We start from the raw sequence: 144,179 nt of genomic DNA on the forward strand, positions 1-144,179 counted from the left end.
CCGGCTTGAGCACAGCCGGTAACTATGTTTCTATACACAGAGAGACTTATGATGCAATAACTATCCTTGATATATCCAACATGCACTGTTCCTTTGATGAGACATATTTCGTTATAGATGTATCTTACTTGTTGATACCATGTTTTCTGTTTTTTCCCATTGTATGTTACAAAATGTTTGTTTTTTCTGTTAACTGAAAACAAATAAAACATTTAAGATGAAAAAAAAAAAACTTTAAAAAAATATTCTGAATTATACAAAAAACTGATATGACCAAGTCAGACTTGCTTCTGGAAAAATTTGGACAAGAGCAGGAACTCGTTTTAAAGACAGATGTTTTTACACCTGTACTTGTTAAGCAATGAAGCATACATAGTTTGCCAGCTGCTCAGGCCACAGTTACCAAGCCAAGTACAGAGAGGGGGGAAAGTTATCAAAACCTGGACAGAGCAAAAAATGTGCCCAGTTTCACATAGCAACCAATCAGCTTGCTTCTTTAATTTTTTAACAAGGCCTCTGCAATATGATTGGTTGCTACGGGCAACAGGTTTTGATAAATCTCCCCCAGAGTGTCTAGCCCAGAAAATGATTGTCACCTGTAAGTGCAGCATTTTGCTCTTAATTGTCTTCTTCAATTACCTATGTTTTCGGCTAAGGAAACCCAAGCAGTCATTGTTATACATCAAAAAAGCTTAACAGGCAAGGACATTTCTGCTTGTATGATTGAGCAACTGTAAAATTGGCATGAGGGGAGGGGAGGTAACATGTTAGGATAGGGACTTGTCAGTTATTGGGACAGGTCACACAGGGAAAAGGGGTGGGGGAAGGAGGGAGGAAAGGGGAAGTCCCATGTTCAGACAATGATAAATAAAGGAGGTTTTTTTTTCTCCCTCTCTTGTCTCCTTTTTCCCCCCTCCTCAGAAGAATTTATGATTGAAAGGATAAGATAGGATGTGTACAAGCATATTGGTATGGAATGTAAGGGGGTTAGGGGATTAATACAAAAGAATAGCTATAGATGATATTATAAAAAAAAAAAAAACATTTACTGGGTATAATTTGTTTACTTGAAACACATTTATTGAAAGAAACATCACAACAAATTAACCTCTTAAGGACCCAGGGTTTTTCCATATTCGTTTTCTCCTCCTTACCTTTGAAAAAATCATAACTCTTTCAATTTTGCACCTAAAAATCCATATGATGACTTATTTTTTGCGCCACCAATTCTAATTTGTAATGACTTCAGTCATTTTACCCAAAAATCTATGGCGAAACGGAAAAAAAATCATTGTGAGGCAAAATTGAAAAAAACAAACAATTTTGTAAATTTGGGGGCTTCTGTTTCTACACAGTACATTTTTCGGTAAAAATTACACCTTATTCTTTATTCTGTAGGTCCATACAATTAAAATGATACCCTAGTTATGTAGATTTGATTTTGTCGTACTTCTGGAAAAAATCATAACTACATGCAGGAAAATGTATACGTTTAAAATTGTCATATTCTGACCCCTATAACGTTTTTATTTTTCCGCGTATGGGGCGATATGAGGGCTCATTTTTGCGCCGTGATCTGAAGTTTTTAGCGGTACCATTTTTGCATTTATAAGACTTATTGATCGCTTTTTATTCATTTTTTCCTGATATAAAAAGTGACCAAAAATGCACTATTTTGGACTTTGGAAATTTTTAGCGCGTACGCCATTGACCGTGTGGTTTAATTATTGATATATTTTTATAATTCAGACATTTCTGCACTATGCCACACCACATATGCTTGTTTTTATTTTATTTACACAGTTTTTTTTATGGGAAAAGGGGGATGATTCAAACTTTTATTAGGGGAGGTGTGAAATGATCTTTATTCACTTTTTTTTCACTTTTTTTTTGCAGTGCTATAGCTCCCATAGGGAGCTATAGCACTGCACACACTGATCTTTTACATTGATCAGTGGTTTCTCATAAGAAACCACTGATCAATGATTCTGCCGCATGACTGCTCATGCCAGGATCTCAGGCACTGAGCAGTCATTCGGCGATCGGACAGCGAGGAGGCAGGTAGGGATCCTCCGGCTGTCATGTAAGCTGTTTGGGATGCCGCGATTTCGCCGCGCAATCCTGAAGAGCTCCCTGAGCTAACCGGCATGGTTTCACTTTCACTTTAGACGCAGCATTCAACTTTGAACGCCGCGTCTAGCGCACGGCACCGCGATCAATGCCATGCGCTATTAGCCACAGCCGGGCCCGACCCACGCCGTGGCCCCGCGTTATAGATCGGGAGCGGAATCATGACGTACGCGTAATGAGCGAGGGAGTGTGAAGATTAGACCAGTGTTTCCCAACCTTTTTCGGGTCGGGCACATCTCGGAAATTTTTTTTTCCGCGGGGCACCTCTACCGAGGTTGACGAGCAAAAAAATAAAATAAAAATAGGAAAAACGGTAAAAAATGCAATACACTATATCTATCAGTGGGTATGTAGTTTAAAGTGCTGCTTTATACAGCAACTTTATACGTCTTCTCTAATTTGCATTGTTGCCTTCTCTTCTCCATCTGGTCCGGGCCATGATCACAATTTCTTCCACACACAATTCTTCACTGTTAAACCTGCAAAACAAACCTATTAGGCTCCGCACTTTTTTTCAGTTTTTTTACATGGTTGACAGAGGGGTGTAGAAGAGTGGACATGGGTGACAGAGGGGTTTAGAGTGGTGTACAGAGGGGTGTAGAGGGGTGGACAGAGGGGTGTAGAGGAGTTGACAGAGGGGTGTAGAGGAGTGTACAGAGGGGTGCAGAGGAGCGTACATGGTTGACAGGGGTGTAGAGGAGCGTACATGGGTGACAGGGGTGTAGAGGAGTGTACAGAGGGGTGTAGAGGAGTGGACATAGGTGACAGGGGTGTAGAGGAGCGTACATGGGTGACAGGGGTGTAGAGGAGCGTACATGGGTGACAGGGGTGTAGAGGAGTGGACAGAGGGGTGTAGAGGAGTGGACAGAGGGATGTAGAGAAGTGGACAGAGGGGGGTAGAGGAGTGTACATGGGTGACAGACGGGTGTAGATGGGTGACAGATGGGTGTAGTTGAGTGTACATAGTTGACAGATGGGTGTAGAGGAGTGTACATGGGTGACAGAGGGGTATAGAGGAGTGTACATGGATGAAAGAGGGATATAGAGGAGTGTACATGGGTGACACAGGAGTGTAGAGAAATGTACATGGGTGACAGATGGGTGTAGAGGAGTGTACATGGGTGACAAAGGGGTGTAGAGGAGTGTATATGGGTGATAGATGGGTGTATATGGGTGACAGAGGGGTGTAGAGGAGTGTACAGAGGGGTGTAGGGAGGTGTGCAAGGGTGACAGATGGGTGTAGAAGTGTGAACATGGGTGACAGAGGGGTGTGGAGGAGTGTACATGGGTGACAGAGGGGTGTAGAGGAGTGTACATGGGTGACAGAGGGGTGTAGAGGGGTGTACATGGGTGACAGGGGTGTTGAGGTGTGTACATGGGTGACAGAGGGTATAGAGGAGTGTATATGGGTGACAGATGGGTGTACATGAGTGACAGAGGGTGTAGAGGAGTGTACATGGGTGACAGAGGGGTGTAGAGGAGTGTACATGGGTGACAGAGGGATGTACATGGGTGACAGAGGAGTATAGAGAAGTGTACATGGGTGACAGAGGGGTGTAGAGGAGTGTACATGGGTGACAGAGGGATGTACATGGGTGACAGAGGAGTATAGAGGAGTGTACATGGGTGACAGAGGGGTGTAGAGGAGTGTACATGGGTGACAGAGGGGTGTACATGGGTGACAGAGGAGTATAGAGGAGTGTACATGGGTGACAGAGGGGTATAGAGGAGTGTACATGGGTGACAGAGGTGTGTAGAGAAGTGTACACGGGTGACAGAGGGGTGTAGAGAAGTGTACATGGTTGACAGAGGGTTGTAGAGAAGTGTACATGGGTGATAGATGGGTGTACATGGGTGACAGAGGGGTATAGAGGAGTGTACATGGGTGACAGAGGTGTGTAGAGAAGTGTACACGGGTGACAGAGGGGTGTAGAGAAGTGTACATGGGTGACAGAGGGTTGTAGAGAAGTGTACATGGGTGATAGATGGGTGTAGAAGAGTAAACATGGGTGATGGGGGCATAGGGGTGACAGAAGGGTGGACAAGGGTGACAGAGGGGTGAATAGGGGGTGGACATGGGTGACAAAGATGTGGTCAGAGGGGTGGACAATGGAGGATGTACATGGGTGACAGGAATAGGCAGGGGTGACAGAGGCTTGCATTGGGGGTGGACATGGATGACAGGAGGGTGGACATGGGAGACAGGGGGTCAGAGGGGTGGACAAGTGGGTAAAAGAGGGACAGGAGTGACAGAGGGGTGGACTGGGGTGACAAAGGGACAGATGGGTGAACAGGAGGGTGGACAAGGGTGACAGGGTAGACTACGGGGGTAGACCGGGGGGTAAACATGAGTGACAGGGATGGAGAGGGGAGTGGACAAGGCAGACATGGATGACAGGAGGGTGGACATGGGTGAGAGGGGGGTTGGACATGGGTGATGGGGATGATAGGAGGGTGGACATGTGTGAGAGGGGGTGGAAATGAGTGACGGGGGGTGGACATGGGTGGCAGGAAGGTGAACATGTGTGACATGGGTGATAGGGGGGGTGTGGACATGGGTGACAGGGAAGGGTGGACATGGGTGAAAGGGAGGGTGGACATGGGTGACAGCGGGGGTGGACATGGGTGACAGGGGGTTGGACATGGGTGACAGAGGGTTGTAGAGAAGTGTACATGGGTGATAGATGGGTGTACATGGGTGACAGAGGGGTGTAGAGGAGTGTACAGAGGGGTGTAGGGAGGTGTACAAGGGTGACAGATGGGTGTAGAAGAGTGAACATGGGTGATGGGGGGCATAGGGGTCACAGAAGGGTGGACAAGGGTGACAGACGGGTGAATAGGGGGTGGACATGGGTGACAAGGATGTGGTCAGAGGGGTGGACAATGGAGGATGTACATGGGTGACAGGGATAGGCAGGGGTGACAGAGGCTTGGATGGGGGGTGGACATGGATGACACGAGGGTGGACATGGGAGACAGGGGGTCAGAGGGGTTTGCAAGGGGGTAAAAGAGGGACAGGAGTGACAGAGGGGTGGACTGGGGTGACAAAGGGATAGATGGGTGAACAGGAGGGTGGACAAGGGTGAAAGGGTAGACTAGGGGGGTATATCGGGGGGGGGGTAAACATGAGTGACAGCGATGAACAGGGGAGTGGACAAGGCCGACATGGATGATAGGAGGGTGGTCATGGGTGAGAGGGGGTGGACATGGGTGACGGGGATGATAGGAGGGTGGACATGTGTGAGAGGGGGTGGAAATGAGTGACGAGGGGATGGACATGGGTGACAGGAAGGTGAACATGTGTGACATGGGTGACAGGGGGGGTGTGGACATGGGTGACAGGGAAGGGTGGACATGGGTGACAGGGAGGGTGGACATGGGTGACAGGAAGGTGAACATGTGTGACATGGGTGACAGGGGGGTGTGGACATGGGTGACAGGGGCGTGGACATGGGTGACAGGGGGGGGACATGGGTGACATTGGGGGTGGACATGGATGACAGGGGTGTGTGGACATGGGTGACGGGGGGTGTGGACATGGGTGACGGGGGGTGGACATGGGTGACGGGGGGTGGACATGGGTGACAGGGGGGGTGGACATGGGTGACAGGGTGGGTGGACATGGGTGACAGGGGGGGTTGACATGGGTGACAGGGAGGGTGGACATGGGTGACAGGGGGGGTGGACATTGGTGACAGGGGGTGGGGTGGACATGGGTGACAGGGGGGTGGACATGGGTGACAGGGGGGGTGGACATGGGTGACAGGGGGAGGGTGGACATGGGTGCCAGGGGGTGGACATGGGTGACAGGGGGGTGGACATGCGTGAAAGAGAGAGTGGACATGGGTGACAGGGGGGGTGGACATGGGTAACAGGGGAGAGGGTGGACATGGGTGACAGGGGGATGGACATGGGTGACAGGGGGGTGGACCTGGGTGACAGGGGGGTGGACATGGGTTACAGGGGGTGGGGTGGACATGGGTGACAGGGGGGGGGACATGGGTGACAGGGGGGGTGGACATGGGTGATACGGGAGTGGACATGGGTGACAGGGGGGTGGACATGGGTGTCGGGGGGGTGGACATGGGTAACAGGGAGGGTGGACATGGGTGACAGGGGGGGTGGACTTTGGTTGACAGGGGTGTGGACATGGGTGACAGGCGGGGTGAACATGGGTGACGGGGGGGTGGACATGGGTGACAGGGGGGTGGACATGGATGACAGGGGGGGGGGTGGAAATGGGTGACAGGGTGGTGGACATGGGTGACAGGGGGAGGTGGACATGGGTGACAGGGGGGGGGGTGGACATGGGTGACAGGGGGGTAGGACATGAGTGACGGTGGGGGGGTTGGACAGGGTTGAGAAGGGGTAACAGAGGGGTGAAAAGGGTACGGTACCTTAAGCAAGCCAGCCCGCGCAGCTTGCAGTTCCACGGCAGGCATGGGAGTCCGGCGCAGGTGCAGCTCGTTCCGCCCCAGGGCACCATTTTTGGCTCACTGTGCCGCAAGGGAGAGGAGGACGGAGGGGGACGCAGGAGACGGAGGTGGAAGGAGGGGGACGCAGGAGACGCAGAGGGAAGAGGGGGACGCAGGGGTACGCAGGGGGAAGGAGGGGGATGCAGGGGGACGTGGGAGACGCAGGGGGAAGGAGGGGGACACAGGGGGAAGGAGGGGAATGCAGGGGGACGCGGGAAACAGGGGAAGGAGGGGGACGCAGGACACGCAGGGGACGCAGGGGGTCGCTGTGTGCACAGTGTGCATGCAGATTTCCTTTCCCCCCTGCGCCATCAGGCTGGAGCGGGACATTTAAAAAAAAAATTAAAATAAAAAAAATCACGACAAAATCCTGGGAATCACTGGATTAGACGGATTAACTACTGTACTCTGTGTATTTCTGAACACTGAGTATAAAGATGGATACAGGGATGGAAAATCCAGTGGGGACATGTAGAATCAATATATATCGGTTCAAATTACTAGACAATGAGGTAATAAAACAGCATTAATAGATTTGTTTTTTAAATAGGAATTGGGATACATCCTCAGATGAAATTGTGTGGGAAACAGGAAAAGCTTTCTTAAGGGGGGAATTAATACATGCAATTGAAATAAAGAAGAGATAATTTAATAAAACAGAAAGAAATTTAATGTAAGCAGTAAAAAAAACAGAGGAAAATTTTGTTATAAATAATTCAGATGAAAAAGATTGGGGAGAAAATCAAGAAAAGTCAGAAATCTATTTAAAGGAGAAAAGTAGGAAAATAGCTGTTACGCCGAGCGCTCCGGGTCCCCGCTCCTCCCCGGAGCGCTCGCTACACTCTCCCCGCTGCAGCGCTCCGGTCAGATCCACTGACCCGGGGCGCTGCGATTCCGCTTCCAGCCGGGATGCGATTCGCGATGCGGGTAGCGCCCGCTCGCGATGCGCACCCCGGCTCCCGTACCTGACTCACTCTCCCTCGGTCCTGTCCCGGCGCGCGCGGCCCCGCTCCCTAGGGCGCGCGCGCGCCGGGTCTTTGCGATTTAAAGGGCCACTGCGCCGCTGATTGGCGCAGTGATTCCAATTAGTGTCTTCACCTGTGCACTTCCCTATATCACCTCACTTCCCCTGCACTTCCTTGCCGGATCTTGTTGCCATTGTGCCAGTGAAAGCGTTTCCTGTGTGTTCCTAGCCTGTGTTCCAGACCTCCTGCCGTTGCCCCTGACTACGATCCTTGCTGCCTGCCCCGACCTTCTGCTACGTCCGACCTTGCTTCTGTCTACTCCCTTGTACCGCGCCTATCTTCAGCAGCCTGAGAGGTGAGCCGTTGCTAGTGGATACGACCTGGTCACTACCGCCGCAGCAAGACCATCCCGCTTTGCGGCGGGCTCTGGTGAAAACCAGTAGTGACTTAGAACCGGTCCACTAGCACGGTCCACGCCAATCCCTCTCTGGCACAGAGGATCCACTACCTGCCAGCCGGCATCGTGACAGTAAGGTCCGGCCATGGATCCCGCTGAAGTTCCTCTGCCAGTTGTCGCTGACCTCACCACGGTGGTCGCCCAGCAGTCACAACAGATAGCGCAACAAGGCCAACAGCTGTCTCAACTGACCGTTATGCTACAGCAGTTACTACCACAGCTTCAGCAGTCATCTCCTCCGCCAGCTCCTGCACCTCCTCCGCAGCGAGTGGCCGCTCCTGGTCTACGCCTATCCTTGCCGGATAAATTTGATGGGGACTCTAAGTTTTGCCGTGGCTTTCTTTCCCAATGTTCCCTGCATCTGGAGATGATGTCGGACCTGTTTCCCACTGAAAGGTCTAAGGTGGCTTTCGTAGTCAGCCTTCTGTCTGGAAAAGCCCTGTCTTGGGCCACACCGCTCTGGGACCGCAATGACCCCGTCACTGCCTCCGTACACTCCTTCTTCTCGGAAATCCGAAGTGTCTTTGAGGAACCTGCCCGAGCCTCTTCTGCTGAGACTGCCCTGTTGAACCTGGTCCAGGGTAATTCTTCCGTTGGCGAGTATGCCGTACAATTCCGTACTCTTGCTTCAGAATTATCCTGGAACAATGAGGCCCTCTGCGCGACCTTTAAAAAAGGCCTATCCAGCAACATTAAAGATGTTCTGGCCGCACGAGAAATGCCTGCTAATCTTCATGAACTTATTCACCTAGCCACTCGCATTGACATGCGTTTTTCCGAAAGGCGTCAGGAGCTCCGCCAAGATATGGACTCTGTTCGCACGAGGCGTTTCTTCTCCTCGGCTCCTCTCTCCTCTGGTCCCCTGCAATCTGTTCCTGTGCCTCCCGCCGTGGAGGCTATGCAGGTCGACCGGTCTCGCCTGACACCTCAAGAGAGGACACGACGCCGCATGGAGAACCTCTGCCTGTACTGTGCTAGTACCGAACACTTCCTGAGGGATTGTCCTATCCGTCCTCCCCGCCTGGAAAGACGTACGCTGACTCCGCACAAAGGTGAGACAATCCTTGATGTCTACTCTGCTTCTCCACGTCTTACTGTGCCTGTGCGGATGTCTGCCTCTGCCTTCTCCTTCTCTACTGTGGCCTTCTTGGACTCTGGATCTGCAGGAAATTTTATTTTGGCCTCTCTCGTCAACAGGTTCAACATCCCAGTGACCAGTCTCGCCAGACCCCTTTACATCAATTGTGTAAACAATGAAAGATTGGACTGTACCATACGTTTCCGCACGGAGCCCCTTCTAATGAGCATCGGATCTCATCACGAGAGGATTGAACTTTTGGTCCTCCCCAATTGCACCTCGGAAATTCTCCTTGGACTTCCCTGGCTTCAACTTCATTCCCCAACCCTGGATTGGTCCACTGGGGAGATCAAGAGTTGGGGGCCCTCTTGTTCCAAGGACTGTCTAAAACCGGTTCCCAGTAACCCTTGCCGTGACTCTGTGGTTCCTCCAGTAACCGGTCTCCCTAAGGCCTATATGGACTTCGCGGATGTTTTCTGCAAAAAACAAGCGGAGACTCTACCTCCTCACAGGCCTTATGATTGTCCTATGGACCTTCTCTCCGGCGGAGAGGAACTACTCCATCGGGGATCAAGAGCTTCTAGCCATTAAATTAGCACTTGAGGAATGGAGGCATCTGCTGGAGGGATCAAGATTTCCAGTTATTATTTACACCGACCACAAGAACCTCTCCTACCTCCAGTCTGCCCAACGGCTGAATCCTCGCCAGGCCCGGTGGTCTCTGTTCTTTGCCCGGTTTAATTTTGAGATTCACTTTCGTCCTGCCGATAAGAACATTAGGGCCGATGCTCTCTCTCGTTCCTCGGATGCCTCAGAAGTTGAACTCTCTCCGCAACACATCATTCCACCTGACTGCCTGATCTCCACTTCTCCTGCCTTCATCAGGCAAACTCCTCCAGGAAAGACCTTTGTTTCTCCACGCCAACGCCTCGGAATCCTCAAATGGGGTCACTCCTCCCATCTCGCAGGTCATGTGGGCATCAAGAAATCTCTGCAACTCATCTCCCGCTTCTATTGGTGGCCGACTCTGGAGACGGATGTTGTGGACTTTGTGCGAGCCTGCACTATCTGTGCCCGGGATAAGACTCCTCGCCAGAAGCCCGCTGGTTTTCTTCATCCCCTGCCTGTCCCCGAACAGCCTTGGTCTCTGATTGGTATGGATTTTATTACTGATTTACCCCCTTCCCGTGGCAACACTGTTATTTGGGTGGTCGTTGATCGATTCTCCAAAATGGCACATTTCATCCCTCTTCCTGGTCTTCCTTCAGCGCCTCAGTTGGCTAAACAATTTTTTGTACACATTTTTCGTCTTCACGGGTTGCCTACGCAGATCGTCTCGGATAGAGGTGTCCAATTCGTGTCTAAATTCTGGAGGGCTCTCTGTAAACAACTCAAGATTAAATTAAATTTTTCTTCTGCATATCATCCCCAGTCCAATGGACAAGTAGAAAGAATTAACCAGGTCTTGGGTGATTATTTGCGACATTTTGTTTCCTCCCGCCAGGATGACTGGGCAGATCTCCTTCCATGGGCCGAATTCTCGTATAACTTCAGAGTCTCTGAATCTTCCTCCAAATCCCCATTTTTCGTGGTGTACGGCCGTCACCCTCTTCCCCCCCTCCCTACCCCCTTGCCCTCTGGTCTACCCGCTGTGGATGAAATTTCTCGTGACCTTTCCATCATATGGAGAGAGACCCAAAATTCTCTCTTACAGGCTTCATCACGCATGAAGAAGTTCGCAGATAAGAAAAGAAGAGCTCCTCCCGTTTTTTCCCCTGGAGACAAGGTATGGCTCTCCGCTAAATATGTCCGCTTCCGTGTCCCTAGCTACAAGTTGGGACCACGCTATCTTGGTCCTTTCAAAGTTTTGTGTCAAATTAATCCTGTCTCTTACAAACTTCTTCTTCCTCCTTCTCTTCGTATCCCTAATGCCTTTCACGTCTCTCTTCTTAAACCACTCATCCTCAACCGTTTTTCTCCCAAATCTGTTCCTCCCACTCCTGTTTCCGGCTCCTCGGACATCTTCTCTGTCAAAGAGATCTTAGCCTCTAAAAAGGTCAGAGGGAAAACTTTTTTTTTAGTGGACTGGGAGGGTTGTGGTCCTGAAGAGAGATCCTGGGAACCTGAGGACAACATCCTAGACAAAAGTCTGCTCCTCAGGTTCTCAGGCTCTAAGAAGAGGGGGAGACCCAAGGGGGGGGGTACTGTTACGCCGAGCGCTCCGGGTCCCCGCTCCTCCCCGGAGCGCTCGCTACACTCTCCCCGCTGCAGCGCTCCGGTCAGATCCACTGACCCGGGGCGCTGCGATTCCGCTTCCAGCCGGGATGCGATTCGCGATGCGGGTAGCGCCCGCTCGCGATGCGCACCCCGGCTCCCGTACCTGACTCACTCTCCCTCGGTCCTGTCCCGGCGCGCGCGGCCCCGCTCCCTAGGGCGCGCGCGCGCCGGGTCTTTGCGATTTAAAGGGCCACTGCGCCGCTGATTGGCGCAGTGATTCCAATTAGTGTCTTCACCTGTGCACTTCCCTATATCACCTCACTTCCCCTGCACTTCCTTGCCGGATCTTGTTGCCATTGTGCCAGTGAAAGCGTTTCCTGTGTGTTCCTAGCCTGTGTTCCAGACCTCCTGCCGTTGCCCCTGACTACGATCCTTGCTGCCTGCCCCGACCTTCTGCTACGTCCGACCTTGCTTCTGTCTACTCCCTTGTACCGCGCCTATCTTCAGCAGCCTGAGAGGTGAGCCGTTGCTAGTGGATACGACCTGGTCACTACCGCCGCAGCAAGACCATCCCGCTTTGCGGCGGGCTCTGGTGAAAACCAGTAGATACTTAGAACCGGTCCACTAGCACGGTCCACGCCAATCCCTCTCTGGCACAGAGGATCCACTACCTGCCAGCCGGCATCGTGACAATAGCTAATTTTAAAGGTCAACAAAGATTTATGGATATAGGGAAACCTAATAAAACATTAATGGCCTTAATCAATAATCAACAAGGGAACAGAACGATCCATGATATTAAAAATAAGAAAGGGGAAATAGAGAGTAACATTGAGGACATAATTCAGAAATTTGAAAGATATTTTGAATTATTATATAAATCAGAATCTGATTTCAGTCAGGAGGAACTGGAAAACTATTTGGATGGATTTGAGTTGCCCAAAGTTCCAGAGGATGAGTTAGAGGAACTCAATGGTCCATTAGCGGCTAATGAACTATATCATGCCCTAAAAACAGTTAGAGGGAATACGTCTCCAGGAGGTGACGGATTCCCCTTTGAAATTAATCAAAGATTTGGGGGAAATTCTCATACCAGCATTGGCAAGAGTTATAAATTGCTCTTTGAAAAGTGGAGTACTGCCAAGGTCAATGAGTGAGGTCAACATAATCTTACTGTTTAAAATCGGATGGATAAGAAAGAGAAGGAAATAGAGTCTTATAGACCAATATCACTATTGAACACTGATATTAAAATTGTAGCAAAAGCCTTGGCCAATAGAATACAGAAAATTGTACCAGGATCGGTAAATGAGGACCAGTGTGGGTTTATACCGGGAAGAAAAACAAATCATAACCTCCATAGAGTACTTATGAATATTCAGTTGAGTGAGGGGGGGGGGGGGTCCTGCTCCATCCTGTCTCTGGAGGCAGTAAAAGCATTTGAAAGGGTGGAGTGGGATTTCCTTTGGGGGTATTGGGAAAGTATGGACTGGGAGGAGACCTGATCAAAATAATTAAGTTGATGTACTCAGGAGCCAGGGGAAAGATAACCATAGATAGTAGGAGCTCAAAGGATTTATGCTATCCAGGGGTACTAGGCAGGGTTGCCTCCTCTTGCCCATGCTATTTGCAATGGTCATAGAACCATTGGCGAGTAAGATAAGGAAAGATGCATCAATAGTGGGATTAAGAGTGGGGGAGAGAGGGGATAAGATTACAATGTATGCAGATGATATTCTATTATTCCTGGAGGACACAAAAAAATCTTTATCAAGAGTAATAGAAATTATAAACAACTAGGGTAGATTTTCTGGACTGGCAATTAACTGGTCAAAATCGATCATTATGACACTGGGACAGTATAGGGCAGACATATGGGTTAAGGGTAATAAATAAGGGAGAACATTTTTTATATATAAGAGTATACTTATCAAGTGAGAAAGGGAAATACCATCAGATAAATACATTAAAATTAATCAAGGACGCGCAAAGGAAGGCGAATAAATGATTAATAATATTAATTAAGTCAGTTTTGATGCCAAAAAATATTGTAGGTGTTTGGATCGGCACCGAGACAAAACTGTTTAAAAAAATGATTTCAATTTTCAACTCGTTAATATGAGGTAGAAAAATAAAAATAATTAAATTGGAATATCTATGTCAAACGAAGGAGAATGAGGACTGGATTTCCCGGACATATACAAGTATTTTTTGGCAGGAGAAATGTATTTTTTGACTGAATGGAAAAAAATTGCTCTCTTTGGATTCTTGCTATCCAGCAACGGTGGGATATTTTTGGATGTCTTTCAATTGATGGAATCAGGAAAGTTGGAGGAGGGTAAATGGAGGAGAGGTTTGATGGTAAAAAGTTTGATTAAAACATGGAAGATATTTAAGAAAGAGTTGGATATAAAAAGAATAATGGATGGGGCATCATTGCTGGATATTTTAAATATATGGTGTATGACTTAGGGAAAATAAGTTTATTTAGGGACAAGGGATGCATAAGCATAAAAGATGTATGGGAGAAAGGTAAATTCAAGAATTAGATAGAATTAAAAGAAGAATTTAATTTAAAGGAGGGTGGATGGTTGGAATGGGGGAAGGTATGGGAGGTAAAATAACAGCAGCAGAAGAAAGAGTTCCTCGGAGCACTCACCTCGGACACCAGGTATGTTGTGCAGAAAATATCTTTTATTTCATCTTTCCAAAGTTGGGTACAAAGGCAGGGAGGAAGAGATGTAGAGGTGCGGGTGGACTACAACCGGTGGGTGGCGGTCCGTTATCGCGCCTTAGCGCTTCGTCAGGCCCCTTCCGGTAGGTGTGTTGCAACCAGGTAAGTACAAAAGACAGAGGGAGGGGTCACATTACCACACCAATAGAAACAAACATGTTCAAGTTAACTATATGAGTGCCAGTGACAAAATAGTGAAAATCAAAACAGTGTCTTTAATACCATGTCTGAACATGGACCAGCATAATCGAGGTGGAAAAAACAGATGGAGGGATAGTTTATAGAAGCGCACTTAATTTGTTGCAATCATTTAGGCCAAGGAGTCCCGTTGCATTACAACGAATTACCCACCTGGCCTCTTTTTTTTCATTAGAATTAGATTTTTGTTCTTACCTCCATATGCTTGTTCCACCCGTTTAAGTCCAGCAAATCTGAGGGCTTTCGGGTCTCCATTATGGACATTGAGCATATGATCTATTAGACGGGTTGATCCCTTCTTGGTTTTCATGGAGTAAATATGCTCCCTCACCCTATGAAACAGAGGGCAGATTGTTTTCCCTACATAGTAAAAGCCGCAATTGCATATCAGAGTGTACACTACATGATCCGTCCTGCAGGAAATAAACTGTTCTAAACATACATTGGTATCTCCCAATTTTACAATTTTGGTTGCCATATTATATTTACAATAGGGGCATGTGTCGCATTTGAAGTTCCCTATGAGTCTGGTATCAGTGAGCCAGTCTTTTTTTGTAATTTTTTGACGGGCACATTTTTTTTTATATAATCATGAATAGTAATATTTTTTCTGTATGTAATGATGGGAGGATTTTTTGTCATATCATGAAGATCTTCATCTGCTTGTAAAATGTGCCAGTGATTAAGTATAGCTTTTCGTAAGGTGTTATTCATATTTGTATTGTGAAATGAAAAAATGGCCCGATCTGTATTGCTCTTTCTATTCTGGCTTTGTTTGAGATCTTTTCTTGGGACTATGTCAATTTTCTTTTTAGCTTCTTCGCACAATTTCCTAGGATAGCCTCTCTTCTTTAATCTTACAATTAGATCTTCGGCTTGTTCATTGAATTTAACCTCTGTATTATTAATGCGTTTTAACCTTACCATCTGTCCGTATGGGATGCTGTCTCTAACCTGAGGGGTGTGTGAAGACTCGTAGTGTAATAGGGCATTTTTAGAAATTGCTTTGCGAAAACCCGATGTGATTATTTGGTTATCCACAATATCGATTTTAATGTCCAGGAATTCCACAGAATCGCCTCCGAAAAAATGCGTAAATTTCATATTTACGTCATTCACGTCGTTCAAATACCACACAAATTCTTGGAATTCCTGATGGGTCCCATCCCATATAAGTAGTAGGTTGTCAACATAACGCAGCAGAAGTTTAATATGGCGTGTGAAGGGGTTGAGTGAGGTAAAGAAGTAATTTTTTCAAAGATTGCTAAAAAAAATATTAGCGAATGAGCACGCCATGGGCGTGCCCATCACCTTAACCGTTCTTTGGTTAAACCATTGTGACTCGAACTGGAAGTTGTTATTAGAAAGAACAAAATGAGTAGATTCGATAATAAACTCTATAAAATCGGTAGACTTGTCAGTAAACAGCAGAAACTCCTTGAGAGCCTGTACACCCGCGTCCTGTGGGATTCGGGTATACATGCTCTCGACGTCTATAGATGCAAGTGCGAACCCCGGTTGCCATGCAAAATTCTCTAATACGGAGATTACATCACCTGTGTCTCTTACATATGTGGGTATATACTTCAACAAGGGGGAAATAAGCCATTCAATGTAACTCGAAAGGTATTCTGTAGGGGACCCTATCCCCGCTACTATTGGCTATCCAGGGGGAGGAATAACCCCTTTGTGAACTTTTGGTAAAATATACCATTTGGGTTTGGAAGGTGTTTCTGGCAACAATTTCTCCGCCGTTTTAGTGGAAATAATACCCTTCTCTGTAAATCTCCTGAGGTGACTGCGTAAGTAATCTATGTTTTTTTTTTGTGGGATCTTGAGTGAGCTTGTGATAGACATCTATGTTATTCAGCTGTTTTAAAGATTCATTGATATAGTCCTCCTTTTTCCAAACAACCACACCACCTCCTTTATCTGCTTTTGAGACTACTATATCATTCTGAGTACTCAGCCACTCCAAGGCGTTTCTTTCCCCTTTGGTGATGTTATGTCGACTAGGTGGATAAATTAGTGCCTTAACTTCTTGACATACAGATTTGTAAAATAAATCGATGGGACTTCCAATCGGGGGGCTTAATCTCGAAGGATTACCTCCTGAAAAATATTGAGGTGGTGTGTTCTGGGGGTCAACTGTATCATCAATCAAACAGTGGGGGTCACTTCTCAACTCTACTAGGTCACTCACTACCAACCTATCCTGGGTATTAATATGAGTTATTGGGCTAAAGCCTAATGCCGCTATTGTACATGGGATCTCTCTTTCCTTAGCATCAATGGTAGTACCCGCTGTGTTACTATTGGTTTTGACTCTATGTGATGTGGCGAATAATTTTTTTAGGTTAATTTTTCTAACAGACTTGAACAGGCCTTCCTCAAAGGAGACATATTCGAAGGGTTCATTCAGTCCAAAATTAAGTCCTTTATTTAAGACCGAAATGCAGTCTTTATTCAATTCCCTTTCCGTCAAATTCACTACAATATCATTTTTTTCCAAGTCACTTTCTTCCTCTTGGGTGTACTTATTGTGGGGTGCATTTTTCCTCTTCCTTCTTCCTCCGCGCCTGGTTTTACCCCTAAAGGGTGACGACTTCCACTGGTTGCTGACATACTAGCATCAGGTGTCTCGTGATCATCCGACGGACTTGACTCCGATTCCGTCGTCAGATAGTCTGTGGCTTTGAGTTTACTTTTATTGAACTGCCCTTTCTTTCTTTGTGGATAAGTATATTTCTTTGTCCGGGGGCGGTCTTTATGCCATGTAAAGACCTGGTCATTCTCAAAGTCTTTCTTGTCCCTTAGAAACTTGTCTTGTTTGTTCTCTTTAATAGTACTCTGAAGAGTGTTAAGTTTCTTTTCTAGGTTGGCAGAAAAAGTGATAAATTGCTGTTCAGTCAAGCGTGACCTCAGTTCCAAATGGGCTTTGAACAGGCTAGTTGTAATAGCCTCATATTCTGCCCTATTTGTTTCTAGCACCAACTTTTGCAGGTTAAGAGCATGTTGGATATGTAGTTTATTCCATGCTTGTACAAATTCAGTGTTATCTGTGAACTGCGACGGATTTTTATATATCCTTAGTCCCCTTGGGACACGGCCATTGTCAACATATGCTTCTAGGGAGGAGATAGTCCAATAGGTTCTCATCTCTCTTTCCGCAAGATTTTGCAGCTTAAATTCAAGATTTTTTGTGCTGAGTACTTGGATCTATTCTTGCTGCTCACATGCAGAGAAAAATCCACCCGCATCCATCCTCCCTGCATTGATGGCACTAGTGGTAGGCTGATCTGGGATATCCATATCCATGTTAACGATGGAATCTAAATAGCGTGCTCTAGGACCGGGAAAACACAGATGTAAAATATCATGTAGAGAAAGGTGTCCTGGCACCGTTAATGATTCACTGTATCGCACAATGTACTAATGCCCCTATTGTACATGGGATCTCTCCTTCCCTAGCATCAATGGTAGTACCCGCTGTGTTACTCTTGGTTTTGACTCTATGTGTGGTAGCGAAGAATTTTTTTAGGTTAATTTTTCTAACAGACTTGAACAGGCCTTCCTCAAATGAGACATATTCGAAGGGTTCATTCAGTCCAAAATTAAGTCCTTTATTTAAGACCGAATTGCAGTCTTTCTTCAATTCCCTTTCCGTCAAATTCACTACAATATCATTTTTTTCCAAGTCACTTTCTTCCTCTTGGGTGTACTTCTCAAGGGGTGCATTTTTCCTCTTCCTTCTTCTTCCGTGCCTGGTTTTAACCCTAAAGGGTGACGACTTCCACTGCTTGCTGACATACTAGTATCAGGTGTCTCGGGATCATCCAACGGACTTGACTCCGATTCCGTCGTCAGATAGTCTGTGGCTTTGAGTTTATTTTTATTGAACTGCCCTTTCTTTCTTTGTGGATAAGTATATTTCTTTGTCCGGGGGTGGTCTTTATGCCATGTAAATACCTGGTAATTCTCAAAGTCTTTCTTGTCCCTTAGAAACTTGTCTTGTTTGTTCTCTTTAATAGTACTCTGAAGAGTGGTAAGTTTCTTTTCTAGGTTGGCAGAAAAAGTGATAAATTGCTGTTAAGTCAAGCGTGACCTCAGTTCCAAACGGGCTTTGTACAGGCTAGTTGTAATAGCCTCATATTCTGCCCTATTTGTTTCCAGCACCAACTTTTGCAGGTTAAGAGCATGTTGGATATGTAGTTTATTCCATGCTTGTACAAATTCAGTGTTATCTGTGAACTGCGATGGATTTTTATATATCCTTAGTCCTCTTGGGACATGGCCATTGTCAACATATGCTTCTAGGGAGGAGATAGTCCAATAGGTTCTCATCTCTCTTTCCGCAAGATTTTGCAGCTTAAATTCAAGATTTTTTGTGCTGAGTACTTGGATCTCATCTTGCTGCTCACATGCAGAGAAAAATCCACCCGCATCTATCCTCCCTGCATTGATGGCACTAGTGGTAGGCTGATCTGGGATATCCATATCCATGTTAACGATGGAATCTAAATAGCGTGCTCTAGGACCGGGAAAACACAGATGTAAAATATCATGTAGAGAAAGGTGTCCTTGCACCGTTAATGATTCACTGTATCGCACAATGTATCACCTGCAACTTGTGTCTGTGGTGCTACACAATGGCAGATGAGGTTCAAACACAACAGCAGCAGAAGAAAGAGTTTGTCGGAGCACTCACCTCGGACACCAGGTATGTTGTGCCGAAAAAATCTTTTATTTCATCCTTCCAAAGTTGGGTACAAAGGCAGGGAGGAGGAAATGTAGAAGTGCGGGTGGATTACAACCGGTGGGCGGCAGTCCGTTATCGTGCCTTAGCGCTTCATCAGGCCCCTTCCGGTAGGTGTGTTGCAACCAGGTAAGTACAAAAGACAGAGGGAGGGGTCACATTACCACACCAATAGAAACAAACATGTTCAAGTTAACTATATGAGTGCCAGTGGCAAAATAGTGAAAATCAAAACAGTGTCTTTAACACCATGTCTGAACATGGACCAGCACAATCGAGGTGGAAAAAACAGATGGAGGGATAGTTTATAGAAGCGCGCTTAATTTGTTGCAATCATTTAGGCCAAGGGGTCCCGTTGCATTACAACGGATTATCCACCTGGCCTCTTTTTTCATTAGAATTAGATTTTTGTTCTTACCTCCACATGCTTGTTCCACCTGTTCAAGTCCAGCAAATCTGAGGGCTTTCGGGTCTCCATTATGGACATTGAGCATATGATCTATTAGACGGGTTGATCCCTTCTTTGTTTTCATGGAGTAAATATGCTCCCTCACCCTATGAAACAGAGGGCAGATTGTTTTCCCTACATAGTAAAAGCCGCAATCGCATATCAGAGTGTACACTACATGATCCGTCCAGCAGGAAATAAACTGTTTTAAACATACATTGGTATCTCCCAATTTTAAAATTTTGGTTGCCATATTATATTTACAATAGGGGCATGTGCCGCACTTGAAGTTCCCTATGGGTCTGGTATCAGTGAGCCAGTCTTTTTTTGTAATTTTTTGACGGGCATATTTCTTTCTATAATCATGAATAGTAATATTTTTTCTGTATGTAATGATGGGAGGATTTTTGTCATATCATGAAGATCTTCATCTGCTTGTAAAATGTGCCAGTGATTAAGTATAGCTTTTCGTAAGGTGTTATTCATATTTGCATTATGAAATGAAAAAATGGCCCGATCTGTATTGCTCTTTCTATTCTGGTTTTGTTTGAGATGTTTTCTTGGGACTTGGTCAATTTTCTTTTTAGCTTCTTTGCACAATTTCCTTGGATAGCCTCTCTTCTTTAATCTTACAATTAGATCTTCGGCTTGTTCATTGAATTTAACTTCTGTATTGTTAATGCGTTTTAAACGTACCATCTGTCCGTATGGGATGCTGTCTCTAACCTGAGGGGTGTGTGAAGACTCGTAGTGTAATAGGGCATTTTTAGAAATTACATCTTTACCTCACTCAACCCCTTCACACGCCATATTAAACTTTTGCTGTGTTATGTTGACAACCTACTACTTATATGGGATGGGACCACCAGGAATTCCAGGAATTCGTGTCATATATGAATAAATATGAAATTTACACATTCTTTGGAATTTACGCATTCTTTGGAATTCCTGGACATTAAAATCGATATTGTGGATAACCAAATAATCACATCGGGTTTTCGCAAAGCAGTTTTCAAAAATGCCCTATTACACTACGAGTCCAAACGGCAGAAGATGTTAACATGAAACTTGGCACACATGTTACTTATATGTCAACAGCAAACATAGAATAGGTGATTTAACCCTTACTCTCCCATATTTCCCAGGGTCTGGGTTTTTGTTTAAAGTCCCATACAAGTCTATGGGAAATACATGTTTCTGCATAATTTCCAAACGGCTGGTGATATTTAAATTATACTTGGTCACATGTTACTTATATGTCCACTTAAAATATAGGATAGTTAATTTAACCCTTAACTACCCCATTTGTGAGAGTCTGGGTTTTTGTTTAAAGTCCCATTAAAATCAATAGGAAATGTATGTTCCCACATAACTTCCGTACGGATGGAGATATTTCAATAATACCTGGTACACATATTACTTATATGTCAAATAAAAAGATATGATAGTTAAATTAACCCTTGCCTACACTATTACATAAAAGATGGGTTTTTGTTTCAAGTCCCATGCGAGTATATGGGACTTCCAGTACCTTACTTCACAAGCTCTGCTCTGCATCTCCTGGTGAATTTGTCAATCCGGCTTGCATGCCACACCCCATCTCCCAAAGAGAGGAGGTCAGGATAGGAAGTCAGGATAGGAGGTCAAGATATGAGGATGGGATATGAGGTCGGGATAGGAGGTCAGGAAATGAGGACGGGATATGAGGTCGAGATAGGAGGGTGGAATGGGAGGACGGGATATGAGGTCAGGATAGGAGGTTGGGATATGAGGTCAGGATATGAGGACAGGATATGAGGTTGAGATAGGAGGACGGGATAGGAGGTCGGGATATGATGACGGAATATGAGGACAGGATATGAGGACGCGGTATGAGGTCAAGATATGAGGAAGGGATATGAGGTTGAGATATGAGGATGGAATAGGTGGACGTGATAGGAGAACGGGATAGGAGGACGGGATAGGAGGTCGGGAAATGAGGACGGGATATGAGGACGGGATTTGAGGACGGGATAGGTTTAGATATGAGGTCAGATTATGAGGATGGGATATGAGGACGGGATATGAGGACGGGATATGAGGACAGGATATGAGGTCGGGATATGAGGTTGAGATATGGGGAAGGGATATGGGCTTGGGATATGAGATAGAGCCTATTGGAGCAACAAAATCGGATAAGTACAAAAAAATATTAACTTGGCATCTCCATACTTAAACTATAGGATAACGCAGTTTATTTAATATTGTGAATAGACTTTAGTACACGCCCTATTTTTAGAAAGGATAGGTATAAGAAGAGAAAGTAACTGTGATAGATGGAATTTAGAGAAGGCAGGTCATTTTACATCGATATAGATGGGATTTTGGATCTGATTATTTGTTTTTGTATTGTGTATAAAAAAGCAATAAAAAAAATAAAAAAATTAAAAGATTGAGCAACTATTTCTTGGATGACCAAGAACTATAACCCCTTAAGGACTGAGCCCTTTTTTGCAATTCTTACCACTGTCATTTTATGCATTAATAACTCTGGGATGCTTTTACCGTTTATTCTGATTCCGAGAAAGTTTTTTCGTGACATATTCTACTTTAACATAGTGACAAATTTTCATCATTATTTGCATCCTTTCTCAGTGAAAAATCCAAAAAATTCATGAAAAGTTTGAACATTTAGCCTTTTTCTAACTTTGAAGCTCCCTGCTTGTAAGGAAAAAGGAAATTCCAAATAAATTATATATTGATTCACATATACAATATGTCTACTTCATATTGGCATCATAAAGTTGCCATTTTTTAACTTTTAGAAGACATTAGAGGGCTTCAAATTTCAGCAGCAATTTTCCAAATTTTCACGAAAATGTCAAAATCTGAATTTTTCAGGGACCAGTTCAGTTTGAAGTGGATTTGAGGGGCTTTCATGTTAGAAATCTTTGAAATCTTAATTTTTTACACTTGCATGTTCTTGCAGAGCCATTTTTTGAATTTCTACAAGGGGTAAAGGGGAGAAAAAACCCCAAAATTTGTAACCCTATTTCTCTCGAGTAAGGAAATACCTCATATGTGGATGTAAAGGGCTCCGTGGGTGCACTAGAGCAGTGTTCCGGGCCATCCGGGAAACTTTAAATAATTTAACGGCCGAGGCGCAGAGCATTGCGCCCTCCTGAGCCCGCCCATTGTGTGACAATAGTGAATGAAAATTCACTATTGTTACACTGATCCTCCTCCTGGCCAATCAGGGAGCGGGTCCTCCCGCTTCCTGATTGGCCGAAAGGCAAACCCCACGCCATTGGCCGAAGAGGAGGCACCGCGGGAGGACGGAGACTTGTGGACTGAAGAGAAGCTGCCGTGAGGTAAGTGCAGGGCTGGACTGGCCTACCTGGATACCGCTGCCCTGTGGGCCGGCAGTGGCTGGAGTCCCGACAAGTCACTGAGTCAGTCTGTCAGCAGTGTCAGGACCTGTGGGCTCCGCAGCTGCAGCATCACACACAAGTCCTGAGGCTCCTGTCAGGCTAACACAGTGAGCGGAGGTCCGGAGGTCGCGGGTACAGAGTCTGTAATGGGAGCTGTACAGACAGTACACTCACCTCTACTCTCTGTTTCCTCACTGCTCCTGTCCCCTTCCTCCTGTCGGCACACAGTGACTGCAGCTGCTCAGGGGAAGATTTACTATACTGGGTGAGAGGAAAAGGGAATCTAATGTTATCACAATGTAAGGGAAAGGGGGGGTGTCCTGTTATGTGGTGTGTGTGTGTGGGGGGGGTCTGGTAAGGGGGAGACCTGTTATGTGGGGTCTGCAGAGGGGGAGACCTGTGATGTTAGGGGTCTGCAGAGGGGGAGACCTGTGATGTTAAGGTCTGCAGAGGGGGGACCTGTGATGTTAGGGTCTGCAGAGGGGGGACCTGTAATGTTAGGGTCTGCAGAGGGGGGGACCTGTGATGTTAGGGGCTGCAGAGGGGGAGACCTGTGATGTTAGGATCTGCAGAGGGGGGACCTGTAATTAAATTAAAATTATTAAATCAAAACAAGTAGGCCACGGAAAAAATATAAAACGTTTACCGGTCCGCGGCGATAAAAAGGTTGGGGAGCACTGCACTAGAGGGCTCAGAAGGGAAGGAGCAACAATGGGATTTTGGAGAGTGAATTTTGCTGAAATGGTTATTGGGGGGCAAGTAGCAGTTAGGAAGCCCTTATGGTGCCAGAACAGCATAAAAAAACCACATGGAATACTATTTTGGAAAAAATGCCCCTCATGGAAAGTAAAAAGGGGTACAGTGAGCCTTAACACCCCACCGGTGTTTTCACTAAAATGCTATTTCCCCCCCCCCCCCCCAAATTTCACATTTTTACAAGGTGTAATAGGAGAAAAAGCCCCCCAAAATGTATAACCCCATTTCTTTTGAGTATAGAAATACCCCATGTGTGGACATCAAGTGCACTGTGGGCGAACTACAATGCTCAGAAGAGAAGGAGTCACATTTGGCTTTTGGAAAGCAAATTTCGCTGAAATTATTTTTGGGGGGCATGTCACATTTAGGAAGACCCTATGATGCCAAAACAGAAAAAAAACACATGACATACTATTTTGGAAACTACACCCCTTGAGGAACATAACAAGGGGTACAGTGAGCCTTAACACCCCAGAGGTGTTTGACGACTTTTCGTTAAATTCGGATGTGTAAATAAAAAAATAAAAAATTTCACTAAAATGCTGTTTTTTCCCAAAATGTTACATTTTTACAAGCAGTAATAGGATAAAATGCCCCCCAAAATGTGTAACCCCATTTCTTCTGAGTATGGAAATATCCCCTGTGTGGACGTCAAGTGCTCTGCTGCCACACTACAATGCTCAGAAGAGTGGACCCCCACCCCACATATGACCCCATTTTGGAAACTGCACCCCTCACAGAATTGAATATGGGGTGCAGTGAGCATTTACACCCCACTGGCGTTTGACAGATTTTTGGAACAGTGGGCTGTGCAAATGAAAAATTACATTTTTCATTTTCACAGACCACTATTCCAAAAATTTGTCAGACACCTATGGGGCGCACATGCTCACTGCACCCCTTATAACATTCCGTGAAGGGGGTAGTTTCCCAAATGGGGTCACATGTGGGGTGGGGGTTCATTGTTCTGGCACTATGGCGGCTTTGTAATTCCAGACACATTTTCAATTCCAGACACATTTTCTATCCAAAAGCTCAATGTCGCTCCTTCTCTTCTGAGCATTGTAGTTCTCTGGCAGAGCACTTTACATCCATATATGGAGTATGTTGTTACTCAGAAGAAATGGGGTTACATATGATGGGGTTACATATGATGGGTCATTTATTACTTGGTCTGTTGTTTTTATTTGTACCCTTTTAGTTTTAACCCCTTAAGGACCAAGGACGTACCGGTACGTCCTTGGTCCTGCTCTTCTGATATAACGCGGGGTTACACAGTAACCCCGCGTCATATCATGACGGGCCCGGCGTCATAGTGAAGCCGGGACCCGCCACTAATAGCGCGCAGCACCGATCACGGCGCCGCGCGCTATTAACCCTTTAGCCGCGCTCTCAGAGCTGAGCCGCGCGGCTAAAAGTGAAAGTGAAAGTTCCCGACTAGCTCAGTCGAGCTGTTCGGGATAGCCGCGGCTAATCGCGGCATCCCGAACAGCTGACAGGACAGCGGGAGGGCCCCTTCCTGCCTCCTCGCTGTCCGATCGCCAATTGACTGCTCAATGCCTGAGATCCAGGCATGAGCAGTCATGCGGCAGAATCGTCGATCACTGGTTTCTTATGAGAAACCAGTGATCAACATAGAAGATCAGTGTGTGCAGTGTTATAGGTCCCTATGGGACCTATAACACTGCAAAAAAAAAGTGAAAAAAAAAAGTGAATAAAGATCATTTAACTCCTCCCCTATTAAAAGTTTGAATCACCCCCCTTTTCCAATAAAAAAAAAAACACAGTGTAAATAAAAATAAAAATAAACATATGTGGTATCACCGCGTGCGGAAATGTCCGAATTATAAAAATATATCATTAATTAAACCGCTCGGTCAATGGCGTGCGCACAAAAAAATTCCAAAGTCCAAAATAGTGCATTTTTGGTCACTTTTTATATAATTTAAAAATGAATAAAAAGTGATCAATAAGTCCTATCAATGCAAAAATGGTACCGTTAAAAACTTCAGATCACGGCGCAAAAAATGAGCCCTCATACCACCCCATACACGGAAAAATAAAAAAGTTATAGGGGTCAGAAGATGACAATTTTAAACGTATTAATTTTCCTGCATGTAGTTATGATTTTTTCCAGAAGTCCGACAAAATCAAACCTATATAAGTAGGGTATCATTTTAATCGTATGGACCTACAAAATACATATCAGGTGTCATTTTTACCGAAAAATGTACTACGTAGAAACGGAAGCCCCCAAAAGTTACAAAACAGCGTTTTTTTTTTCAATTTTGTCGCACAATGATTTTTTTTCCCACTTCACCATAGATTTTTGGGCAAAATGACTGACGTCATTACAAAGTAGAATTGGTGGCGCAAAAAATAAGCCATCATATGGATTTTTAGGTGTAAATTTGAAAGAGTTATGATTTTTTAAAGGCAAGGAGCAAAAAACGAAAATGCAAAAACGGAAAAACCTCCGGTCCTTAAGGGGTTAATGGGACTTTTTGATCACTTTTTATTATTTTGTTATGGTATATGAAGTGACCAAAAATGCACAATTTTGAACTTTTGATCGACCATGCGGTTTAGCTAACTTTAGATTTTAATAGTTTAGACATTTACGCATGTGGTGGTACCACACATGATTATTTTTCTTTTTTATTACATTATTTTATTTAAAAAATTGAAAAATTCACTTTTATTAACTTTTTTTTATATTTTATTTTTTGGTTAGCCCTTGTAGGGGGTTATAACATGCAATCTTCTGATTGCAGACAGTTATCAATGCTATGCCATAGCATAGCATTGATCTGTGTCATCGGTGCTCTGCTGTTCTAGCCTGGCTAGGAGCAGCAGACAATCGATCGGATGGCGTAGAAGCAGGTGAGGATCCTCTTGGCATTCACTCATCTGATCAGGACCTGTGATGTCGCCGCAGATGCCCCGATCAGCTCCACTGAGCTACTGGCACCTTTAACCCACACTTTAGACACTGCAATCAACCTTGATCGTGGCATGTAAAGGGTTAATGCAGGGCATTAGCCGTGGGTCCTGGCGGCCCATAGCAACCGGGACCCTCCGAAGTTAAGCCTTTTACCAAGTAATAATGACATCTGATTTTATTTATTTACCTAATAATTTATTTAATCTCAGATTTATTCCAGTAATTAATTATTCATATTTTTAAATATTTATTCAGAATAATAAATTATAAGCAAGTGTTTATTACTATTATGGCCCCAGTGGGGGTTTTAGCTCAGTACCTCGGCCAAATCAATTGAGCGAAAAACATGACACCTTACCTGTTGCACCACAAGGCTTTTCTTTAATAACAGTTGGAACATATTCTTATATCTCCTAAGATTCATCAAAAAAGGTGAATTATCCAGTGTTATAATGTGGACATTGGACAAGAGAGAATGCTGCACAAATTATATATATATATATATATATATATATATATATATATATATATATATATATATAATTTTCTTATTAAAAAGGAGTGTGATCAGCACTTTTGCTATTTGTTTTTATTTCAGTAGTAGACACACCGCTAGGTATTTTAGTCCAAACATATTATATTAAATTCCAGATATACAAGATGTTGGCCTCTGAGATAAACATCATTAGGTGAGCGGATTCTCTTTCTTCTACCTACTCCTACCTGTACTTGGGTAATGGCCCAGGCAGTGCGTTCCCCCCTATTCGTTTTTTTATTTCCACATGTTCTAGTGATTTTTTTCTAGAAAAATAAAAAAGGATAAAAAGTCATCAAAAACATACTACTTTTGTTAAAAATTATTTGCAAACTTTCAAAATTTGTGGTTTTCTCTTTAAACTCTTAAGGACCACAGGTTTTTTCATTTTTGCACTTTCGTATTTTCCCCCTCACCTTCTAAAAATCATAACGCTTTCAATTTTGCACCTATAGACCCATATGAGGGCTTGTTTTTTATGCCACCAATGATACTTTGTAATGACATCAATAATCTCACCACAAAATCTATGGTGAAGAAAAAAAAAATAATCTTTGTGGTGCAAAATGGAAAAAAAATTCCATTTTGTAATATTGGGGGCTTCTGTTTCTACATAGTGCACTTTTTGGTAAAAATTACACTTTATCTTTTTCTGTCCATACGATTAAAATTATACCCAACTTATTTAGGTTTTATTTTGCTTTACTTGTTTAAAAAAAATGTAACTTTTGTATACGAAACTTAGCAAGTTTAAAATTGTCATCTTCTGACCCCTATAACTTTTTTATTATTCAGTATATGAGGTTGTATGAGGGCTAATTTGTTGCACCATGACCTGAAGTTTTTATCGGTACCATTTTCGATTTGATGATACTTTTTGATCGCTTTCTATAAAAAAATTCTAAGGTATACAAAGTGACCAAAAATATGCACTTTTGGATTTTGGAATTTTTTTTATGTACGCCATTGACAGTGTGGTTTAATTAATGTTATATTTTTATAGGCGTTTCAAAGAAGCAGGAAAATAATCGGCAACTCACCGCAACCAGCTGAATAAATCTTCTTTTATTTCATACTCACAAATATGTTACATGGGAAGAGGGTAGTGGGGGGGGGACAGGATGGCGACCAAGCTCCGCTTCGCACGGTGATCGTGCTTCCTCCGGAGGAATTTGTGAGTATGAAATAAAAGAAGATTTATTCAGCTGGTTGAGGTGAGTTGATGATTATTTTCCTGCTTCTTTGAAACGCCTTCATGCACTATTGCCAATCAGAGCACCACCTCCAGCATTCCTAGTCCAAGTCTGCCATTTCATCATTGTTCTACACTCAAATGGGGAAGTAGTGCCGTGCTGGCCATCTACGAAATGTGTTATATTTTTATAGTTTGGACATTTACGAATGGGACGGTACCACATATGTTTATGTTTATATTTGTTTACATATATATTTTTTTTAAATGGGTAAAGGGGGGGGGGTGATTCTAACTTTTATTAGGGAAGGGGTTAAATCACATTTATTAACTTTTTTAAAAACTTTTTTTACACTTTTTTTTAGTCTCCATAGGGGACTATTACATGTAATCCATAGATGGCATACACTGAACAATGCTATGCCAGAGCATAGCATTGATCAGTGAATGTACTTGATTTCTTCAGCCTGCAGAGCCTGGCTGGAGCATCAAGGCACAGATCGAATGTTGAGGAGGCAGGTAAGGGCCCTCCTGCCATCCTCTCAGTTGTTCAGGATGCCATGATTTCACTGTGTCGGTCCCAAACAGCCTGCTGAGCTAGCCTGGGTGTCTTTTCTCCCATTTAAGACGCTGTGATCAACTTTGATTGCGACATCTAAAGGGTTAATACTGGACATCAGCCCGATCGGTGCTGTCCAGTATTAGCTGCGGGTCCGCTCTTCATATAATGGGAGCATGCAATGGAGATAAATATATGTCCATGGTTTTTAAGGGGTTAATTTTAAAAGTAATAATTGTTTAGTTGCTCCATACATGGTATGGTAAAATAAAAGCCCTCATATGACCCTATGGATGGAAAAAGAAATGAATTATTGCTCTTAAAAAGAGAGGAGTAAAAAATGTGTCGGGGGGCCCTAAGGGTTGTCAGTCCACCCGAGTGTACCATTGAAATCTGTGTTTTCTGTAGCTGCATGGCAGGTGTAACAAAGGTAAGTGTAACAAACTTTTAGATGTATCCTTAAAATTATTATTGGACTTTCTTTCATATTGTGGATGGAGCTGTGTCAATCTTGGTTTTGCATTTGTTTAAAGGGGTACTCCCACCCTAGACATCTTATCCAAAGGATAGGGGATACGATGTCTGATCTCGGGTGTCCCGCCACTGGGGACCCCCGCAATATTGAATGCGGCACCCACCTGTTTCTTGTCCGAAAGGTCTGGGTCGCGACCAAGGGAATGGAAGTCCGTGATGTCAGGACTCCGCCCCCGTGTGACATCACGCCCCATCCCCTCAATACAAATGTATGGGAGGGGGCGTGATGGCACAGACTTCCGTTCCCGTGGTCACGACCCAGACCCTCCAGCGCTTCCGGACAAGAAAGAGGTAGGTGCCGCATGCAATATTGCGGGGGTCCCCAGCGGCGGGACCCCCGCGATCAGACATCTTATCCCCTATCCTTTGGATAGGGATAAGATGTCTAGGGTGGGAGTACCCCTTTAAGTGTTGGCATATTTGAAATTTCAGAAGATGAATTTATGAGGGTATTTATTTTGTATGGCATAGCTACTAAAATAAAGTCAAATCCAAAGAAACTTTCTCAGCTATTTTAATACATCCCATAGACTGACTATTTATGCAAAATAGCACTTTTTATTTTATTTTATTTTTTTATATATTTTTTTTACATTTACATAACAAGACAAACAAGCGCAAAGGCCATACAAACCCCTCTAAATACAAAATTTCTCTTTAACAATGCTAAAATGTGTTTAAAGAAATATTATACTAAAAATGCAAATACAGTAAAAATGCAAAACAATTGTACTAGCATAATTTTCCTACTATTTTCTTTCCTACTGTTCTTGGCCACTTGATGGCACTGTTCATTCAATAACAAAATATACATTCCATACAGTGTAACACTTCTTTATATCACTGGCTAACTACACTTGCAATAAAGATATCTGAAGTTTAAGCAGCTATTTGCGTAAATGGGCACTGTCAGATTTGAACACTTTTAATATGTTTTACCCCTTAACAAAACATTAACCTTTCTAAAATACTTCAGAAGAAAATGTTATTTCCTTTTTATAGAAATCATGGCTTATAAAATCATGGCTTTGTCCCAAGTTGAAACACAGGTATGGACAAAGTCCAGCAAGTGAGAGTGGGCTAGCACTCCTCTGTGCTCTCTCCTGTCTGATAGCACTCCTCTGTGCTCTCTCCTGTCTCATAGAACTTCACTGTGCTCTCTCCTGTCTGATATATTCCTCTGTGCTCTCTCCTGTCTGGTAGCACTCATCTGTGATGGCTGATAGGACTCCTCTATGCTCTCTCCTGTCTGATAAGACTAGTCTGTGCTCCCTCCTGTCTGATAAGACTCATCTGTGCTCTCTCCTGTCTGATAGGACTTCTCTGTGCTCTTTCCTGTCTGGTGGCACTCATCTGTGCTCTCTCCTGCCTGATAGCACTCCTCTGTGCCCTCTCCTGTCTGATAGGACTCCTCTGTGCTGTCTCCTGTCTGACAGTACTCCTCTGTGCTCTCTCCTGTATGATAGGACTCGTCTGTGCTCTCTCCTGTCTGATAGGACTCGTCTGTGCTCTCTCCTGTCTGATAAGACTCCTCTGTGCTCTCTTCTGTCTGATAGGACTTCTCTGTGCTCTCTCCTGTCTGATAGTACTCCTCTGTGCTCTCTCCTGTCTGATAGTACTCCTCTGTGCTCTCTCCTGTCTGATAGTACTCCTCTGTGCTCTCTCCTGTATGATAGTACTCCTCTGTGCTTTCTCCTGTCTTATAGGACTCTTCTGTGCTCTCTCCTGTCTGATAGAACTCCTATTTGCTCCCTTCTGCCTGATAATACTCCTCTGTGCTCTCTCCTGCCTGATAGTACTCCTCTGTGCTCTCTCCTGTCTGATAGTACTCCTCTGTGTTCTCTCCTGTCTGATAGGACTCCTCTGTGCTCTGTCTTACAGTAAGGACATGCTTGTTGATGTAGTGGAGCAGCACAGGCGGGTGGGCAGAAGATGTGCAGGCGGGTGACAAGCTTGCAACCCACCCGCACATCTCCCGCCCAGGCGGGTGACAGGCTTACAACCTGCCGCACATCTCCTGCCTGTGCTGCACAACTAGAACTCCCAGCATGCCATTACAGTGAGAACATGCTGGGAGTTGTAGGCTTTTCACCTGCCCCCACTGCATGACTATGACTCCCAGCATGATGCTCTGAGTTGTAGTCATGCGGCGGGGCAGGTAACAAGCTTGTCATCTGCCCGCACATCTCCTGCCCGTGCCATACGAGTACAACTCTCAGCATGTCCATACTGAAAGGGCATGCTGGGAGTTGTAGGCGGGCAGCAGTAGATGTGCGACCGGTTGACAAGCTTGCCTGACTTTCTTTTCACCCACCTGCACATCTCCCCCCAGCCCACATGACTACAACTCCCAGCTTGCCCTTACAGTGAGGAAATGCTGGGAGTTGTAGACGTGCTGCGTGGGTGGGACATGTGCAGACAGGTGACAATAAATATACTAACCTATTTTCCGTGTTTTTTTTTCTTCTCATTTCAGATCCGTTTATCCTGTGGATTACTTCCGATTTGGTGGACTACTACGATGACCAGTATTTTTTTTGTTTAATGTTAATAAAATGGTTACTGAGGTCTTGAGGGGGAGTGTATTTTTTAAATAAAAGTTTTTTAAATGTGTTTTGTCAAGAACAGAGTGTCAAAAATTGCACTCCTGGGCCTAGGTGGTAACAGGCCTAAAAAACTGCTAGTGCTAACCCCCAATTAATACCCCGGTACCCACTGCCACAGGGGTGCTGGGAAAAGCCCATACCAACAGGCCCGAAATGTCAGAAATGGCGCTCCTGGGCCTAGGTGGTAACATGCTTTCCAGTAACAATTGTCCTTGCCCTCCCTTGTAGTGTCAGGCTGTTGCTGCTTGGTCAGGCTGTTGCTGCTTGGGAACCCTATTCTTTTTTTTTATATTTAATTATTTATACCAAAACGTGTGGGGTTCCCCCTATTTTTTTTTTCTCAGCCAGATACCAATCAAGCAGCAACATCCTGACATCACCTGGGTGGGCGTGGACCATTGTTACTGGCCCTCCCCAGTCTAAATAATGCCAGCCTGTAACCGCCTAGGCCCAGGAGTGACATTTTTGGCGCTCTGGGCCTATTGGTACCGGCTCTTCTCGGCACCCCTGTGGCGGTGGGTATTGGGGTATTAATTGGGGGAACTAGCAGTTTTTGGGGCTAATAATAGGTTATCACTAGCAGTTTTTGGGGCTAACACTAAGCCCCAGCCTAGTAATGGACTCTGTCTATAAGACAGATACCATTACTAAGCCTGTAAAGTAAATAAAATAAAAAAACACAACACGTTTATAAAATTTTTCGATTAAAAAAAACAAAAACACTCCCTCACAAGCCCTCGATAACCATTTTATTACTATTAAACCAAAAAAATGCTGGCCATTGTAGTAGTCCACCAAATCTGAAGTAGACCCCTGCATACACGGATCTGAAATTAGAAAAAAAAAAGGGTTAATACACTTAGGGGGAAAAAAGTGGTAAAAAATGTAATAAACACACACACACTTACATACATATGGCACATTTTTTTTTTTACATCTGCGACTTGAGGTGGGGTTACAAAGTCCTGAAGTCATTTATTGATTTATAAGTGTGCTAAATAAATGGCATTCTAAAGTGATTTATTGGTTTTTGCTTATGTAAGCCAAATTTATCAACCCCCAGTGATAGTATAATAAATATGTCACACATAAGCAAACCCAAAGGAAAAAAAAATGACTACAGAACTCAAAAGCAAACAATGATAAATGTCCTTCATGGTGTTTATCAAAGAAAGGGCTCTGGTTATGTATTCAGGTGGTGGTTGATCATTGGTAATGCTTAATTTCAGGTTGAGATACCAAATGTAAAAACATTACCACAGCATTACCTGCATTGAGACAGGGATTAACGTATCATATATTATATTATAACAACCAATTTACATATATTTCCGTGAAGTCCTCGGTAAATTCATAATTTGATGCATTCTTCATTTAAAGTGATATCCTCCATTTTGGAAGGTGATATAGTGAAAAAATAATAGGACCTAAAAAAGTAAAAAAAATATATATATAATTTCAGAGAATTGATTAAAAACAACCAGGAACCTTATATTGCATCATTTATGTTTTTCACATGTTTTTACACATGGACTGGATATAAAAAAGAAAAAGGTATAATGAAAAAGTAAATAGAAGTAAAAATAAAAAGCAAAAAAGAAAAGAAAGAAAAAAAGGAAACAAAAAAAGAAAAGGAAAAAAGGAAGAAAAAAGAAAAAGAAGAAAAAAAAAGAATACAAAGGGAAAAGAAAGGAAAAAAGGAGGGAAAAGAAAAAAGGAGGATGGAAGATCAGAAGGGAAGGGGGGGGAAGAGAGGGGGGAGAGGGGGAAGAGGAAAAGGAAAGAGAAAAGAAGAGAAGAAAAAGGGCAAGAAAAAGAAGAAAGGAATGAAAAATAGAAAAGAAGAGAAAAGAAAAGAGGATGGAGAGAAAAAAGGGGGAAAGGAAGGAAAGAAATGGAGGGGAAAAAGGGGTGGGGTTGGGTAGGAGGAATTGATGTTAGCCTACATAAACGGTTTCAAGCCAAAATCCATATTTAACCTCTTAGGATATATCCTGTCTAATGAATATATCCATTTCAACTCTTTTTGCTGAAATATTTTTTCTCTATCACCTACTCTCCTCAAGGGGGGGGGGGGGGGGGGGCACTTGATCAATAATATGAAACCTTAGCTGACTGTTGTTATGTCCATATTCTAAAAAATGTTTGGTTAGAGGGAGATCAATTTTTTTCATTCTAATGTTCTATTGTTAAGTCTTATCCGACATTCGTTTGTGGTTTCACCCACATAATATAGCCCACATGGGCATGACAGTAAATAAATTACAAAAGATAAATGACATGTAAATCTACCACAAATTTTAAATGGTTTACCTGTGTGTGGATGATTGAAGGAACCACCTTCTATTATAGAGTGGCTACAATTTAAACATGGGATATTGTCTTGTTTAGTCTCTAAAAAGATATTAATTGGATCAAATTAAATGGTCCTTGAGGTTACGTCCTTTACATTACGCCATTACTGGTGGCTTGTCAAACCCCACTGTCTTACTTATTAATGCCCAATTGCATCTAATTATATTGGCTATTGCCCTACTGTTCACAGAGTATGTTGAAACAAAAGGTATTCTGCCTGTTGGTTGTTTTGGGGTACTTTTCAAAAGGGAAGATCTTTCAAAATGTTTTTGTTTTTCCACCTATTGATTTAACCCCTTAAGGACCAGGCTCATTTTGGCCTTAAGGACCAGACCAATTTTATTTTTACATTTTTTGTTTTTTCCTCCTTGCCTTCTAAAAATCATAACTCCTTGCCTTCTAAAAATCATCCACAGACCCATATGAGGGCTTGTTTTTTGCGTCACTAATTGTACTTTATAATTACATCACTTATTTTACCATAAAATGTACAGCACAACCAAACAAATATTATTTATGTGGGAAAAAAAAAAAAACAATTTAGCACTTTTTGGAAGATTTTGTTTTCATGCTGTACACTTTACGGTAAAAATGACATGTTTTCTTTATTCTGTGGGTCAATACAATTAAAATGATACCCATATTAAATGCTTTTCTATAATTGTACCACTTTAAAAAAATCTCAAAAATTTTATCAAAATTAGTATGTTTGAAATTGTCCTATTTTGAACACCTATAACTCTCAAATTTTTCCATATACGGGGCGGTATGAGGGCTCATGTTTTTTGCTCCATAATCTTTCGTTTTTATCGGTACCACGTTTGGTTAGGTTTTACATTTTATACATTTTTTGGGGAAAAAATGTGATGAAAAGCAGCAATTTTGGACTTTTTTGTTTTTTAAGTTTACGCCGTTTAACATACGGGATAATTAACAATAGATTTTTATAGTTCAGACATTTTTACACACCTAGCAATACCAAATATGTGTATTCATTATTTTTTTCACGCTTTTTTGGGGGTAAAATTGGAAAAACTGACGTTTTACCTTTTTATTGGGAAGGGGATTTTTCTAATTTTTTAACTTTTTGTTTACATTTGTTTAACTTTTTTTTTACACTTTAATAGTCCCCATAGGGGACTATTTATAGCAATCATTTGATTGCTAATACTGTTCAGTGCTATGCATAGGGCATAGCACTGATCAGTGTTATTGGTCATCTTCTGCTCTGGTCTGCTCGATCTCAGACCAGAGCAGAAGACCACGGGAAATGGCCGGAGCCAGGTGAGGGGACCTCTGGCCGCCTTGCTGGATGATCGGATCCCCGCTGCAACGCTGTGGGCGATCCGATCATCTATTTAAAGTACTGCACTGCCGCAGATGCCGTGATCTGTATTGATCACGGCATCTGAGGGGTTAATGGCAAACATCCCCACGATCGCAGAAATCCGCCATTATTGGTGGGTACTTGGCTGCTGATTGCAGCTGGACTGTTGCTCGCGGGCATGGCGGAGCGTAAATGTACGTAATGGTGCGTTAAGTACCACAGCACCTTGACATACATTTATGTCCATTGTCGTTAAGGGGTTAATAGACATTGTGGATAACCCCTGCATCCAAAAATTTTCTGCATCTTGTCTGTTTGTTGGATTGTTCGGGTTGTGAAACTATGTGTTTCACCCGCAACATTTGGCTCCATGGCAAGGATTTAATGGTAGATTTAGTATGGAAACTATCATATAACAAAACACTATTCCTGTTTGTTTCCTTAGTGAATAGGTCTATTGCAGTGATGGTGAACCTATGGCACGCGTGCCACAAGTGGCAGTCCGAGCCCCCACAGCGGCGTACCAAGAGGGGCGGTCTGCCCTGGGTGCCACTCACAAGGGGGGTGCCATGATGGAGTCAAACCCCATCCAGGGCCGGACTGGCCATCAGGCACACCGGCATTTGCCCGGTGGGCCGGGCCGTCCTCCTGCCCTGTACAGTAACACGGGCAGGCTCACCTGTAATTGCTCTGCCCCCAAATAAGAGCCAGAACAGCTACGCGCATCTGAAGTCCGCCACGTAATGACACTCGCTCACGTCACGCTCCCATAATTCAAGGGCTGGCGTCACTATATCCTGATGCCGGCCCTAGGTATTCTGAGAGTGTGACGTGACCGAGCGCCATTATGCCGCAGCCCGCCAACGTGCGTAGCTGGGCTGGCTCTTATCTTGGGAAAGGTGCGGCCCGGAATCCCCAGCAACTACAAAGGTACCAGCCGGGAGTGGGGGGTTGTCTAATCTGGGGGTACTACCTGTCTAATATGGGAGTACTACCTACCTACTGGGGGGTCAAATCTGGGGGTACTAGCTGCCTACTGTGGGGTGGGTTAATCTGGGGGTACTACCTGCCTACTGGGGGGGGTCTAATCTGGGGGTACTACCTTTCTACTGGGGAGGGTCTAATTCTGATTGAATTGCTGTGCTGGCACTTTGAGGGAAAAAAGTTGGCGTGCATTACGGTTTGGGCACTTGGGCTCAAAAAGGTTCGCCATCACTGGTCTATTGTAAGCTTACCATGTACCACTGGATTGAGGATTCAGATGCCACCATCTGAATCGGATTGGATTGGATTGAGAATTGGATTGAGGATTCAAATGCCACCATAGTGAATTGAAGCTTGGGATAAATCCCATTCAATTCATCTAGAAACAAATGTGTCATCAATGTAACCAAATTACAAATGTGCCGTCAATGTAACGGAACCAAGTCCGCACAAGACGGTACTGTTGTAATGTATAAATGTATTTCTCCTCAAATTCTGTCATGTACACATTTGCAGATGTAGGTGCTACATTTGACCTCATGGAAATAATTCTGTCTGAGGATGACCTCCAATAAGTCCAGAACAAGGGAACGGATTCTTATGTATCTTTGGGAGACAATATATAACTGGAATTATAGGATGTTTTTGTACCAGATATGTCTCTAATTCCTCATCAATGATATTGTCCTCAACCGCCCTTTTTAACCGAGATGCAATGCCTGCCTGTATTTCCACTAATGGATCTTTCTTTAATTTGCTATACACCGTTACATTAGAGAGTTGTCTAGTGATCTTGGATAGATATTGGGGGGTGTCCATAACAACTAGGGCACCCCCTTTATCCGCTGATTTTATGATAATCTTAGAATGATTCTGTAATTTATGCAACACATCCTGTTCCTCACGTGTCAAATTATGCCAACCAGAATGAGTATGATTCTCCTTGAATATTTTGATTTGTTTGGTTACAACTTCCACAAAAGCTTCAATCCCATTGTTAGTTCTGGGTGACATAAACTGACTCTTGTTGAACAAGTCTACATCCCTGATTGTCAATTCAATGGTACATGGTTTATCAACCAGGAGTTTCCTGGAAGAAACCTTTCAGGCTCAAGCACCTGAAAAATCCCTCCAGATCAATCAAGAGTTCAAACCAATCCATGTCTGTTGTCGGACAAAAAAATAACCCTTTATGTAATATATTGAGTTCTGCAGAAGACAGAGATACTGAAGATATATTTACCACCAAAAAGTCTTCTAAGTTGAAGTCCCCCGTCCCTTCGGTGGTCGCATCCCATTTTCATCTCAATACATCAATGGACGGGGTACTTAAGAAGTTGGCTTGGCTTGGCATGAAAAGGTGTGAGGGGTAGCATTGCTGGATTAGCTTATATCCACAGAGATAGTCATCTTATGTCTATCTGAGTCAAATGGTCGTGCTTGTCTCCAATGGCGATTACAGAGAGATGTGTTGAAGAGACAGCACTGAACTTCACGGCTGGGCAAGTAATCATCCAGGAATGCCAACCCAGAAAAGCATACAAGATGAGTAGTGGATACAGCACCAAAAAGCTGGAGTCTCAGTTATTGATATAGTGTGACTTTTCGGCAACAAACTGCCTTTTTCAAGCATGACAAATAAAGTGACAATGTGCATATATATATATATATATATATATATATATATATATATATATATATATATATCTATATATAGGAACCAAAGTGTTCACAGATTGGTTAAACAACTGGTGCCTCACATGTGTCAGTATTAGTGTTGGGCGGCATAGGCCATATTCGAATTCGCGATATTTCACGAATATATGGACAAATATTCGTCATATATTCACAAAATTCGCATATTGGTAATATTCGCATTTTTATCGCATATGCGTAAATTCGCATATGCGAAAATTCGCATATGTGAAAATTTAGGAACTTTATAGCAAGGGAGGGAGGGATCAATATTCGCGAATATTCGCATATGCAAATTTTCGCCCAGCAGTCTCACACAGTAGTATTAGAGCCTTCTTTAGACCCCACAAGCTGGAAACAGAGAGGGGTGATCACTGTGATGTGTACTGTGAAAAAAATAAAAAATAATAAGCTAATATTCGTAATTTCATATATATAGTGCTACATTCACGAATAATCGCGAATTCGCGAATATGCGATATTCGTGAATAAAATTTGAATTGCGAATATTCGTGAGAAACACTAGTCATTATAACTCTCTTCAGCAACCATTGGTTAAAATATGTTACCACAGTGATCCATGTATACAAAAATACAATTACATAAAAATGACAAGGTTGCAACAATCAATTGTGCATATAAGCATCTGATGAGCTTTCTGGGACTTCACTTACATATATCCATATCTCTGATTGCAACCTCCATTTGCTGATCATTCAGTTTTCACATGTCTCCACGCTGTGTGATGGATTGTAAACAAACATTCTGTGGCTGCGGGGATGTTCTGTGCAGGATGTTGTTACGATCAGCTGACCCACCTAGGTCAGCTGACGAGCAGACATCATACAATGTATGCCCGTGCCCTCACTATGCGCATAAGTACGGTTGTCAGTGCATGTGCATAACAATCGCAATCGCATTCTGCACTTGGACACAAATCCAACCGGACTTCTATATACGTGCGGTGAGTATACCTATAGTACATAGTAATCATTAGGGCTAATAGGGCGTACAATATGGGCAAGAAATTGATTATATTTAGAGAAAAAAAAGAGCTGCTACTTTGAGACAGGGATTAACATATCACATATTATATTATAACAACCAATTTACGTATCTTTCCGTGTAGTCCTCGGTAAATTCATCATTTGATGCATTCTTCATTTAAAGTGATATCCTCCATTCTGTAAGGTGATATAGTGAAAAAATAATAGGACCTAAAAAAGTAAAATAATAATAATTAGAAATTCTGAAGATTGTTTAAAAACAACCAGAAACCTTATATTGCACCATATATGTTTTTTACATACACGAACTGGATATAAAAAAGAAACATATATAATGAAAAAGAAAACAGGAGTAACAATAAAAAGGAAAAAAGAAAAGAAAGGAAAAAAGAAAATAGAAAAAGAAGAAAAAAAAGAATACAAAGGGAAAAGAAAGGAGGGCAAGGAAAAAGGAGGGCAAGAAAGAGGGAGAAGGGAAGAACAGAGGGAAAGGGGGGGGGGGGAGAAAAAGAATAAAGAAATGAAAAATAGAAAAGAGAAAAGAAACGAGGAAAGAGAGAAAAAAGGAAGGAAAGAAAAGGAGGGAAAAAGGGGGAGGGGGGTTAGAGGAATGAATGTTAGCCTTCATACTTCAAGCCAAAATCCATATTTAACCCCTAAGGAAACATTGTGTCTAATGTATAGATCCATTTCAACTCATTTTGCCGCAATAATTTTTCTCTATCACCTCCTCTACTCAAGGGGGGCACTTGGTCAATAATTTCGTATTATTGACCACGTGCCCCCCTTGAGAAGAGGAGGTGATAGAGAAAAATTATTGCGGCAAAAGGAGTTGAAATGGATCTATACATTAGACACAATGTATCCTAAGGGGTTAAATATGGATTTTGGCTTGAAGTATGTAGGCTAACATCGATTCCCCTAACCCACCTTTTTTGTCCTCCTTTTCTTTCCTTCATCTCTCCCTTTCTTTCCTTCCTTTCTCCCTTTTTTCTCTCTTTCCTTTTCTCTTCTTTCTATTTTTCATTTCTTTCTTCTTTTTCTTGCCCTTCTTCTCTTCTTTTCTCCTTCCTTTTCCTCTCCCCCCCTCTTTTTCCCCCCTTCCCCTCTGATCTTCCCTCCTCCTTTTTTCCTTTCCCTCCTTTTTTTCCTTTCCCTCCTTTCTTTTCCCTTTGTATTCTTTTTTTCTTCTTTTTCTTTTTTCTTCCTTTTTTCCTTTTCTTGTTTCCTTTTTCTTTCTTTTCTTTTTTCCTTTTTATTTTTTCTCCTGATTTCTTTTTCATTCTATCTTTTTATTTATTAACTTTTTTTATATAAAGTCTGTGTATGGGAAAAACTTATATGGTGCAATATAAGGTTCCTGGTTGTTTTTAATCAATTCTCTGAAATGTATTTATTTTTTTAAACTATTTTTAGGTCCTTTTAACCCCTTCAGGACGGAGCCCATTTTGGCCTTAAGGACCGGAGCGTTTTTTGCACATCTGACCACTGTCACTTTAAACATTAATAACTCTGGAATGCTTTTAGTTATCATTCTGATTCCGAGATTGTTTTTTCGTGACATATTCTACTTTAACATAGTGGTAAATTTTTGTCGAAACTTGCATCATTTCTTGGTGAAAAATCCGTAAATTTGATGAAAAATTTGAAAATTTTGCATTTTTCTAACTTTGAAGCTCTCTGCTTGTAAGGAAAATGGATATTACGAAAAAAAATTTTTTTGGTTCACATATACAATATGTCTACTTTATGTCTGCATCATAAAAGTGACGAGTTTTTACTTTTGGAAGACACCAGAGGGCTTCAACGGTCAGCAGCAATTTTCCGATTTTTCACAAAATTTTCAAACTCAGTATTTTTCAGGGACCAGTTCAGGTTTGAAGTGGATTTGAAGGGTCTTCATATTAGAAATACCCCATAAATGACCCCATTATAAAAACTACACCCCCAAAAGTATTCAAAATGACATTCAGTCAGCGTTTTAACCCTTTAGGTGTTTCACAGGAATAGAAGCAAAGTGAAGGAGAAAATTCACAATCTTCATTTTTTACACTCACATGTTCTTGCAGACCCAATTTTTGAATTTTTACAAGGGGTAAAAGGACAAAATTTTTACTTGTATTTGTAGCCCAATTTCTCTCGAGTAAGGACATACCTCATATGTCTATGTAAAGTGTTCGGCGGGCGCAGTAGAGGGCTCAGAAGGGAAGGAGCGACAAGGGGATTTTGGAGAGTACGTTTTTCTGAAATGGTTTTTGGGGGGCATGTTACCTTTAGGAAGCCCTTATGGTGCCAGAACAGAAAAAAAAAACCACATGGCATACCATTTTGGAAACTAGACCCCTCGGGGAATGTAACATGGGATAAAGTGAACCTTAATACCCCACAGGTGTTTCACGACTTTTGCAAATGTAAAAAAAAAAATGTTACCTAAAATGCTTGTTTTCCCAAAAATTTTTTATTTTTAAAAAGGGTAATAGCAGAAAATACCCCTAAAAATTTGAAGCCCAATTTCTCCCGATTCAGAAAACACCCCATATGGGGGTGAAAAGTGCTCTGCTGGCGCACTACAGGTCTCGGAAGAGAAGGAGTCACATTTGGCTTTTTGAACGCAAATTTTTCTCTGGGGGCATGCCGCATTTAGGAAGCCCCTATGGTGCCAGGACAGCAAAAAAAAAACCACATGGCATACCATTTTGGAAACTAGACCCCTCGGGGAACGTAACAAGGGGTTAAGTGAACCTTTATACCCCACAGGTGTTTCACGACTTTTGCATTTGAGGCCTAAATTAGGGATTGCATAGGGGTGGACATAGGGGTATTCTACGCCAGTGATTCCCAAACAGGGTGCCTCCAGCTGTTGCAAAACTCCCAGCATGCCTGGACAGTCAACGGCTGTCCGACAATACTGGGAGTTGTTGTTTTGCAACAGCTGGAGGCTCCGTTCTGGAAACAGTGGCGTACCAGACGTTTTTCATTTTTATTGGGGAGGGGAGGGGGGCTGTGTAGGGGTATGTGTATACGTAGTGTTTTTTACTTTTTATTTTATTTTTTGTGTTAGTGTAGTGTAGTGTTTTTAGGGTACAGTCACACGGACGGGGGTTCACAGTAGTTTCTCGCTGGCAATTTGAGCTGCAGCAGAAAGTTTGCGGCAGCTCAAACTTGCAGCCAGATACTTACTGTAATCCTCCGCCCATGTGAGTGTACCCTGTACGTTCACATTGGGGGGGACATCCAGCTGTTGCATAACTACAACTCCCAGCATGCCCGTTGGCTGTCGGTGACTGCTGAGAGTTGCAGTTTTGCAACAGCTGTAGGCACACTGCTTATGTATCACTGAGTTTGTGACCTAACTCAGTGTTTCACAACCAGTGTGCCTCCAGCTGTTGCAAAACTACAACTCCCAGCATGTACGGTGCATGGTGTACGGTGACTGCTGAGAGTTGTAGTTTGCAACAGCTGGAGGCACACCGGTCGTGAAACACTGAGTTAGGTAAAAAAAAACTCTGAGTTTCACAACCAATGTGCCTTCAGCTGTTGCAAAACTACAACTCTCAGCAGTCACCGACAGCCAACGGGCATGCTGGGAGTTGTAGTTATGCAACCAGCAGATGCACCACTACAACTCCCAGCATGCACTTTAGCTGTTTGTGCAAGCTGGGAGTTGTAGTTATACAACAGCTGAAGGTACACTTTTCCATAGAAAGAATCTGCCTCCAGCTGTTGCAAAACCATAAGTCCCAGCATGCCCATAAGGGAATGCTGGGAGTTGTGGTGGTCTGCCTCCTGCTGTTGCATAACTACAGCTCCCAGCATGCCCTTTTTGCATGCTGGGAGCTGTTGCTAAGCAACAGCAGGAGGCTGTCACTCACCTCCAACGATCCTCGCCGCACAGGTCAGTCCCTCGTCGTCTCCGCCGCCGCAGCTGCTCCTGGGGCCCCGATCCCAACAGGGGCGCCGGGGATCGGGGTCCCCAGCACCCGGGGTGCACGTCCCGCACCCGCTCACGTCCTCCAGAAGAGGGGCGGAGCGGGAGTGACACCCGCAGCAGGCGCCCTGATTGGTCGGCCGGTAATCCGGCCGATGAATCAGGGCGATCGTGAGGTGGCACCAGTGCTACCTCACCCCTGCAGGCTCTGGCTGTTCGGGGCCGTCAGAGACGGCCCCGAACAGCCAGTAATTCCGGGTCACCGGGTCACTGGAGACCCGATTGACCCGGAATCGCCGCAGATCGCTGGACTGAATTGTCCAGCGATCTGCGGCGATCGCCGACATGGGGGGACATAATGACCCCCCCTGGGCGATATGCCGGGATGCCTGCTGAACGATTTCAGCAGGCATCCGGCTCCGGTCCCCAACCGGCTAGCGGTGGGGGCCGGAATTCCCACGGGCGTATGGATACGCCCTCGGTCCTTAAGGACTCGGGATGCAGGGCGTATCCATACGCCCTATGTCCTGAAGAGGTTAAAGAAGAATGCAGCAAATGATGAATTTACAGAGGACTTCACGGAAATATATTTCAATTGGTTGTTATAATATAACTAGCTGAGTACCCGGTGTTGCCTGGTTTTTCCTTCCTCATCCTTGTTGGGGAGGAAAATAAACAAAGAAGGAATCTTATGACTTCACATCCCATCCCCATATATTGTTGTCATATCCCAACCCCATATCCCGTCCTCATACCCGACCTCCTATCCCGACCTCCTATCTCCTCCTCCTATCCCGACCTCCTATCCTGACCTCCTATCCCGACCTCCTATCCCGACCTCCTATGTCGTCTTCCTATCCCATCCTCCTATACCGACTTCCTATCCTGACCTCCTATCCCTACCTCCTATCTCGACCTCCTATCCCGACCTCCTATCCTGACCTCCTATCTCGACCTCCTATCCCATCCTCCTATCTCAACCTCCTATCCTGACCTCCTATCCTGTCCTCCTATCTCGACTTCCTATCCCGACCTCCTATCCTGACCTCCTATACCGACCTCCTATCCCTTCCTCCTATCCCGTCCTCCTATCCCGACCTCCTAACTCGACCTCCTATCTCTACCTCCTATCCTGACCTCCTATCCCGACCATCCCATCCTCCTATCTTGACCACCTATCTCGACCTCCTATCCCGACCTCCCATCCGTCCACTTATACCGACCCGTAATATGTGTACCAGGTATTGAAATATCTCCAACCGTACAGAAGTTATGTGAGAACATACATTTCCCATTGATTTGCATGCGACTTTAAACAAAAACCCCGACCCTCACTAATGGGGGTAGTTAAGGGTTAAATTAACTATCATTTATTTTAAGTGAACAGATAAGTAACATGTGACCAAGTACTATCGAAGTATCTCCAGCCGTTTGGACGTTATGCAGTAACATATATTTCCCATAGACTTGTATGGGACTTTAAACAAAAACCCCAACCCTGGCAAATGGGGGTGAGTAAGGCTTAAATCACCTATCCTATGTTTGTCGTGGACATATAAGTAACATGTGTGCCAAGTTTCATGTTAATATCTTTAGCTGTTTGGATGTTATTGTGGAAAATACATACACACATATAGACTGGTTTGAGTGGCATTGGGGCCGCTCTGCCGGTGGGTCGTTCCCCCCTGTGGGCATTGGTGTCGCGGCGGTGGTGGTCGCCGCTTGGTGCTGCGCCATTTTATGCTAGGGACGTTAGGGACCCACTCTAAATGGGTGGCCTTGACGTGGCGAGTGGGCTTGTACTTTTTGATCAAAAATGTATACTAACAACCTGTTAGTTTTTGATATTATGCTGAGAAGCAATCAGATCATTATACAAGATTGTAGATGTGCACCATGTCTGTTTTTCTACCCGAATTCACACTGTGATTTCTATCCCCTCTTTTTTTTTGTTTTAACATGTTGTCTGCACTCTTCCCCAACCCCTCAGCCCAACCCTATATAAGTAGTAGTTAGCTACACATGGGTCATTTCTTTCCTAGCAGCCTCCCAGTCTGACTGGGAGAGCATGGTAAGTGAGCCATTACACCTCGTTCACACTGGTGTGGTGCTGTGCGGTGTCCGTTGCTGCCGTGGCGCCGTGTCTGCAGGGGGGTGCGGCCCATAGACTGGTTTGAGTGGCATTGGGGCCGCTCTGCCGGTGGGTCGTTCCCCCCTGTGGGCATTGGTGTCGCGGCGGTGGTGGTCGCCGCTCGGTGCTGCGCCATTTTATGCTAGGGACGTTAGGGACCCACTCTAAATGGGTGGCCTTGACGTGGCGAGTGGGCTTGTACTTTTTGATCAAAAATGTATACTAACAACCTGTTAGTTTTTGATATTATGCTGAGAAGCAATCAGATCATTATACAAGATTGTAGATGTGCACCATGTCTGTTTTTCTACCCGAATTCACACTGTGATTTCTATCCCCTCTTTTTTTTTGTTTTAACATGTTGTCTGCACTCTTCCCCACCCCCTCAGCCTAACCCTATATAAGTAGTAGTTAGCTACACATGGGTCATTTCTTTCCTAGCAGCCTCCCAGTCTGACTGGGAGAGCATGGTAAGTGAGCCATTACACCTCGTTCACACTGGTGTGGTGCTGTGCGGTGTCCGTTGCTGCCGTGGCGCCGTGTCTGCGGGGGGGTGCGGCCCATAGACTGGTTTGAGTGGCATTGGGGCCGCTCTGCCGGTGGGTCGTTCCCCCCTGTGGGCATTGGTGTCGCGGCGGTGGTGGTCGCCGCTCGGTGCTGCGCCATTTTATGCTAGGGACGTTAGGGACCCACTCTAAATGGGTGGCCTTGACGTGGCGAGTGGGCTTGTACTTTTTGATCAAAAATGTATACTAACAACCTGTTAGTTTTTGATATTATGCTGAGAAGCAATCAGATCATTATACAAGATTGTAGATGTGCACCATGTCTGTTTTTCTACCCGAATTCACACTGTGATTTCTATCCCCTCTTTTTTTTTGTTTTAACATGTTGTCTGCACTCTTCCCCACCCCCTCAGCCCAACCCTATATAAGTAGTAGTTAGCTACACATGGGTCATTTCTTTCCTAGCAGCCTCCCAGTCTGACTGGGAGAGCATGGTAAGTGAGCCATTACACCTCGTTCACACTGGTGTGGTGCTGTGCGGTGTCCGTTGCTGCCGTGGCGCCGTGTCTGCGGGGGGGTGCGGCCCATAGACTGGTTTGAGTGGCATTGAGGCCGCTCTGCCGGTGGGTCGTTCCCCCTTGTGGGCATTGGTGTCGCGGCGGTGGTGGTCGCCGCTCGGTGCTGCACCATTTTATGCTAGGGACGTTAGGGACCCACTCTAAATGGGTGGCCTTGACGTGGCGAGTGGGCTTGTACTTTTTGATCAAAAATGTATACTAACAACCTGTTAGTTTTTGATATTATGCTGAGAAGCAATCAGATCATTATACAAGATTGTAGATGTGCACCATGTCTGTTTTTCTACCCGAATTCACACTGTGATTTCTATCCCCTCTTTTTTTTTGTTTTAACATGTTGTCTGCACTCTTCCCCACCCCCTCAGCCCAACCCTATATAAGTAGTAGTTAGCTACACATGGGTCATTTCTTTCCTAGCAGCCTCCCAGTCTGACTGGGAGAGCATGGTAAGTGAGCCATTACACCTCGTTCACACTGGTGTGGTGCTGTGCGGTGTCCGTTGCTGCCGTGGCGCCGTGTCTGCGGGGGGGTGCGGCCCATAGACTGGTTTGAGTGGCATTGAGGCCGCTCTGCCGGTGGGTCGTTCCCCCTTGTGGGCATTGGTGTCGCGGCGGTGGTGGTCGCCGCTCGGTGCTGCACCATTTTATGCTAGGGACGTTAGGGACCCACTCTAAATGGGTGGCCTTGACGTGGCGAGTGGGCTTGTACTTTTTGATCAAAAATGTATACTAACAACCTGTTAGTTTTTGATATTATGCTGAGAAGCATTCAGATCATTATACAAGATTGTAGATGTGCACCATGTCTGTTTTTCTACCCGAATTCACACTGTGATTTCTATCCCCTCTTTTTTTTTGTTTTAACATGTTGTCTGCACTCTTCCCCACCCCCTCAGCCCAACCCTATATAAGTAGTAGTTAGCTACACATGGGTCATTTCTTTCCTAGCAGCCTCCCAGTCTGACTGGGAGAGCATGGTAAGTGAGCCATTACACCTCGTTCACACTGGTGTGGTGCTGTGCGGTGTCCGTTGCTGCCGTGGCGCCGTGTCTGCGGGGGGGTGCGGCCCATAGACTGGTTTGAGTGGCATTGAGGCCGCTCTGCCGGTGGGTCGTTCCCCCTTGTGGGCATTGGTGTCGCGGCGGTGGTGGTCGCCGCTCGGTGCTGCACCATTTTATGCTAGGGACGTTAGGGACCCACTCTAAATGGGTGGCCTTGATGTGGCGAGTGGGCTTGTACTTTTTGATCAAAAATGTATACTAACAACCTGTTAGTTTTTGATATTATGCTGAGAAGCAATCAGATCATTATACAAGATTGTAGATGTGCACTAGGTCTGTTTTTCTACCCGAATTCACACTGTGATTTCTATCCCCTCTTTTTTTTTGTTTTAACATGTTGTCTGCACTCTTCCCCACCCCCTCAGCCCAACCCTATATAAGTAGTAGTTAGCTACACATGGGTCATTTCTTTCCTAGCAGCCTCCCAGTCTGACTGGGAGAGCATGGTAAGTGAGCCATTACACCTCGTTCACACTGGTGTGGTGCTGTGCGGTGTCCGTTGCTGCCGTGGCGCCGTGTCTGTGGGGGGGTGCGGCCCATAGACTGGTTTGAGTGGCATTGAGGCCGCTCTGCCGGTGGGTCGTTCCCCCTTGTGGGCATTGGTGTCGCGGCGGTGGTGGTCGCCGCTCGGTGCTGCACCATTTTATGCTAGGGACGTTAGGGACCCACTCTAAATGGGTGGCCTTGACGTGGCGAGTGGGCTTGTACTTTTTGATCAAAAATGTATACTAACAACCTGTTAGTTTTTGATATTATGCTGAGAAGCAATCAGATCATTATACAAGATTGTAGATGTGCACCATGTCTGTTTTTCTACCCGAATTCACACTGTGATTTCTATCCCCTCTTTTTTTTTGTTTTAACATGTTGTCTGCACTCTTCCCCACCCCCTCAGCCCAACCCTATATAAGTAGTAGTTAGCTACACATGGGTCATTTCTTTCCTAGCAGCCTCCCAGTCTGACTGGGAGAGCATGGTAAGTGAGCCATTACACCTCGTTCACACTGGTGTGGTGCTGTGCGGTGTCCGTTGCTGCCGTGGCGCCGTGTCTGCGGGGGGGTGCGGCCCATAGACTGGTTTGAGTGGCATTGGGGCCGCTCTGCCGGTGGGTCGTTCCCCCTTGTGGGCATTGGTGTCGCGGCGGTGGTGGTCGCCGCTCGGTGCTGCACCATTTTATGCTAGGGACGTTAGGGACCCACTCTAAATGGGTGGCCTTGACGTGGCGAGTGGGCTTGTACTTTTTGATCAAAAATGTATACTAACAACCTGTTAGTTTTTGATATTATGCTGAGAAGCAATCAGATCATTATACAAGATTGTAGATGTGCACCATGTCTGTTTTTCTACCCGAATTCACACTGTGATTTCTATCCCCTCTTTTTTTTTTGTTTTAACATGTTGTCTGCACTCTTCCCCACCCCCTCAGCCCAACCCTATATAAGTAGTAGTTAGCTACACATGGGTCATTTCTTTCCTAGCAGCCTCCCAGTCTGACTGGGAGAGCATGGTAAGTGAGCCATTACACCTCGTTCACACTGGTGTGGTGCTGTGCGGTGTCCGTTGCTGCCGTGGCGCCGTGTCTGCGGGGGGGGTGCGGCCCATAGACTGGTTTGAGTGGCATTGGGGCCGCTCTGCCGGTGGGTCGTTCCCCCCTGTGGGCATTGGTGTCGCGGCGGTGGTGGTCGCCGCTCGGTGCTGCGCCATTTTATGCTAGGGACGTTAGGGACCCACTCTAAATGGGTGGCCTTGACGTGGCGAGTGGGCTTGTACTTTTTGATCAAAAATGTATACTAACAACCTGTTAGTTTTTGATATTATGCTGAGAAGCAATCAGATCATTATACAAGATTGTAGATGTGCACCATGTCTGTTTTTCTACCCGAATTCATACACACATATATACACACACATTGGCCCTCATTTACTATTGCAAACCCGACATGTTTCATTGGGTTGTGCCCAGATTCTGTCACATTGTGCCAGAATTTCTGTCTGCACCAGATTTTGCACCAGAATTCAAAAAACCCCGACTAACTCTCCATTTTGCTATGAAAAGCCGAAAAAGGGGTGTGGTCACCGGGGAAAGGGGGCGTGGTCTCCAAAAAGGGGCATGTTCCCACCATTTTCACAAAAACCCAACATATTTACTAAGGTTTCCACATAAAATGTGGTGGATTTGAGCTGAGGGAAACCCTACAGATCAGAGCATGTGTAAAAAAAAAAAAAGGCAAAGTGTAGGGAAAGTGGAAAATGTAGGAAAACCTTAGTAAATACTGTGGAAAAAAAAATTGGAGGGAATTAAAACCCACAAAGAAACCTACACAACACTCTTAGTAAATGAGGGCCATTGAGTTTTATATAGATATATATGTGATACCTTAATCCCTTTCTCAATGCAGCACCTATTTAATTTTTTCTAAATATAATCAATTTCTTGCCCATATTGTACACCCAATTAGCCCTAATCATTATTATTTACTATAGGTAAACTCACTGCACATATATAGAAGTCTGGTTGGACTCGTAAGTGCAGAATGCGATTGCGATTGTTATGTGCATGCACTGATAATCGGCACATACGCATGACGAACTATGCGCATGGTGAGGGCACGGGCATACATTGTATGATGTCTGCTCATCAGCTGACGTAGGTGGGTCAGCTGATCGTAACAACATCCTGCACAGAACATCCACGCAGCCGCAGAGTGTTTGTTTGCAAACCATCACACAGCGTGGAGACATGTGAAAACTGAATCATCAGCAAATGGAGGTTGCAATCAGAAATATGGATATATGTAAGTGAAGTCCCAGAAAGCTCATCAGATGCTTATATGCACAATTGATTGTTGCAACCTTGTCATTTTTATGTAATTGTATTTTTGTATACATGGATCACTATGGTAACATATTTTAACCATTGGATGTTGAAGAGAGTTATAATGAAACATGTGAGACCCCTGTTGTTTAACCAATCTGTGAACACTTTGGTATATACATATATATATATATATATATATATATATATAGATAGATAGATAGATAGATAGAAAGATATAGATAGATATATATATATATATATATATATATATAGTGGCAGTGTGGCAAGGAAAGGGTGTATTTCCCTTGCAAACTCTGCTGAATGCTCCACCTGTGGCCTGATTAATGAGGTATCAGGAAGGGAAAGTGTGTTTAAAAGGAAAAGAAACAGAATAGTTGGGGCTCTCCCTGGGTAACAGCATGTCGCTGTAGGGGGAGACACACGGACCCTGTTGAGGAAACACACAGCGAACTGTGAGCGGTCCAAAAAGTGAAGAAGTGGTGTGAACTGTGAGTAACAGGTTGCAGGGGCACATGTTTTATGCTGGCTGAGGGTAGCTCACCAGATAGTAGTCAGGGCATGCTGATATGTGTAGTCAGTGACCAGACAGTCTAAGACTTTGGTTTGTTCCTGAGTTATGTTTTGTTTTACCTGCAACCTGTCTAAATAAAGCTGGCAAGGTGCCAGGCTTGCATGAATAACCGTTGTCTGCGGGTTTATTGAGTGGAAACGTGTCTGGTGGCAGTGTCCAGGACGATCCTGGAGCTAATCCCCAAGGAGGAATCCTTACAATATATATATATATATATATATATATATATATATATATATATATATATATGCACATTGTCACTTTGTCATGCTTGAAAAAGGCAGTTTGTTGCTAAAACATTGCACTTTGTGGAGCGAATAAAGTCACACTCCATCAAGAATTGAGTCTCCTGCTTTTTGGTGCTGTATCCACTGCACATCTTGTATGTTTTTCCGGATTGGCATTCCTGGATGATTACTTGCACAGCCGTGGAGTCCAGTACTGTCTCTTCAACATATCTAGCTATTTCTTAGCATCGCTGCAGTGGAGCCTTGATGTAAGATATTGACCCAGTGGGCCATAAAAGACATGTATTGGCCCTGGTCAAAGCTATTACTCCAATTTTCTACAGTTGCTTGTTCTGTTCTGGACACTAAAAACTGCATGGAGCTACAAACTATTTCTGGCACACGATTGTGCAAATCGGGGACAGGTTTTTCAGCAAAATAAAGGCTAGGCATGCAACATCTCGGCTGGGCACATCCTTCCTAGTTGTCTAAAGACTGTGGAGTCAACAAGAAGGTACAGTAGAGCCTGCACCACAACAACTTGGCCAGGTGTGAAATAAGCCACACTGCAACTGGGTGACTGGGCAATCCAGCTATTTGAAAAATTACTGAGCTGTAGGCAGGGATTTACTAACTGCGACTTTTTGATAAAAAAGTCGCAAGCAGCCTAAAAAGTCGCAAATCTACACCCAAAAAAAGTTGGCTTACAAAAAAGCCAGAAAAGACCTGCCTGCATCTAACACCCGCCGCCCGCATCTATAATTGGCTGCCCACATATACCACCCGCCACCCGCTGTTGTAAGTCTACAACTCCCAGCATGCCCTTACAGTGAGGACATGCTGGGAGTTGTAGTCTTGCAGTAGCTAGCTGGCGGGTGTTAAATGCGTCTGGGCAGCGGGTGGTAAAAGCAGGTGGCGGGTGGTAAATGGGGGCGTATGGTGGTTCACAGTTCAGGAGGGAAATATGAAAGTACAGTGGCGTAGTTTTATATTGATGGTAGCTGACTGTGGAGTTGGCGCCTGCGAGAGATAAGTGGGCTTCCCTGGCTCTTTCTAAACTACAACTCCCATGATGGGAATTGTAGTTTAGGAACAGGGTGCCTCCAGTTGTTGCTAAACTGGAGGCTCGCTGTTGCTAAATTACAACTCCCTTCATGGGATGGAGGTTGCAGTTTAGCAACTGCTGGAGGCAACATAAATGTAATAACATATTTTTTGTGTTCTTTTCTTCTCATTTCAGATCTGTGTATGGGCGTATGGATTACGTCGATGACCAGCATTATTTTTGGTTTAATATTAATAAATTGGTTAATGAGGGCTTGTGCAGGGATTGTTTTTTGGAACAAAAATTTTCTAAACGTGCTTTTTTTTTTAGTTTTCTTAACAGGATTAGTAGTGGAAGCTGTCTAATAAACGAAATCCATTACTAAGCCTGGGCTTAGCGTTGGCCACAAAAAACATCTAGCGCTAACCCCCAATTATTATCCCAGTACCCAACACCACAGGGGTGCTGGGAAGAGCTGATACCAACAGGTCCGAAGCATCAAAAATGACACTCTTGGGCCTAGGCGGTAACAGGCTGGCAGTATTTAGGCTGGGGTATCTGGCTGAGAATGAAACTACGGGGAACCCTATGCTTTTTTTTAGTATTATTGAAATATTTATGCAAAAAATGTTTGTGGTTCGCCATATTTTCATTCACAGCATGATACCAACCAAGCAGCAACAGCCTGATGTTACCAGGGTGGGTGAGAACCATTCTTACTGGCCCTCCCCAGCCTAAAAAATGTCAGCCTGTTACTGCCTATGCCCAGGAGTGCCATTTTTGTCGCTCCGAGCCTGTTGGCACCAGCTATTCCCGGCACCCTGTGGCAGTGAGTACTGAGGTAATAATTGGTAATCATTTTATTAATAGTGAACAAAAATAAATGCGGGTCACTGTAGTCCGAAGTAGTCCTTTGCAGAACTAAAATGAGAAAAAAAAAATGGGTTAGTACATTTAGGGGAAATAAATACATATATTTTGCACAATTTTGTCACAAATGCGGTTTTTGAGCAGAAGAGGTGGTGTTACAAAGTAATGTTCTAAAGTCATTTCTTGCTGTATGCTAAAAGAGTGTTTTTGCTTATGTATGCCACATTTATCAACCCCCCTGTGATAGTATGATAAATGTGTCACACTACACCATGAAAAACAGTGTACGTAAGTCGTGTACATATGCACAGCTTGATGAACTCCCTCCATAGTCCCTATACTTGTACCCTGGCCACAGCTTACTTTATGTTTGCAGAGAGGATGCTGTGCCCGATTTCTGCATCTGTTAAGGTAGAAAAGAATTTCTGCACAGCAGAATATAATGTCCGTGCCCCTCTCATGGTCACCTTCTCCTGAGCTCATCATACCAGCAAGCCTATATCTGATACATTTGACAGATGTTATGGCCCTACCTTGGCTTCTTCGCTGACAGTACCACTTCCCTCCTGCTCTGAACACTTCTCTTCCTCCTCACCTGATTTCCCATTCCATCCTGTCCAACACTACATTGTCATCATCAAACTCCTCTTCGGTGCCCCCCCCCCCCCATGCCTCTTAGAATTAACGTCTGATGTTTGATCATGGGCTCCTCCATGATGCCTTACAATATCACCACATGCCTACCACCACCAGTCCCACTAGTGCTATGCTTGGTCACTGAAACACACTCGAAAAGGCTGACTGTCCTCACACAACTCCTCCATGTGGATCAACCTATCCTTCTATTTAGAACTAGGGGGAAGAAAAGACAGAAATGATGGAACAGACTGTCTTGGTAGGAGAACTCCAGCATGATATGTAACTGATAGGAAATCTACTGACATCTGGCTCAACATAATATCGTCGGATTCTTCCTGCTGAGATGACCAAGTATACCAGTCCTCAAAACAACACAACCCCTGGAAGACATGGACAACTTTTGCTTACTGAGGCAGCTGCTACTAACTACCACCGGGCACTTGGGGGCTGCCACCTATACTGGCCCTGGGCAAATGGGTGGTGCCCACAGTGCTGGTACTGCCACCAACATGCTTACTGGCAGAGGACATGGCAGGGGTGATCTTTCCTCTACCCCATCCTTTTTCAACTATTCCTTTACCAGATATATTTTTTTTCATTATTAAAAAAGTTATTTTTAAGTTATTTGAGTAATTTGTCACTCACCAACTTGTCAAGTGGCAGGGAAACTGCCAGTCAACTTTCACCCAATACTAGAAATGTGGACTTTTGTTAAACCCAGCTAGAAATGCTATGCTTATGATTAAACCAATAAAATACAGGTATCTCGGTGTAAAAGGCCTATTCAACTTTCACTCTTAATACTAGAAATGTGCCCACTGTACAAACCTCATTTTAGCCAAAATTCTGAGCGAAATAAGGTTCTATGGGCATATTCGTCTTTAGTTAGATATTCTGATAGTTTGTAGAGTTTTAATTCAGCATAGATAACAAATACAGCATTGTGTTGCATACTGTGGTCCCTAGGCGAACCAGAACAAAAGAAATTGTATTATGAGAGCAAAAACATACAGATATACAATACAAAACCACCCTCATCTAGAGGTCACTTTTTTGCTTTGGCCAAGTCCTAATGGACATCCTGAACTCTGGAATTCTGACAAACGACAGGGACCAGTCAGAAGTACGCCATCGTACTCGACAGGTTGTTGACACATTATGGTGTATTATGAATTAAATGTATTTTATCAGTATTGCATCAGTATTTTGTACAATACATACCAATGGGCTGTTATCTACACAGGGCATTGCATTACACTTTAAAATACTTAAGGAATATGGGAGCAATACAGATCAAATATGCATGTATTTGTATTTTATTCCCTCTTCTTAAACTTCAATGGGTGTTCTTTATATGCAAAATAGATAGAGTAGCACATGTTGCATTATTAAAATATGCAGAATTTTATAGTCTATTCTAGACCATAAAATTCTGCATATTTTCTGCATATTCTGCAACACTTGAACCTAGGCAAGAATTCCCTAGAATGTCTATACTTTTGTTTTGGGGTTGCATTCCCTTAGATCCATGTCATTTTACATTACTCAAGTGTTAATCTGAAAGATACAAAAAAAAAACATGGCACTCACCGTTCCTTTTAAAAAAGATCTTCATAGGTTTATTAAGGCATCAAAATTCAAGCATACAGATCACAAGGTGCTACATCAGGAAGAAAGGAGCAGGTTCAGGGGCTCAACAGGCAACGTCCATTTCGCGTCACATGACACTCCGTCATGTGATGCAAAACGGATGTTGCCTGATCTGTATGTTTTGATGTGATGTCACACCAAAAACTTACTGTGCCACCTTAGAAGGAACATCAACGGAAGGCGGGCAGACCCACAGCACACCGACCCAGCAATGTCTTTCAATCTATCAGTCGATCATCAACTTCTCTCATGGCAAATGCAGTAAGTATTTTCTGTGTAGCACCATTTCAGGTCTCCCAGTCTCTAGCTTTTATCTACAATGGTAAATATAACTTACAAGAAAGGACCAATATGTATATCAGAGTAAAAAAAATAGCCCCAAACAAAACGGCAAACCACCACCAATAATATTAACCTACAAAGAGCATCTGCCCAAATTCAATTAAGAAGTATCACAAAAACATAATCATAGAAATTATATACTTATGGAGCCACCGAACTTGGTTAATGATTGGCCTAATATTTATCAGTGGTACTATATATACCCCCACATGTCCCCCACCTTATTACTCCTAAAGGAAGCTTGGCAAAACGTGTCGGAGTGTGGGGGGACATCCTGGAGCATACGTTGCGCACCTCAGACCGATTGTTATGGTATAATGCACTTGTTTATACCTGCATTTTTGTAACACTGTTATATGCTGCTATATGTTGTATTGTACCATGCCCTGCACTTTATGTTGCAATTTCTTGTAAGCACTGGCCACCTTATCATAGAAGTAGTGGTTATCTTATTTAAATACCTTTTTGCACATAAGGAGCAGTATACTGAGAATATTTAGTACATGAGATCCAAATAATCAATTTTATTTACATCTTCACTATGGGCATAGTGCAATAGTGAAAACCTATTTGTTTCTCAGACTTTTGAGAGTTATATACCCCTGTGAGTGTGGATTTATTTTTCATCATTATATTGTCTGTCCAGGATGCTCCTGCCATCTGCTATATTTTTTTTAACATTGTCTTATGTGTATGTGTATATGTTTTTTAAGGGAGGATGGGTATATCCATTGTTTGTTCAAAAAAAAAAAAAAGTACGAATAAAGCATAATTTTCTATGATTATATTTTTTGTGATGCTTCTTTATTGAATTTGGGCAGATGCTCTTTATCTACAATGGCTCTACCTTGCTTTTGTTACACAGCTCCATTAAAGCTTGCCACTTCTTTCTGCTTTTCACGGTGACCAAACTCAGTATACTCGATTTCGGTAAGCACCACACATGCACAAACCCTGCACTCTCTGGCCAATCTTCCCTTATATGGCTCATTCTGCCCCTCTTTTGAGCATTAGGGGTACTCCACTCCCCAGCGTTCAGAACATTAATTTAGTTCCGAATGCTGGTGCAGGCTTCAGGGGTCGCCACGCCCCCTCGTGATGTCACGCTACGCCCCTCATGACGTCACACCCCACCCCCTCAATGCAAGTCTATGGGAGGGGGTGTGACATCCCCCGATGTCACGAGGGGGCGGGTGAACCCTGAAGCCTGCACCAGCGGTCATAACTAAATGTTCTGAATGCTAGGCAGTGGAGTACCCCTTTAATAGCTTTAGGCTCTTTTGTTAATCAGCATTGAAGCTAGCCACTTCCTACTGTTAGCTGGCCGACAGGAAATTATGTTTTCTGCTGCCCAGTGACACTGTCAACGTCTGAGGATTCATTAGTTACACCATAGAATAAGGAAATATAATAAAAGTTAAAAGGGGCAGAATTACTAAGTCCTAGGCAGAGCACCAAAAGCTGTAAGCCCTTCTCTTTGTCAGTCACCATGTGCACTGCTATTGGAAGCCAGATGGCAGCTGTAGTGAGGAGAGGGATGTTATCTGAACAGATTGACACAGTGTCTAGTACCAGATTTTTTTTTTATCTATGGTATTGTTTATGTTCTTTATTAGAGATGAGCAAACGCTTAAAAAATTTGGTTTGGCCAGTTAGCTGGTCTCACTCAACCTGTACTTCTCCAGTAGCCCACAAAAACAAGAAAATACAAGTATAACAATGTCTAACAGTATAACAGTGTTAGGTCTCCTAGCATTGTATCAAAGTACTTTGAGCTGTTTGTAAGGTTATTTAATGTCAAAGTTATGGCAACATGCATGGCTAAGGGTAAACAAATAGTGCTTGGTGGTAAATAACAGCCTAAAACCACACTGCATTAGAGGATTTTTTGTGATTTCTTAATTTAAAAAATGGTAAAGAAAACAGGATTCTCTTTGGTGGCACATGCCTGCCAATGCTTATACACACACAGAGGTATCGGAAGAATCTATGACTTTTTCCAAGTAGCCTCGAAATATTTATTTTTCAGGAAAGTGAAGAAGCAGTTACTTTTTATAAGCTATCTGAAATTATCCATTTTGGGGCTTAGCAAAAGTAGCACAAAATCCTTTATGCAATGCTTTTTCACAAGAAGTATACCAGAACAGGTGCTGAACACTCTTTGTATTGTTGCTTTAACTAAAATAATTGTGTTTGTGTGGTCCTACTGTCAAGGATGGCTGCTGGTTAGGCCTTAAAATGTGCATGACTGCTGCTGTATACTGCTGAGTGTTGACACAAGAAATATGCACCAGACAAAAAAGTTGGTATAAAACTCAGCAAGAAACTCACGAGCTATTCCCAAGAGTTCTCAGAGAGTTCCCAAACAGAGTTCTGTTTATTACACGAAAGGGGAGGTTAGTTATCACGTCAAAATCATCATGTTGCATTTTGATTGGTTAGTTGAGTATTATGTCTGTATACATTAGCATATTATCATTAATTTCTCTCTTGGCAATATTTTGTCTCTAAACTTCCAACTCCTCTTCTTATTTTGCTTCTCTTGGCCTCATTCCAAGGTCTCCATCTAATCACGAGCAGATAGCAAGCTCGGTATATAGGTTGGGTAACAAATATCTTTTTGCAGCATTAGCAATGGTATATAAGTATATAAGTATTAATATATTGATCGGCAGTCAGAATCATTTAAATCAACTTCCACACAACTACTATTTGTGTTGTCAGTGGTCACTGTCCCTCAAAGAGTTATTCTCCTAACACCTGGTATGCTTACCCCTACACTGCTACCTGATCAGCAAGGAGAAAATGCATTATTGGCTACCCTGGGGTCATGTGATCCTTCCTCCTTATCCTTTAAGCCGTATGGCTGACAATATGTTAGCAGGTTCGGTGGAATCGAACAGTTAAAGTTTGTGTTTGTATGAAACTAAACCCATGGCACAGTTCTGACTGAACCTGTGTTCTCCAGGTTCAGTTCTCACATATCTATTCAGCATGCTCATTCTGTGTAAGAATAGATAAATGTATACTGCATTCTCCCATTATATGAAAAGTAAGATACATTTTCTTTTTTGCCTTTGTTCTTTTGTCTCTCAGTAGACAAACATGTGACATTTTATTTTATTTTTCATACATACATAAAGATCATTTTTATTCTTTTAACATTATAATGTTAGGATGCTGTTAAGGGACTGGAATTTTGCTGTACAAATATTTTACTCACATTACAATTTCCAGAGCCATTACATAAATAATAATTGCCTTTTTATAAATTCATTGAAATAGTCTACTTTTATGTCAAAGATTAAAAGGAACCCATCAAAAAAGGAGGAAAGGCTTGTTCTGAAGCACACAATGTACTAATGCTTTGTGTTCATTTCTCATAAAAGTGAATCATTTTAGCAGATGAGAAATATAATGTGAAATAAAATCTATCTTCTTTTGTGACCAGTAAAAATGAATCCTGTTTTCTTTCATAACCCTACATTCTATTGACAAGTTTTCATAAAAACACATCCATTAGCAGAGGCCAATGTTACCATTGGAGGGGGAAAATTCCTTTCTAACAATCCGAATAAATTCCTGGATCAATATTCTATCCCCATAAATCTAGTAACCATAACTTGTAATATTATTACTATATTACATTTGTTGCAATGCAATACAATGATACATGATAAACTCTTACAGTATATACAAATGTAACAGTAGTGTGGTGTGATGCATCAAACCTGATAAAACAGGGCACTGGTTTGCTCTGTTTCTTTGAAACACATCAGGTGTGAGGACAGTGTCATGCATACAGTACTGTACGCATCGCTGCTCACTACAATCCCGGTGATAAAAACCAAAAGGAAAGGTTTGTTGATATCAATGGTTTGAGTAGTCTCCCTTTTGTTCAAGGTGGCTGGGGTCAAGTCTTAGAATATGGGTAACTTGTTTATCTTAGATGCAGGAGTGGTCTCATGCAATGGTGTAGTGGTGAACTCATGTAACTTTCTTCAGGGCCTCATCTTGACCACTAATGTATTTGATATCAGGAATATCTTAGGTTATTGTTTAGAGAGCTCTGGCTAATGCTTTTCTTTTAATAAAGGAGCATGAGATGGGAAGAGCATCCCATCCCTCCTGTGGATTGGAGATTAGTGATGAGCGGCATTACCCATTTTCGAATTCGAGATATTTCGCAAATATATAGATGAATATTCGTCCTATATTCGCGAATTTTGCGTTTTTGTTATATTTGCATATTCTCATATGCGAATATTCGCATATGGTAATATCCGCATATTTGCGTATTCGAGGAAGAAAACAGTGAGGGGGTGGGCTATTAACTATATTATTGGTTGCTAGGGATGTTGTTGATAACCTCTGACAAGTGTATTTGCCTCACTCTCATTGACTCACAAGTGAAAAGAAGGAATATGCGAAAATTCACATATGCGAATGTGCGCACATGCGAATATTCGCATATGCGAACATGCGCATATGCGATTATTCACATATGTGAATATGCGCAAATGCTCATGTGCAGAAAAATAAATATTCACAATTTCAAATATATAGCGATTATATTCGCAATATTCGGGCATTCGCAAATTTGCGATATTCGCAATAAAAATTTGAAATGCGAATATTCACGTCCAACACTATTGGAGATAAGTGTCTGATCACGGGGGTCCGGCACCTGGGACCCTACACGTTCTCCTTTCCGTAGCCCCAGCTTTCCCTATGCACAGAGCGCTGTATCTCTGGCTCTTCCGTAGAGATGAATGGAGGGGTGTGTCGACCACCGCTTCATCACCGCTAAGTGCAGTTGCTCTGTGCATAAGGAAAGCCAGGGCTCCACCCCATTTGACACTATTTGGATTAGTGGTTGCTTACTAGCTACAAAGGGATGCAGGGCCGGTGCAAGGATTTCTGCCTACTCAAGAGAAGCTCCATTTGGTGCCTGTATGCTTAACTACTGTATGCAGTTACCAACTGATACCACTAAACAAGGAGCAAATACTACCTTACGTTAATGTAACCTGAGCAGATCGGGCATACTGAGACAAACAATACCAATAATGTTGCCACACAAGGACCATTACACCACAAAATGACTAGTTACTGGATAATTCCACTATACTGTTATTAAATAAAATCCACTGTATGTAAAACAAGATTCCCCAACTACCCCCCCCCCCCCCAATAAAGTGAACATATACCAGCTGTATACAGGTTCTGTATACCATGTAAGTAATTATATATAGGACCATATAAAGGTATATACCAGCTGCATACAGGATCTGTATACCATATAACTGATTATATATAGGACCATATATTGGTATATACCAGCTGTACACAGGATCTGAATACCATGTAAGTGATTATACACAGGACCATATAGAGGTATATACCAGCTGTACACAGGATCTGAATACCATTAAAGTGATTATACAAAGGACCATATAGAGGTATATACCAGCTGTACACAGGATCTGAATACCATTAAAGTGATTATACACAGGACCATATAGAGGTATATACCAGCTGTATACAGATCTGTATACCATATGTAATTATATACTGGACTATATAGAGGTATATACCTGCTGTATACAGATCTGTATACCATATAAGTGATTATACACAGGACCATATAGAGGTATATACGAGTTGTACACAGGATCTGTATACCATATAAGTGATTATATACAGGACTATATAGAGGTATATACAAGCTGTATGCAGATCTGTATACCATAGAAGTGTTTACAATTACATTAAGGGGCTCACAATCTTTTCTGATCAGCAGCGTCCTCTTTCCTTTTCTTCTCCATTTGTCTCAGACTGCCATGACTTCTTCCAGCCAAAACTTCATCTCTTCAGCATCTGCGGGCCAAGCATGTTAGACTCAAGTGCCATCCATTGCCGATCCCCTCTTTGCCATTTCAATCCCCCTTTCTGTACCATTTCAATTCCCCCCTCTGATCCCCTCAGTGCCATTTCAATCCCCCCTTCTGATTGGGGGAGGAATGAAACAGCACAGAGAATCAGAGAGGAGGAGGGGGGGACTGGGAATTGAAATGGCACAGGGGGATCAGGGGGGGGGGATTGGGAATTAAGGTGGCCCCTCTGATCCCCCATTGCAATTTTAATTACCCCCTATGCCATTTCATTCACAATCCCCCCACCCCTGTGCCATTATAATTAACTCCTCTGATCCCCTGTGCTGTGCCATTTTAATTACCTCCCCAATCCCCCTGTGCCAATTCATTAACCCCCCTCCCATCCTCCCCCCTGGCTGTGCCAATTCATTAACCCCCACTCCCTTCCTCCCCCCTGTACCAATTCATTAACCCCCCCTCCCCTCCTCTCCCCTGTGCCAATTCATTAATGTACCCCTATCTCTCCTCTGTGCCAATTCATTACCCCCCTATCTCCCCTCCTCCACCCTTATGCCAATTCATTAACTCCCTCCCCTCCTTTGCCATTTAATTAACCCCCCTCCTCTGTTGCCTCACCTGCTCAGGCCTGGTCCTGGCTCAGATTGCAGACTTGCCTCAGGCAGTGGCGTTGCTAGGGCTGGTGTCTGGTGTCACCCCCAACATAACACTGTCCCCTGCGCAGTATTTTTTTAGCCATATAAAGAACTATCTTCCCACCCCCAACTGCTGTGCCTTAGCCTCCTCATCCTTCATCACCCCCCACGACTGCTGTGCCTTGGCCTCCTCATCATACATCGCACCCCCACTGCTGTGCCTCGGCCTCCTTATCATTTATCACTCTCCCACTGCTGCGCCTCATCATTCATCACCCCCCCACTGCTGTGCCTCCTCACTGTTTAAACCCCCTGCCCTTGCTGTGCCTCCTTATAATTCCTCTTCCTCCCACTGCTGTGCCTCCTTCTCATTCATCAAATCCCACCCAATGCTGTACTCCCTCATCATTCATCACACCTCAACCTCCCCCTCCTGTTTCTCCTCATCATCCCCCCACTGTGCCTCCTTAACACATTTATCACCACCCCGCCACACAATGTTGTCCCCCCCTCATCATACCCCAACCCCAACGCCCCGTGCCTCCTCCTCATTAATCTAGACACCCCCTCATCCTTCCCATCCCCCCTGTTGGGCCTCCTCAACATTCATTACCCCCCCCCCCTCCGACACTGTTGTACCCCCTTATCATACCCTAATCACCCACCCTCTGTGCCTCCTCATGATTCATCCAAACAATCCCCTCTTCTATGCCTCCTTAACATTTATCACCCCCCATGCTGCACCATCTTTTCATACATACCCCCCCTTGCCTCTTCATCATTCATCTAAAATATTCTTTCTGTGCCTCCTAAACATTCACCACCACCACCCCCTAACCCTCCCCCCACACACACTGCTGTAACCCCATATCATTCATTTAAACATACATTCCTGACAGACTACCACCGCCATTGTGCCCCACTTACCAAATTAATTTGCATTGTGCACCCAAGGCTGATGGCCTCTTCCATCCTCCACTACAGTGGTCCGGCTTGGACCAATTCTGATGGAAGGGGGGAAAGCTGTGCAGCGTAGCTCCGTCACACTCCGTCCACTGCTGCCAATGTCACGTCACACAGATGCAGGAGCGCTGTCCACAGCCCAGCCAGCACCTTCACCTCTGTGATGACGAGTGACGTCTCACAGCTGGCCCACCGCAGGTGCTCACTGATTTAAACAGGCCCCTGGGCTGGACACTTAGAAGGGTGAGCTGCGCCAGCGGCCCCCAATGCAGGACTGACGGCCCTCCAACTGGCGGTGCAAGTGAGTTCTAAAAAAATAAAAATAAAAGGTCTTAATTTTTCTGCCCTCTCGGCTGTGTAGTCTGTGCACCCTTATGCGGCTGCTTGGTTCGCCATTATTACAGCCCCGGGCCTGACTTCATATGTGCAGAGAATTCAATGAATTGAGTTTACAAGATGATGGTGCATAGGGATTGACAGTCATGCCATCACATTTCCCTTGAACCACTAATTAAACAGGTTAGAAGGTTATGATCACAAGTGTGTAAAGTAGTAATTGGATTAGTCTTTGGCAGGGACTTCTGAGATGGATCGCATAAAAAATAGGGCACTTTCCCTTTAAAGGGTTTACAAGGTCTTTTAGTTAATTGAATGTCTTCAGAACTTAAAAACAAACAAACAAGCTGGTGCTTTGTAAGGGTTTTCCCAAGTGTTATTGTTACGCCGAGCGCTCCGGGTCCCCGCTCCTCCCCGGAGCGCTCGCTTCACTCTCCCCGCTGCAGCGCTCCGGTCACATCCTCTGACCCGGGGCGCTGCGATTCCGCTGCCAGCCGGGATGCGATTCGCGATGCGGGTAGCGCCCGCTCGCGATGCGCACCCCGGCTCCCGTACCTGACTCGCTCTCCGTCTGTCCTGTCCCGGCGCGCGCGGCCCCGCTCCCTAGGGCGCGCGCGCGCCGGGTCTCTGCGATTTAAAGGGCCACTGCGCCGCTGATTGGCGCAGTGGTTCCAATTAGTGTGTTCACCTGTGCACTTCCCTATATCTCCTCACTTCCCCTGCACTCCCTTGCCGGATCTTGTTGCCATTGTGCCAGTGAAAGCGTTCCTTGTGTGTTCCTAGCCTGTGTTCCAGACCCTCTGCCGTTGCCCCTGACTACGATCCTTGCTGCCTGCCCCGACCTTCTGCTACGTCCGACCTTGCTTCTGCCTACTCCCTTGTACCGCGCCTATCTTCAGCAGCCAGAGAGGTGAGCCGTTGCTAGTGGATACGACCTGGTCACTACCGCCGCAGCAAGACCATCCCGCTTTGCGGCGGGCTCTGGTGAAAACCAGTAGTGGCTTAGAACCGGTCCACTAGCACGGTCCACGCCAATCCCTCTCTGGCACAGAGGATCCACTACCTGCCAGCCGGCATCGTGACAGTAGATCCGGCCATGGATCCCGCTGAAGTTCCTCTGCCAGTTGTCGCTGACCTCACCACGGTGGTCACCCAGCAGTCACAACAGATAGCGCAACAAGGCCAACAGCTGTCTCAACTGACCGTTATGCTACAACAGTTACTACCACAGCTTCAGCAGTCATCTCCTCCGCCAGCTCCTGCACCTCCTCCGCAGCGAGTGGCCGCTCCTGGGCTACGCCTATCCTTGCCGGATAAATTTGATGGGGACTCTAAGTTTTGCCGTGGCTTTCTTTCCCAATGTTCCCTGCATCTGGAGATGATGTCGGACCTGTTTCCCACTGAAAGGTCTAAGGTGGCTTTCGTAGTCAGCCTTCTGTCCGGAAAAGCCCTGTCATGGGCCACACCGCTCTGGGACCGCAATGACCCCGTCACTGCCTCTGTACACTCCTTCTTCTCGGAAATCCGAAGTGTCTTTGAGGAACCTGCCCGAGCCTCTTCTGCTGAGACTGCCCTGTTGAACCTGGTCCAGGGTAATTCTTCCGTTGGCGAGTATGCCGTACAATTCCGTACTCTTGCTTCTGAATTGTCCTGGAATAATGAGGCCCTCTGCGCGACCTTCAAAAAAGGCCTATCCAGCAACATTAAAGATGTTCTGGCCGCACGAGAAATTCCTGCTAATCTACATGAACTTATTCACCTAGCCACTCGCATTGACATGCGTTTTTCCGAAAGGCGTCAGGAACTCCGCCAAGATATGGACTCTGTTCGCACGAGGCATTTCTTCTCCTCGGCTCCTCTCTCCTCTGGTCCCCTGCAATCTGTTCCTGTGCCTTCCGCCGTGGAGGCTATGCAGGTCGACCGGTCTCGCCTGACACCTCAAGAGAGGACACGACGCCGTATGGAGAACCTCTGCCTGTACTGTGCTAGTACCGAACACTTCCTGAGGGATTGTCCTATCCGTCCTCCCCGCCTGGAAAGACGTACGCTGACTCCGCACAAAGGTGAGACAGTCCTTGATGTCTACTCTGCTTCTCCACGTCTTACAGTGCCTGTGCGGATGTCTGCCTCTGCCTTCTCCTTCCCTGCTGTGGCCTTCTTGGACTCTGGATCTGCAGGAAATTTTATTTTGGCCTCTCTCGTCAACAGGTTCAACATCCCGGTGACCAGTCTCGCCAGACCCCTCTACATCAATTGTGTAAATAATGAAAGATTGGACTGTACCATACGTTTCCGCACGGAGCCCCTTCTTATGAGCATCGGATCTCATCACGAGAGGATTGAACTTTTGGTCCTCCCCAATTGCACCTCGGAAATTCTCCTTGGACTTCCCTGGCTTCAACTTCATTCCCCAACCCTGGATTGGTCCACTGGGGAGATCAAGAGTTGGGGGTCCTCTTGTTCCAAGAACTGTCTAAAACCGGTTCCCAGTAACCCTTGCCGTAACTCTGTGGTTCCTCCAGTAACCGGTCTCCCTAAGGCCTATATGGACTTCGCGGATGTTTTCTGCAAAAAACAAGCTGAGACTCTACCTCCTCACAGGCCTTATGATTGTCCTATCGACCTCCTCCCGGGCACTACTCCACCCCGGGGCAGAATTTATCCTCTCTCTGCCCCAGAGACTCTTGCCATGTCTGAATACGTCCAGGAGAATCTAAAAAAGGGCTTTATCCGTAAATCCTCCTCTCCTGCCGGAGCCGGATTTTTCTTTGTGTCCAAAAAAGATGGCTCCCTACGTCCTTGCATTGACTACCGCGGTCTTAATAAAATCACGGTTAAGAACCGCTACCCCTTACCCCTCATCTCTGAACTCTTTGATCGCCTCCAAGGTGCCCACATCTTTACTAAATTGGACTTAAGAGGCGCCTATAACCTCATCCGCATCAGAGAGGGGGATGAGTGGAAAACGGCATTTAACACCAGAGATGGACACTTTGAGTATCTGGTCATGCCCTTTGGCCTGTGCAACGCCCCTGCCGTCTTCCAAGACTTTGTCAATGAAATTTTTCGTGATCTGTTATACTCCTGTGTTGTTGTATATCTGGACGATATCCTAATTTTTTCTGCCAATCTAGAAGAACACCGCCAGCATGTCCGTATGGTTCTTCAGAGACTTCGTGACAATCAACTCTATGCCAAAATTGAGAAATGTCTGTTTGAATGCCAATCTCTTCCTTTTCTAGGATATTTGGTCTCTGGCCAGGGACTACAGATGGATCCAGACAAACTCTCTGCCGTCTTAGATTGGCCACGCCCCTCCGGACTCCGTGCTATCCAACGCTTTTTGGGGTTCGCCAATTATTACAGGCAATTTATTCCACATTTTTCTACCATTGTGGCTCCTATCGTGGCTTTAACCAAAAAAAATGCTGATCCCAAGTCCTGGCCTCCTCAAGCAGAAGACGCCTTTAAACGACTCAAGTCTGCCTTTTCTTCGGCTCCCGTGCTCTCCAGACCTGACCCTTCCAAACCCTTCCTATTGGAGGTTGATGCCTCCTCAGTGGGAGCTGGAGCTGTTCTTCTACAAAAAAATTCTTCCGGGCATGCTGTCACTTGTGGTTTTTTCTCTAGGACCTTCTCTCCAGCGGAGAGGAACTACTCCATCGGGGATCGAGAGCTTCTAGCCATTAAATTAGCACTTGAGGAATGGAGGCATCTGCTGGAGGGATCAAGTTTTCCTGTTATTATCTACACCGACCACAAGAACCTCTCCTACCTCCAGTCTGCCCAACGGCTGAATCCTCGCCAGGCCCGGTGGTCTCTGTTCTTTGCCCGATTTAATTTTGAGATTCACTTTCGTCCTGCCGATAAGAACATTAGGGCCGATGCTCTCTCTCGTTCCTCGGATGCCTCAGAAGTTGAACTCTCTCCGCAACACATCATTCCACCTGACTGCCTGATCTCCACTTCTCCTGCCTCCATCAGGCAGACTCCTCCAGGAAAGACCTTTGTTTCTCCACGCCAACGCCTCGGAATCCTCAAATGGGGTCACTCCTCCCATCTCGCAGGTCATGCGGGCATCAAGAAATCTGTGCAACTCATCTCCCGCTTCTATTGGTGGCCGACTCTGGAGACGGATGTTGTGGACTTTGTGCGAGCCTGCACTATCTGTGCCCGGGATAAGACTCCTCGCCAGAAGCCCGCTGGTTTTCTTCATCCTCTGCCTGTCCCCGAACAGCCTTGGTCTCTGATTGGTATGGATTTTATTACTGATTTACCCCCTTCCCGTGGCAACACTGTTATTTGGGTGGTCGTTGATCGATTCTCCAAAATGGCACATTTCATCCCTCTTCCTGGTCTTCCTTCTGCGCCTCAGTTGGCTAAACAATTTTTTGTACACATTTTTCGTCTTCACGGGTTGCCTACGCAGATTGTCTCGGATAGAGGTGTCCAATTCGTGTCTAAATTCTGGAGGGCTCTCTGTAAACAACTCAAGATTAAATTAAATTTTTCTTCTGCATATCATCCCCAGTCCAATGGACAAGTAGAAAGAATTAACCAGATCTTGGGTGATTATTTGCGACATTTTGTTTCCTCCCGCCAGGATGACTGGGCAGATCTCCTTCCATGGGCCGAATTCTCGTATAACTTCAGGGTCTCTGAATCTTCCTCCAAATCCCCATTTTTCGTGGTGTACGGCCGTCACCCTCTTCCCCCCCTCCCTACCCCCTTGCCCTCTGGTCTGCCCGCTGTGGATGAAATTTCTCGTGACCTTTCCATTATATGGAGAGAGACCCAAAATTCTCTCTTACAGGCTTCTTCACGCATGAAGAGGTTCGCGGATAAGAAAAGAAGAGCTCCTCCCGTTTTTTCCCCTGGAGACAAGGTATGGCTCTCCGCTAAATATGTCCGCTTCCGTGTCCCTAGCTACAAATTGGGACCACGCTATCTTGGTCCTTTCAAAATTTTGTGTCAAATTAATCCTGTCTCTTATAAACTTCTTCTTCCTCCTTCTCTTCGTATCCCTAATGCCTTTCACGTCTCTCTTCTCAAACCACTCATCCTCAACCGTTTTTCTCCCAAATCTGTTCCTCCCACTCCTGTTTCCGGCTCCTCGGACATCTTCTCTGTCAAAGAAATCTTAGCTTCCAAAAAGGTCAGAGGGAAAACTTTTTTTTTTGTGGACTGGGAGGGTTGTGGTCCTGAAGAGAGATCCTGGGAACCTGAGGACAACATCCTAGACAAAAGTCTGCTCCTCAGGTTCTCAGGCTCTAAGAAGAGGGGGAGACCCAAGGGGGGGGGTACTGTTACACCGAGCGCTCCGGGTCCCCGCTCCTCCCCGGAGCGCTCGCTTCACTCTCCCCGCTGCAGCGCTCCGGTCACATCCTCTGACCCGGGGCGCTGCGATTCCGCTGCCAGCCGGGATGCGATTCGCGATGCGGGTAGCGCCCGCTCGCGATGCGCACCCCGGCTCCCGTACCTGACTCGCTCTCCGTCTGTCCTGTCCCGGCGCGCGCGGCCCCGCTCCCTAGGGCGCGCGCGCGCCGGGTCTCTGCGATTTAAAGGGCCACTGCGCCGCTGATTGGCGCAGTGGTTCCAATTAGTGTGTTCACCTGTGCACTTCCCTATATCTCCTCACTTCCCCTGCACTCCCTTGCCGGATCTTGTTGCCATTGTGCCAGTGAAAGCGTTCCTTGTGTGTTCCTAGCCTGTGTTCCAGACCCTCTGCCGTTGCCCCTGACTACGATCCTTGCTGCCTGCCCCGACCTTCTGCTACGTCCGACCTTGCTTCTGCCTACTCCCTTGTACCGCGCCTATCTTCAGCAGCCAGAGAGGTGAGCCGTTGCTAGTGGATACGACCTGGTCACTACCGCCGCAGCAAGACCATCCCGCTTTGCGGCGGGCTCTGGTGAAAACCAGTAGTGGCTTAGAACCGGTCCACTAGCACGGTCCACGCCAATCCCTCTCTGGCACAGAGGATCCACTACCTGCCAGCCGGCATCGTGACAGTTATGGTGCCTTAAAAATAAAAAAAATAAAAACTTACCTGTCCTATCTCCTGCTGTTGCTATTCTATTGATGCCCATGTATTCTGTATCCGAATTGCAGACTCTTCCACATAGCTTTAATGGTGTGTTATTGCCCACTCTTTGGAAAAAAAACTTTGTCATAGTTTACTCCTTGAAACACTGTCTTTTACCAAATGAACCTGTATTTCTCTTGAGGTTAAATGTGGGTATTTCTTTGTATGCCAAACAATTCTTCTGGGATCTTTAGACCCCTGAATTCTTAAAAAGTGATTGAGCAGTACTGACTGACATTGTTAAGGCTTTTGATAACGTTTTATGTCCTTTGCCATCTTTAGAAAGTTTTATTACCTGATTACACAGTCTTTGACGGTTTATTTCTGCTCCCCATGGCTCAGTGTCTAAAATGCTCTGTGCATCAATATGAGAACGCACAAATTCATGAACTATTTATACACAGACATTTATTGCAATTTATAAGTAGATTGGGAAGCGCGGATCACATACCTGTTTACAGTATGTTGATAAGCCACCAGTTTCTGAAATAAATTTTTTTCATCTCTATCTGATAGTCTACAAATCTGTTACAATACCGGCTCTGTGTCATAGGTGGTGTGCATATAAAATTTTGTGGGCAAATTCAGCACTGCCTGTACTGAGACATTATGCAAGTACAAAGAACAGCTGCTATGTTTCTTACATTCAATAACTCCAGCTAAATTTGAATTAACCCCTACTCCATTATATCATATAGGCATAGTTGTTCTCCACTGCAGTGCTATGCAGTCCCCGAGTCCACAGCGCTGTTCTTCACTTGCAGTGCTATGCAGTTCCCCCTGTCTATATGGGTTCACATCGATGTTTGGTCCCCTTGTAGGCCTGGTCCATAGCACTGTGTGGTTCCCGAGTTTTCTTCAAAGTGCTATGTAGCGCTCTCTCATTTTCTGCTTTTGCTCTGTGTGCAGTGATTTCTCCGCATGTGTGTGTGGAAGCAGAAAAGGAGAGTGCGCCTCACAGAGCTGTAAAGAAGACCCGGTAGCTGCTCAACCCAGGCAGACTGGGGGATTGCACAACACTGTGAACCCAGGCAGACCGCGGGACTGCACAGCACTGGAAGCAGAGAACAACTGCACTCATATGGTATGGACTAGGGGTAAATGCAGAGTCAGTAGGGGGATATTGAATGGAAGCGCTGCAGCAGCTGTGTGTGCACTTGTACATTGTTTCAGGACAGGCAGCGCTGACCACGCCCCCACAATTTTATATGCACACCCTTCTTCCTAGCCAGGACTGTGAGACACAACACATATTGTAATAAAGTGCCCGCCCATCTGAAGGATTCACAGACCATCAGATAGAAAAAACTCTCCCATATCTTGGTAACAGGAGGGCTGATCAACATACAGAACAGAGTGTCCGGCACCAGATGTCCAAAAGCTTGTCAAGTTTATTGTGGCATAAAATCCAAGAACACAGAGCGTATAGCCTACGCATTTCGGGTATTGCTACCCTTAGTCATGGCATAAAATACAATAAGATCTGAGACATTATTTAACACCTATTGGTGTCACATGATTAATCAACTATTAGCTTCATGCTAAATGCGGCACAGTATCAGATACACAAAATACAAAAATACAACATCTGAACAAAACTTGAATAGAAAAACATGTGAAAATAAATACACAGAAAAGCCACCATAATAAATACCATATCATATTAAGGCTGTATATATTCAAAAATCAACTATTCTCAAATTTACCATTAGTATGTGAGAATCAGGTCCTGGCGTAGATTTAACCCCTTAGGGTATCTAGTCCCCAGGAAGAAAATCCAATCAGACTCCCTGTTAAGGAGGGTACGCTTATGGTCTCCCCCTGTATAGGTTTCCTGACCCTCTCTATACCTACAACTTTCAGGGAATCCGGATTACCGTCATGCAGATCTCTAAAGTGCCTGGATAAGGCCGAGATATTAAACTGAGTCGGACAAATGTCTTATAATTCTCACCTTCAATGGTGTGGTTGTACAATCAACATATTGACATCTACATATCTCACGTGAGGCCAAATACACAACATATTTAGTGTAACAGTTGATGTAGTCACTTATATTGTACACAGTTTTACTGTCATAGGAACTAAACTCTCTTGTAACCTGTATATGGCTGCATGTGATGCACTCAGTATGTCCACACTTCCAATTGCCCGGACTATGTAGCCAGGTAGGATTCCTCTGGGGAATTTTTGAGTAAACAAACTGGGTGATAATTTATTACCCAAAGAAGATCCTTTTCTGGATGCCATCTTAAAACCATGTGAGATGACTTCTTCCATACTGTCTTGTTGTAAAATTGATAAATGTTTTCTCATTATATGTCTAATTTGACTATATAATCTACTGTATTGTGTAATAGAGTATGAGTATTATGTATTCTATAGAGTATGAGTATAAAGTATTAAGGCTGATCAAAATATGGTGACCCCCGACCTATGCACATATTATAAAACTGCTATGATTTAAAAAGGAGCCAGACAACTATGTCATAATAAATGGCTTCATGCGATCTCTAGCCTTTAACCAGTTAAGGACCAAGGACGTTCTGGAACGTCCCCGCACCCTGGGCTTTAAGGACCAAGGACGTTCCAGAACGTCCTGGTGTTTCTCCGGTCTCTGCCGCGCTGGGCAGAGATCGGAACGGCATTCCTGCTGAAATCCTTCATCAAGCATGCCGTGCAAATGCCGAGGGGGGTCCCGGGACTACCCCATGTCGGCGATCGCAGAAAATCGCATGTCAATTCAGACATGCGATTTTCTCCTATTGCGGGCTGATCGGGTCTCTGGTGACCCGATCATCCGGAAAATTGTTATGATCGGACCTGTCAGTGACAGCCAAGATCATCCTGAAGGGTAGGAGTGAAGTTGCAATGCTGCAATTTCCTCCTATCCCCTGCCATTGGTTAGAATTGATTCTGAACAATGGCAGAGCAGGACAGTGGGTTGCCATGGCAACCCCCCATTCTAGCCACCCCTGGATGTCGAGGGGATCGTGGGAAGAAGATGGAGGTCAGTACCTGTAGGAGAAGATGCCTGGAGACCCCAATCGTTGCTGGAGACTGCTGGATCCTGGGTCAGGTAGGGAAACTACTGTGGGGGAGGGGGGAATTGAAAGTGAAAGTAAAGTGATCTTTACTGTGGCAACCACTAGGAAGGCCAAACTGAAACTTCCAGCATGCCCAGACAGCCAAAGGCTGTCTGGGCATGCTGGGAGTTGTAGTTTTGCAACATCTGGAGGGTCACAGTTTGGAGACCACTGTTACAGTGGTGCCCAAACGGTAGCCCTCCAGATGTTGCCAAACTACAACTCTCAGCATGCCTAGACTGCCCAGGCATGCTGGAAGTTGTAGTTCTGTAACATCTGTCCCTTCAGATTTAGCAATTTTCATGACATTTTTGAAAATTGCTGCTTTACTTTGAAGCCCTCTAATTTTTTCAAAAAGCAAAAATATGTCCATTTTATGATGCCAACATAAAGTGGACATATTGTATTTGTGAATAAAAATAAAATTTATTGGGAATATCCATTTTGCTTACAAGCAGAGAGCTTCAAAGTTAGAAAAATGCTAAATTTCCAAAATTTTCATGAAATTTTCATGAAAATTTCATGAAAATTTCACCAAAAAAGGATGCAAGTAACGCCAAAAATTTACCACCAAAATAAAGTAGAATATTTCACGAAAAACCAACTCAGAATCGGAATGATAACTAAAAGCATTCCAGAGTTATTAATGTTTAAAGTGACAGTGGTCAGATGTTCAAAAAATGCTCTGGTCCTAAGGTGTAAAATGGCCTGGTCCTTAAGGGGTTTAAAAAAAAGGCACGATCAGTCATATTTTCAGTCAATACCCAAATTTCCCAATTTCTCTCAGGGTATGTAAACTTTTAAGCTTGAATGATGTAGCTTATGCTTCTCCCAACATATGCCTCTCTCTATGGCAAATAAATAGGAACACCTGGCTACTAGATTTCATCTAGATAATCGTGCAGGCAAACAGATCATTTTTTCCCCACTCCTTTGTATTTCTGATGAAAACTTCATTAGAAGGGGTTGAAGGGGTTGGCCACCCTTAGCCCAAATTTTAATATAACACTGCTGTGAGTAGAATGTTTTACTTACACGTTACGAGGCTTCTATGAGGCCCCATTCTTTCTTATTATCCGGCTTAAAGGGGTTGGCCACCCTTAGCCCAAATTTTAATATAATACTGCTGTGAGTATAATGTTTTACTTACACATATTACGGGGCTTCTAAGGGGCCCCATTATTTCTTATTATCCGGCAGCTGGACAACTTATGGTCCATACATGGCTGCCATGGAGGAACCTGTGATGAAACATGCCACTGCCTCATCCATTGCACCTGCGCTCCTTTATCGAATACAGTATACTGCAGAGCTACACTATCTATCTGTTTCGCTGTCTATCTGTCTTTCTGTCTATCTATCTATTTATCTGAGTATCACCGAAACAGGTCCTCATGATCAAAACATTTTTTTTTTAAACATAACCTTTAATGTATTCACACAAAAAGAAAAGGTGGGGGATGGCACTACAGACTTCTATTCATTCAAGATCCCTGGAGGTGCAGGTGCGATTCCCAGCATGATCCACTCACAGCAGTATTCTATCCTAATAGCAGAAAGCAGGAGGTAATAATCCCAATGAGACAGAATTATGGATGGCACTCGCAAGTTGGATGCAACAATGTAGCAGTTTATTCACTCACATAAGTCGGGCAGGTACAGTTGCGGGGGAAGGAACAGACTGAATGGAACAGTCTGCTCCTTCCCCACAACTTAACCCGCCCGACTTATGTGAGTGAATAAACTGCTACATTGTTGCATCCAACTTGCGAGTGCCATCCATAATTCTGTCTCATTGGGATTATAACCTTTAATGTGCTCGTATAAAACCACAAAAAGTGGTACCGTAATTAGATAAAAATAGAAATAATGGCGCTACACCAAAAATAATGTGCTAGGGAGCCCGGAGGTGTGTAATCCTAATCCTTAGTATATACAGATATATAGCCGGGCCTCTTAGAAGCAGATAGAATAGCTAAGAGATAGTAGGAGTATTCTTAGACTGCAAGGTATGTATATTATTATCCAATAATGAGGCACTCGGTTAGAGAGATGGCGGGTATGTGCCCACTATGGTAAAAGCGCCCATCCCTCTTTCCCTGCCTTTTGAGGGACCCACCTCCTTAGCAGGGTGGCCTCATCCACGGTGACGTTCCCTGCGCTCACTAAGTGAGGGAGAAAACAACTTAATAGACAAGATGATAGAGAAGGATTGGATACACACGTATCTATTCATCTGCAAATAGAGGAGTCACTTTGGAAAACGTATTGAAGGCTCTCATTGCTGTTGCTTTTTACATACAATCTAAACCTTATTTGTCAGGTACATTTCTTCACATCTTATTATAACAAAATAGTAGGATTATTGAAACCAGCACATTATCTTTCAGCAGCCTTGGTAGATTTAGTTGCTAGTTTCTCCATTATTCTGGAGGAGTACACAACACCAGAAGAAAAGAGTGGTTATTTGTAACATTATTGAACTAATAAAGTGACAAAATGAACTTGAAAAGAATGAAAACAAGGAGAACAGAAATGTGTGAAGCTGTCGCAGACAGATCAGGAATTTCACAGCTCTGTTTCACACTCCTGCAGATAAGCAAACAATACTAAGCTAGGTATGAGAAAATGGCCCAGAAACATTCATGTGAATACCATAATAGAAAAGATCATCTTTGTGCTGATGTTCTGCTGCCTATTAATGGATGTTATGTTTACTACTAGGAAAAGATAAATAAGTTGTTTGCCATCCTAATTATAAGGCTTAGTTCACACCACATTAAATTTCCAGAGGCATTTTATTTTATGCACAAATTTCCATCTGTAATTGTAATACAAAAAAAATAAAATAATATATATATATATATATACCTTTCCTAGCCATATTTTGGAGATTACAGATGAAAATGTGCTTGTAAAATAAAATACTTCAGGAAATTATACGCAGTGTGAACTTAGCCTAACAACGTATATTGAAAGGAGCACTCTGGCTTAGACTGAGTTTCCTATTGCAATATCCCATCAGACAGTTTGATAGTGTTGGTAATGTTCTGTCATCTTAAGCAAAAAAAAAAAAGAGGGGAACAAGTTGTAGTGTTGATGATAACCCCTACTGGTGAAAGAAGGTATAGCTATCTGACAAATTTTGACATTCTCACTCACTTGAAGTTCACAACCCATGAATTGCAAGAGGTACAAATCACCGTGCCGCTTACTGAGAGTCCCTCTGACTATGTCTCCCTGCTTCATAGAGTTCCCAATACACACATGTTTCCACGTGTTTCCACACACCAGCAAAAAAACAAGAAAAAAAACACAAGAAAAACTGACAAAGCGCAGGAAAAAGCTGGGACAGTTTTTCTGGCATTTTTATTGAATGACAAAAAAACCTCAATGGAATCCTGGCCTCAAAGCAATAGAACAAAATCCCTGTGTCCACTTTTCCTGTGAGGTAGAGAAAGAGTGTACGGTAGAGCGAGGGGGGGGGGGGGGGGGCGTTAATTTCTATATTTGCACAAGTTAATCAAAGGAGTGTACAGCCTTAATAAATTCTGAGCAAGAGTGTACAATAGACAAGAAGTGTAAAAGGGTAGAACTGTTTTTACTATAGACGACACCTAATGATAATTCTCCCCCATAGTACACACAAGCTTAAACTAGGAATGGGTCCTAAAGCATACAAGAAGTAAACATCTTTACATTATACTTTTTCTCTGTTTTTGTTCCAATATCGAATCTTAACTACAAATTTTGATACTAAATACTGAACCAAATGTTTTTGAATGTAGTGTAGTCATAAAATAATGCACATAGTAACTGAATATTCAACGGTATGTACAGTATGTGTTCTCTTGGGAAGATCAGTGTAAGGCTGGAATTCCACTTGCTTTTTTTGGGGGGAAAACACCAAGAAAAACGTCAATTCGGCCAAAAAACTTTGCGGCCAGATGTTAGCTGTAAATCAATACGAAATTGCAATATTCTTTTTCCACTTGCTGTTTTTCAGTTTGGCGTTTTTATAATCCTTTTGTCGTTTTTTCACTCTTTTTTGGCGTTTTTCAGCTCCTTGGTGGTTTTACAAAATCGCAGCATGTTGAGCCACTGGCGTTCAGTTTTTTTCTGAAATCTTGCCATGTGGTTTTTTAACTTTGGCGTTTTTGCAGGTGGTTTTTATTCTTTTTTGGACTTTAGCGATCCAAAAAAGTGATGGAGATACCATTTTTTAATAAAATTTTGTAGAGTAAGAAATCTATCTTTTTCATAACAAAACTTTTATTTATTTTTAAACTGGGATCAATTTATGTGTGCTGGCAGGGCACTAAGAATACAGCCGACAATAATAAAAATGCAGTGTGTCTGTTTTTCACTTGTTTTAATTAATTTTTTTGGGTGGTACTACTACTCCCAGCATGGATCACAGTGTTCCATGATGGGAGTAGTAGTTACCTGTACTAATTGACAGATCACCCTGGGTCCCTTGTAATCCTTCTATATAATTTATAGATGCGGCCGGCGCTCTTCTATGGTCCCCTGCACTGCCGTATATATACACCAATTCATATATCCCGCAGAGAGCTGTGATTGGCCTGATGGTTCCAGCCAATCACAAATCTGTGGGAAATATGAATAGGTGTATATATACGTCAGTGCAGGGGACCATAGAAGCGCGGCCAGCCGCATCTATACATTATACAGGAGGATCACAGTGGGTGTCAGCAATGACATATGCTGTGATCTTTCCTTAACTCCAGGTACTACAACTTCCAACATGGAAAAGAGTGTGCTCCATGTTGGGAGCAGTAGTACATGTAGTTAAGGACAGATCACAGCAAGTGTCACTCCTGACACCCGATGTGATTGTCCTATCTATTGCAGAGATGTGAAGCGGCTTTCTCCTGCGCTCCGCATCTCTGTTCTGTACTCCGGCCAGTGATGTGAACCAATCACCACTCTGGGTGGAAAATATGAATGAGGGATGTTCTATTCATATCACTGGCCAGCTGGAGTACAGAGCAGAGATGCGAGCGATGTATAGAGCCACTCCACATCTTTGCTATATTATGGATGATCACATCGGATGTCAGGATTGACGCCCGGGGCGATATGTCTATTAGTACAGGTACTACTACTTCCATCATGGAACAGTCTGTTCCATGCTGGGAGTAGTAGTACTACCAAAAACATGTTAAAAAAGTAGAGAAAAAAAGTTAAACGCACATACACACTTTATTAAAAATTTATTAAAAGTTCATTATAAAAAATAAAAATTTCCTTAAATACATTTTTTCCCATGCCTACTGCATCCTTTTTTTTCGGTACCCAACACATTTTGAAAAAAAAACGCCAAAGGGGCCAAAAATGCAATTTCAACTCAAATGCAAAATGCCAGAAAAAACGCCCGGAAAAACATCAGACGCAAGAAATTGCATTTTTTTCTGGCGTTTTTTTTTAAGTGAAAAAAAAAACGCTGGGAAAAATATCAAGTGGAATTCTAGCCTCAAAACATTTCAAGCTAGGAAATTTGGGGTTGATGTAATGATTTGAAAAGATAATATGGCCAGAGAATAGTCTTTTACAATACATTTTACATTTAGTTGTAGTTATACTGTAAATATTAATAACTATAATAACATTTTGCCACTGAAAACAGACATACTGTAGACTGCAGGTACAAAAAGATGGAGCAGTAATAGGGACTGCAGACTTATTGCATGTGCATGTGACTGCGCAGACAAGTCTGCAGCCCCTATTAGGCTGGGTTCACATATGTCCGGCATTCAGCATAGGTGAACTCAGCCTAGATCTTGACACAATTGATGCCATAACTGATGAGAACATGTATCAGTTGTCATCAGTTGTATGGCATCTGGCATCCAATGTTTCTGGATATTGGACAGCAAACTGGACAGCAAACTGCACTCCCTTGCCTGGTACCTTCCGGCGTTTCCAACCATGCGGCGTCAAAATTGAGACACTGGATGATTGTGAACTGTCCCATTCAAATAAATGGGTTCGCTTCTAGCATCAGTTTCCCTCCTGTGAATGCCGGTGGGAAACTATGCCGGACACCTGAACCCAACCTAACTGATTTATTCAATCACTCTCATTCTGAAGCCGATATAAATGGAATAGATGTAATTTTGTGGCAGAGGGCATAGATGGATATAATTTTAAGAAAAACATTTGTTGTGCAGAAAGGTGAGTAAATGTAACCATTAAATGACCATTGATACCTTAGGAATTTCAAAAGTGATTAAAAGCTACGTAAAATTTATTTGTCTTTTAGTTCCATTAACTACATGTAAGGCTATGTGCACATGAGCATTTTGTTACTTGCTTGCCAAATGCTTACCAAAATACTAAGGAGATGCAAATGTTTCAATTATAATTTTTCTCCGTATCCATTCCACTTCTGGTTTTGGTAATATACTGACAAAAAAAGGGTAATTGGTTAACAAGTCATAAAAGCAATACAATTACATTAAAGTGTTACTCCCCTAAAAAAAAATAATAAAAAATAATAACTTTTGACACGTTGCCCACACATGTCAAAAGTTTTAAACGCACTGGGGTTCACTCCCATCAGCCGGAGAAGTGTATTGATCAGCCGGGGAAATGTATGGCAGTGTACTGATCACTCCCCAGACAAGTTTTTTTTATAACAGTAACTCTTTAAGCTATTAACTCTTCAACTAGGGGCACAGAGGCTGAACTGCACAATGTATTACTAACATTGTTCTACTGTATGTAAGTAATACATAGAATGGACACCACGGTGCTCCGCTTCTTCTGCCTACCGGCTGCTGATTGCCGTCTGTCTATACATAGGCCATCAGCCACTGGTGGCCAGGACAACCTGGTCTTCATGGATATTGACATTTAATGGAAAAGACTAGCGCACAATGCTTGGTGTCCAACATATTTATAACAATATCTTCCGAATAACTGCACAGAACAATTTAAACAATACATTGCTCCGTTCAGCATCTGTGTCACTAGGTTATGTTTCCTTCAAATTGGGCAGCATAAACCAAGTCTCTATTTTTTATTGTACTGGACAAATGGTGCGCAAGGTCTTCCGGTAAGTAAATTTCATTAAATACATGTTGACCAATATGAAGCTATTTGCTTGGAGTTTGTATAGTCAGTAACAGCATTTACTGCCATGTTTTGGTGTTCATTGTGTTATGTTTTCATACATATTCTGCAAATACAGAATTACTTCTGAAGCAGCTCTCCCTCGTTTAATCATTGAGATAAATGGTGGGTGGTAGCGGTAGTATAAACATACTGCACTAATTATTTCTGCATTAATCCCTTTCAAGATAGAGAATGGTTCTGTCTTTTATGTTTATATAGTGCATCATCATAAATCAAAGTCTGGAATGTTTATTAAAGGTTAATAAATAGGGGCTACCACAGTAGCTGAATAAACTGTATGACATAAATCTTTATGAACAAATATGAATGTGAAGTGTATTTATTTTAGCATAATTTATGGTATAAGATGTTTAGGATGGGAACTACCGTTTTTTTCTATAAATAATAAAATTAAATAGTCCATGAATTAGTAGAAGACATAGGAAATGGAGTTCATGATTGACTGAAAGCACTGCTCCTAATGGGGTACTCCGCTGAAAAGATCTTATCCCCTATCCAAATGATAGGAGTATAAAATGTTAGATCGCTGGGGTCACACCGCTGGGGACTCCCGCAATCTCCTCTGTGGCACCCCTGTCATTTGGTGCATGGAGGGAACTGCACTCCGCACCCGATGACTGACGATGCCAGCTGCCATGCCCCCTTCATTCAGGTGTATAGGAGGAGGCGGGACAGCTATGCACTAGCTTCCATGTTCCGGACGCCACCGCTGCCAGCTTGGAGATCTTGGGGGTCCCTAGCGGCAGGACCCCATGATCTAACATCTTATCCCCTATCCTTTAGATGTTTTCAACGGAGTACCCCTTTACAAAAAAAAGTTTATACATATAACATGAACATATCTCGTGGTCAACAGTCAACATTTCTGATTGTATGGGGGGTTTCAATTATGTCTATTAAAAGGACCATACGCTTTTGTACCTCCGGTGATCCACTTTAAAACCTCTGATTTGTGAATTCATGTTTGAAATCTAGAACTAGAATGCGTATTGTAATGTAGGCTTCATTCACCATGATGCTGTACATTCATTCAGGGTTGGCTGCAATCCTTCTTCCAGGTGAAAAAGATATAGATAGATATAGTATTAAATTAACTTAAACCCCTCAAGGACCAAACCTAGTATGGTACTTAGCCTCTTAATGACCGCTAATATGCCTTTTTACGGAATATATGCTGCGGGGGTCAGCTGTATCTTACAACTGACACCTGCCTGCAACAGACTTTATTTTAATCCCAGCAGTTTAACCCTCTGCATGACACAATCAATAGTGATTTCAGTCTGTAGAGAGTGAACTGAATGGTGCTACACCTGTAAGAGGTTCAATAGGGGTGCCGCATGGATACTATGGCAGCAAGCCGCCTACCTATGGCTGTATGAGACCTTCTTGTACAGTCTGACTTGTAGGCTGTACCAGAACATAGCTGATTTGACAGTTTCCAGTCATACAGTAGTGAAATGTTAAAATAACCTAATGATTGCAAAAAAAAAGTATAACAAAAATTTTAAAAATCCCAGTTCAGAAAGAAATGCATTGATGGCACTAACCACAGTTGTTGTGACATCATCTTTTCTTTTTCAAATGATGTCCATAAAAAAACTGGCTTCATGCTACAACGGACGCAAATGTGTTCTTAGGTTACATCAGTTTCTTCTCTGGAACTTTAACAGACTGAGAACTTCAGGAGATATGTAACAAAAGAGGAAGTCACAACAATTGTGGTGAGTGTCATTGATACATTTCTTCATGAACTGTTGTTACCACAAGCCTAGATTTCTTGCAGTAAAGCACATACATATACGTATCAATATCCACAGCTTGGAGCACTAGTCCAGGAGAGACTTAATAATGGGTGATTGCAGTGCCAACTAACTTTCTCTTCATGAAATTGTATGATTGTAAAATGCTTTTAAAAATATTGAAATCTTCTTATAAAAATAATATATATATATATATATATATATATATATATATATATATATATATATATATAATGATTTTCAAATAAGAGTTAAAAAAAAATATATACAGTGGGGCAAAAAAATATTTAGTCAGCCACCAATTGTGCAAGTTCTCCCACTTAAAAAGATGAGAAAGGCCTGTAATTTTCATCACAGGTATACCTCCACTATGAGAGACATAATGAGAAAAATCACACTCCTGAACCTTGAAACACTTCTTACGAAGCCACTCCTTCGTTGCCCGGGCGGTGGGTTTGGGATCATTGTAATGCTGAAAGACCCAGCCATGTTTAATCTTCAATAAATTGCTGATGGAAGAAGGTTTTCACTCAAAATCTCACAATACGTAGCCCCATTCATTCAGTCGTCCTGGTCCCTTTGCAGAAAAAAACGCCATAAAGCATGTTGTTTCCATCCCCATGCTTCACAGTAGGTATGGTGTTCTTTGGATGTAACTCAGCATTCTTTCTCCTCCAAACACGATGAGTTCAGTTTTTACCAAAAAGTTCCACGTTGGTTTTATCTGACCATATGATATACTCCCAATCCTCTTCTGGATCATCCAAATGCTCTTTAGCAAACTTCAGACAGGCCTGGATATGTACTGGCTTAAGCCAGGGGACAAGTCTGGCACTGCATGATTTGAGTCCCTGGCGGCGTAGTGTGTTACTGATGGTAGCCTTTGTTACTTTGGTTCCAGCTCTCTGTAGGTCATTCACTAGGTCCCCCCGTGTGGTTCTGGAATTTTTACTCACCATTATTTTGACACCACGGGGTGAGGTCTTGAATGTCTTCCATTTTCTAATAATTGCTCCCACAGTGGATTTCTTCACACCAAGCTGCTTGCCTATTGCAGGTTCAGTTTTTCCAGTCTGGCGGAGGTCTACAATTTTGTTTCTGGTGTCCTTTGACAGCTCTTTGGTCTTGGCCATTGTGGAGTTTGGAGTGTGACTGTTTCCATTTTTGCATTTTAATTTTTTCCTCCTTACCTTTAAAAAATCATAACTCTTTCAATTTTGTACCAAAAAATCCATATGATGGCTTATTTTTTTGCGCCATCAATTCTACTTTGTAATGACGTCAGTCATTTTTACCCAGACTAGTGACATTGCCTTGACGATGACGCACAGGGACGTTCATGCGCAGGTACGTCTGCTGCGCACGGACGTCCCTGTGCATCGTAGTCAAGGAAACATCACTATGTCGGGGCTGGCCCAGAGCGGAGGGCCTCCTGGGTGAAAATGGACAGCCCGGAACAACCAACCCTCCCCACCGGACGGTCCCTTCAGCATATGTGGTGTCCTGGTACCATATAGTATACCATACCTTGTATGGTGGTCCCCAAAGCCAGAGTTACTTCTTTCCAATAGGGTCCTCATGGTGGGATAGTTCCTAGTCAACTCTTTCTTCTTTAATTTTGTGATGTTTGTGTATGTATATTTAATTGTGTATATAGTGTCGCAGGACCTTCGGTCATGTGACTAATGTTAATTCTCTTAGGGTATGTTAAAGGACCTTCCTAGGTCACGTGTGTGGTCACATGTTTAGACCATAATTTCTTGTGTAAAGGGATTGACAGATGGTATAGAACAATGAGCTCAAGGCCAGCCCCTGCCTATATAAGGGAACTGCCAACCAATCTTCGCTCTCTTGGGTTTCGGACTAACAGAGAGTAGAGATCCGTGCAACTTACAAAGACAAGACCAGGCCGAAGCCTGATAATACTGCAACTTACCAAATCGTGAGTTACAATACAACTCCCCGATAAAGTCTGCATGACTGCTGGACCTAAACTCAGTCCCCTAAATCCAGCGGAACAGCGCATATAAATCTCTTGAGTTTACGACTCACAAGGTCCCAACCAACTGTCAGACTCTTATTGTACAAAGACTGTTCCTGTTTAATTCTGCATAAAACCTGCAGTAAAAGTTCCGACAGTTTTCTGCAACCTCTGGTTATGAACAATGATTAATTATTCCTCCCTATCGCTCTTGGGACGGGTGGTGATAGGACAAGTATATACAAAGGAGCCCTCCACCCTGGCATCACGACAGTTAAGGGTTAAACCAGCACCCTTTCATCACTGCACAGCTACACCCTAAATACCCTATACCCCCACAAGCTTACCACACATAGATGACCAACTCGCCCTTACTTCCCACCAAGGGGAGGTGAGTAGAAAACTAAAGTTGGGTCTGGATTATGATGAAGGCCGCAGTGGTCTTCAACCTGCGGACCTCCAGATGTTTCAAAACTACAACTCCCAGCATGCCTGGACAGCCGATGGCTGTCCGGGCATGCTGAGAGTTGTAGTTTTGCGACATCTGAAGGTCCGCAGGTTGAAGACCACTGAGAAGGGATTGACAGGCGAAGAGTTCACTCGAGTATAAACCGAGAGGGGCGTTTTCAGCACGAAAAATCGTGCTGAAAAACTCAGCTTATACTCGTGTATACACGGTAGTTCCTGAGGTCCTTATTGAAGAAAGTTAAAAAAAAAAAGTTGTGGAAGCAAAACTAGTTTTTCGTTTTTGCCATAATATCTTTAGTAGTTTTTTTGAACAAATAACAGATGTGCAAACAATAGGAATATTTTACCAAGGTATCATGGAATGCACATGTCCAATAAGGCAAATAGGCAGCACATAGTTAGAGCCCCCCTTTAGGCAGCACTGGTTTTATTTCACAGCCAAAAAAGGTATTTTATTTGAACAACTGTCACACCAAATGTGATTTGCACTAGTGTGACAGTGAGCAAAAAAGGTTGCCAGCGGAGTTCCCCTTTTAAGCAGAGGTCCCCAACCAGGGTGCCTCCAGCAGTTGCAAGACACACGGACTGAACTTATAGCCCTTTTAATACTGTAGTTAGTTGCTTGAAGGAACTTAAGTTTTACACCGGAGTACCCCTTTTAACCAGCGGTTCCCTCCCAACCAGGGTGCCTCCAGCTGTTGCAAGACACACTGACTGAACTTATAGCGCTTTTAATACTGTAGTTAGTTGCTTGAAGGAAATTAAGTTTTACACCGAAGTACCCCTTTTAACCAGCGGTTCCCTCCCTACCAGGATGCCTCCAGCTGTTGCAAGACACGGACTGAACTTATAGCCCTTTAAATACTGTAGTTAGTTGCTTGAAGGAACTTAAGATTTACACTTGAGTACCCCTTGGGTGCTGTCCTTAAAGCAGATGTTTGACTAGTTCTTTAGGAGTAAAGTGGACCCTGAATACACCACCTAGCAGCAACCTAGATATCGCTTTCCCTATTACAGCAGGAGCAGCTTCGCTGTCCCTCCACTTTCTAAGCCTAAGAAGAGAACCTGAAGTAGCTGTGCAATGTAAGCATCAGTAAATGCGACTAAAGATTTAATTTTCCGATGTATAACCCCGCATGGCAACTGGGACATTCCTCACTCTCATATTACTAAATTCAGCAGCAATCCAGATTTATATGATGAAGGTCCCGGTTGGACAAAAACATCACACCTCTGTTTTGGATTGTAAATTAAAAGGGTAATCCAACAGGTGCCAGAAAATTAAACAGATTTGTAAATTACGTGTATTAAAAAAAAACTTAATCTTTCCAATACATATCAGCTGCTGTATGCACCTCAGGAAGTTCTTTTCTTTTTTTAATTTATTTTCTGTCTGACCACAGTGCTCTCTGCTGACACCTCTGTCCATGTCAGGAACGGTCCGGAGCAGGAGAGGTTTGCTATAGGGGTTTGCTCCTACTCGTGACAGTTCCTGAAATGGACAGAGGTGTCACCAGAGAGCACTGTGGTCAGACTAAAAAGAACAACTCATCTTCCTCTGGAGAATACAGCAGCTGAAATGTACTGGAAGGATTAATATTTTTTAATAGAAGTAATTTACATCCGTTGAGGATACAGGGTGTACAGGTACACCCTTGTCCCCTGGTATATAAGGACGCAGGGTGTACCTGTACCCCCCAACACCTTAAGTGGCTTTGAATCGAGCGCAGGAACTGCGCTCACTTCAAAGCAGTGAGTGTCGGCTACTATCAGTAGCCACACAGTCACTGCTTATGCCGGGCAGCGGCGATCCTGCTGCTGTCCGGCATTTAACCCTTTAGACGCCATGATCAATACCTCTCCAGACAATATGAAGGATTTGTTCTTCATGTATGCTGGTAAAAGCGGGAGAGGTATAAAGCTAGTGTGCATTTTTACTATACAAAAATGTCATCGTATGTTGGTTCAATCCCTTGAATATTACAGTGTTTTTGTTTTGTTTTATCTTTGCATATTAAAAGCAGAAAACCTTGAAAACAATATAAAGAATTACACTCAGATGAACAGGAGCACCAGATTCGCTTGGAGCTCTACTTTACTCAAGCACATTTTAGCTCTTTGTCTCGCAACCTTTAGAGAAAGTCCTTGAACATGGCTTAGCTTAGAGGTGGCAAGCTATGTCCACTGGTCTCCCACTGGTGCTGCAATGCCTATGATGGGTGCATGTCAGCCACATGGTAATATAGGGATATGTTGGCACTCCCGTGGAATTTGCAGTGGTGCACGAGGTAGGGTAAAGCCACAGGTGGAAGAAAGATGATACCCAGCACTCACCAGTAATGCACAGTGACGGTTTATTATGACAGCTGAGGAAGGCTCCCATGCCAAGACGCATCCTTGTACTACACTATGGCATAATAAATCTTCACTGTGCATTACTGGTGAGTGCTGGGTATCATTTTTCTTCTACCTGTAGCCACATGGTGATAGGCCTGGCATGAAGCATGTTTGGGCATTAATGTCTTACACTGTAAAGTATTATGTTATTAAAGCATCAGTTTTTGCTCCAGGGCAAGTCTTCATACTGTGACCAGAGAGCAACAACAACCAACATCTGCCATTATGGCAGCTATACTAGAAAGCAAAAACATGCCCATCCTCTTGCTGGGTATTGCGTATATGCACATAACTGCCATACATATAACATTGTACTTTTTACCTTCTACATAGATGAATAGACAAGTAAACATGATCCATACTACACAGAAACACTCATAGGGCATACATGATATTCTTTGTTTGCTAGCAGCATAAACTTCTTTCCTTTGGATTTCCACTAATTCCAGAGGCGGTAACAGCTTAGAAAACTTCTAAATATATATCTGCAATTTTCATTAGATAATAACATGTTTTATTTGTACGCCCTAATATTGTGGAGCAGCTGGAAACTTTAGGTTCTTAGTCATACATAAAATTCAGTAACAATAATTCCAGTCACTCTGCTGAAGAAAATACACACTTTTTATTCCTTTTCCCTAATAATGTGTATATTGAAATCTAAAAATGTCATTGCCCATTCTGTTAGTGTTACAAACTAGAATTCAAATAGTCTTTGGCTACTTTCTCACTGCCGCCGTGCCCCGACCTAAATGGCCGTTAGGCTCTTTTTTTCTTTCTTATTTTCTTCAGCCTTTAACCCCTTAAAGGACAACTGTAGTGGTACAGTTTTATATATGCCCGTGCCCGGGCCTCAAAAATAAACAAAATAGACTCATACATACCTTCCTACGAGCCCCCGTTGGGGTGGCACAGGCCTCACAGTCTGGCAGTGCTGATATCATTCCACTTCCTGGGGACGGGGACGCCGCAGAGCTGTCGGCGTATCACCGGCCGTAGCGATGTCCAGCCCCGGCTGGTGATAGGCTGGGCAGACTGTCATGTAATAAGCTCTGGCCCTCTTCTTACACGGTTAAATGATCTTTATTAACTTTTTTTTCAAACTTTTCTTTTGCAGTGTATAGCCCCCCCTAGTGGCTATTAAACTGCACACACTGAACTGCTACACAGATCATTGCCGTGCATTGACACGGCAAAGATCAGTGTTATCGGCGGTCAATTGCTCAAGCCTGGATTTCAGGCTTGGCGCAATCGATTGCTGATTGAACACAACGGAGGAATGTAAGGGGACCTCCGATCGTGTTCTAGCTGAACAAAACATCGTGTTTTCACCGCAATGGTCCCGATCAGCCCGACTGAGCTGCCGGGAAGCTTTCACTTTTATTTTAGGCACGACGATCAACTTCTAAAGGGTTAATAGCGCACAGCACAATGATCATTGTGCCGCACGCTATTAGCCCAGGGTCTCGGCTTTCATTAGCCGCCAGGACCGATTAGGTATGATGCGGCGTGACCCCTCGTTATAAACCGGGCGCAGGGCGTACAGGTACGCCTTGCGTCCTTGAGAGGTTATCGGGATGGGGCACAACAGGCAATAATGGGTCCCGATGGATCCCATTTACTATTTAGGACCCATTATTTTGTAGCTGGACTAGCGGGAGAAAAAGATGGCACAAGCGGTTATTTTTCTCCTACTATTTCCCCGGGCTCCCCTGACGGCTCCCCTGTGGCTAGCTTTTTGTGAACTTGTATTTCCTGTTTGATTTTTCTTTTTTTTACTACAAATCTCACAATTCTATTTTCCTCCTTCCCACACATCAGCCACCCCACCTATTGAAACATAAATGAGCTGCAGACCTGTGGTTTTCAATCAGGGTGCCTACAGCTGTTGCATTAGTTGCAGATTGATCCCTCCACCCATTGAAGCAGACAGGCTCCCTGTCATCAGCTGACTAGTGAGTCAGGTCTCGGCCGCATTGCAAGCTGGGAAAAATCTGAGACAACAGTCATTTTGTATGCTGGTAAAAATAAATAGTGGGGTGAAAATCACAGAAGAATTGTGAGAAAACCGTCACACACAGGTACAGACACTATATTATGAACTACACTAACTTTACAGCCCCTGTAGCATAGTCAAATAAAAAAATTCCCGGAATACCCCAGTATGCTGTAGATATGAAAACTAGTTACCATATTTGTTGTGCACAAATTGGCAATTTGGTTGTGGGTTGCAGCTGTAGTTTACAGACTATAAACCACACTTTCAGATGAGCAGTACTAAAAACTAAAACTTTTCTGGGAAGCTCAAACATACTTAAAGGGGTACTCCGGTGGAAAACTTATTTTAATTTTTTTTTTTTATCAACTGGTGCCAGAAAGTTAAACAGATTTGTAAAATACTTCTATTAACTTATTAGCTGCTGAATACTACAGAGGAAATAATTTTCTTTTTGGAACACAGAGCTCTCTGCTGACATCTCTGTCCATTTTAAGAACTGTCCAGAGTAGGAGAAAATCCCCATAAAAAACATGCTGCTCTGGACAGTTTCTAAAATGGACAGAGATGTCAGCAGAGAGCACTGTGGTCATGATGTCAGCAGAAAGCACTGTGTTAAAAAAGAAAATAATTTCCTCTGTAGTATTCAGCAGCTAATAAGTACTGGAAGGATTAAGATTTTTAATAGAAGTAATTTACAAATCTGTTTAACTTTCTAGCACCAGTAGATTTAAAAAAAAAAAAGTTTTCCATCGGAGTACCCTTTTAACTGTGGGCCCCTACTCTGTTTTTTTTTATTTTTTATTATTATTATTATTATTATTATTATTATTATATTATTATTATTATTATTTAGATATACTGTGTTCGTCATAATCTCTCCAGGTGCTACTGAAGAAAGGTACTACAACATGGGAAAGTTGTCAAAACTGTCAGTAGTATATTAACTGATTTATTGAGGCAGACCATCTTTGATGTATTATACTGTATAAAAGAGAGAGAGATCTGAGGAGGGAGTATAATTTTTTTTAAATTTTCTTTTCTTTAACTACCATCCCCTATTTCCTGGCATGTCAGAAAAAAAAGAAAAAAAAACTTGATTCTTGATGAGTCTGTTAAATAGTATGACTGTTCAGTTGCCACCTGGTTAACTTATATAGTGTGGGAGAACCTACTGAAATGTTAAGGAAAATTAGCAGTTGTTATTAGAACATTAAGTAACATAGATATTAATTTACCACCCACAAGTAAAGGCTGCTAATAACAGATAACTCACACATGCATCTTAAAAATATTTACGGCATTTAGGAAGCCATCTGTATATTTCAGTTTTAAGAGTTAGGGACCATTCGTACTGTTTATGGTTCAAATGTAGAAAGAAATGTCTACACCTAATAAATAGGATGAAGACGGGACACGTTTTTTCAACAAAAGAGGTCAGTGGCAATAGACAAGACTAGATCCTTGTCCAGAACTGTACAGGTGTGCCATAGTAATAGCATGACCACCTGCACCGCACTCAAACTGCACCATAGTAGCTTTCAGCTATATGTAACAGCCAACATCACAGTGTATTGGCTGAGTCAAATATATAACTCAGATCCCAGTCACTTGACCCTTTGATGTGGTCAGGAGTTACAGTGGCACATACAGATTTAGACATAGGATGACTATTTACCACAACATCCAGGTCTATAAAGTATGGTTGGGTCTTATCAATCAGGTTAAATGCGATAATAGATATAAATGTAAAAACCATCAGTGAGAGTCCCATACAAAGACAATGACATACATAAATTAACAGTTCTTAGACTTAAAGGGGTATTCCAGGCAAAACCTTTTTTTTATATATATCAACTGGCTCCGGAAAGTTAAACAGATTTGTAAATTACTTCTATTAAAAAATCTTAATCCTTCCAATAGTTATTAGCTTCTGAAGTTTTTTGTCTAACTGCTCAATTATGATGTCACGTCCCGGGAGCTGTGCATGATGGGAGAATATCCCCATAGGAACTGCACAGCTCCCGGGACGTGAGTCATCAGAGAGCGGTTAGACAGAAAACAACAACTCAACTTCAGAAGCTAATATCTATTGGAAGGATTCATATTTTTTTAATAGAAGTAATTTACAAATCTGTTTAACTTTCCGGAGCCAGTTGATATATATAAAAAAAAGTTTTGGCCTGGAATACCCCTTTAACCCCTTAAGGACGCAGGACGTAAATGTACGTCCTGGTGCGGTGGTACTTAACGCACCAGGACGTACATTTACATCCTAAGCATAACCGCGGGCATCGGAGCGATGCCCGTGTCATGCGCGGCTGATTCCGGCTGCTGATCGCAGCCAGGGACCCGCCGGCAATGGCCGACGCCCGCGATCTCGCGGGCGTCCGCCATTAACCCCTCAGGTGCCGGGATCAATACAGATCCCGGCATCTGCGGCAGTGCGTGATTTGAATGAATGATCGGATCGCCCGCAGCGCTGCTGCAGGGATCCGATCATTCATAACACCGCACGGAGGTCCCCTCTCCTTCCTCCGTGCGGCTCCCTGCGTCTCCTGCTCTGGTCTGTGATTGAGCAGACCAGAGCAGAAGATCGCCGATAACACTGATCTGTTCTATGTCCTATACATAGAACAGATCAGTATTAGCAATCATGGTATTGCTATGAATAGTCCCCTATGGGGACTATTCAAGTGTAAAAAAAAAAGTAAAAAAATGTAAAAGTAAAAGATAAAAAAAAGTGAAAAATCCCCTCCCCCAATAAAAAATAAAACGTCCGTTTTTTCCTATTTTACCCCCAAAAAGCGCCAAGACATATTTTTATAGACATATTTGGTATTGCCGCGTGCGTAAATGTCCGAAATATTAAAATAAAATGTTAATGATCCCGTACGGTTATCGTCGTGAACGAAAAAAAATAAAAAGTCCAAAATTCCTACTTTTTTAATTCATTTTATTAAAAAAAATTATAAAAATGTATTAAAAGTTTTTTATATGCAAATGTGGTATCAAAAAAATTACAGATCATGGCGCAAAAAATTAGCCCCCATACCGCCGCTTATACGGAAAAATAAAAAAGTTATAGGTCATCAAAATAAAGGGATTATAAACGTACTAATTTGGTTAAAAAGTTTGTGATTTTTTTTAAGCGCAACAATAATATAAAAGTATGTAATAACGGGTATCATTTTAATTGTATTGACCCTCAGAATAAAGAACACATGTCATTTTTACCATAAATTGTACGGCGTGAAAACGAAACCTTCCAAAATTAGCAAAATTGCGTTTTTCGTTTTAATTTCCCCACAAAAATTGTGTTTTTTGGTTGCGCCATACATTTTATGATATAATGAGTTATGTCATTACAAAGGACAACTGGTCGCGCAAAAAACAAGCCCTCATACTAGTCTGTAGATGAAAATATAAAAGAGTTATGATTTTTAGAAGGCGAGGAGGAAAAAATTAAAACGTAAAAATTAAAATTGTCTGAGTCCTTAAGGCCAAAATGGGCTGAGTCCTTAAGGGGTTAACCTCTTCAGGACATAGGGCATATGGATATGCCCTGCATTCCGAGTCCTTAAGGACCGAGGGCGTATCCATACGCCCGTGGGAATTCCGGTCCCCACCGCTAGCCGGTTGGGGACCGGAGCTGGATGCCTGCTGAAATCGTTCAGCAGGCATCGCGGCATATCGCCCAGGGGGGTCATTATGCCCCCCCCCCATGTCGGCAATGGCCGCAGATCGCTGGACAATTCAGTCCAGCGATCTGCAGCGATTCCGGGTCAATTGGGTCTCCAGTGACCCGGTGACCCGGAATAACTGGCTGATCGGGGCCATCTCTGACGGCCCCGAACAGCCATAGCCAGCAGGGGTGAGGTGGCACTGGTGCCACCTCACGATCGCCCTGATTCGTCGGCCGGTTTACCGTCCAACCAATCAGGGCACCTTCTGCGGGTGTCACTCCCGCAACCCGCTTCGCCCCTCTTCCGGAGGATGTGAGCGGGTGCGGGAAGAAGACCCCAGGACTGGGGACCCCGATCCTCGGCGTCAATGTTGGGATCGGCAGCGGAGCGGCAGCGGAGGCGGTGAGGGACTGACCTGTGTGCCGGCAGCAGTAGGAGATGAGAAGTGACAGCCTCCTGCTGTTGCTTAGCAACAGCTCCCAGCATGCAAAAAGGGCATGCTGGGAGCTGTAGTTATGCAACAGCAGGAGGCAGACAACCGCAACTCCCAGCATTTCCTTATGGGCATGCTGGGACTCATAGTTTTGCAACAGCTGGAGGCACATTTTTTTCTATGGAGAAGTGTACCTTCGGCTGTTGTATAACTACAACTCCCAGCTTGCACAAACAGCTAAAGTGCATGCTGGGAGTTGTAGTGGTGCATCTGCTGGTTGCATAACTACAACTCCCAGCATGTCCGTTGACTGTCGGTGACTGCTGAGAGTTGTAGTTTTGCAACAGCTGAAGGCACAATGGTTGTGAAACTCTGAGTTTCTTTTTTACCTAACTCAGTGTTTCACGACCGGTGTGCCTCTAGCTGTTGCAAACTACAACTCTCAGCAGTCACCGTACACCATGCACCGTACATGCTGGGAGTTGTAGTTTTGCAACAGCTGGAGGCACACTGGTTGTGAAACACTGAGTTAGGTCACAAACCCAGTGATACATAACCAGTGTGCCTACAGCTGTTGCAAAACTAAAATTCTCAGCATGTACAGTCTGTCAGCGCATGCTGGGAGTTGTAATTTTGCAACAGCTGGATGCCCCCCCCCCCCCATTGTGAACGTACAGGGTACACTCACATGGGCGGAGGTTTATAGTAAGTATCCGGCTGCAAGTTTGAGCTGCAGCAAATTTTCTGCCGCAGCTCAAACTGCAAGCGAGAAACTACTGTGAACCCCCGCCCGTGCGACTGTACCCTAAATACACTACACTACACTAACACAAAATAAAATAAAAAGTAAAAAACACTACATATACACATACCCCTACACAGCCCCCCTCCTCTCCCCAATAAAAATGAAAAACATCTGGTACGCCACTGTTTCCAAAACGGAGCCTCCAGCTGTTGCAAAACAACAACTCCCAGTATTGTCGGACAGCCGTTGACTGTCCAGGCATGCTGGGAGTTTTGCAACAGCTGGAGGCACCCTGTTTGGGAATCACTGGTGTAGAATTCCCCTATGTCCACCCCTATGCAAATCCCTAATTTAGGCCTCAAATGCGCAAGGCGCTCTCACTTTGGAGCCCTGTCGTATTTCAAGGCAACAGTTTAGGGTCACATATGGGGTATCGCCGTACCCAGGAGAAATTGTGTTACAAATTTTGGGGGCTATTTTCTGCTTTTACCCTTTTTAAAAAAAATATTTTTTTGGGAAAACAAGCATTTTAGGTAAAAAAAAAATTTTTTTACATATGCAAAAGTCGTGAAACGCCTGTGGGGTATAAAGGTTCACTTAACCCCTTTTTACGTTCCCTGAGGGGTCTAGTTTCCAAAATATAATGCCATGTGGGTTTGTTTGTTCTTTTGCTGTTCTGGCACCATAGGGGCTTCCTAAATGTGGCATGCCCCCAGAGCAAAATTTGCTTCCAAAAAGCCAAATGTGACTACTCCTCTTCTGAGACCTGTAGTGCGCCAGCAGAGCACTTTTCACCCCCATATGGGGTGTTTTCTGAATCGGGAGAAATTGGGCTTCAAGTTTTGAGGGGTATTTTCTGCTATTACCCTTTTTAAAAATGTAAAATTTTTGGGAAAACAAGCATTTTAGGTAAAAATAATATTTTTTTTTTACATTTGCAAAAGTCATGAAACACCTGTGAGGTATTAAGGCTCACTTTATCCCATGTTACATTCCCCGAGGGGTCTAGTTTCCAAAATGGTATTCCATGTGTTTTTTTTCTGTTCTGGCACCATAAGGGCTTCCTAAATGCAACATGCCCCCCCAAAAACCATTTCAGAAAAACGTACTCTCCAAAATCCCCTTGTCGCTCCTTCACTTCTGAGCCCTCTACTGCGCCCGCCGAACACTTTACATAGACATATGATGTATGTGCTTACTCGAGAGAAATTGGGCTACAAATAAAAGCTAAAATTTTCTCCTTTTACCACTTGCAAAAATTCAAAAATTGGGTCTAAAAGAATATGCGAGTGTAAAAAATGAAGATTTAGAATTTTCTCCTTCACTTTCTGCTATTCCTGTGAAACACCTAAAGGGTTAAAACAGCTACTGAATGTCATTTTGGATACTTTGGGGGGTGTAGTTTTTATAATGCTGTCATTTATGGGGTATTTCTAATATGAAGACCCTTCAAATCCACTTCAAAACTGATCTGGTCCCTGAAAAATATTGAGTTTGAAAATTTTGTGAAAAATTGGAAAATTGCTGCTGAACTTTGAAGCCCTCTGGTGTCTTCCAAAAGTAAAAACATGTAATTTTATGATGCAAACATAAAGTAGATATATTGTATATGTGAATAAAAAATGTTTTTATTCGTAATATACATTTTCCTTACAAGCAGAAAGCTTCAAAGTTAGAAAAATGCAAAATTTTCTAATTTTTCATCAAATTTACGGATTTTTCACCAAGAAAGAATGCAAGTTACCACAAAAATGTACTACTATGTTAAAGTAGAATATGTCACGAAAAACAATCTCGGAATCAGAATGATAACTAAAAGCATTCCAGAGTTATTAATGTTTAAAGTGACAGTGGTCAGATGTGCAAAAAACGCTCTGGTCCTTAAGGCCAAAATGGGCTTGGTCCTGAAGGGGTTGATATGCCATTCATACTGCATCATGAACAATAAAAAAAACTTTACAATTTCAATATTTCAAATATAAACAACAAAAAACAAGCCCACAAACAGCTACAAACAGAAAAATAAAAAAGAGAATGTCCATTGCAAAGACTTCATATCTTCCTTCATATAATGTGCTTTTAAAGACGGTTTCCACAAGCTGGTGAATACATGTGCCTAAAACCACAACACCATACATTCAACCAATGGCGCACAATGTTGTCTATAGTCCCTGCAACATTGCGTAGGTGGACCAAGGGGGGCTGTTTGCATTCACCAGCATGTGGTAACTTGATCTCACATATTCAGCATTACACCATTAGCTTATCAACTTATTGGAAAAAGCAAATGGTTAAGCACATGTTGTGATGCAATTATCTTCTTAGTCTATATCCACACTATGTATAATATTGTCAATGTAAGACTTTTTGGTATTACAATTCCCTATGAAACCAATTCAACACAATATTAAAACATATTAGCAGAACACTTAAAAAGCTTCATTTATATAAAAATCACTGGGTGAAACACATACAAGAAGGGGCAAATTTAGTAATTTCTGTGTTTTTAATGTCTTGTCTACCTGTAGATGTTTCCCAGAAGGATAGAGCAAACTTTACAGGAATTTGCTTCAGCAGTTTCGCCAAATTTTGGCATCTTCACAACTCTGCAAAAACAGCTGACGGCCTCCTGTCTGCCAAGTATAGAAGTCTGTAAGGTCCAGACCTAGTGTAATATTGACAGTTCTGCTATGCTGCAATACAGATGTACTGCACCATAGTATAACAGGTAAAATAAAAAAGTATGGTTTGTCAATAAATAAAGTTACATTTATTTTTATATAAATGTCCCTTTCCCTATAAAGCCCCGTATTATCACAAAAAAATAAAAAAAATCCACTATACGTAATAGGTAATATGTTCTTGTACTGATTTTAACTGATTTTTTGGTACATTTTTAAATAATTATAAAGATTCATTAGGCTATGTTCATATATAGTATTTTAAGTAGTATTTTAGCCAGTATTTGTAACCAAAATCAGGAGTGGAACCAACACAGACAAAAACTATAAGGGAAAGATTAGAACTTTTTCTGTGATGGTTCCACTACTGGTTTTGGTTACAAATACTGAGCAAAATATGTATGAACATAGCCCGAGGAGGAAAATGAAACACAAAGAGATAAGCAATATTACAAATAATCCTATGCAATAAAGAGTGATACATGGAAACCTAGAATGTCATTGCTGTGTAATTCCGCTTAAGATAAAGACATAAAAACCAAGAGTACGCACATGCAATGTCTTTATAAATTGAGTTACCTTCAGCAAGAAATCAATCATAGATAATAAAAACTCAAACCTGAACAAGAGTGAAAATAACGTAAGACAGCACAAATAAGGAAAAGAACTGAAACAATTAAGGGGAAGAGGGGTAAATATTTTTTAAAGATTCAAGAGGTAAATATTTTGTAAAGGTTTAATCCCTTAAGGACCAAGTCAATTTTGACCTTAAAGGGGTAAACATCTTATCCACTATCTAAAGGATAGGGGATAAGATGTTAGATTGCCCGCTGGGGACCCCTGCGATCTCCGCTGTGACACCCTGTCATTCGGTGCAGGGAGTGAACTTCGCTCCGTTCCCGATGACTGGCAATGCAAGCCACCGCCCCTCCATTCACATCTATGGAGGAGGCATGACAGCTATGTACTAGCCATCGCTCCCCCTCCCAAAAACATGAATGGAGAGGGCACGAACGCTGATGTCCGCCATTACCGTCGAGCCCCTGCCCACTGATAGCAGCCGGGACCTGCCGTTTATGACGCAAGCACCAATCAGATGCTCTCGGTCTTGCACATGACGTAAATGTGCCTCCTTGTGTGCAAAGTACCTCCGCACTAGGACATACATTTACGTCCTTGAACGTTAAGGGGTTGAGGGGTAAAGATTTTTCAAAGGTTTAATGTTATTTTGACATAACAAAAAGTGTTTTTCTCATAAGGGAGTCTGAAGTCTGTATGTTTTACATGGAATATAAACTACTAGAAATTGATCCAGTCTGTTTTGCAAGGACGGTGATTCATGATAGGTCAGTAAAGAGTTATTTGGAAGCTGTTAAAGTTCCTCACTTTAATTTGTCTTCTCGGATTGTCTAAACCTATAGCAACGTCTGTAGCATTGAGATTTAAAATGAATAAAGACAAGTCTAGGAAAAACTTTCTATGGCAGAGTACTCAGCTGTCCGCTTCTCTTCCAGCTTGTTGTAGCGATCGGCCGAAGTCTGAACACTCAGATCTGACCAATCAAACCATTCAAAAGAAAAAATAGCAGTAGTAGGCAAAGGTCAGTATAAATTTAGGTTCTGGCCTCCCTGCATGACTAGGCTATAGGTCAAAGGAAGTGGACTTACTTCTCTGTTTCTCTCATGGTACCCATGGCTGGTACAGGCTAGGTGTTGGAGGATGTCCTTACTGTCTTTAAGTCAACATCAGAGAAATGACACAAAAAGTAATGTTTTTTTTCCAGAAAATGCTAAATGTCATAACTGCTTAGAGAAGCACTCTAGGTTTTGTTTAGTTTTTTGCCCATATCATGCACGTTCACCATCACTAGACCTACAAAACCATCTGTTTTATTTTAGAACAGCTGCTTCCACACCAGTCTGACCCACAGTGCCTAATGTGTCAGAGGTAGTGTTCAGTCCTCGGTCAGCTGACTTCATAAAGAGTACATAATAACATCATCACCTGCTGCTGCTAGCTCATAGACCTCTGTCAGCTCTATCTGTATACTGCTGCTGCTGTCTCTATGGCAATCAGGAGTTATACACCTCATGCTGTGTTCACATGTTACATTTTTTGCTACTTTTTTCTGTATTTGCTATGATCTTCCCAGGATCATGGCAAAATGGTGCTATTTTACTGCAATTATGCAAATCACAGTAAAAACTTTTTTTTATAGTTATTTGGGAAAATGCAGTAAAAATCATCCAAAATTCCCCAAAATACATGTGAAAACAGCCTAAAAACATCAACTTTACGTGAAATACCTTAATTTTGATTAAACATACTTCAAATAAGAAAATGCCCATATTTTGACCCAAACTCAACCCACTTACAGTATGAATCTAATCATATTACCTGGCTGAACTCCAACCACAGTAGCCCAACTAGATCCCCAAGTGCAGTGATAAAACTCCAAACTTTTAGCCAGAGGATACATAGGAAATATAGGCAGCATTTAGAATCTATATCAGTGTTGGAATCGCAACCAGAATGGCTACAAACTCAAGTATGCCACATCAGCTAAAACAGGTAAGAACAAGGCATACCCGAGAACCTCTACATTATTCTCTAATAATAGCCCATGCTGCACTGTATAGGTAAAAAAAATAATCCCAGAGTTTTTTTTTTTAAAGCAGATAAAAATGCCTTCACAGTATTCAAAATAATTAAGAATCCATGTATAGCTTACGGAATAGCTTCATGTTTCAGTTTTGTTGGAGACTGTGACACATTACAGTTTCTCTGTGTTCATGTATTCTGTCTCTAAAATTTCATATAAAAAATTCAATAAAAAGCACAATTTAAATGACTGGACACTGAGAACAATGGCTGCTTCAGTATTTAGGCTTCCATATGAACCATTTCTAAAAGCTCTCTTCTTAGCTCCACTTAAATGAAAAATCTTTGTGATTCCCACCAGATTAACTAGGTATTCCTCAAAATTATATTTATTCAGTGCCATATATCCAAGTCATGCCTAACTGTAAATTAGTATTATTAGCCATGTGATTCTGATTTGCAGATCCCAATAATGACTTACTGGCAGGAAGTGGTGAGATCAGGGCATCATATATGCATTCTCACCTTCTCCTTAAAGGGGTACTCTGGTGGAAAACTTTTTTTTTTAAATCAACTGGTGCCAGAAAGTTTAACAGATTTGTAAATTACTTTTATTTAAAAATCTTAATCCTTCCAGTACTTATCAGCTGCTGTATACAACAGAGGAATTTCTTTTCTGTCTGACTACAGTGCTCTCTGCTGACAACTCTGTCCATGTCAGGAACTGTCCTGAGATGGACAGGGTGTCAGCAGAGAGCACTGTGGCCAGACAGAAAAGAACAACACAGATTCCTCTATAGTATACGGCAGCTGATATGTACTGGAAGGATTAAGATTGGCCATTAAGGCCATTAAGAATGGCTATTTCTGGCCTACAGAGAGGATCAATAGGGGTTTAGAAAACTTTGCCTTGTCCTAACACAACTTCCTAGCATAGGGAGTGTGTTGCGTTGAAATAATACTGTTATTCAGTATGAAATGCAGATTACAGGCATTGCTATTAGAACAACTGTCGCAGAGTCTCTGGATGTGGCATATTTTTTATGTAATTTTTATTTTACTTAATTTGAATTTATTTACATTTTTTGCCACCCATTATGGTGAGCATCAAGTGGGCGGTCCTCCGCCAGGCGAGATACCTCCTGTTCCAGCCCCTGCCTCTCAGCGCCCCCCTGACTGTGAAAGTGCAAATGTTTCATGGTTCATTGTTAACGCTCCAAGCTTTTTCATTGGATTCTTGTGATAATTCCACAGGTAATATGACATCGACGACGATAGGGCCTCAGTCTTGAAAAGATTTCATTGATTTTTTTTTTATTTAAATGTAAGATGTATATTAGATTCCCAAGTTTAAAGGGGTACTCCGGTGAAAACTTTATTTCTTTTAAATCAACTGGTGGCAGTTGATTAAACATATTTGCAAATTACTTCTATTAAAAAATCTTAATCCTTCTATTACTTATTAGCTGCTGAATGCTACAGAGGAAATTCCTTTCTATTTGAAACACTGATGACATCACGAGCACAGTGCTCTCTGCTGACATATCTGTCCATTTTAGCAACCATGCATAGCAGATGCATAGCAGATGTATGCTAAGGGCAGCATGGTGGCTGAATGGTTAGCACTGCTGCCTTGCAGTGCTGGGGACTTGGGTTCAAATCCCACTAAGGACAACAATAAATAAAGTGTTATTATTATTTTAATAACGTCAGCAGAGAGAACTGTGGTCGTGATGTCATGAAAAGAAAAGAATTTCCTCAGTAGTATTCAGCAGCTCATAAGTACAGGAAAGATTAAGATTTTTAATAGAAGTAATTTACAAATACGTTTAACTTTCTGCCACCAGTTGATTTAAAAGAAAAAAGGTTTTCACCGGAGTACCCCTTTAATGCCCCGGTGTTTACTTTGTACTAATACTGTATGACCACAAAACCAAATCTAACAAGGAGTCACATGGCGGCACAATGGCAGAGCCTAGAGGGGGCAACAGCATGAGGAAACCATAATCTGGCAGACTGACAAAGCCTGGAATTGGCAGCAGCAAGAGGAGACCATATAGCTTCACAATCCCTAAGAATAAAAGATTAATTTTCAAATGTAAATTGAAGATTTATGGTAGCTAGTGCTACCATAAAAAATGTTTAGGTAGTGTCCCAGGCCCAGCAGCATGAGTAAACCATATAGTGGCTGAATGACACAGCCTGTAGGTGGCGGAAGCATGAGGAGACCATGTAGTGGCTGAATGACACAGCCCTGAGTTTGCGGCAGCATGATGAGACCCTATAGTGGCTGAATGGCACAACCTGGAGTTGGCGGCAGCATGAGTTGAACATATAATGGCTGAATGACACAGATTGGAGGTGGCAGCAGCATGAGAAGACCATATATTGGCTGAATGGTACAGCCTGGAGTTGGCGGCAGCGTGAGGAGAACGTATAGGGGAGATTTATCAAAACCTGTCCAGAGGAAAATTTGCCCAGTTGCCCATAGCAACCAATCAGCTCACTTCTTTTATGTTTAACAAGGCCTCTGCAAAATGAAAGAAGCGATCTGATTGGTTACTATGGGCAACTAGGCAAATTTTCCTCTGGACAGGTTTTGATAAACCTTCCCCATGGTGGCTAAATGACACAGCCTGCAGCAGCAAGAGGAGACCATACTGTGGCTGAATGACACTGCCTGGAGTTGGCGGCAGCATGAGGAGAACATATAGTGGCTGAATTCTGTGTCTTTGTTCCACAACAAATCCTCTGCTGGATATACTAGTTTGTAGACGGCATAATGGTATAATACCCAACGGTCCATTCCTAATAGTCTTTGACAGAGCGAAATTTTGTGTTTCGTACACAGCTTTTTTGTGCTGCAGCACTGTTGTGTTCTGCTGGTGTGCAAAAATATGTTTTTTTAAGCGTACTGTACCAAATATTTCTGCCCTCATAAGTGCATACCACATACGTACACCTAAGTAGTGTACTATTTTGTACCTGTTAATCTGTAAAGTCCCTAGATATTGTGAAAGTCCAGGCAAAAGTAATCACTGGCTGGTGTTTTACTAAAATATGTATTTTTAACCCCTTAAAGACGCAAGGTTTTTCCGTTTTTGCATTTTCATTTTTTCCTCATCACCTTCTAAAAATCATAACGCTTTAAATTGCATACAAAATTCCATTTGGTGGCTTATTTTTTCGCCACCAATTTTACTTTGCAGTGACATTAATTGTTTTACCCAAAAATCCACAGCGAAATGGAAAAAAAAATTCATTTTGCGACAAAATTGAAGAAATTTTTTTATTTTGTAACTTTTGGGGGCTTCAGTTTCTACCCAGTGCCTTATCTTTATTCTGTAGGTCCATACGGTTAAAATTATACCCTACTTATATAGGTTGGATATTGTCGTACTTCGGAAAAAAATCATAACTACGTCCAGGAAAATGTATATGTTAAAAATTCTCATCTTAAAACCCATATAACTTTTTTATTTTTCCGCGTACGGACCGATATGAGGAATCATTTTTTGCGCCGTGTTCTGAAGTGTTTATCGGTACCATTTTTTATTGATCAGACTTTTTGATTGCTTTTTATTCATTTTTTCATGATATCAAAAGTGACCAAAAATAAGCTATTTTGGATTTTGGATTTTTTTTGTGCGTACACCATTGACCGTGCGATTTAATTAACTATATATTTTTATAGTTCGGACATTTCTGTACGAAGCAGTACTACATATGTTTATTTTTATTTACACAGTTTTTCATGGGAAAAGGGGGGTGATTCAAACTTTTATTAGGGAAGGGGTTAAATGACCTTTGTTAACTTTTTTCACTTTTTTTTGCAGTGCTATAGCTTCCAGAGGGAGCTATAGCACTGCACACACTGATCTCTCATGCTGATCCCTGCAAAGCCATAGCTTTGCATGGATCAGCAAGATAGGGGCTCGATTGCTCAAGCCTGTAGCTCAGGCTTGGAGCAATCAAACTCCAATCGGACGCGGCGGAGACAGGTAAGGGGACCTCCTCTCGCGTCCTAGCTGATCGGGAGATCGCGATTTTATCGCAATGTCCTGATCAACGATCTGTGCTGCGCGCTGTTAGCCCAGGGTCCCTCTTATGAATAGCAGCCGGGACCGACGCGGTGTGATGCGGGTTTTAAACACCGGGACCGGGCGTAGGGCATACAGGTACGCCCTACGTCCTTAAGAGGTTAAGCACACTGTACCGCATTTTTCTGCCCTCATAAGTGCAGACCACATACCTACATCTAAGTGGTGTACTATTTTCTGCCTGTTAATCTGTCAGGGGCCTACATACAGTGAAAGGACAGCTAAAAGTAATCACCGGCTGGTGTTTTACTCCAATACGTTTATTAAGCATACTGTACCACATTTTTCTGTCCTCATAAGTGCATACCACATACCTACATCTAAGTAGTGTACTATTTAAGACCTATTAATCTGTTAAGGGCCTAGATACTGTGAAAGTCCAGGCAAAAGTAATCGCTGACTTTTGTTTTAACTCAGATACTTTTATACTTTTGTACTGTAGCGCATTTTCAATTGCAGATCATCTAATTAGGGCAGACATTAAAAAGAAAAAACTGATAAACAGGCATTTCTTAAAACTAGAAAAGTAGGTACATTCCCTTGCAGGTCCTGTGAAAACTTTTTCTGTATTAAAGGGGATAAAATCATACATCCCATGAAAGGTACCCCATTCCCAGTAAAAGGATGGTACACATGTGATACCAAACAAGTTGTGTATATGATCAAATGCCCTTGTGACAAAGTTTATATTGGGCAGATGTCAAAATAAGATTAAATGAACAGTGAACAGAGAAGTGCCATCAGAAAATTCTTAAAGGGGTACTCCGGCGCTAAGACATCTTATCCCCTATCCAAAGGATAGAGGATAAGATGCCTGATCACGGGGGTCCCGCTGCTGGGGCCCCCCTGATCTTGCACTCAGCAAATTGAAAAAGAGGTAGATGAGTACCTCGAAATGCATCTAGCCTCTTTCACCTGTACCCCAATATTGGCAAACCCGACAATCTTTATCATCATTCACCGGATCGCAAGAAATTTACCGGAGCACACTTCCGGGGTTGTACGCATCCCGTCTGCCAGCGGACGTCTCCCCAGCGAAAACCTTTTTCTGGCAACCAGGCTCCAGGACATTGCTGGTAAGAGGCACAGTGTGCCAAATCCCCAAATCCACTCAAAACTTTCCCTGTGCCGCCGGGGTAGAGTGGTCCACATTTGAGGGGCCTCCAGTGCTGTAGAGCGCAGCTTCATGCACTCACAGGATTACAATAAAGAGACTATCGTTATCCCACTCACCAATCTCTATCCCTGTGCCGCCAGGGTATTGATTTTAACCCCTTACCAACACACTGCTGCATGCAGTATCCTGACCAGATACGAGCTATACAGACACATTGCTACTCAGACTATTTATAATCAACCATGCAAGGCACGATCTCATACATCTATAAGGGCTACAGACTATTTGCCACACTGGGATACCAGCACTTTTTTACCCTGTATATTATATGTCTATTTTATTTTATTTTATTTTATTTCATTGTATGAATATTTTATAAATTCACTACCTTGCTTATTGTGGTGAGTCCAATGTAAGGGCCCTTTAAAGAACACCACTGTTACGCCAAGCGCTCCGGGTCCCCGCTCCTCCCCGGAGCGCTCGCTACACTCTCCTCACTGCAGCGCTCCGGTCAGATCCACTGACCCGGGGCGCTGCGATACCGCCTCCAGCCGGGATGCGATTCGCGATGCGGGTAGCGCCCGCTCGCGATGCGCACCCCGGCTCCCGTACCTGACTCGCTCTCCGTCAGTCCTGTCCCGGCGCGCGCGGCCCCGCTCCCTAGGGCGCGCGCGCGCCGGGTCTTTGCGATTTAAAGGGCCACTGCGCCGCTGATTGGCGCAGTGGTTCCAATTAGTGTTATCACCTGTGCACTTCCCTATATCACCTCACTTCCCCTGCACTTCCTTGCCGGATCTTGTTGCCATCGTGCCAGTGAAAGCGTTTCCTTGTATGTTCCTAGCCTGTGTTCCAGACCTCCTGCCGTTGCCCCTGACTACGATCCTTGCTGCCTGCCCCGACCTTCTGCTACGTCCGACCTTGCTTCTGTCTACTCCCTTGTACCGCGCCTATCTTCAGCAGCCAGAGAGGTGAGCCGTTGCTAGTGGATACGACCTGGTCACTACCGCCGCAGCAAGACCATCCCGCTTTGCGGCGGGCTCTGGTGAAAACCAGTAGTGACTTAGAACCGGTCCACTAGCACGGTCCTCGCCATCCCTCTCTGGCACAGAGGATCCACCTCCTGCCAGCCGGCATCGTGACAGTAGATCCGGCCATGGATCCCGCTGAAGTTCCTCTGCCAGTTGTCGCTGACCTCACCACGGTGGTCGCCCAGCAGTCGCAACAGATAGCGCAACAAGGCCAACAGCTGTCTCAACTGACCGTTATGCTTCAGCAGTTACTACCACAGCTTCAGCAATCATCTCCTCCACCAGCTCCTGCATCTCCTCCGCAGCGAGTGGCCGCTTCTGGTCTACGACTATCCTTGCCGGATAAATTTGATGGGGACTCTAAGTTTTGCCGTGGCTTTCTTTCCCAATGTTCCCTGCACCTGGAGATGATGTCGGACCAGTTTCCCACTGAAAGGTCTAAGGTGGCTTTCGTAGTCAGCCTTCTGTCTGGAAAAGCCCTGTCTTGGGCCACACCGCTCTGGGACCGCAATGACCCCGTCACTGCCTCTGTACACTCCTTCTTCTCGGAAATTCGAAGTGTCTTTGAGGAACCTGCCCGAGCCTCTTCTGCTGAGACTGCCCTGTTGAACCTGGTCCAGGGTAATTCTTCCGTTGGCGAGTATGCCGTACAATTCCGTACTCTTGCTTCAGAATTATCCTGGAATAATGAGGCCCTCTGCGCGACCTTTAAAAAAGGCCTATCCAGCAACATTAAAGATGTTCTGGCCGCACGAGAAATCCCTGCTAATCTACATGAACTCATTCACCTAGCCACTCGCATTGACATGCGTTTTTCCGAAAGGCGTCAGGAGCTCCGCCAGGATATGGACTCTGTTCGCACGAGGCGTTTCTTCTCCCCGGCTCCTCTCTCCTCTGGTCCCCTGCAATCTGTTCCTGTGCCTCCCGCCGTGGAGGCTATGCAGGTCGACCGGTCTCGCCTGACACCTCAAGAGAGGACACGACGCCGCATGGAGAATCTCTGCCTGTACTGTGCTAGTACCGAACACTTCCTGAAGGATTGTCCTATCCGTCCTCCCCGCCTGGAAAGACGTACGCTGACTCCGCACAAAGGTGAGACAGTCCTTGATGTCTACTCTGCTTCTCCACGTCTTACTGTGCCTGTGCGGATGTCTGCATCTGCCTTCTCCTTCTCTGCTGTGGCCTTCTTGGACTCCGGATCTGCAGGAAATTTTATCTTGGCCTCTCTCGTCAACAGGTTCAACATCCCGGTGACCAGTCTCGCCAGACCCCTCTACATCAATTGTGTAAACAATGAAAGATTGGACTGTACCATACGTTTCCGCACGGAGCCCCTTCTAATGCACATCGGACCTCATCACGAGAGGATTGAACTTTTGGTCCTTCCCAATTGCACTTCTGAAATTCTCCTTGGACTTCCCTGGCTTCAACTTCACTCCCCAACCCTGGATTGGTCCACTGGGGAGATCAAGAGTTGGGGGCCCTCTTGTTCCAAGGACTGCCTAAAACCGGTTCCCAGTAACCCTTGCCGTGACTCTGTGGTTCCTCCCGTAACCGGTCTCCCTAAGGCCTATATGGACTTTGCGGATGTTTTTTGCAAAAAACAAGCTGAGACTCTACCTCCTCACAGGCCTTATGATTGTCCTATCGACCTCCTCCCGGGCACTACTCCACCCCGGGGCAGAATTTATCCTCTGTCCGCCCCAGAGACTCTTGCCATGTCTGAATACGTCCAGGAAAATTTAAAAAAGGGCTTTATCCGTAAATCCTCCTCTCCTGCCGGAGCCGGATTTTTCTTTGTGTCCAAAAAAGATGGCTCTCTACGCCCTTGCATTGACTACCGCGGTCTTAATAAAATCACGGTTAAGAACCGCTACCCCCTACCTCTCATCTCTGAACTCTTTGATCGCCTCCAAGGTGCCCACATCTTTACCAAACTGGACTTAAGAGGTGCTTATAATCTCATCCGCATCAGAGAGGGGGATGAATGGAAAACGGCATTTAACACCAGAGATGGACACTTTGAGTATCTGGTCATGCCCTTTGGCCTGTGCAACGCCCCTGCCGTCTTCCAAGACTTTGTTAATGAAATTTTTCGTGATCTTTTATACTCCTGTGTTGTTGTATATCTGGACGATATCCTGATTTTTTCTGCCAATCTAGAAGAACACCGCCAGCATGTCCGTATGGTTCTTCAGAGACTTCGTGACAATCAACTCTATGCCAAAATAGAGAAATGTCTGTTTGAATGCCAATCTCTTCCTTTCCTAGGATACTTGGTCTCTGGCCAGGGACTACAAATGGATCCAGACAAACTCTCTGCCGTCTTAGATTGGCCACGCCCCTCCGGACTCCGTGCTATCCAACGTTTTTTGGGGTTCGCCAATTATTACAGACAATTTATTCCACATTTTTCTACCGTTGTGGCTCCTATCGTGGCTTTAACCAAAAAAAATGCCGATCCCAAGTCTTGGCCTCCTCAAGCGGAAGACGCCTTTAAACGGCTCAAGTCTGCCTTTTCTTCGGCTCCCGTGCTCTCCAGACCTGACCCATCTAAACCCTTCCTATTGGAGGTTGATGCCTCCTCTGTGGGAGCTGGAGCTGTCCTTCTACAAAAAAATTCTTCCGGGCATGCTGTTACTTGTGGTTTTTTTTCTAGGACCTTCTCTCCGGCGGAGAGAAACTACTCCATCGGGGATCGAGAGCTTCTAACCATTAAATTAGCACTTGAGGAATGGAGGCATCTGCTGGAGGGATCAAGATTTCCAGTTATTATTTACACCGATCACAAGAACCTCTCCTACCTCCAGTCTGCCCAACGGCTGAATCCTCGCCAGGCCAGGTGGTCTCTGTTCTTTGCCCGATTTAATTTTGAAATTCACTTTCGGCCTGCCGATAAGAACATTAGGGCCGATGCTCTCTCTCGTTCCTCGGATGCTTCTGAAGTTGAACTCTCTCCGCAACACATCATTCCTCCTGACTGCCTGATTTCCACTTCTCCAGCCTCCATCAGGCAAACTCCTCCAGGAAAGACCTTTGTTTCTCCACGCCAACGCCTCGGAATCCTCAAATGGGGCCACTCTTCCCATCTCGCAGGTCATGCGGGCATCAAGAAATCTGTGCAACTCATCTCTCGCTACTATTGGTGGCCGACTCTGGAGACGGATGTTGTGGACTTTGTGCGAGCCTGCACTATCTGTGCCCGGGATAAGACTCCTCGCCAGAAGCCCGCTGGTTTTCTTCATCCTCTGCCTGTCCCCGAACAGCCTTGGTCTCTGATTGGTATGGATTTTATTACTGACTTACCCCCATCCCATGGCAACACTGTTATTTGGGTGGTCGTTGATCGATTCTCCAAAATGGCACATTTCATCCCTCTTCCTGGTCTTCCTTCAGCGCCTCAGTTGGCTAAACAATTTTTTGTACACATTTTTCGTCTTCACGGGTTGCCCACGCAGATCGTCTCGGATAGAGGCGTCCAATTCGTGTCTAAATTCTGGAGGGCTCTCTGTAAACAACTCAAGATTAAATTAAATTTTTCTTCTGCATATCATCCTCAATCCAATGGACAAGTAGAAAGAATTAACCAGGTCTTGGGTGATTATTTACGACATTTTGTTTCCTCCCGCCAGGATGACTGGGCAGATCTTCTACCATGGGCCGAATTCTCGTATAACTTCAGAGTCTCTGAATCTTCCTCCAAATCCCCATTTTTCGTGGTGTACGGCCGTCACCCTCTTCCCCCCCTCCCTACCCCCTTGCCCTCTGGTCTGCCCGCTGTGGATGAAATTTCTCGTGATCTTTCCATCATATGGAGAGAGACCCAAAATTCTCTCTTACAGGCTTCATCACGCATGAAGAAGTTCGCGGATAAGAAAAGAAGAGCTCCTCCCATTTTTTCCCCTGGAGACAAGGTATGGCTCTCCGCTAAATATGTCCGCTTCCGTGTCCCTAGCTATAAGTTGGGACCACGCTATCTTGGTCCTTTCAAAATTTTGTGCCAGATTAATCCTGTCTCTTACAAACTTCTTCTTCCTCCTTCTCTTCGTATTCCTAATGCCTTTCACGTTTCTCTTCTTAAACCACTTATCATTAACCGTTTCTCTCCCAAATCTGTTCCTCCCACTCCTGTTTCCGGCTCCTCGGACATCTTCTCCGTCAAAGAGATTCTGGCATCTAAAAAGGTCAGAGGGAAAACCTTTTTTTTAGTGGATTGGGAGGGTTGTGGTCCAGAAGAGAGATCCTGGGAACCTGAGGACAACATCCTAGACAAAAGTCTGCTCCTCAGGTTCTCAGACTCTAAGAAGAGGGGGAGACCCAAGGGGGGGGGGGTACTGTTAAGCCAAGCGCTCCGGGTCCCCGCTCCTCCCCGCAGCGCTCGCTACACTCTCCTCACTGCAGCGCTCCGGTCAGATCCACTGACCCGGGGCGCTGCGATACCGCCTCCAGCCGGGATGCGATTCGCGATGCGGGTAGCGCCCGCTCGCGATGCGCACCCCGGCTCCCGTACCTGACTCGCTCTCCGTCAGTCCTGTCCCGGCGCGCGCGGCCCCGCTCCCTAGGGCGCGCGCGCGCCGGGTCTTTGCGATTTAAAGGGCCACTGCGCCGCTGATTGGCGCAGTGGTTCCAATTAGTCTGATCACCTGTGCACTTCCCTATATCACCTCACTTCCCCTGCACTTCCTTGCCGGATCTTGTTGCCATCGTGCCAGTGAAAGCGTTTCCTTGTATGTTCCTAGCCTGTGTTCCAGACCTCCTGCCGTTGCCCCTGACTACGATCCTTGCTGCCTGCCCCGACCTTCTGCTACGTCCGACCTTGCTTCTGTCTACTCCCTTGTACCGCGCCTATCTTCAGCAGCCAGAGAGGTGAGCCGTTGCTAGTGGATACGACCTGGTCACTACCGCCGCAGCAAGACCATCCCGCTTTGCGGCGGGCTCTGGTGAAAACCAGTAGTGACTTAGAACCGGTCCACTAGCACGGTCCTCGCCATCCCTCTCTGGCACAGAGGATCCACCTCCTGCCAGCCGGCATCGTGACAACCACAAGCACTATCATTGTAATAATATTTTTTTTTTCCATTAATTCACTGGATCTACATCATTTTTTTCATATATTTTATACACACCCATTTATTGGTGACAATCGAGCCCAGACTTGAGGAAAGTGTACCCCCACTTTACACATTGTTCGCAGGTTGTATGGGATACACAACCTTTTTCACAATAGTACTCATCTGGCAGTAATACTATTGGGGGAGATTTATCAAAACCCGTCCAGAGGAAAATTTGCTGAGTCGCCCATAGCAACCAATCAGTTCCCTTCTTTCATTTTTAACAAGGACCCTGCAAAATGAAAGAAGCGATCTGATTGGTTGCTATGGGCAACTGGGCAACTTTTCCTCTGAACAGGTTTTGATAAATCTCCCCCTTTGTCCCTATTGTCGGTTGCAGCTACCTATACACGATTTTAAGTAATGAAAAATAAAGAGTATAAATACAGTGACATCGCTCCATACCAGTGCCGACCAGAGGGATGGACATGACAGACACGGGTAGGAAGAGGTGAACTCAGCCAGTGCCACTTCCGCCAGCATCAAGGAACGGCGCCAGCTAATGGCGTCACCCATTGCGACAAGAGACGCCGCGGCCCCAAGCCAACACTGCTCCACGCCAGAGCTGGTCAGGGCGGACCAGGGCATACGGTTGCCAATGATGAGGGCAACCAGTGTATCTTAGAAAGTATTGCCGGGACTCCGGCTCTTACCACTCCTGAAAGCTTTCTGCTGGGAAGTCTGCAAATGGAAACACCTCACCTTCGGAGACGTACATGCTGACACGGTGCTTCCGCGAAATGTCACATACGCACCGCCTCGATGGTGCAGGGGCGTTACATACTCATGACCCTTGCATACTTTCTATACGCCCCCCCTAGAGGTGCAGGAGGCATGGAAAAACTCGCCCCTCACACAAATACTGCCTTGCAGGCTTAACACTTAGGAGCAGTAACAGCACAGAGCACATTATAAAGGACTAATTAACATTCTAACCTCTGTATCAAGTGCTGGAGTAAGTCCTTAAACAATTAGAATACCTCAGACACTATAAGACCTAATACAGTAACCTGTTGCAGTCTCTGTACTTCTGACTGTCTGTAATGACTCCTCCACCCATTCTCTTCCTCACCCCTATATTTGCCATAGACCGCATTACAGACAGCATTTAAGATGATTCCTCATTGAGCCTTTAGCCCTGATTTTCAGAGTGAATGAAAGTTTAAGAGGGACGCCGAATTAGTCTGAGAAAAAAAAAAGAAACAGGCATCTTTCTCTGATAAGATATATTGCAAAGTGTCTTACATTAGCTTCAACTGTTGATTTATAATTAAAAAAAGTTTATTGAGACAACAGTGACTATTCAAAGAGAACCTGTCATCAAAACATGTTTTCTAAACTAACTCAGATTATATTCCTTTTCTACTCCTAACACCCCTCCTACCCTTATAAAAAAAAAAAAGTCTGAGCTTTAAAAAGCTCTGTAGCATTCCTTTCCCCCTGCTCACATTGTGTGAGCTCCCGGCAGGAGAAAGAGGGCGTTTCCTAGCAGGCGCAACGTTCCCCACACGCACTTCCCGAGGTTGGTCTCCTGCCAGGCCAGGAGGAGACCAAACTAACTTTTTGACTTGTGGCAGGGAACAGAACAGAGCCACCTAGTAGCCATCACATTAAAAACATATAAAGGTGGAGAATTTTAACAGCAAGTGAATAGCAAAGTGTTTTATAATTACAAAGGGGACAATGTATTGAAAGTTTAGTTTGGTGACAGGCACTCTTTAACTTCGGCCACATGTACACTTCAAATTAACCTCCAATTAGCCTATAAAAATCTTCTACAACTATGACATCATTTTCTGGAATTCACACTTTTTAAAGGCAAAGTAATCTTGGAGTATGCAAACTTTTGAGTTGAATTGTAAATAATATGAACTGTTTGCCAAGAGTTTTAGGAAAAACATGCTTGCATTAAGTATATATCCCAAGCAATGTGGAATAAATATCAACCTAAGTGTATATAAACTTATTACTTCAGTTGTATATTTTATCACCATCAGGTGTTGTGTAAAACACGTCTTATCTTATCAAGGTGTTTTTTTGTGTACTGCTACTGAACGCCCAAATTGAGAAAGCCTTTAATAAATGAATGTTACATTTTAGTTAACTTTTTTCTCTTAACATCTATTTATATCTGTTTGATTGATAAGCCACTCAGCTTGGATTATCGCCATCACAAGCCATTTATCTCACTAAAAGCTTTGAAAATAAACAGAAGGAAAAAGTCTGGTTTTGAAATCATAAATGGAATATTTTTGGCATTTTATTAGCCTGAATATAATGAAGATTCATTTGAGGTTAACAGGTTTTCCTGCTTTCACAAGGACCTTTGACTTTCTATCACACTGTGAAATAACTCACTGTTAGGCTTTTTTTTTTCTTCCTGGAAGAAACATTTTAAAGAAGAAATTCCTTCCCAAGATTTTACAAACCATTAGTTGCTATGTGAATGTATTGCAAATCCCTTAGCTTTGTGGATGCCGGGTTGCTGTAGATCCCCACATTCCCATATTCATCTACTTAGCAAGGTCAACAGTCGATGTGCACACTTATTTTTTGTCTTTGTTATGGGAACCAATTAAGCTACTGTTTCAATGTGGGCGCTGGCTAACAAACTTTACTCTTCAAAATAAACTTTCTGTATGCAGTTCTTCTACTGAGGTTAAGGAAGTGACAAGAGGAGTGTGTCACCACTACAAATTACACTTGACAGATGCTTTTACAACATAAAGAAAATTCACAAGGAAGAAGCTTCCTTTTATTCATGTGACCAACAACTTGATACATTATAGGTTTCCTAAATACATTTTTTGACTTCATAAGAAGGCCATAAATTTTCCAAGCTTAAAGAGGGTACTCCGCCCCTAGAATATTATCCTCTATCCAGTGGTGGGACCACGCGATCTCGGCTGCAGCACCACAGACGCCCGGTGCAAGGAGCAAACTTTGCTCTGGCCCGGATGACTGGCGATGTGGGGTGGAGGCTCGTGGCGCCACCGGCATGCCCCGCTCGTGAGGTCACGGTCACACCCCCACCCATAGACTTGCATTGAAGGGGCGTGACCATTATATCATAATCGGGGTGTGCCTGTGAAGTCACATGCCTCCGGCGCTGAACCTGACACTCTAAACGAATGTTGAGTGCAGCAGGGAGATCGTGGGAGTCTCGCCACTGGTATAGGGGATAAGATGTCTAGGGGCAAAGTAACCATTTAAGAAAGGTAGCTGTGTCAACACACTCAGACACCTGTTAATGCATGCAATGCTTTGTTTGCAGTTTTTTGCATGTTGGAATTGGCAAGAACGGGGTCTATTATGACAGTACAGCAAAACTTTATAAATTTGGCAAATGAGCCCCACATAGAAACTGCATTTAGTGTTGGGGGAAGTTATTCAAAACCACTGGGTGTTTATGTCATGGAAAAGTCTGAGCCACCCAAAAACTTTGTAGGAGACAGTGAACATGATTCAGTCTGTAGTCCTACTCCTAGAACGCCAACCAGGCTGACTAGTATTGAGCTACAGGTGCACAAACCACGGTATGGTGTATCTTTAGAAAACTTCTGCATTGCAAGACATACAGAATGCGCCATCTTTAGGAGTTGAAAAAATACAACATGTCAAAAACAACCAAAACGCTATGACTTTCGCGTTGACTTGGGCTGGTTGGAAAAAGACAAATATGCTGACAGGCTAATGTTCAGTGATGATCTTATAAGTGTCCTTATCAAGCGCATGAGGGACTCACCCAAAGTAAACATGTTCTGTGTAGTGAGCAGGTGCAAAGGCTACATTTCCTTTTTTTTTTTGACGTGGGTACTGTCACTGACCACTCCTACCTGGGCATACTAAATAAATGGCTTATGCCTCAGACAGAGAAAGGTCTGCCAAGTGTACTCTAGTCTGCACCTCCACATTTCCAGTTGGATGTTCGTTGATACCTGAAGGAAACTCTACTAGATTGTTGGATGAACTATGCAGGAAACAACAAGTCGCCATTGTTGTATTCACCTCCATGATTGCCAGATCTAACACCCTAACACCACAGGATCTGAATTACCTAAGACAACACATGACCGAAACAGTGGTGTCCATAACAGATATGCTGACACGTGTCTAAGCAGAACTAGACTACCGCCTAAACTTTGGCTGTGTCACTAATGGAAATTACTTTTGTAGTACATTCATAAAACCAAAACAGAAAATGTTTCATTTCATGTTAGTAAAATTGTGTTATGATCTCTTGGTTATAAATACTGAGGCCATAATCTTCTACTATTCATAATAAAAAATAAAAAAACCTTTATATGAAATAAATAAAAAAAACTTTTGAATAATATATTTTGGTTAAAGTATAAAGTAAGTAAATTACTGTATAAGTGAGACGGAAACTCTTTTTGAAGCATAATTGTTTAAAATCAGAACAATTACGAACAATTGTTTTCACAGATTTGGGTACTCATAAGGCTACAATATATTATTATGACAATTATAATAAAGTACAGTTTTGTATGGTCTAATTGCCTTTTTTATCAAAAATATTTTGCTTTTATCCATGTCCAGAATATGAGTGACAACAATCATTTGATACAATTTACGAGCTTTATTGAGATTCAATTCATTGGTAACTGTTTAGATTGCTGACAATATGATATATTGTACATTATGAAATATAAAGCAATTTGTAAGAGAAAGAACCAGTAGACATAAACATTCTAATTTCTTTGTAATAAATCAAATATGTCAACATATGAATGTCAACCTGGTAGGGGCTATAGATCAAAGTAGAGACAGCTGATAAAAGTTAGAAACACTTTGCAACTGATTTCTTTGGGACTAATATGAAATAATAGTGTAAACATGGGATGGTGATAGTTTTATCTAGTTATTTATGTAGTTTTGTCTATTGCTTGAAAAGTACTAGGTTTATAGCATAACCACAGGATATTACATCACAACAAAGAATAATACAATAAGGCTTGATTCAAAATAAAATTTAACTTTTACTTAGAGACATAATAAAATCATGTAATAATAGTGATAATAAAGTGAAGAGGTCTGTACTAGTGATGAGCGGCATTGCCCATATTTGAATTTGCAATATTTCACAAATATATAGACGAATATTCGTCCTATATTCACAAATTTTGCGTATTCGTTATATTAGCATATTCACATATGTGAATATTTGCATATTCGCATATGTGAATATTCATATATTCGCGTATTCGAGGAAGAAAACAGTGAGGAGGTGGGCAACTTTACTGTTGGTTGCTAGGGATGTGAAAACCATTTCAGGTGCCTACCTCTTTAATCTCAACAAGAGAATGCCAAGAGTTTGCAAAGCAGTAATCAAAGCAAAAGGTGGCTACTTTGAAGAACCTAGAATATGACATATTTTCAGTTGTTTCACACTTTTTTTGTTATGTATATAATTCCACATGTGCTAATTCATAGTTTTAATGCCTTCAATGTGAATCTACAATATTCATAGTCATGAAAATAAAGAAAACTCTGAATGAGAAGGTGTGTCCAAACTTTTGGTCTGTACTGTATATCTATGGGGAGAGGAAGCCATCCCCTTCTGGGTGATAGGTGAAAACACCTGTCAATACCCCGGAAGGCGTCTTGGCTTTACAAAACATAGGGGTTGTGAACAAATCCCAAACACAATGAATCAACAATAAATCATAGAAAAGTATAAGGATAAAACGGAGTCACATACAATACAATACAACCTGATCTGAGGCTATATAGTGATTCATGAGGAACCATTTTTACTGTGCTCTATGCTTGGAGAGATATCAACGGTGAATCTATAAGGGAATGAAAAACTAATTAGTAAAAATTGAAACAAATAATATATACAAGAGTATCATTTACAAGAGTATCATTTACAAAATCTGGCTAAGTTCATCATCTCGATTGAGGCCTCTGGGTTCTATGGTGTTTAAGCGGTTGATCCAAAATGCTTCTTTTTTGAGTAATAGTTTTTCAATGTTACCCCCCCCCCCCTACGTGGTCTCTCCACGTGGTCTATCACCTGAAATCTCAATTGTGAGATGTTGTGGCCCTTTCTGTCAAAGTGATATGGGATAGGAAAAAGTAGGTTCTTACAACGGATCGTAGATTTGTGTCTGTTGATACAGTCCCTTACAGGCTGTGTGGTTTCACCCACGTATAGAAGACCACATGGGCACGTGGAGGGGGCCCTTGCCTGTTCTAACACTCTCTAGGGGTATCCCCGTTCTCTGAACTTGTTCTCTAGATCTTGTAGCCTCATTTCCCTCTTTTGTGGATCACTTATGATACGTTCAATCCTCTGATGTTGGGCTGTGGGAAGTGATTGTTTTGCGGCCCTGGGGCGGGAACTGGTGAAGTGTAGCACACTGTTGCGGTCAATTGGTTTCCTGTGGAGGTCAGTCTCTAGACCCCCACTCTCATTCTTGAGAACTAGGGTGTCCAGGAAGTTGATATGGGTCTGACTGTAGGACATGGTAAACTGTAGTTCATTCCTAATGTTGTTCATGTGTTCAATGAACTGATGTAAAGTGGTGAGTTGTCCCTCCCATAAACAGAAAATATAATCTATAAATCTTTTCCAGCAAGTGGTGTGCTTGCGGAAAAGATCATCATTGTAGATATGTGTCTCTTCAAAATGGGCCACATATTTTCTGTATATGGGAGGGACCACCCACCACTTTACATCAGTTCATTGAACACATGAACAACATTAGGAATGAACTATAGTTTACCATGTCCTACAGTCAGACCCACATCAACTTCCTGGACACCCTAGTTCTCAAGAAGGAGAGTGGGGGTCTAGAGACTGACCTCTACAGGAAACCTATTGACCGTAACAGTTTGCTACACTTCACCAGTTCCCACCCAAGGGCTGTAAAACAATCACTTCCTAGAGCCCAATGTCAGAGGATTGAACGTATCGTAAGTGATCCACAAAATAGGGAAATGAGGCCACAAGATCTAGAGAAAAAGTTCAGAGAATGGGGATACCCTGAGAGAGTGTTAGAACAGGCAAGGGCCCCCTCCTCTAGAACCCCTCTAGAAACACCACGTATCCCGTTTGTCTGTAAGTTTCATCCCCTTTCATACAAGATAAACAATGTGGTTAAAAGACACTGGTACCTGCTCAACAGATCCTTCCCCAAAATTGAGGAATTAAAAAACCCTCCACTCATTTGCCACACGAGGGCACCAAACATACGTGACAAACTGCAAAGGGCTGACATTGGCTCCATACTTACCACTACACTCCAGACTTTTCTACAGAGTAGAAAGAATGGGACATACCCATGCCTACATTGTGCCCAGTGTAGTCATGTCATCAAAGGTGACACTTTGCATCATCCTCAGAGCGGAGAGAATATCAAGGTAAAATCATTTTACACTTCTGATTCCATTAATGTAATATACTCTATCAAGTGCCCATGCGGTCTTCTATACGTGGGTGAAACCACACAGCGTGTAAGGGACCGCATCAACAGACACAAATCTTCGATTCGTTGTAAGAACCTACTTTTTCCTATCCCATATCATTTTGAAAGAATGGATCAATCACTTAAACACCATAGAACCCAGAGGCCTCAATCGAGATGATGAACTTAGCCAGATTTTGTAAGTGATGCTCTTGTAAATTATACTCTTGTATATATTATTTATTTCTATTTTAACCCCTTAAGGACGCATGGTTTTTCCGTTTTTGCATTTTCATTTTTTTCCTCATCACCTTCTAAAAATCATAACGCTTTCAATTTTGCACAAAAAAATTCCATATGATTTTTTGCGCCACCAATTCTACTTTGCAGTGACATTAGTCATTTTACCAAAAAATCCATGGCGAAACAGAAAAAAAATTAATCGTGTGACAAAATTGAAGAAAAAAAATTAATTTTGCATTTTTTGGGGGCTTCCATTTCTACGCAGAGCATTTTTTGGTAAAAATGACACCTTATCTTTATTCTGTAGGTCCATACTTTTAAAATTATTCCCTACTTATATAGGTTTGATTTTGTTGTACTTCTGAAAAAAATCATAACTACATGCAGGACAATTTATATGTTAAGAATTCTCATCTTCTAATCCCTATAACTTTTTTATTTTTCCATGTATGGGGCGGTATGAGGGCTCATAGATTGGGCATTTCCGCACGCGGCAATACCACATATGTTTATTTTTATTTACACAGTTTTTTTTAATGGGAAAAGGGGGGGTGATTCAAACTTTTATCAGGGAAGGGGTTAAATGACCTTTCTTAACTTTTTTTCCACTTTTGTTTTGCAGTGTTATAGCTCCCATAGGGGACTATAACACTGACCACAGTGATCTTTTACCCTGATCCCTGCAAAGCCATAGCTTTGCATGGATCAGTGTTCTAGGGGCTCGATTGCTCAAGCCTGCAGCTCAGGCTTCGAGCAATCAAATGCCGATCGGACAAGATGGAGCAAGGTAAGGGGACCTCCGCTCACGTCCTCGCTGATCCGGACATCAAGATTTTATCGTGATAGTCCCAATCAGCCCGACTGAGCTGTCGGGAAGCTTTTACTTCCAATTCAAAGTTGATTGCCGCGTCTAAAGGGTTAATAGCGCGTGGCACAACGATCGGTGCCACACACTATTAGCCCAGGTTCCTGGCTATCATTAGCAGCCGAGAACGACCCAGTATGATGCGGGGTCATGGCGTGACCCCGTTTTAAATACCAGGTACGTTTTAAATACAGGTACGCCCTACGTCCTTAAGGAGTTAATTAATTTTTCATTCCCTTATAGATTCACCATTGATATCTCTCCAAGCATAGAGCACGGTCAGAATGGTTCCTCATGAATCACTATATAGCCTCAGATCAGGTTGTCTTGTATTGTATATGACTCCGTTTTATCCTTATACTTTTCTATGATTTATTGTGGATTCATTGTGTTTGGGATTTGTACACACCTCCTATGTTTTGTAAAGCGAAGACGCCTTCCGGCCTATTGACAGGTATTTTCATCTATCACCCGGAAGGGGATGGCTTCATCTCCCCATATATACCTGCTCACACCACTGTTCAGGTAGATCAGTCGAGGTGGCTGAAACGCATCCTGTGTAGTGTTGAGCGGTATAGGCCATATTCGAATTTGCGATATTTCGCAAATATATGGATGAATATTCGTCATATATTCGCTAAATTCGCATATTCGTAATAGTCGCGTATTTTTTTTCCCACATATGTGAAAATTCGCGTATCCAAATTTCTTTTCCCCGCATCTGTAAATTTTCGCATATGCAAATTTTCGCACATGCAAATTTTCGCACGCCAGTCTCACACAGTAGTATTAGAGCCTTCTTTACACCACACAAGCTGGAAGCAGAGAGGGGTGATCACTGTGATGTGTACTATGAAAAAAAAAAACCGAATATTCGTAATTACGAATATATAGTGCTATATTCGTGAAAATTCTCGAATTCGTGAATATGCGATATTCGCGAATAAAATTTGCATTGCGAATATTTGCGAGCAACACTAATCGTGTGTGCCGCTATGCATATTTGTGAATAAACTCTTAAGGCAATTTGCATCCATCCATCCGTGTGTGCTGGGATTTCTTCTACCTACTATATGCCGACCAGTCCACGTACACCACACAACAGCTACGAGTGCCGACTCCTTCTACTTCTTGACTTATACATACAACTGGTTTAAATACACCGAGCTGTAGCTGTATTCCTTTTGAAGTGCCAGTCATCACTTTCTTCCTTTGTGCTAGCAATTTTAAAAACATTTATGTGTTTGCTTCCATATTGACCAAAAGTTTTAATTTATTGTAAAATATTAGTATTTTTTATGTTTTATAAATAAAAAAATATATAAAACACAAACAAAAATTAACAGTTAAACTATTCATTTCATAATACAAAAAAAATTGCAACATCTACAAAACTGGATAATTTCAACCACTTATACCACTGGTCACATAGATCTTTCCATTTGTCAAGTAAAAAAATGGGTTTTAGGTATTAAATTTGATGGATTGCTGCTCAGATTCTTTGACATGACCACCTGTAGGTTACAAACTAAAGTGTTTCCTGAGTTTACCGAATGTCAGTCTACGGGCACCAAAGGTGTTTTTTTTCTTTATGTATACCATACACCAAGCTTTTTGTGCCCTTTTTACTGGAGCATTTTACACTATTTATCATATATGCCTTGTTTTAAAAAGTTGCAAAGTTGCCGGTCAGAGCTGCGAGAAGAAGCCTCCATAGAGCAGGGACAGAATAAAACCCAGGGAAAGGTTCCCCCCCCCCCTCTGACCCCCTAATAGGTCCCCAAGGGTCCACCACAATTTTTCAGCATGACCCGGGCCCTATTAGGGGTTCAGGGTGCTGCATTTGGCCCCCCATTTTTTGGGGGGCCGCATCGCTTCCCCCCCCCCCCCATACAGTAACAGTCACACCAAGCACACACACTACATACTACATACTCCCCCCCCCCACGCACACCCTTCCCCTGGCACCGCCCCCCCAGCACTGCCCCCCCTGCCACCATAAAAAAAAAGGCGATGGCTAGCCAGGCATTTTCGGCAGTGGAGGCATGCACTTTTCATGCCTCCGACTCTGAATCTGCCAGTGAGGACGAGGAAGATCCCACATTCCTGTGTTCTTCCTCGTCCTTCTCATCATCTAGTACTGATAATGAGTCCCCTGTAGGGCAGCGGAGACGCCGCCAGGTGAGAGCACGCACCCCCCATTATATTGGCCCAGTGGCCGGCACTAGTACAAGCGACAATGCCGCTCTTACTAGGAGTCAGACCCCTCCAGACAAGTTTACCGGAGCCCCCTTCGGGTGAACCTGTCTGGAGACCCCCAGAAGCTTATCAGCCACGGATTTCGGAGTTTGTTGGTGACTCCGGAATCCAGATTGACACGGCCGGGTTACCTGAAATTGACTATTTCAGTTATTTTTTCAGTGACGGCTTTGTTAATCACATGGTGGAGCAGACGAATCTGTATGCCCAGCAGTTCATCACCCACCCCCCTGATTCTTTTTTGGCCAGGTCCAATGAATGGTACGCCATTGATGCAGCAGAAATGAGGGCATTTTGGGGCCTCTTGCTGCATATGGGCCTGGTCAAAGAGCCAAGTGTCAGACAGTACTGGAGCGGGACATCCTATACAAGACCCCGCTTTACAGTATGGTCATGACATGGAAGCGGTTCGAGGCCATTCAGAAATGCCTCCATTATGCAGATAATGAGGCATGTCCACCCCGAGATGATCCCGCCTATGACCGGCTTTACAAAGTGAGGCCGATCATCGATCACTTTGGGGCCAAATTGTTGGAGGCCTACGTACCGCTCAGGGAGCTCTTGGTAGATGAGTCTCATCAGTTTTAAGGGGAAACTCATCTTCCGCCAGTATATTCCCTCGAAGTGGGCGCGGTATGGCGTTAAGCTCTCCAGGTACACTCACAAGCTTAGAGTATATGAGGGACGAGATTCCCGTATTGAACTCCCAGATTGTTCCCCCACTCTGGGTGTTAGCGGGAAACTCGTTTGGGACCTTATGCACCCATTGCTGGATTAGGGTTACCACGTTTACATGGACAACTTCTATACCAGCATCCCTCTGTTCACAGCCCTTGCCTCCAAATCCATGTCCGCTTGTGGGACCATGCGGAAAACCAGAGAAGCCTCCCTCTAAATTTTATCCAGACACCTATTCCCAAGGGTGAGTCCCGTGCCCTTACCCATGAAAACCTGTTGCTGATCAAGTATAAGGATAAGAGGGATGTCCTTATGCTGACCACAATTCATGGTAACAGCAGATCACCTGTCCCTGTGCGAGGTACCACAAAACCGGTCCTCAAGCCCGATTGTATTCTGGACTACAATCCGTATATAGGGGGGAGTTGATCTTTCTGATCAAGGCCTCAAGCCATGCCCAAAACACGGTACATGGTACAAAAAAGTTGCGGTCTACTAGGTGCAGGTTGCCATGTACAACTCTTTTGTACTGTCCCAGCACACTGGCAACACAGGGACATTCCTCCAGTTCCAAGAAGAAGTCCTAAAGGTCCTGATCTTTGGCCACTGCAAAAGAGCAGGCCAGACTTCCCAAGAAATTGGAAATATAGGTGCCAGGATCGTCCCAGGCCAACACTTTCCAGGTGAAGTCCCCCATACTAGAAAGAAGGGATGAACCCATAAAAGATGCAGAGTGTGTTACAAGAGGGGGATACGGAAGGATACCACCACTCATTGTGACACTTACCCCGATCATCCGGGCCTCTGCATTAAGGATTGCTTCAGGGAGTATTACAATTCCATGGAGTACTACATTTTCCCTTCTCATTTAAATTTTCCGTAATTTGACCCCAATGTAGCAAGTCCAGAGTTTTAACCACTAAATTGCCCAAAATAATGTTTCATCTAAAAAAAAAAAAAAAAAAAAACTGATAAGACCTCTGGGGTATTTAAAAAAAAAAGGGTCATGGGTCACTGAGTCACTATCATCGGGGACTTTTTATGTTGCCTCAAATGCACAGTGCTCTCTCTCCACCTGAATGGGGTGCGCATTTGAGGCAACAGGTTAGGGACGGCCACACACATCACATTCCCAGAATGATGATTAAGAGCATAGGGTTTGGGGTGGGCATATTTTTTAGTTTTGGCTATGCTCTCGGTCATCATTCTGGGAAGATAACCTGTTTTATAACTTTCTGTCCCACTGTACCCCATTTTAGTTATTTAGTGTACCCCAGTTATTTACCCCATGTAATGCCCCTTGAGGGGGTTCCCGCTGTTTTGGATCCATATGCAGCAATGCAAAGCTCAAGGCCCTAACTGCGCTCCTGCACCTTTGAGACCGGTGTGCACGCTGTTTACGCCCAGATATGAGGTATGTCCTTACTCCAAAGAAATGTATTTACAAATTTACAATGACATTTTCTCCTAATACCACTTGTGAAAATGAAAAATTTGGGGGAACCTCAGCATTTTAGTGTAAAAAAAAATCAAATATTTCCTTTTCACATCCCACTTAATGAACATTTATCAAACACCTGTGGGGTATTAAAGTGGTATTCCAAGCAAAAACCTTTTTTTATATATATCAACTGGCTCCGGAAAGTTAAACAGATTTGTAAATTACTTCCATTAAAAAATCTTAATCCTTCCAATAGTTATTAGCTTCTGAAGTTTTCTGTCTAACTGCTCAATGATGATGTCACAACCCGGGAGCTGTGCATGATGGGAGAATATCCCCATAGGAACTGCACAGCTCCCGAGACGTGAGTCATCAGAAAGCAGTTAGACAGAAAACAACAGCTCAACTTCAGAAGCTAATAACTATTGGAAGGATTAAGATTTTTTAATAGAAGTAATTTACAAATCTGTTTAACTTTCTGGAGCCAGTTGATATATAAAAAAAAGTTTTGGCCTGGAATACCCCTTTAAGGCTCACTGTACCCCTTGTTACCTTCCCTGAGGGGTGTAGTTCCTAAAATAGTACGCCATGTTTTTTTTTTTTTTTTTGCTGTTCTGGCACGATAGGGACTTCCTAAATGTGATATGCCCCCCCATTTCAGCAAAATTAGCAAATGTGGCTCCTTCTCTTCTGAGCATTGTAGTGTGCCTGCAGTGCACTTGATGTCCACACATGGGGTATTTCCATATTCAGAAAATATGGGGTTACACATTTTGGGCGGCATTTCTCCTATTACCCTAGTAAAAATGTAAAATTTGGGGAAAAAAATGCATTTTAGTGGAAAATAAGAATAAAAAATAATTTACATATCCAAAGTTGTCAAATTCTCACTGTACCGCTTGTTGCGTTCCTTGAGGGGTGTAGTTTCCAAAATAGTATGCCATGTGTTTCTTTTTGCTGTCCTGGCACCATAGGGGCTTCCTTAATGCGACATGACCCCCAAAAACCATTTTGGCAAAATTAGCTTTTTTGCTATTTTTTTTATTTTTTATTTTTTTTGGGGGGGGGGGGGGGGGGGGCATTTTCTCCTTTTACCCCTTGTAAAAATTTAAAATTTTGGGGAAAACTAGCATTTTAGTGAAAAAAAAAATCATTTACACATCCAAATTTAACAAAAAGGTGTGAAACACCTGTGGGGTGTTAAGGCTCACTGGACCCCTTGTTACGTGCCTTGAGGGGTGTAGTTTCCAAAATAGTAGCCATGTGGGGGGGTTTGCTGTTCTGGCACCATAGGGGCTTGCTAAATGCGACATGCCCCCCAAAAACCATTTCAGAAAAACTCACTCTCCAAAATCCCACTGACGTTCCTTCCCTTCTGAGCCCTCTGGTGCACCCGCCGAACACTTGACATCCACATATGAGGTATTTTCTTACTCGAGAGAAATTGGGTTACACATTTTAGGAAGATTTCTCTCCTTTTACCCTTTGTAAAAATTCAAAAACTGGATCTACAAGAACATGCCAGTGTAAAAAATGAAGATTTTGAATTTTCTTCTTCAATTTGCTGCTATTCCTGTGAAACACCTAAAGGGTTAACAAACCTTTTGAATGTCATTTTGAATACATTGAGGGGTGCAGTTTTTATAATGGGGTAATTTATGGGGTATTTCTAATATGAAGGCCCTTCAAATCCACTTCAAAACAGAACTGGTCCCTGAAAAATTTTGATTTTAAATTTTTAAATTTAAATTTAGATTGTAATTTTTTTTGAAAAAATTGGAAAATTGATGCAATACTTTGAAGCCCTCTGATGTCTTCCAAAAGTAAAAACATGTCAATTTTATGATGCAAACATAAAGTTGACATAATTTATGTGTGAATCAATAAATAATGTATTTGGAATATTCATTTTCCTTATAAGCAGAGAGCTTCAAAGTTAAAAAAAAATGCAAAATTTTAAATTTTTTCTTCAAATTTGGGAATTTTTCACCAAGAAATGATGAAAGTATCGACAAAATTTTGCCACTAACATAAAGTAGAATATGTCACGAAAAAACGTTCTTGGAATCAGAATGAAAGGTAAAAGCATCCCAGAGTTATTAATGCTTAAAGTGACAGTGGTCAGATGTGCAAAAAATGGCCTGGCCCTACAGTGAAAATTGGCTGGGTCCTTAAGGGGTTAAAGGGGTACTCCAGTGGAAAACTTTTTTTTTTTTTAAATCAACTGGTGCCAGAAAGTTAAACAGATTTGTAAATTACTTCTATTAAACATTTTTTTATCCTTCCAGTACTTATTAGCTGCTGAATACTACAAAGGAAATTATTTTCTTTTTGGAACACAGTGCTTTTTTTTATTATAGTGTCTGCTTTTTTAGTTCATAGCGAACCACTTAATAAACTCTCTTAGTTAATTGCAAAGCCTAATGCCGTGCCCTTTGTTGCATGCTTTAAGGTTGCAGGGCTAATGACACTCATTACTGCCTGCGTTTAATCAATACTTGCTAAATACAATAATGACTCAACACATCTTAGACCTTGCACTTCTTGAGCTTAAAAGGCTTTATTAAAAAAAAAAAAAAAAAAAAGAAGAAAAGAAAAGAAGAAAGCGCATAATCTGTAGACTGAATGCACTGGTCATCTTGTAGCTGGCATCTGAAAAGGGATCAATGGATTATAGATGTGTTCACTGTTACAGTGCCTTGACTATTGTTCATGGGGTATTACACAGAATACATTTTAGATTTAAAAGTGCCCAAGATGGCATAACATAAAAAAATGCATACTTACTTGCCTCCAATCCCTCTCTGATGTCATTCCGATGCTGTGGAAAAATACTTTTGTTGGGCCAGCGCTCAGTTAAAACAATTCTTCAGCATATTTAACCAATAGATAGAAAGTACACAAAAATGCACAGAAAGGTGCCCCAATATCTCATGCTTTTCAGGTCTATAGACCCCTAGTTATAGCTGTCCAGCTGTTTGAAAATCTAGGACATTTAACCACTGTCTACTCTTAGACTGCACCACATTTTGGGTGGTATAGTTAAGAGAAAGTTTGGTGCAATTTAAGCCCCAGCCTATTTTCTGCCCTTTTTCAAAGCCATGCCCCTTTAAAAAATGGCACACATAGTGCAAACAAGTCAAAACAATTTTGCAATATTTTGTGCCACTTTTCAACCACTCTGTTGTAGTTCAGTATTGAAGACTAAGCATATTTTAGCATAGAGAAGCTCTCAAAGGCAATCTGCTCTGTTGGTGTATGCAGTGGAATTTTTTTAATTTCATTATCAGAAAAGCACTATTCTATGGAGTTAGCACCTCTTGTATTGTATGCATCCTTCTATGGAGCTGGCACCTCTTGTAATGTACTGAATGCACCCTTCTATGGAGCTGGCACCTCTTGTAATGTGTGCACCCTTCTATGGAGCTGGCACCTCTTGTAATGTGTGCACCCTTCTATGGAGCTTGCACCTCTTGTAATGTGTGCACCCTTCTATGGAGCTGGCACCTCTTGTAATGTGTGTACCCTTCTATGGAGCTGGCACCTCTTGTAATGTGTGCACCCTTCTATGGAGCTTGCACCTCTTGTAATGTGTGCACCCTTCTATGGAGCTGGCACCTCTTGTAATGTGTGCACCCTTCTATGGAGCTTGCACCTCTTGTAATGTGTGCACCCTTCTATGGAGCTTGCACCTCTTGTAATGCGTGCACCCTTCTATGGAGCTGGCACCTCTTGTAATGTGTGCACCCTTCTATGGAGCTTGCACCTCTTGTAATGTGTGCAACCTTCTATGGAGCTTGCACCTCTTGTAATGTGTGCACCCTTCTATAGAGCTTGAACCTCTTGTAATGTGCGCACCCTTCTATAGAGCTTGCATCTCTTGTAATGTGTGCACCCTTCCATGGAGCTTGCACCTCTTGTAATGTGTGCACCCTTCTATGGAGCTGGCACCTCTTGTAATGTGTGCACCCTTCTATGGAGCTTGCACCTCTTGTAATGTGTGCACCCTTCTATGGAGCTTGCACCTCTTGTAATGTGTGCACCCTTCTATGGAGCTGGCACCTCTTGTAATGTGTACACCCTTCTATGGAGCTGGCACCTCTTGTAATGTGTGCACCCTTCTATAGAGCTTGCCCCTCTTGTAATGTGTGCACCCTTCTATAGAGCTTGCACCTCTTGTAATGTGTGCACCCTTCTATGGAGCTTGCACCTCTTGTAATGTGTGCACCCTTCTATGGATCTTGCACCTCTTTTAATGTATGCACCCTTCTTTGGAGCTTGTATCTTTTGTTATTTATGCACCATTCCATGGAGCTTGTACCTTTCGTAATTTGTACACCATTTTATGGAGCTTGTACCTTTTATTATGTATGCACCCTTCTATGGAGTTTGCACCTCTTGTAATTTGTACATCATCTATGGAGCTTGCACCTCTTGTAATGTGCACACCATTCTATGGAGCTTGCACCTCTTGTTATTTGTATACCATCCTATGGAGCTTGTACCTCTTGTTATTTGTACACCTTTCTATGGAGCTTGCACCTCTTGCACCCTTCTTCGGAGCTTGTACCTTTTGTTATTTATTCACCATTCTATGGAGCTTGCACCTCTTGTAATTTGTACACCATTTTATGGAGCTTGCACATCTTGTAATTTGTATACCATTCTATGGAGCTTGCACCTCTTGTAATTTGTATACCATTCTATGGAGCTTGCACCTCTTGTAATTTGTATACCATTCTATGGAGCTTGAACCACTTGTAATTTGTATACCATTCTATGGAGCTTGCACCTCTTGTAATTTGTATACCATTCTATGGAGCTTGCACCTCTTGTAATTTGTACACCATTCTATGGTGCTTGCTCCTCTTGTAATTTGTATACCATTCTATGGTGCTTGCTCCTCTTGTTATTTGTACACCATTCTATTGAGGTTGCACCTCTTTTAATGTATGTACCCTTCTTTGGAGCTTGTATCTTTTGTTATTTATGCACCATTCCATGGAGCTTGTACCTTTTGTAATTTGTACACCATTTTATGGAGCTTGTACCTTTTATTATGCATGCACCATTCTATGGAGTTTGCACCTCTTGTAATGTGCACACCATTCTATGGAGCTTGCACCTCTTGTTATTTGTATACCATCCTATGGAGCTTGTACCTCTTGTTATTTGTACACCTTTCTATGGAGCTTGCACCTCTTGCACCCTTCTTCGGAGCTTGTACCTTTTGCACCCTTCTTCGGAGCTTGTACCTTTTGTTATTTATTCACCATTCTATGGAGCTTGCACCTCTTGTAATTTGTACACCATTTTATGGAGCTTGCACATCTTGTAATTTGGATACCATTCTATGGAGCTTGCACCTCTTGTAATTTGTATACCATTCTATGGAGCTTGAACCTCTTGTAATTTGTATACCATTCTATGGAGCTTGAACCACTTGTAATTTGTATACCATTCTATGGAGCTTGCACCTCTTATAATTTGTATACCATTCTATGGAGCTTGCACCTCTTGTAATTTGTACACCATTCTATGGTGCTTGCTCCTCTTGTAATTTGTATACCATTCTATGGTGCTTGCTCCTCTTGTTATTTGTCACCATTCTATTGAGGTTGCACCTCTTGTAATTTGTACACCATTCCATGGTGCTTGCTCCTCTTGTTATTTATGCACCATTCTATGGAGGTTGCACCTCTTGTAATATGTATACCATTCTATGGAGTTTGTACCTTTTGTTATTTATGCACCATTCTATGTAGCTTGCACCTCTTGATATTTGTAGATCATTCTATGGAGCTTGCACCTCTTGTTATTTGTACACCATTCTATGGAGCTTGCACCTCTTGTTGTTTGTATACCATTCTATGGAGCTTGCACCTCTTGTAGTTTGTATACCATTCTATGGAGCTTGCACCTCTTGTTATTTGTATACCATTCTATGGAGCTTGTGTCTTTTGTTATTTATGCACCATTCTATGTAGCTTGCACCAGGGGCGGACACAGACAGCATAGGGCCCCTGTGCAAAGAACGTTCCTGCCCCCCCCCCCCATACATCAATTGTTCAGGTAGGAGATAAATATGAGATATGAGATAGATATGAGATAGATAGATAGATATGAGATAGATAGATACGAGATAGATAGAAATGAGATAGATAGATAGATATGAGATAGATAGACACGAGATAGATAGATACGAGATAGATAGATAGATATGAGATAGATCGATAGATATGAGATAGATATGAGATAGATAGATAGATAGATACGAGATAGATAGATACGAGATAGATAGATATGAGATAGATCGATAGATATGAGATAGATATGAGATAGATAGATAGATAGATATGAGATAGACAGATAGATAGATAGATAGATAGATATGAGATAATCCAAAGAGAGCAGCACTCCTGTAGTTTCTTTACAAAAATGATGGGGTGCAAACAGTCACAACAGATCCAGGTCACAGATCTCCATAGACAGCAAACGAATAGGCGACAGCACTCCCATAAGATGTAAATAAGCGGTCTTTAGAAACATACACATGGTGGCGATGTTTCGGCTAGCTCACCCAGCCATTATCGAGCTCGATAATGGCTGGGTGAGCTAGCCGAAACGTCGCCACCATGTCTATGTGAATAAAGACCGCTTGTTTACATCTTATGGGAGTGCTGTCACCTATTCGTTTGCTAGATATGAGATAGATAGGAGATAGATAGATAGATAGATAGGAGATAGATAGGAGATAGATAGATAGATAGATAGATAGGAGATAGATAGATAGGAGATAGATAGATAGATAGATAGATAGATAGATAGATAGGAGATAGATAGATAGATAGATAGATAGATAGATAGATAGGAGATAGCTAGATAGGAGATAGATAGATAGGAGATAGATGGGAGATAGATAGGAGATAGATATGAGATAGATAGATAGATAGATAGATATGCGATAGATAGATATGAGATATATAGATATAAGATAGACAGATAGATATGAGATAGATATTAGATAGATATGAGATAGATATTAGATAGATATGAGATAGATAGATAGATAGATACAACCAAAGAATAAGTTGGCCAGCACTATTGATTCCAAACTATTGTAAAGACCTGGCTAACAGACCTGGCTATCTATCTAATATCTATCTATCTATCTATTTCATATCTTTCTATCTCATATCTATCTATCACATATCTATCTATCTATTTATCTATCTATTTATCTGTCTAGCAACAGGAGAATAAAGCAGCACACTGCTAGCACAAATATATAGATACAACAAGAGTATATAGATAAAACATGAGTATATAGATAGAACATGAAAAGCTATGCAGCTGTAGTGCAATAGATGAAAATATGAAACTATGAAATTATGAAGTACTTAGCTTGCAAATTTGGCGGCCAAATAGCGTGGACTGTCCCACCACGGAAAGGTGACCTCATTCTGGGACGGACCCTTCACAATGAATATGCCTCTGTGTGAACAGTACAGCAGGCATTGCAAGGTCTGAAACATCCAAGGCACCTTATATACACCTAATAGAGGTGGGTGGGGTGCAAGAGCCAACATGGAGGTAGTCACTCCCCCGTATGTGTAATACAACCAAATAATAAGTTGGCCAGCACTATTGATTCCAAACTATTGTAAAGACCTGGCTAACAGGTGCAGGCTGCTGGGCTAAATATACAGCAACAGGAGAATACAGCAGCACACTGCTAGCACAAAGATATAGATACAAATGAGTATATAGATAAAACATGAGTATATAGATAGAACATGAAAAGCTATACAGCTGTAGTGCAATAGATGAAAATATGAAACTATGAAATTATGAGGTACTTAGCTTGCAAATTTGGCTGCCAAATAGCGTGGACCGTCCCACCACGGAAAGGTGACCTCATTCTGGGACAGACCCTACACAATGAATATGCCTCTGTGTGAACACTACAGCAGGCATTGCAAGATCTGAAACATCCAAGGCACCTTATATACAGAGGTGGGTGGGGTGCAAGAGCCAACATGGAGGTAGCCACTCCCCCGTATGTGTAATACAACCAAAGAATAAGTTGGCCAGCACTATTGATTCCAAACTATTGTAACCCCTTAAGGACTGAGCCCTTTTTCACCTTAAGGACCACTGTCACTTTAAACATTAATAACTCTGGAATGCTTTTAGTTATCAATCTGATTCCAAGATTGTTTTTTTGTGACATATTCTACTTTAACATAGTGGTAAAATTTGTTGGCAACTTGCATCCTTTCTTGGTGAAAAATCCCCAAATTTGATGAAAAATTAGAAAATTTTGCATTTTTCTAACTTTAAAGCTCTCTGCTTGTAAGGAAAATGGATATTCCAAATATTTTTTTTTTATTCACATATACAATATGTCTACTTTATGTTTGCATCATAAAATTGACGTGTTTTTACTTATGGAAGACACCAGAGGGCTTCAAAGTTCAGCAGCAATTTTCCAATTTTTCACAAAATTTTGAAACTCGCTTTTTTTCAGGGACCAGTTCAGGTTTGAAGTGGATTTGAAGGGTCTTCATATTAGAAATACCCCATAAAAGACCCCATTATAAAAACTGCACCCTCCAAAGTATTCAAAATGACATTCAGTCAGCGTTTTAACCCTTTAGGTGTTTCACAGGAATAGCAGCAAAGTGAAGGAGAAAATTCACAATCTTCATTTTTTACACTCGCATGTTTTTGTAGACCCAATTTTTGAATTTTTGCAAGGGGTAAAAAGGAGAAAATTTTTACTTGTATTTGAAACCCAATTTTTCTCGAGTAAGCACATACCTCATATGTCTATGTTAATTGTTCGGCGGGCGCAGTAGAGGGCTCAGAAGGGAAGGAGCGACAAATGGTTTTTGGGGGGCATGTCACATTTAGGAAGCCCCTATGGTGCCAGAACAGCAAAAAACCCCACATGGCATACCATTTTGGAAACTAGACCCCTCGGGGAACATAACAAGGTGTAAAGTGAACCTTAATACCCTACAGGTGATTCACGACTTTTGCATATGTAAAAAAAAAAAAAAAATTCCCCTAAAATGCTTGGTTTCCCAAAAGTTTTACATTTTTAAAAAGGGTAATAGCAGAAAATACCCCCCAAAATTTGAAGCCCAATTTCTCCCGATTCAGAAAACACCCCATATGGGGGTGAAAAGGGCTCTGCTGGCGCACTACAGGTCTCAGAAGAGAAGGAGTCACATTTGGCTTTTTTGAAGGAAATTTTGCTCTGGGGGCATGCCGCATTTAGGAAGCCCCTATGGTGCCAGGACAGCAAAAAAACCCACATGGCATACCATTTTGGAAACTAGACCCCTTGGGGAACGTAACAAGGGGTAATGTGAACCTTAATACCCCACAGGGGTTTCACAACTTTTGCATATGTAAAAAAAAAAAATTACCTAAAATGCTTGGTTTCCCAAAAAATTTACATTTTTACAAAGGGTTAAAGCAGAAAATACCCCCCAAAATTTGAAGCCCAATTTCTCCCGATTCAGAAAACACCCCATATGGGGGTGAAAAGTGCTCTGCTGGCGCACTACAGGTCTCACAAGAGAAGGCGTCACATTTGGCTTTTTGAAAACAAATTTTGCTCTGGGGGCATGCCGCATTTAGGAAGCCCCCATGGTGCCAGAACAGCAAAAAAAAAAAACACATGCCATACCCTTTTGGAAACTAGACCCCTCGGGGAATGTAATAAGGGGTTAAGTGAACCTTAATACCCCACAGGTGTTTCACGACTTTTGCATATGTAAAAAAAAAATTTTTTTTTTACCTAAAATGCCTCTTTTCCCAAAAATTTTACATTTTTAAAAAGGGTAAAAGCAGAAAATACCCCCCAAAATTTGTAACACAATTTCTCCCGAGTACGGCGATACCCTATATGTGGCCCTAAACTGTTGCCTTGAAATACGACAGGGCTCCAAAGTGAGAGCGCCATGCGCATTTGAGGCCTAAATTAGGGACTTGCAAAGAGGTGGACATAGGGGTATTCTACGCCAGTGATTCCCAAACAGGGTGCCTCCAGCTGTTGTAAACCTCCCAGCATGCCTAGACAGTCCGTGGCTATCTGGCAATATTGGGAGTAGTTGTTTTGCAACAGCTGGAGGCTCCGTTTTGAAAAAAGTGGCGTACCAGACGTTTTTCATTTTTATTGGGGAGCTGTGTAGGGGTATGTGTATATGTAGTGTTTTTTACTTTTTATTTTATTTTGTGTTAGTGTAGTGTAGTGTTTTTAGGTTACAGTCACACGGGCGGGGGTTCACAGTAGTTTCTCGCTGGCAGTTTGAGCTGCGGCAGAAAATTTGATGCAGCTCAAACTTGCAGCCGGATACTTACTGTAATCCTCCGCCCATGTGAGTGTACCCTGTACGTTCACATTGGGGGGGGGGGGGGGGGAGAAACATCCAGCTGTTGCAAAACTACAACTCCCAGCATGTACGGTCTATCAGTGCATGCTGGGAGTTGTAGTTTTGCAACTGCTGGAGGCTCAGTTTTGGAAACAGTGGCGTACCAGACGTTTTTCATTTTTATTGGGGAGGGGAGGGGGGTTGTATATGGGTATGTGTATATATAGTGTTTTTTACTTTTTATTGTGTGTTAGTGTAGTGTTTTTAGGGTACAGTCGCATGGGCGGGGGGTTCACAGTAGTTCCTCGCTGGCAGTTTGAGCTGCGGCAGAAAATTTGCTGCAGCTCAAACTTGCAGCTGGATACTTACTGTAATCCTCCGCCCATGTGAGTGTACCCTGTACATTCACATTGGGGGGGGGGGGGGGGGGGGGAAACATCCAGCTGTTGCAAAACTACAACTCCCAGCATGTACGGTCTATCAGTGCATGCTGGGAGTTGTAGTTTTGCAACAGCTGGAGGCACACTGGTTGTGAAACACCGAGTTTGGTAACAAACTCAGTGTTTTGCAACCAGTGTGCCTTCAGCTGTTGCAAAAGCTACAACCCCCAGCATGTACAGACAGCGGAAGGGCATGCTGGGTCTTGTAGTTATGCAACAGCTGGAGGCATACTACTTTGGCTGGGGATGCTGGGGACTGTAGTTATGCAACAGCTGGAGACACACTGGTTTGCTACATAACTCAGTGTGCCTTCAGCTGTTGCAAAACTACAACTCCCAGCAGTCACCGACAGCCAACGGGCATGCTGGGAGTTGTAGTTATGCAACCAGCAGATGCACTACTACAACTCCCAGCATGCACTTTAGCTGTTTGTGCAAGCTGGGAGTTGTAGTTACACAACAGCTGAAGGTACACTTTTCCATAGAAAAAATGTGCCTCCAGCTGTTGCAAAACTACAAGTCCCAGCATGCCCATGAGGGCATGCTGGGAGTTGTGGTGGTCTGCCTCCTGCTGTTGCATAACTACAGTTCCCAGCATGCCATTTTTGCATGCTGGAAGCTGTTACTAAGCAACATCAGGAGGCTGTCACTCACCTCCAACGATCCAGCCGCATGAGGTCAGTCCCTCGTCGTCGCCGCCGTGGCCGTCGCTCCTGGGGCCCCGATCCCAACATTGACGCCGGGGATCGGGGTCCCGCACCCGCTCACGTCCTCCGGAAGAGGGGCGGAGCGGGTTGCGGGAGTGACACCCGCAGCAGGCGCCCTGATTGGTCGGCCGGGAATCCGGCCGACGAATCAGGGCGATCGTGAGGTGGCACCAGTGCCACCTCACCCCTGCAGGCTCTGGCTGTTCGGGGCCGTCGGAGACGGCCCCGAACAGCCTGTAATTCCGGGTCACCGGGTCACTGGAGACCCGATCGACCCGGAATCTGCCGCAAATCGCTGGACTGAATTGTCCAGCGATCTGCGGCCATCGCCGACATGGGGGGCATAATGACCCCCCTGGGCGATTAGCCCCGATGCCTGCTGAACGATTTCAGCAGGCATTGGCACCGGCTCCCCTCCGGCTAGCGGCGGGGGGCCGGGATTTGACAGGACGTATTCAAACGTCCTGAGTCCTTAAGGACTCGGAAAAGGGGCCGTTTGAGTACGTCCTGCGTCCTTAAGGGGGTAAAGACCTGGCTAACAGGTGCAGGCTGCTGGGCTAAATATACAGCAACAGGAGAATACAGCAGCACACTGCTAGCACAAAGATATAGATACAACATGAGTATATAGATAAAACATGAGTATATAGATAGAACATGAAAAGCTATACAGCTGTAGTGCAATAGATAAAAATATGAAACTATGAAATTATGAGGTACTTAGCTTGCAAATTTGGCTGCCAAATAGCATGGACCATCCCACCACGGTAAGGTGACCTCATTCTGGGATGGACCCTACACTATGAATATGCCTCTGTGTGAACAGTACAGCAGGCATTGCAAGGTCTGAAACATCCAAGGCACCTTATATACACCTAATAGAGGTGCGTGGGGTGCAAGAGCCAACATGGAGGTAGCCACTCCCCCGTATGTGTAATACAACCAAAGAATAAGTTGGCCAGCACTATTGATTCCAAACTATTGTAAAGACCTGGCTTACAGTGCGGTCCACGCTATTTGGCCGCCAAATTTGCAAGCTAAGTACCTCATAATTTCATATTCATGTTTCATATTTTCATCTATTGCACTACATCTGTATAGCTTTTCATGTTCTATCTATATACTCATGTTTTATCTATATACTCATGTTGTATATATATCTTTGTGCTAGCAGTGTGTTTCTGTATTATTCTGTTGCTGTATATTTATCCCAGCAGCCTGCACCTGTTAGCCAAGTCTTTACAATAGTTTGGAATCAATAGTGCTGGCCAACTTATTCTTTGGTTGTATTACACATACGGGGGAGTGGCTTCCTCCATGTTGGCTCTTGCACCCCACCCACCTCTGTATATAAGGTGCCTTGGATGTTTCAGATCTTGCAATGCCTGCTGTACTGTTCACACAGAGGCATATTCATTGTGTAGGGTCTGTCCCAGAATGAGGTCACCTTTTCGTGGTGGGACGGTCCACGCTATTTGGCAGCCAAATTTGCAAGCTAAGTACCTCATAATTTCATAGTTTCATATTTTCATCTATTGCACTACAGCTGTATAGCTTTTCATGTTCTATCTATATACTCATGTTTTATCTATATACTCATTTGTATCTATATCTTTGTGCTAGCAGTGTGCTGCTGTATTCTCCTGTTGCTGTATATTTAGCCCAGCAGCCTGCACCTGTTAGCCAGGTCTTTACAATAGTTTGGAATCAATAGTGCTGGCCAACTTATTCTTTGGTTGTATTACACATACGGGGGAGTGACTACCTCCACGTTGGCTCTTGCACCCCACCCACCTCTATTAGGTGTATATAAGGTGCCTTGGATGTTTCAGACCTTGCAATGCCTGCTGTACTGTTCACACAGAGGCATATTCATTGTGTAGGGTCCGTCCCAGAATGAGGTCACCTTTCCGTGGTGGGACGGTCCACGCTATTTGGCCGCCAAATTTGCAAGCTAAGTACTTCATAATTTCATAGTTTCATATTTTCATCTATTGCACTACAGCTGTATAGCTTTTCATGTTCTATCTATATACTCATGTTTTATCTATATACTCTTGTTGTATCTATATATTTGTGCTAGCAGTGTGCTGCTTTATTCTCCTGTTGCTAGACAGATAGATAGATAGATAGATATGTGATAGATAGATATGAGATAGAAAGATATGAAATAGATAGATATTAGATAGATAAATAGATAGATAGATAGATAGATAGATAAAAACCTGAAAATATTGCAGCACTACTCAGCCTCAATGTGTGGGTGCCAGCGTCCAAAAACTTCTTGACTCAAGTTCTCAGTTTAGATAAGATCCAACAACAACGCAGCACTCCAAAAAATGGTGAAAAAAGTATTGATTTATTCCTGTCACATCAGTACAAAGCAACGTTTCTGCTCCTATGGAGCCATTTTCAAGCTTATTGTCACACATCAGTAAGGGGTTTAAATACCCATGGGCATTAACCATCATTAAAATCCCAATTAAGTGCTAATTATACAAATACAATAAAATTTCATAAACAGTGTGTACATAAATCTTCCATTGTGTATGTACCGTATATCCTCAGTGCACATCTGTCACGATGCCGGCTGGCAGGTAGTGGATCCTCTGTGCCAGAGAGGGATTGGCGTGGACCGTGCTAGTGGATCGGTTCTAAGTCACTACTGGTTTTCACCAGAGCCCGCCGCAAAGCGGGATGGTCTTGCTGCGGCGGTAGTGACCAGGTCGTATCCACTAGCAACGGCTCAACCTCTCTGGCTGCTGAAGATAGGCGCGGTACAAGGGAGTAGACAGAAGCAAGGTCGGACGTAGCAGAAGGTCGGGGCAGGCAGCAAGGATCGTAGTCAGGGGCAACGGCAGGAGGTCTGGAACACAGGCTAGGAACACACAAGGAACGCTTTCACTGGCACAATGGCAACAAGATCCGGCAGGGAAGTGCAGGGGAAGTGAGGTGATATAGGGAAGTGCACAGGTGAAGACACTAATTGGAATCACTGCGCCAATCAGCGGCGCAGTGGCCCTTTAAATCGCAAAGACCCGGCGCGCGCGCGCCCTAGGGAGCGGGGCCGCGCGCGCCGGGACAGGACCGAGGGAGAGCGAGTCAGGTACGGGAGCCGGGGTGCGCATCGCGAGCGGGCGCTACCCGCATCGCGAATCGCATCCCGGCTGGAAGCAGAATCGCAGCGCCCCGGGTCAGTGGATCTGACCGGAGCGCTGCAGCGGAGAGAGTGTAGCGAGCGCTCCGGGGAGGAGCGGGGACCCGGAGCGCTCGGCGTAACAGTACCCCCCCCCTTGGGTCTCCCCCTCTTTTTAGGGCCTGAGAACCTGAGGAGCAGACTTTTATCTAGGATGTTGTCCTCAGGTTCCCAGGATCTCTCTTCAGGACCACAACCCTCCCAGTCCACTAAAAAAAAAAGTTTTCCCTCTGACCTTTTTAGAGGCTAAGATCTCTTTGACAGAGAAGATGTCCGAGGAGCCGGAAACAGGAGTGGGAGGAACAGATTTGGGAGAAAAACGGTTGAGGATGAGTGGTTTAAGAAGAGAGACGTGAAAGGCATTAGGGATACGAAGAGAAGGAGGAAGAAGAAGTTTGTAAGAGACAGGATTAATTTGACACAAAATTTTGAAAGGACCAAGATAGCGTGGTCCCAACTTGTAGCTAGGGACACGGAAGCGGACATATTTAGCGGAGAGCCATACCTTGTCTCCAGGGGAAAAAACGGGAGGAGCTCTTCTTTTCTTATCCGCGAACCTCTTCATGCGTGATGAAGCCTGTAAGAGAGAATTTTGGGTCTCTCTCCATATAATGGAAAGGTCACGAGAAATTTCATCCACAGCGGGCAGACCAGAGGGCAAGGGGGTAGGGAGGGGGGAAGAGGGTGACGGCCGTACACCACGAAAAATGGGGATTTGGAGGAAGATTCAGAGACTCTGAAGTTATACGAGAATTCGGCCCATGGAAGGAGATCTGCCCAGTCATCCTGGCGGGAGGAAACAAAATGTCGCAAATAATCACCCAAGACTTGGTTAATTCTTTCTACTTGTCCATTGGACTGGGGATGATATGCAGAAGAAAAATTTAATTTAATCTTGAGTTGTTTACAGAGAGCCCTCCAGAATTTAGACACGAATTGGACGCCTCTATCCGAGACGATCTGCGTAGGCAACCCGTGAAGACGAAAAATGTGTACAAAAAATTGTTTAGCCAACTGAGGCGCTGAAGGAAGACCAGGAAGAGGGATGAAATGTGCCATTTTGGAGAATCGATCAACGACCACCCAAATAACAGTGTTGCCACGGGAAGGGGGTAAATCAGTAATAAAATCCATACCAATCAGAGACCAAGGCTGTTCGGGGACAGGCAGGGGATGAAGGAAACCAGCGGGCTTCTGGCGAGGAGTCTTATCCCGGGCACAGATAGTGCAGGCTCGCACAAAGTCCACAACATCCGTCTCCAGAGTCGGCCACCAATAGAAGCGGGAGATGAGTTGCACAGATTTCTTGATGCCCACATGACCAGCGAGATGGGAGGAGTGACCCCATTTGAGGATTCCGAGGCGTTGGCGTGGAGAAACAAAGGTCTTTCCTGGAGGAGTTTGCCTGATGGAGGCTGGAGAAGTGGAGATCAGGCAGTCAGGTGGAATGATGTGTTGCGGAGAGAGTTCAACTTCTGAGGCATCCGAGGAACGAGAGAGAGCATCGGCCCTAATGTTCTTATCGGCAGGACGAAAGTGAATCTCAAAATTAAATCGGGCAAAGAACAGAGACCACCGGGCCTGGCGAGGATTCAGCCGTTGGGCAGACTGGAGGTAGGAGAGGTTCTTGTGGTCGGTGTAAATAATAACTGGAAATCTTGATCCCTCCAGCAGATGCCTCCATTCCTCAAGTGCTAATTTAATGGCTAGAAGCTCTCGATCCCCGATGGAGTAGTTCCTCTCCGCCGGAGAGAAGGTCCTAGAAAAAAAACCACAAGTGACAGCATGCCCGGAAGAATTTTTTTGTAAAAGAACAGCTCCAGCTCCCACTGAGGAGGCATCAACCTCCAATAGGAAGGGTTTGGAAGGGTCAGGTCTGGAGAGCACGGGAGCCGAAGAAAAGGCAGACTTGAGTCGTTTAAAGGCGTCTTCCGCTTGAGGAGGCCAAGACTTGGGATCGGCATTTTTTTTTGGTTAAAGCCACGATAGGAGCCACAACGGTAGAAAAATGTGGAATAAATTGCCTGTAATAATTGGCGAACCCCAAAAAGCGTTGGATAGCACGGAGTCCGGAGGGGCGTGGCCAATCTAAGACGGCAGAGAGTTTGTCTGGATCCATTTGTAGTCCCTGGCCAGAGACCAAATATCCTAGAAAAGGAAGAGATTGGCATTCAAACAGACATTTCTCAATTTTGGCATAGAGTTGATTGTCACGAAGTCTCTGAAGAACCATACGGACATGCTGGCGGTGTTCTTCTAGATTGGCAGAAAAAATTAGGATATCGTCCAGATATACAACAACACAGGAGTATAACAGATCACGAAAAATTTCATTGACAAAGTCTTGGAAGACAGCAGGGGCGTTGCACAGGCCAAAGGGCATGACCAGATACTCAAAGTGTCCATCTCTGGTGTTAAACGCCGTTTTCCACTCATCCCCCTCTCTGATGCGAATGAGGTTATAGGCGCCTCTTAAGTCCAATTTAGTAAAGATGTGGGCACCTTGGAGGCGATCAAAGAGTTCAGAGATGAGGGGTAGGGGGTAGCGGTTCTTAACCGTGATTTTATTAAGACCGCGGTAGTCAATGCAAGGACGTAGGGAGCCATCTTTTTTGGACACAAAGAAAAATCCGGCTCCGGCAGGAGAGGAGGATTCACGGATAAAGCCCTTTTTTAAATTTTCCTGGACATACTCAGACATGGCAAGAGTCTCTGGGGCAGAGAGAGGATAAATTCTGCCCCGGGGTGGAGTAGTACCCGGGAGGAGGTCGATAGGGCAATCATAAGGCCTGTGAGGAGGTAGAGTCTCAGCTTGTTTTTTGCAGAAAACATCCGCGAAGTCCATATAGGCCTTAGGGAGACCGGTTACTGAGGGAACCACAGAGTCACGGCAAGGGTTACTGGGAACCGGTCTTAGACAGTCCTTGGAACAAGAGGGCCCCCAACTCTTGATCTCCCCAGTGGACCAATCCAGGGTTGGGGAATGAAGTTGAAGCCAGGGAAGTCCAAGGAGAATTTCCGAGGTGCAATTGGGGAGGACCAAAAGTTCAATCCTCTCGTGATGAGATCCGATGCTCATTAGAAGGGGCTCCGTGCGGAAGCGTATGGTACAGTCCAATCTTTCATTGTTTACACAATTGATGTAAAGGGGTCTGGCGAGACTGGTCACTGGGATGTTGAACCTGTTGACGAGAGAGGCCAAAATAAAATTTCCTGCAGATCCAGAGTCCAAGAAGGCCACGGTAGAGAAGGAGAAGGCAGAGGCAGACATCCGCACAGGCACAGTAAGACGTGGAGAAGCAGAGTAGACATCAAGGACTGTCTCACCTTTGTGCGGAGTCAGCGGACGTCTTTCCAGGCGGGGAGGACGGATAGGACAATCCCTCAGGAAGTGTTCGGTACTAGCACAGTACAGGCAGAGGTTCTCCATGCGGCGTCGTGTCCTCTCTTGAGGTGTCAGGCGAGACCGGTCGACCTGCATAGCCTCCACGGCGGGAGGCACAGGAACAGATTGCAGGGGACCAGAGGAGAGAGGAGCCGAGGAGAAGAAACGCCTCGTGCGAACAGAGTCCATATCTTGGCGGAGCTCCTGACGCCTTTCGGAAAAACGCATGTCAATGCGAGTGGCTAGGTGAATAAGTTCATGTAGATTAGCAGGAATTTCTCGTGCGGCCAGAACATCTTTAATGTTGCTGGATAGGCCTTTTTTAAAGGTCGCGCAGAGGGCCTCATTATTCCAGGATAATTCTGAAGCAAGAGTACGGAATTGTACGGCATACTCGCCAACGGAAGAATTACCCTGGACCAGGTTCAACAGGGCAGTCTCAGCAGAAGAGGCTCGGGCAGGTTCCTCAAAGACACTTCGGATTTCCGAGAAGAAGGAGTGTACAGAGGCAGTGACGGGGTCATTGCGGTCCCAGAGCGGTGTGGCCCATGACAGGGCTTTTCCGGACAGAAGGCTGACTACGAAAGCCACCTTAGACCCTTCAGTGGGAAACAGGTCCGACATCATCTCCAGATGCAGGGAACATTGGGAAAGAAAGCCACGGCAAAACTTAGAGTCCCCATCAAATTTATCCGGCAAGGATAGGCGTAGCCCAGGAGCGGCCACTCGCTGCGGAGGAGGTGCAGGAGCTGGCGGAGGAGATGACTGCTGAAGCTGTGGTAGTAACTGTTGTAGCATAACGGTCAGTTGAGACAGCTGTTGGCCTTGTTGCGCTATCTGTTGTGACTGCTGGGCGACCACCGTGGTGAGGTCAGCGACAACTGGCAGAGGAACTTCAGCGGGATCCATGGCCGGATCTACTGTCACGATGCCGGCTGGCAGGTAGTGGATCCTCTGTGCCAGAGAGGGATTGGCGTGGACCGTGCTAGTGGATCGGTTCTAAGTCACTACTGGTTTTCACCAGAGCCCGCCGCAAAGCGGGATGGTCTTGCTGCGGCGGTAGTGACCAGGTCGTATCCACTAGCAACGGCTCAACCTCTCTGGCTGCTGAAGATAGGCGCGGTACAAGGGAGTAGACAGAAGCAAGGTCGGACGTAGCAGAAGGTCGGGGCAGGCAGCAAGGATCGTAGTCAGGGGCAACGGCAGGAGGTCTGGAACACAGGCTAGGAACACACAAGGAACGCTTTCACTGGCACAATGGCAACAAGATCCGGCAGGGAAGTGCAGGGGAAGTGAGGTGATATAGGGAAGTGCACAGGTGAAGACACTAATTGGAATCACTGCGCCAATCAGCGGCGCAGTGGCCCTTTAAATCGCAAAGACCCGGCGCGCGCGCGCCCTAGGGAGCGGGGCCGCGCGCGCCGGGACAGGACCGAGGGAGAGCGAGTCAGGTACGGGAGCCGGGGTGCGCATCGCGAGCGGGCGCTACCCGCATCGCGAATCGCATCCCGGCTGGAAGCAGAATCGCAGCGCCCCGGGTCAGTGGATCTGACCGGAGCGCTGCAGCGGAGAGAGTGTAGCGAGTGCTCCGGGGAGGAGCGGGGACCCGGAGCGCTCGGCGTAACAACATCTCATATATTAAAGTGCATATTAGTGCATATTAGTGCATATAAGTTTTTTAAAAACATAGCAGCGCTCGAAATTTAATGCTCCACTATCATTTTGTTAATATATAGCAGCTGTATGATATAATTATACATATACAATACACTGAGATAGGGAGTTTGACTCTTATCCGCTCTGTACTTGTTTAATGGCGTCTGGTAACATGGGTAAAAACACCACTGCGCCGGTGCAGGGAGCGATCTCGGTCCGGAGCCGTCGCGCGAGCAAGTCATGCGCCTAGCTCTGGGTCACATGATCGCTTCCGCAAACTACTGCAATGAAAGCGTCGCCCGTTGTCCTGGCTACCACCAGAGCTGATCAGCCCTGGTATAAGGTAGAAAACAGACGCAGCGATCGCCATAAGGATACATGCCAGACCTGAATATAAGTTTTAATATACAAAAAAATTATAATATACATTAATTACCAACTTAATCTACATATACCATGCATGAAGGTCAGTTCCTAAACCAACAAGGAATACAAAATGATAAAAATCAGAAAATAGAGAAAAATATATATAATAAAAAAAAAAAAAAACATTTTAAAAATTAAAAAAATTAAAAATTAAAATAATAAATAAACATTCAAAGAAATACATACAAAATATAAAAAAAAATTATAAACAAATTATATAAAAAATGTAATCACAATTCACAAAATAAACAAATATCGTTCCTTCTTTTTAAGGATTCCTTCCTTTTTTAGGAAAATTTTACACCCAGGCACACCTTATATTTACAACTCAGATATACTCCTTTATGTGTAGGACTTTCATCCCTCGGAGTTATCTCTGATCTCCCAAGGGATGTCTGTCAGCGGGGGACAGTGACATTGGGATTGTAGGGTCCCGACATGTCTCCGTTTACCCACCTACACCTTAAATGGAGCATCTCTGCTACTATAGCAGCATCAGTCTCACTCAATGTGGTCTGGGTTGCCAATCAATAGTATATGAAAAAAATGGAAAATAATAAAATTAAAAAAATTAATAAAATATAATAAAAAAATATAAGTGTCACGATGCCGGCTGGCAGGTAGTGGATCCTCTGTGCCAGAGAGGGATAGGCGTGGACCGTGCTAGTGGACCGGTTCTAAGCCACTACTGGTTTTCACCAGAGCCCGCCGCAAAGCGGGATGGTCTTGCTGCGGCGGTAGTGACCAGGTCGTATCCACTAGCAACGGCTCACCTCTCTGGCTGCTGAAGATGGGCGCGGTACAAGGGAGTAGGCAGAAGCAAGGTCGGACGTAGCAGAAGGTCGGGGGCAGGCGGCAAGGTTCGTAGTCAGGGGAGATAGCAGAAGTTCTGGTACACAGGCTTTTAAACACACAAGACGCTTTCACTAGGCACAAGGGCAACAAGATCCGGCAAGGGAGTGCAAGGGAGGAGACTAGATATAGCCAGGGAACAGGTGGGAACCAATTAAACTAATTGGGCCAGGCACCAATCATTGGTGCACTGGCCCTTTAAGT

This window comes from Hyla sarda, chromosome 4 (genome assembly GCF_029499605.1).
Source record: "Hyla sarda isolate aHylSar1 chromosome 4, aHylSar1.hap1, whole genome shotgun sequence".
NCBI classification, from domain to species: domain Eukaryota; kingdom Metazoa; phylum Chordata; class Amphibia; order Anura; family Hylidae; genus Hyla; species Hyla sarda.